Below are 144179 nucleotides of genomic sequence, written 5' to 3'. Positions count from 1 at the left end.
GCAGGGTCATGTTTTTTATTTTAAGGAGCTGCTCCCACAGGCCGTCGGAGTGGACCCCAAACACTATCTGATCCCTGATGATGGAATCAGTGGTGTCCCCATAGTTGCAGGACTGCGCTAGTATCCGGAGATGATTTACAAAGGATTGGAAACATTCATCCTTACCCTGAAGGCGTTGCTGGAAGACATAGCGCTCAAAGCTCTTGTTCGTTTCAACCTCACAGTGACTGTCGAATTTGGCTAAGACGGTTTTGAATTTGGTCTTGTCCTCGCCGTCGGCAAAAGTGAGGGGCTGGTTTAGCACACTGGGCTAAATTGCTGGCTTTTAAAGCAGACCAAGGCAGGCCAGCAGCACGGTTCAATTCCCGTACCAGCCTCCCCGAACAGGCGTCGGAATGTGGCGACCAGGGGCTTTTCACAGTAACTTCATTGAAGCCTACTCGTGACAATAAGCAATTTTCATTTCACTTCATTTCAAGTGAGCGAGTTGAAGGTTTGGTAGCTTGGTCCCCCGCAGTCGATAGGAGCAGCGCAATTTTTCTGGCATCGGACCCATCCTCGAGGATCGTGGCCTCGATGTAGTGACTAAACTTCTGCTTGAAGACCTGGCAGTTGGCCGGACATCCATAGCGGTGGAGGGGCCTGGATCTTCTCCATGCCACTGGAAGGCACTTGCTGGTCGTTACTGAATCAGGCAAGGTAAATGACTTAGATTAAGTAGACGACTGGGTACCATGTCGTGTTATTCACCCTGGGGTAACATGGACTGCAACTGGATGCAGTTGTACTGGAAAGCAGACACCAAACATAGACGTTGGTTCAATACAATTTATTGAACTTGTTAAGCAGTGCACACAGCTTGCTGTGGGTTGACACTCTACTACTCTAAGTGTACTAACTATAACTAACTAGACCAGACTAGCTCTGAGCCACGTGTAGAAGGTGCTATCTGAGATATACACCCTGACTGTCGCTACAGTTGTCACCAGTGGAAAGAGGTCGAGTGCTGATGCCTCGTGTGTTTTATAGTGGGAAACCCCCTTCTAGTGTTCTGTCTGGTGATTGGTTGAGTTCTGTCCTGTGTGTTGATTGGCTGTACTGGATGTCTGTCACTGCCTGTCTGTAACTCATTATGTGTATGAGTGCATATTATGACATCTCCTTCACGTCATCCAGCAACATCTCCAGTTCAGCGTCCATCAACCTTGGTGCCGCTCGTCTTGCTGCCATCTTGTTGGCTGGGATGGTGTGTGTGGGGAGTGAAATGTGTATATGCAGCTTGTCAGCTTCCTGAGTGTAAATCCTGAACCCGGCGAATCTGGCTCCATTTCTTATTGGAATCGATCCTGTTTCGCGTGGCACCCGTGCTGGCCCCTTAACGGTTGTTGGATCGGTCCTGGCGCGGTACCAGTTTTGCTGTCGTAGAAGTCCACTAATCCTGTCCCGGCGTCAGCATTTAGTCTCAGGAATGGAGAATCTGGCCCATGTTCTTTTGGAAAGCACTCTGATGAGAATCTCAATGGTACAGCATGCAGTATAGTGTGTTGATGGGTATGCAGGACATACTGGTTGCTGGGTGAATTGGCTGGCCTGCCGGACAGCCTTTGATCACTGTCAAAGAGCATTGAGGAGTTTGCCCCCTGCATGGCAGACAGAATTGCTTAGTGCTGGCCTTCTTTCCAACCTCTCCTCTATCTCCCTGTTGTGCTGCAGACCTGGGGCACTGACAAGTATGCTCCCATGCCTATTGCAACCCTTTTACGAGCAGCTCACTTTCTCCTCTGCTGCACCGCTCTGTGGCAAAGTTTTAAAGTAACTTGAAAGGATTTTGAAAATCCTTGAGAAGTTGCAATCGGGTGCAGGAAATCGAAGTCCACGATTAGTGGACTTCTGTGATATCAAAACTGGTACCGCGCCTGGACCGATCCAACAACCGTTAAAGGGCCATCGCCAGCGCCACGTTAAACACAATCCCACTAAGACTAAGATGCTTGGGACTATTCTGTAACCAGGAGACATTGTGTGGTGTTACGATGGACTCCATGTAGACTATGGGGAACAGATCCTGCAGCACAACCTCAGGAGGAGCTCACCATAACACTCGAGAATACTTCCAGACCGTTTGAAATTGAAGAAATTGTTAAATGTTGCTTGCAATTTAGAAGCCTGGCACTTTAAGGAACACTAGCACAGAGTCTATTTAGCAGCCTCACGCTTGTTGCTTGCTGAAGTATTGACAAATTCCTTGCTTGGACCTGCCTGGTGTAAATTGGGTTTCCTGGCAATGCATCTGCAGGTTGGGCTATTCTCAGCATGCTGGGGAGCCCTCGCATGCACCCTTTTCCTTATAAAACACCACACAGGCCACTCAGGAAGCAGCCAATGGTATCCAACAAAGAGCCCCGAGCCTGTGGCTGCGCTATGGCAATGGAATTTGTTCCGTTGTCATTAAATGCTGATCCAAAATGGAAATGCTGCTCTGATACCTAGAGAAAATCAGAAGTACAGAACAAGTTGCTGAAGCGAGCAGGTCTCAGAACAGTGCCACCTGGCAGCAAATGCTATTGATGAAAGGCTGCTGGATTCAAAGCCCATAAGGTACTCAGTCAAAAGATTGAATTATCCCATGGTTCCACACTTTGTGATTTGTGACATTTATATGGAAGTTACAGAGAGAGCTCAGCCTTTTATGTGTAAGTGATCTTAACACTGAGACTGATTTAATTTAGATGGACTTAGGAAACCTGAAAAGGGTGGTGAGATGAATTTAAGCAAGTTCACTGTTGTATGAAGGCTGCCTTGCCTTTAATTATGCATGTTACATTGATATGTTGTCCTTTCATCTGCCTTTTAACTCACACTATTCACCTTGTTTTCCATGGGATTTAGCGAGTTTGTTTATTGCACTGAATTTGAAAATGTGAGAAAATTGGCAACACTATAATAGTTTAACCAGTGAGATAAGAAACACAAATTTATCAAATTGTGTACAAAAGAGGATTTATTTATGTATGCAGTGTCTGCATTCCCAATATTATCTACATTCCCAATAAGGCCAGTCATACATAGGTTTTCAGCAATTCTGGGGGCACGATTTAAAGGGGAAAAAAAGAGCGTTTTCGGCATGAATAGTGAGGTGTTTCTCCCCGCCTGTAGTGCCTAGAATGACTCCGCTATCAAACGGAACTCTGTTTTTTTCGGCCTCGGCAAGGAAGTGCTGAGGCCGCTCTTACCTTCCTTTCCTGCATTGACGAGCTGGCCTCATCAATCCAAGAAGAGATCGGGGCGCCATTTTTAAATGCCGTCCTGATATCTGGACTCCCCCCCCCCCCCCCCGACACTGCGGCCTCCAGACCCCACCTCAACCCCACCCTCCTCTCCCCAATGCCTTGAGACTCCCTCACCCCATCTCATAATGGCAGGGCATCCCCAGGTCCAATACCTGGCACAGGCAACCTGAAACCTGGACACCTTGGCACTGCCAGCCTGGCACACCTTTCAGTGCCTGAGTGGCAGTGGCAAAGACCCCGGGTGGCAGTAGGAGTGCTAGGGTACCACCCTACCCAGAGCCTGACCACCCGGGGGCCTTTCATTGCCTGGGAGACCCCACCCCCGAGGTGCCGTTACATCTGATTTATGTTTGTGTGGGTGGTGATCAGTGGGGGAATGGAGGGTCCCGTTGTGAGAGCCGCCGCTGTTTGTCAGTCTAACACCCTCTCCCAATGCCTTACAGATATTGAACGTTATGGCAGGGTTGTTGGATGCAGAAGTTGCTCTAGTGGTGCTGGTGCTACGTGGTGCGACCAGACGTCGGAGAAGGTGCCAACAACAGCAGCGTCTACAGATACTCGAGGCAGTGGCCATGTATCGGACCCCGCCCCACACCCTGAGGATCTGGCTGCCCATCAGGCCAGGGAGGGACCCAGAGGGGGAGTCCCGTGACAGCCCACGGTGCACACGTGTCGATGGTCATTCGAACAGATAATGGACAGCGCATGCCGCAGGAGGCTCCATCTCAAAAGGAGACGGTGCGGCACCTGTGGTATGTCCTCGCGGACGTGGCACCATGTGGAGGAGGAGGACACCTGCTCCCAGTAGCTGTCAGGGTCACCGCAGCCCTGAACTTATACGCCACGGGATCATTCCAGCGCTCGAACGGAGACCTGCGTGGTATCTCACAGGCCACAACCCATAAGTCCATCCATGAGGCCCAGCCGGAAGCTGCAGAACAGGAGGCAGCAGTGAGGGTCTGGCAAGCCCGGAGGGCCAGGGAGGCCCTCATATTCACCCGATTCACTTAGGACGTGGCCTGGTCTGTCATCGCTACCTTAGTCACCCCCCCACCCCAATTTCCCACCTCCCAGGGTATGTGTCACATGACTCCACGGTGATGGGACTGTGTCGGCACCGTCAGCGGGTCACTGTCGAGGGCAGGGGTGTGTTAACCCACAGAGAGCTGAGCTCTGGTGCTCCTCAATCTATGCCATAGTCTGACCCCTGCCTGTCTGCTGAGCAGTGTTGCATTGTGGAAGGAAGTGACAGAGGCATCCTGCTGGTTGTGCACAAGGGTGTTTCATGTTCTGTACAGGTCCCCACTCTCGTGCTGGTCCAGCCCCCCACTCTCCCAACCCCCACCCTCCACACACCCCTTCCCTCCCGTTCTGCCTCCCCCGATGACCTCAGTGATCCTCGATGTGCTTTCCCCTCCTAGCTCTACCACTAAGACTAGGTATCTCCCCTGGATGTACATCAGCAGTGGAGACTGCCAGCTGCTTAACTCGTCCCATGGCCTTCGATGCCCCTGGCGGGCATCCTCTGGAGGCTCTGGGGCCAAAAAGCCCAGGCTCACTTGTCGATGGCATGTGTCAGCCATGCCGCACGGCACCGTGTGCTGACCCTGAGACGCGGCGATCTCTGAGGGGTGGAGCTCGGGAGAGCTGAGGGTCACCGTCACCATTCCATGGGACGGGTCCGGGTTGGCACCCAGTGCCCCCTCCTCCCGGTCGTGCCCAAAAAGGTGTGGTGTGTGTGACAATGTATTCACTGACCTTGACCACCCTTATGACCTCATTAGACCTTTTGGGGTAGTCTCCCAGTCCCTCACATGCAGCTTCCCGTAATAGTCCTTCCCCGACTCCCTTCTGAGGGTGGCTGTTGAAGCCCCCCTTGCTGCTGTGGAATCAAGGCATCTCTCCTCTTGGCCACCCCCGCTTATTCCTCCAACAATGTACCCGACACCCTGGCACCCTCTGCTCTGGCGTTCCATTTCCATGTTTTAAACATCAGCAATATTAGAACAATAATGATCTTTATTAGTGTCACAAGGAGGCTTACATTAACACTGCAATGAAGTTACTGTGCAAAGCCCCTAGTCACCACATTCCGGTGTCTGTTCGGGTACACTGAAGGAAAATTCAGAATGTCCAATTCACCTAACAAGCACGTCTTTGGCACTTGTGGGAGGAAACCGGAGCGCCCAGAACGAAACAGCGCAGTCACAGGGAGAACGTGCAGACTTCGCACAGACAGTGACCCAAGCCCGGAATCGGACCTGGGACCCTGGAGCTGTGAAGCAACAGTGCTAACCATTATGCTACCGAGTAACCGCCCTTTAAGAGGGCAGTTTGCTTTTCAGAGGACCTCAGGACAAAGCTGCTTGGTTCCCTGCTGAGCACAGAGGCAGCCAATAGGGCAAAGGGAGTCTCAGCATTGCCAGAGTTTCTCGGCTGTGCATTAGTAACACATAGATAAAGTGAGGACACCATGTTCGAGCATTATCCAATTCCAACAAAACAGGAGCAGCCGAGGCAGAAATCATGAATAAATTCACAATAACGTTATTTAGTCAGTGGCATCTCAGGAATGATGATAGAGGATTGCAATATATTACAACCTGACAATACTTAATGAGGCTTTCTGCATAACATGTGCATGCACAGGTAGAACTGTAGACTGCCGTGGGTTTCTTTGAGTATAGAATGAATGAGAATTTGTGGTTCATTACGTATTTTGTCAATCTGTTAAATCCCAAAGGATTTGAGTCTCTTTGGTTTTCCGAGAATGTAAATGAAGGAGCTTTTTCTGTCACAGTGCAGGGCTCATAAATGTTAACAATTGAATTTGCATCTTTTGTGCTCTTCATATAAAACCAATACACACTGAATATTTAATGACCATCAGTACTTACCAGAGACAAGTTCACTCCTTGAAATCAAAATGGAAAATGCTGGATTAGTACAGCAGGTCAGTCTGGATGTGTATGAGTGATGAGACAGATTAACAATTTAGGTAGATAGATTGATAAAAAATGCTTAGATAAATCAAAGTAGATAGGTAGACGGAGAATAATATGCAGAAAAAGAGAGAATCTAACCACCTCTTCTTGACAAACAATGGCATTACTATCGCTGAATCTCCCACCATCAACATCCAATCAGAGTGCTGGTAGCTCTCAGTCCCAGCAGGCCCTGGACCAGCGACAATGGAGCAGGCATGGAAGAGAGTTGAGTGGGGTTGGGAATAGCCAAGGACTATCAGGCAAGCCCTGAGAAGATGGGTGAGGGGTCGGATGTGAGAGCAGTGTGGGGTCTTCAACTCACAACCTGGGGGCTCAGTGGCTATCACCTTAATTTATTTTTAATACATGTATTGATTTGGCAGACTACAATATAATGTTATGTTGGCTATTATTCATGAGCCTAGAAATTCAATAGTGTCACATACATTTTTCAGGCACACAACGGCATCTAAGTACCTAAAATGTCTGGCAGGGCAATATATATTGGTGTCACAGTGGCTCAAAATTCAAATCTTCTTTCTTAGAAACCTGCATAGCTCAGTGGGTACCCGTAACGTTTTGGTCCATGACCCACAGGGGCAGCCCTTTTGTGGGGCACAGGATGGCCAAACTGGAAGGACCCCGACGTGGTCTGGGCCCCTTCTGCCGCTGGTGAAATATCAGCAGCTGGCGCACTTCAGAAAAACATCATTAGCTGTCAATTTCTTTGGGGCATCCTGAAGTTATTAAAGGCACTCCATAAATTCAAGTTCTTTCTTAAAAAAAAATGTAAATCCTGGGGATACGTTTTTGTCCAAAATTTAAGTTCAGTTAATGGGAAACAGAATCATAGAAGATTAAAGCACAGAATGAAGCTATTCGGCGCTTCACACCAATGCTGGCACTTTCGTGGAGCTATTCAATTAGCCTCACTCCTCTGCTCCCTACCAACAGCTTTGTAACTTTTCTTTTCCCTTCAGGTGTTTATTCAAGTCCCTTTTGAATGTTATTGCTGTATTTTCTTGCTCCATCATTTCAGGCAGAACATTCCAGATCACGGCGTTAAAAAAAATGTTCCCTCATGTCGCTTCTGGTTCTTTTACCATCAGTCAAAATCTGTGTCCTCTCAAGCCACCGGAAACAATTCCTCACTTATGCTCAGAAAACTCTTCATGATTTTACATTGAATTCATTGATTATACAGCTTGGCAACAGGTCATCCTGTCCAACTAGTCTGCGCTGGTGTATATATTTCACACCGTTTTGATAGCTTTGCTGTGGGCCCTAAACATGGTAATATATTCATTGTCTCGGATCACGAGTAAAATAAATTCAAATGATTGCTATTGAATTCCTTGTGGATAAGAACTGCACAGCAGAAATTGTTTTTCTTTTGGAAATGAATGTGGTACTTTCTGTTTTACAAGACTTCAGGGTTGAGCAGAGCTTCGTGTCTGCAGCAAGATGGACAATAGCAGCAAAGCCTGGTTTGCATTATTTTGTACTCGGTAGACAGAATGTGAATAAAAGTTTTTCCTCTTGGTAATTATCTCGGGGAAAATTGGTAAGATGTGGGTGCGGCGGGTACAGTGCTGAGATGCGGGGGGGTGGGTGGGGTTGCGGGATTGCTGGAACGGAGTTAAGAGGCTGGATTGAAATTCAGACCGGCGCAGCTTCCACGGTTCTCCGCCCCCTGAAAAGCGACGTACTCTGCGCACGCCGCATCCACGGCCTCCGTACGTTGGCTGAGACCCGCCCCACGATGCTCCGCCTCCGACGGGCCGCGTTCCTGATGACGTGGGTCTTTCATGCCCTCACCCGTCGGGAACTCAGCGTGGTGGCTGCGGACTCAGTCCAGCGCCACCACAGTCGGGGAGGGCCGATCTGCGGGCAGGGGTGACACATTCGGGGCTGGGGGCACTGTGGTGGGGTGGTCCGGGGCCCGCGAGTCGGCCGAAGGGGGTGTCTATTTCGCAGGCCGATCCACGAGCGGCATCCGCCATGAAGCACGGCGCGGCGACTGCAGGCCTTCCTGCTAGCCCCCAGCAAAACGGGGAATCGGTGGATGTTTTGCCCCAGTTTTCCTAGCGCAAAACGCCACTGTTTCCACGCCGGCGTGGAGACATAGTGCGTCCTAGTGCTAGCTTTCCCCGCTAGTGTGGTGGGTCCCCTCCCGGGGCTGATCCTTCCTAAAGTATAGCACCAGAATTGATACAATAGCCAATATAAAATTTAATTGGCGATATATAAAGATTTAGCAAAATTTTCTTTCCTTTGTACACCATGCCCCTATTTATAAATCATAGAATTTACAGTGCAGAAGGAGGCCATTCGGCCCATCGAGTCTGCACCGGCCCTTACAAAGAGGAACCAAGACAAGCCCACGTATTTACCCTGTCCGCGCAACCCAGCAACCCCCAATTAACCTTTTTGGACACTAAGGGCAATTTAGCATGGCCAATCCACCTTACCCGCGCATCTTTGGACTGTGGGAGGAAACCGGAGATCCCGGAGGAAACCCACGCAGGCACGGGGAGAATGTGCAGATGCCACACAGACAGTGACCCAGTCGGAAATCGAACCTGGGACCCCAGAGCTGTGATAAAGCCCAGGATATATTAGCATGGATCGAGGGTTGGAAAACAGAGAGTTGGCAGACATGCATTGTTTTCATGTTGACAAATTGTAATTCGTGGGGTGACACAGGGTCAGTGCTGAGGCCTCAACTATTAGCAATCCATATTAATGGTCCAGATGAAGGGACTGAGTGTATTGCAGCCAAATATACTGACCGATAATACGAAGGTAGGTGGGAAAGCAAATTGTGAGGAGGACGCAAAGGGCCACATTTTTAAAGGTTGGTGGCATCATGTCTGGTGTGGATGGGTCTGATCCGGGAGGTCCTCCCACAGTTAATTGGACAGATTTTAATTTTCAAAGGGTTAGTGGGAGTAAGGAATGGCAAACCCACTGATCGTAAATTAAAGCCTCTTCAGATCCTCAATGAGTTTGCTAAGGGCCCTGTGTGTCAGCAAATGTAATTTTGAATCTGAACAATTTGGTGCAAAGTAGTACAAGGCTGTCAGGTTTGCCGTGAGGCCATCAGAAACATTGTCTCTATTTCTTTAAAACTGACCTTTTCAGGACTTCCTTCCGCCGGCTTCAACACTCTTACATGTCATCTAGCCTCCATTGTCCCTTTCATCACTATGGATATTGCTGGCTCTTTCGGGAGCTGCCTGCTCTCTTCGGAAATACAGTGGCAGCCTTCAACATGGCTGCCATCAACCTTTGCTGCTGGCACCAGGCAGGCAGCTTCCACCTCCTGGAGCTCGTGGCCATGGAGCACAGGAAGTGCACCACTTCTGTCTGAGACTACACCACATCACGCTGCGACCGCGCCACCACCTTTACTAAAATTCCCAACCAAGGTGAGTGTCTCTGGGATGGTGGAGGGTGTTGGATACAGCTGTGACGAGAAATCTGTGTCATCCTCGCACTCGAGATCCGGGGTTTCCTGGGTCTCAGGCATATGGGTCCCCTTCGTATTGGTGTCATCATTGCTGCTCTGCACATGGGGGGGGGGGGTTTGGTCTGTGGCACTAAAAGGTGGTGGGAGACACCTGAAAGATGCGCTCCGTCATGAGCATGTCCTGCAAGACACACATATGATTAGACCGTGAGCCGGGGGGTGGTGGGGGTGGTGTGAGGGCCATTGTGTGGGGGTGAGAGTGATGTGGGGGTGGTGTGAGGGTGGTTTGGGAGTGAGAGTCTGGGGTGAGGGTGGTATGGGGGTGTAACGGTGGTGTGGAAGTGAGGGTGGTGTTAGGGGGGGTTGGTACAAGTGTCAGGGGGAGCCGCAACTTAGTGGGGTCTCGCTTTCTCGACGAGAGCGGGCCTCCAGGACAGGCAGCTCCAGATAGTGGGCGCACCACAGGGGATGGCTCTGCTCTCACCTCCGTCCCATGGAGTAGCCCAGGGGCCATCTGGCACCCGAGGGAGGAGGGGTTGATGGGGCTCTGCCGGTAACTCTTGCAGGGGAGGTGCCGTAACACCACAGCATCACGGACCATGGACACTGTCTGAGTGCCCACCTAGATGTAGTGTTAAAGCCTGCAAGGCCAGAACGTTAGACAGCAGTGAAGTTGGCACGGGAGCAGTATAGTGACAGGGGCTAGGGCACGACTCATATATTTGTTCACATTAAACACCTGTTCACATTGTATATGTTGTGTCCTTTGTCTTTTCTTCCAGAATGGTCCATTGTGTTGACAAAGAATTCACCAATGATTAGATTGAAACAAACTAATTTATAGTATAACGATTAATTAAATGAAGTTTGCACACGCTCCTGAACTATAGTTAATAATAAAGTAATATTGAATCTTTCTAGCAGTAATCAATAATCTAAAGAGTCACTAATTATACTATGATCTAATCTCGTGTTAACTCTATCTAATCTAATCTCCTAGTGCGATTCTCATGCTTTCTCCTTCACTAACACTTACACTATACCCAGAATTCCTTGAGGTCTGATTTATGTACAGAGAAGTGGTGGTGCTCTCTCGTGTTTGAATTACTAATTAACCTTTCACTAACCTGACTATATACATATCATTACAGCCCCCTTTTTGAACATTTCTTTTCTATTGACTAAGGACAAATGCATAAGTACAAAACATGGTATGTATATGACTGTTGAAGTGTTGAGTACTCTGACACACAGACGAACCAACACGGTTGCGAATGGTACAACGCAGTTTTATTTAATTGAACTATAAACATAGTAAACTCTGGTATTCAGCACATGGTGAACCCCTGAGTGGCTGGCAATGAGGTCTGTGCCCTGAGCCCTCTCATGCTCGAGTGCCCAGGAAGTGTTGTGTTCCCTGCTTTGTACTGTGTATGCTCTTGACCGTGATTGGCTGTCGTGTTGTGTGTGTTGATTGGTCCGTTGATCTGTCCATCATTATGTGTGTGTGTAAATTCACATGAATATCATGACATCCCCTTTTTTTTACAGGATTATGTGCCTATGTGGTTATAAATAGAGATGTGTACTGAGTGCAGCTAAATGTGTGTGTGTGCAATATTTACAGCATGTACATGGGGTTTAACTATATACAAGGGGCGATGTCGGGTGTGACATAACAACGAGGTTGTACCATGAACAAAGAATGGGGAAACGTTGAACGATAAAACGAATTCCTGTAACGATAAGAACATAAACATATTAACAAAGTGGTTGCATGAGTTCAATGTATAAACAGTCTCATAAGTCCAGTCTAGTAGGTGGGCGATGAATTTGGGTTGACCGCCTCAAGGGTGGGTCTGGAACCACCGGCTGAGGAACGGGCCTGGCCATGGGCGACGACGGAAGGGGCATGGTAGCAGGCAGCTCCACGAAGTCGAAATCAGGACCAACAGGAGGGCACGGTGTCGGTGTAAGGTCTCGTAGCGAGCGTGGAAGCAGGCGAAGACTCCGGTGATTGCGCCGACGAACGGATTCATCAGGCATCCGAACCAGGAACGAGCGGGGAGCCACGCGTCGGAGAACTTCGGCAGGTGCTGACCAGCCACCTTCTGGTAGGTGGATGCGGACTTCGTCTCCAGGGGCCAGGGCGGGAAGATCAGTTGCCCGTGTATCATATGACCTCTTCTGGCGACCGCGCTGCAGTTGCATCCTGTGCAGTACCGGAGCATGGTCGATCGTGGGCGCCAGGATGGAAGGTACAGTAGTCCTGAGGGCGCGACCCATCAGCAGCTGGGTTGGTGACAGACCAGCGGCTAGTGGGGCCGAGCGATAGGCCAGCAGGTCGAGGCAGAAATCCGATCCGGCAGCAGCAGCCTTACAGAGGAGCCGCTTGACAATGTGAACGCTCTTCTCCGCCTTTCCGTTGGACTGGGGGTGCAGAGGGCTGGACATCACGTGTGTGAAGCCATATGAGGCAGCAAACGATGACCATTCCTGGCTGGCGAAACAGGGATGACCTGTCATCGGCATGACCTTCATCGGAATGCCGTGGCGAGCGAAAGTGTCTTTGCAAGCTCTTGTGACAGCGGACGACGTCAAATCGTGCAGGCGTATGACCTCTGGGTAGTTGGAGAAGTAGTCAACGACGATGACATAGTCCCTGCCGAGTGCGTGAAAGAGGTCCACACCCACCTTTGCCAATGGGGACGTCACCAGCTCATGGGGCAGAAGCGTTTCAGGAGGTTGCGCCGGCTGAAACCTTTGGCAGGTTGGGGAGTTGAGCACCACATTGACAATATCGTCACTGATGCCCGGCCAGTATACCGCCTCTCGGGCCCTCCTTCTGCACTTCTCGACCCCCAGGTGGCCTTCATGTAGTTGGTCGAGAACCAGCTTGTGCATGCTGTGCGGAATCACAATCCGGTCCAGCTTCAGAAGGACACCATCAATGACGGCCAAGTCGGCTCGGACATTGTAGAACTGTGGGCACTGCCCTTTGAGCCACCCTCCCATCATGTGGCGCATCACACGCTGTAGAAGGGGGTAGGCCGCAGTCTCTCGGCGAATACGGGCCAGACTGGAGTCGTCAACTGACAGATTTGCCGATGTGAAGGCCACCTGCGACTCCACCTGACAGACGAACCCCTCCGAGTCTGGCGGCGTGCTCACTGCTCTCGATAGGGCATCCGCAATGATAAGGTCCTTACCCGGGGTGTTGACCAGTTGGAAGTCATACCTCCTGAGTTTAAGTAGGATGCGCTGGAGGCGAGGGGTCATCTCGTTCAGGTCCTTGTTTATGATGCTGACCAGGGGGCGGTGGTCAGTTTCAACAGTGAACCGGGGAAGACCATACACATAATCATGGAACCTGTCTAAACCGGTTAGCAAGCCCAGGCACTCCTTTTCGATCTGCGCGTAGCGCTGCTCTGTGGGGGTCATGGCCCGCGAGGCATAGGCGACCGGGGCCCATGACGCAGTGTCATCCCGCTGCAGGAGCACTGACCCAATGCCGGACTGGCTGGCATCAGTCGAGATTTTAGTAGCACGAGATGTGTCAATAAACACCAGTACCGGTGCAGTGGTGAGTTTGAGCTCCTCCCATTCCTGCTGGTGTGTGTGCTGCCACTGGAACTCCGTGGACTTTTTGACGAGGTGGCGCAGAGCTGTCGTGTGGGAGGCAAGGTTGTGAATGAACTTCCCCAGAAAGTTGACCATGCCAAGGAAGCGTAGCACTGCTTTCTTGTCTGCCGGTTGCGGCATGGCTGTGATGGCGCTCACCTTGTCTGCATCCGGACGGACCCCTGACCGGGAAATGTGGTCCCCCAGGAACTTCAGCTCGGTTTGGCTGAAAGAACACTTGGCTTGGTTGAGGCGCAGGCTGTTTTCACGTATGTGTGCAAAGACGTGTTGGAGATGATAGATGTGCTCCTGTGGTGTGGTGGACCAGATGATGACGTCGTCCACGTAGACGCGCACCCCTTCGATGCCTTCCACCATCTGCTCCATGATCCTATGAAAGACCTCGGATGCCGAGATGATGCCAAATGGCATTCGGTTGTAGCAGAACCTGCCGAAAGGGCTATTGAAAGTGCACAGCTTTCGGCTGGACGGATCTAGTTGGATCTGCCAAAAGCCTTTAGAGCCATCCAGTTTGGAAAATATTTTCGCCTGGGCCATTTCACTCGTGATCTCTTCCCGTTTGGGTATGGGGTAATGTTCCCTCATGATATTGTTATTGAGGTCTTTTGGGTCAATACAGATCCGGAGCTCGCCGGAGGGCTTCTTGACACACACCACGGAGCTGACCCATGGTGTGGGGTCCGTGACCCGGGATAGGACCCCTTGGTCCTGGAGATCCTGCAGCTGCTGCTTGAGGCGGTCTTTGAGTGGTGCAGGGACTTTGCGAGGTGCGTGAATGACCGGGGTGGCGTCTGGTTTGAGCTGAATTCTATAGGTGTATGGCAGTGTTCCCATGCCCTCGAATGCCTCCTGGTTGTGGGCGAGGAGCGATTGGAGCTGTGCGTTAAACTCTGCATCCGGGAAGTCAGATGTTCCATCTGGAGAGAGAGAGTGGGCTCGTTGCACGAGGTGGAGAGCCTTGCATGCCTGTGCGCCTAGCAGGGAATCTTTCGATGAGCCGACTCTATCTCAAACGAGAGTGTGGCCGTGTGTGTTTTGTGTGTCACCTGGAGCTGGCAGGGTCCCATAGCCGGGATAACGTTCCCGTTGTAGTCGGGACGGCCAAATTGGTGGTCTGACCTTCATGGCGTAGAAGGCTGACCATGCTATGAGGTTGGCGGAGGCGCCAGTGTCCAGGCGGAAAGTTATCGGCGATCGGTTGACCGTCAGGGTGGCACACCATTCATCACCCGAATTGATCGTGTTAACTCGGTTCCCATCAATGACCGCAACACGGAAGGCGTCTCGGTCATCTGTGTCACCGGTCTGGATGTCGTCTGGGCAAGATTCGTAATGGGGAGGCTGAATGGTCCGCACATCCCTGCGAGGTTGTCAGAATTGTGGAAGATTGACAGGTTGAGCTGCTCGATGGTAAGCAGCGTAGTGGCCCACCTTGCCACAGCGTAGGCATTGTCGGGTTCTTGCGGGACATTGCCGTTTTAAATGTGCAGCTCCACAGTTGCTGCACGTCGTGACATCACGACGTTCGTTGCGCCACTGCACATGCGCAGTTCAATCTTGTGTCGGGCGCGCCTGCGCATCATGTCCCTCAGTGTTGCCGTAGGTTTTGGCGCGCACAAGCGCGGGAGGCCCCGAAAAGCGCGTGAAATGGCCGCGGGCTGGGAGGAACTCGATCGCCTGGACCCGTTCAGCTTTGTGGGGCACCTGGCTCGCCGATCCGGCTGCGTAGGACCCCCGCCGCGCCGATTCGGTCGCCTGAAATTGTGCATAGCAGCTAGTCGCGTTTTCGTGCAGGGCACAGGCTTCGATTGCGGAGGCTAAGGTGAGGCCTTTTATTTTTAAAAGCTGCTGGCGTAAGGTGCCCGAGGCGACCCCAAAAATAATCTGGTCCCAAATCATGGAGTCTGAGGTGGTGTTGTAACCGCAGGACTGTGCGAGAATGCGGAGATGGGTAAAGAATGACTGAAAGAGCTCATCCTTACCTTGCAGGCGCTGCTGGAAGACATATCTCTCGAAGCTTTCATTGACCTCAACGTTGAAGTGTTGGTCGAGCTTGAGAAGGACCGTCTCGTATTTGGATTTGTCCTCGTCTTCCGCGAACACCAGGGAGTTGTAGATATGGAAGCCGTGCTGCCCTGCGGTGGTGAGGGTAATGGCGATCTTTCTGGTGTCCGAGGCGCTCCTCTTTCGTTGGCTTCCAGAAAGAGCTGGAAGCGCTGCTTGAATAGCTCCCAATTTACGCCGAGGTTCCCAGCGACTTGCAGCGGCTGCGGTGTGTTGACAGTGTCCATGGCGCAGGATGGCAGATTTGTGGGTCGGTCTCAATTCACTTCTGGTACCATGAAGTGTTGGGTACTCTGACACACAGACGAACCAACACGGTTGCGTATGGTACAACACAGTTTTATTTCATTGAACTATAAACATAGTGAACTCTGGTATTCAGCACATGGTGAACCTCTGAGTGGCTGGCAATGAGGTCTGTGCCCTGAGTGCTCTCCTGCTCGAGTGCCCAGGAAGTGTCGTGTTCCCTGCTTTGTACTGTGTATGCTCTTGTCCGTGATTGGCTGTCGTGTTGTGTGTGTTGATTGGTCCGTTGATCTGTCCATCATTATGTGTGTGTGTATGTGCTGTGATGTTCACATGAATATCATTACAACGGTGATATGTAGTGAAAAATCAATAACGAAAACGTTCAACAGGTACGATTCACAAATTGAGTCCGTCCGACTTCCTTCCTTTCCTGGTTGACCTTCTTAAACCACGAAGATGAGACTCAGAAGTTTGTACTGTCCTCTGTGAATCTTCAAGAACTTTGGAAGATGTCATCGTATCATCGAAAATACTTTCACCGAGTTGTCGATCTGGAAAGATGTTATTATGCTGCTTGAGTTTCAAAAGTGCTCAGCGATTATGTCGAACAATTGATCCTACAACTGTTTGAATGACATAGGGGCGTGATGCTGCTTGACGAATAACTTTTGCAGGGGCAGACCAACCTCCATCAGGCATTTTGATCCTGATTGTGTCACCTGGAAGCAGTGTTTCCTGTGTATTTGCATGTTGATCATAGTACAGTCGTTTATCTTGTTCATGTTGCCTCTTTTAGATGATCTGGATCAGGTAGTGTAATGGACGGTAGAGTAGTCCTTAACTTCCTGTTCATCAACAATTGTGCTGTGATAAACCCATGGCAAGCAGAGTTGCTCTATAGTTGAGTAATGCAAGATTCATGTCTGCATGAGAAAAGCTTTGTAAAGAAGTTGTTTCATGATATTAACTCCTTTCTCAACTTTACCATTTGATTGAGGGTAATGCGGACTTGAAGTGAGGTGAGCGAAGTTGTATTTTTGGGAGAATTCAGCCCATTCATGACTATCAGAGCACGGCCCGTTGTCAGACATGACAGTGTTTGGAACATGTCTGGCAAACATTTTCTTTGTCGCTTTTATAACAGATCTGGATGTGAGATCTGATAACTTGATGACTTCCAGATAATTCAGAAAGTAGTCAATGATTAACACAACCATTGCAATTAAACAAATCAATTCCTACTTTTGACCATGGCGATGTTTCCAGTGCATGCTGTTGAATTTTTCATTGCATTGTGCAGGTTGAAATTTCTGACATGTTTCGCATCCAAGTATCATCTCAGTGATGTCTCGGTTGATACCCGGCCAATGCACAGCTTGTCTTGCTCTTCTCTTGCACTTTTCAATGCCAAGGTGACGTTCATGTATCTGGTTGAGAATCATAAGACCATAAGACCATAAGACATAGGAGCGGAAGTAAGGCCATTCGGCCCATCGAGTCCACTCCACCATTCAATCATGGCTGATTTCAACTCCATTTACCCGCTCTCTCTCCATAGCCCTTAATTCCTCGAGAAATCAAGAATTTATCAACTTCTGTCTTAAAGACACTCAACGTCCCGGCCTCCACCGCCCTCTGTGGCAATGAATTCCACAGACCCACCACTCTCTGGCTGAAGAAATTTCTCCTCATCTCTGTTCTAAAGTGATTCCCTTTTATTCTAAGGCTGTGCCCCCAGGTCCTAGTCTCCCCTGCTAATGGAAACAACTTCCCTACATCCACCCTATCTAAGCCATTCATTATCTTGTAAGTCCGGTCGGAGAGACATGGTATTACTATCCAATCAAGTCGAAGGAACAATCCATCCACAACTGTTAATTCTGCTTGTACATCCCTGAACTTGGAACAATGTCCTTTTGGCCAACCATTGTTTATATGGTCTCTGACTCTTTGAAGCATGGAATCCTTCCTGGTTTCTTCACGGATGAGGTTCAGTTTTACATCTGAAGCAGGAAAAGTTTCAGCTCGAAGCTGCACTTGAGCTTCTATGTGCTGTATAAATTCATGAGGTTCTTCTTTTGAATTAATTGAACATGATAAAGTGTCAGCAATTACCATGTCCTTGCTTGGAGCATATACAAGTCTGAAGTCGTATCTACAAAGCTTCATCAAGATCCACTGTAATCTTGGTGTCATATCATTTATATCCTTTTGTATGATATGGACAAGAGTTCTGTGGTCAGTTTCAACTGTAAAAGTGGGAAGACCATAAACATAACCATGAAACTTTAAAACACCTGTCAGTAAACCCAAGCATTCCTTTTCTATTTGTGCATACCATTGTTCAGTCGGCGTCATTTCTCTGGAAGCTTAGGCAACTGGTAACCATAATAAATTGTCATTTTTCTGTAACAAAACTGCTCCTATTCCGCTCTGACTTGCATTAGTCGAGATGTTTGTTTCTCTGTCTGGGTCAAAGAATGAAAGAAGAGGTGCAGTCGGCAGTTGAGACTTTGAATCACGCCATTCCTTTTGATGATGGTCAGCCCAATCAAATGTGGTAGACTTCTTGATGAGATTTCTGAGAGCAGTAGTTCTGGACGAGAGGTTGGGAATGAACTTTCCTAGAAAATTCAGAATACCTAAAAATCTTAAAATGGCCTTTTTGTCCTCTGGAACTTTCATTTGCTGTATGGCAGCAATCTTGTCGTTGTCAGGTCGCACACCATGTTCTGAAATCTGGTCTCCAAGGAACTTCAGAGGCGAAATACCAAAACTACATTTGGTTCTATTTAGTTTCAAACCAAATTTATGTACTCTTTGAAATACTTGTAATAATTTTGAATTGTGTTCTTCTCTTGTAGATTACCACACCATGATATCATCCACATATACACGTACACCTTCAATACCTTCAGTCATCTGTTCAATTGCATGATGAAAAATCTCTAAAGCTGAGATAATTCCAAATGGCATCCACACTTCTAACATTCATCTGTTTTTAATTTAAATTCGAAGATTGTTGTTTTTGTCACGTTGTGAGCAAATATTTCCACGAGCTGGACATTTTTTTTGAGGGTGGGTGTTTCCACACCTTCCACATGTCATCACATACACGTCATCACGCACAAAGCTTCTTCACGCATGCGCAGATCGGTCTTTGTCTGTCTCGCATCTTTTTGCAAAGTGCGCATGTGTAGGTTCAGAACGCGCGTGCGTAAGATGGCTGCCATCCGAAATGCGAATCTTTTTCACCTGCTGCACTGCCTGAACACATTCTATCATGAGGTTAGTTTTCGCGTCCTTTTCTTGGAGAAAATTTTCATTTTACTGACTTTTGGATAATTGATGTAAATGGCACATTTCTATCACGTTTTCAATCTTGAGATCCTTCTGTCTCAGCAAACGTTCTCGGAACTTATCATCGATTATTCCGAAAACAATTTGATCCCTGATCATTGAATCATTTAACATGGAGAAATTCCATGTTTGAGCTAATAGTTTGAGATCAGTCACGAAGCAATCAATTGATACACCTTTGTTTTGCATTCTTCTTTTGTAAATAAAATGCTCAAAAGTTTCATTTATCTGAATTTTGCAATGAAGATTGAACTTTTCTCTACTACTTCAAATTTGGTCTTATCTTGTTCCGTAGCAAATTGAAATGAGTTATACAGCACAATGGCTGGTGGACCAGCCATTGTTAGAAACTAAGCTAATTTACGTTCATTACTCGCATTATTTAAATCTGAAGCAACCAGATACAATTGAAACTGCTGCTTGAACACTCTCCAGTTAACATCAAGTCATCCAGAGTTGTCATGGAGCGTGAGCTTTCTCCATCAGTCCTGGATTCTTCGATGTCCTGTAGTAACAGGTCGATGCTTCGAAATTCGAGTTGCGTATTCGTTTTTCCTGACTAAATCCTTACCTCAACTATCTAACTAGCTTCAGCAGTCACCCTGGTACCATGTTGTGTTCTTTGTCTTTTCTTCCAGAATGGTCCGTTGTGTTGATGACAAAGAATCCATCAATCATTAGATTGAAACAAAACTAATTTATTGTATAATGATTAATTAAATGAAGTTTGCACATGCTCCTGAACTATAGTTAATAATAAAGTAATATTGAATCTGTCTTGCAGTAATCAGTAATCTAAATAGTCACAGATTATACAATGATCTAACCTCGTGTTTACTCTATCTAATCTAATCTTCTCTTAGTGCTGTTCTCATGCTTTCTCCTTCACTAACACTTACACTATGCCCAGAATTCCCTGAGGTCTGATTTATATACAGAGAAGTGGTGGTGTCCTCTAGCGCATGAATTACACAGAAATGTAATACTTAACCCTTCACTAACCTGACTATATGCATATCATTACAACAAGCTGCCTCGGTGTTCTGTCAGAAGGGTGTGAGGGGTGGGCTTGTCTGGACTGGCCAGAGAGTGGCCATGGGGGGGAATGGGCAGATGTTGTGGGTGTCCTGGGCTCCCCACCCTCCTCCCCCAACCATCCCCACTTCCGCCACCCCAGGGATCCGATGGCACCATGTGATGGACTGGCCAACTCGCATGCAGGGATCACCCAGGTGGACGGTGGAAAGTGCTACCGTGGGCAGGGGTCAGATGTTGTCGAATGATGCGGAGCACCAGAGCTCATCGCAGAGCAGGTTGGCATCATCCTATATCCCATGGATCAGACCTGCTGTTATTTCAAACCCAGGGCCTGCACCCTTGCAGTGCGGCCTGTATGTGTCACAAGGGGGTTGCAGGGGGGGTGGCCGGTTGCAGGGTGTTGTGGGGATGGGATGTGGTGTTCGTGCCCCTGGCAAGTCACTCCCCCTCCAAGTCGGTGAACCTGGAGGAGATCAGAGAGCCATGTGCGTGTTGTCCTGGTGTACACTTGTGCAGGCTTCCCGTGCCTGCCTGGGCCCATGTCCTGTCCATCCTCCCCGTTTCCTGCATTCTAATTGTCGGACGATGACTGGTGTTCATCCTCCTCCTCCATCTGCTGCGCAATGTTGTGGCGTACACAGCAGGCTGCCACGGCGCTATACTGGAGGGTCCCTGCAGCGTGATCCAGGTAGCTGAACTGCACCTTCAGGATGCCGAAGCACCGCTCGAACACTATCCATGAAATGGATTTATTGTGCCAAATGGGTATATCGGGCCTCCACGATGGCGCGGATACAGCTGCACACCGAGCTCTGTGAGATCCCAGACAGGCCCCACTCTGCGCCTGGAGGGACCCTGTGGCATAAAGGTTCAGGGCGACAGTCACCTTTACGGCCACCCATTCACCCACGGTGCCAGCTGCACCATGACCTGGCAGAAATGTTGCGCTGTCCCCTTTCGCAGCCGGAGTTTTTGAGGGCATGCCCGGTCCAGTAGGTCCTCGAATGACAGACGCTGCCTCTGCACACAAGGCCCCATGTGGTGCTTCCTTTGCACTGCCTTCTCCTCCTCGGTCTGTTGGGTGGCTGGTTCTCCTTCCTCAGCAGCTGCCTCCTGTTTCCCTGCTGACGTCGAAATCGCATTCGATGATTGGCCGGAGAATCCGTTTTGACGCTGAAATCGGGGGCGATGCCATTGTTCGGATGCTCCGCCCCCTCCAAAATACCATCATCGCTGAGTACACCGCATGCCATTGGGCCGACTTCCCGACGGCGTGGATTACCTGTGGTCTGAGGTTTCGTCAACCTCGTGTGATGGCTGCTGACTGTGTCCAGTGCCATCACAGTCGGGTGGGGGTGGAGTCGCTCCGCTGGCGGAGGGGGGGGGGGGGGGGCTTCGGCAGGGGCTGGGAGGACTGATGGGGGGTGGCGAGAGGGGTTACGGGGAGCCGCAGGTTGCCGCCGTGCACATGGGTAGCCACGGACCCTGCAATTCTCCGTCCATATCTGCTGTAAAACCGGGGGCTTTACATGGCGCGGCTGCTAGTCCCCCACCGGGCGGGGCACCGTTGCGGGATCTGCGCTGACTTTTTGGTCATAAGACTAGATACATTCTCCGGTCATAGTCTCAAAATCAGAGAATCCAGCCTTTAGTTTACTAATTTCAGAGGATTAAAAAATTATGTTATTGGTTAGGTATTTTAAGTGTTTTTGAATCTAATAAATCTCTCAAATAACCTTTTTCATGCGTGGGGTGGGATTTTCTGCCCCCATAGTGGCGTGCTTTCTGGCAGCAGAGGCAGCTTGCTATTGGCTGCTGGTGAGGTTTTGCTTGGCTCGCCCATCTTGTTGCTGGGGAAGCCTCCGCGGGCTGGGCCTCAGGCAGGACTCTAAGATCCCACTGGATAGTTCCGCCTTTTGGTGTTTTCGATAGCTCCAAGAGGTCAATTTGTTTCTTGGATCAGTACTCATTCTGAAAGTAGAGGGAACAATTCGGGGAGTGGACCCATGAATCTACCTCACTGCAGACTCTCCGCTGAAATGGTTTGGATGATAATCATGTTCGACATCTTAAAGTGCGCTCGAACATTGGTAAAACATTGAATCAAGTAACTGCTGTATATTCACCTGAATATTGCAGGCATATTTCCTTGTTATTTTACACAGCATTGTTAATCTACGTTGATCTAAGACTGTGTTGTATAATGCAGTAACGTTGATGAAGTACAGTCACAGCAGATGAAATAAGACATAAAAGTCAACTACTGAGAGAGAATATAGCCTCTTGGGTGGACATATCATTGAATCATTTTGATGGAATGTCAGGACATTGAATACTTGAATGTTAAGCTTGAGAGGGGATAAAAACTGGTTGGGAATTAGATGTCAGAAAGACAATGGCAGGAAAAATGATCACGTATTTTAGTGAACAGGTGGATGACTTGGCAAGGAACCAGGGCGGGATTCTCCATCGGCTGACATCGGATTCGGGAAACGCGATTGGGCGGAGAATCGTGCGCGAGGCAAACGTCGTGGATGGGGCTGGGCACCCGACAGAATGCCGCGCTCCAGTACCTCAACAGCAGTGTCAATGTGTTCTACTCCGCATGGAGAGTAAACGTCGTTGGCATATCATTAGCAGGCCTGACCCGATATTTTCCGGTTCTTCCGTGGTGCTCCACCTCCACCGGGAGAAATTACCGACGACGAGTTTCATTTGTGGTTTTACAAATTGGGGAATAGCACCCTGGTTGCTGAGGAAGAGAGAGGAGGTAGGACACGGAGAGGCGCGACCTTGGGCTAACATTGGTAGGGCTGGTTGTGGGGGAGGGGGAGGGCATCTGACAGGCCCCGGGGGGGGCAGGGGGCAGTAGGGCCGTAGGGCCTAGGTGGCACCCGCGGGATCGGGGAGGTACAGACTGCAATTGCCGAGTCCTACAAGGCAGCCATTTTGCTGCGCACCCCACTGACCTCACACCAAGGTCCGTTGTTGTGCGGAGTGACACCGGCCGTATCGGTGCCCCCAAACCACCCCCCCACAATCCACTACCCCAACCTGCACCCCACCATCCCACATCCCACTCCCCTCCACCCCAACGAACCCCTCCCCCAACCAGGCGGCGTTCGCTGGTGGGGCAGCACGCGGCCCACCCAAGGGTCATGCCCACAGTAGTCCCTACAGAAGGGGGCCGGACGAAGGCCACGGGCAGGGGTAGGTCAGGGTGCTAGAGCCAGAGGGGTGCAGTGCGGCCCTGAACCTTTACGCCACGAGATCCTTCCAGTCACCGAGTGAGGACTTGTCCGGAATCTCACAGATCCCGGTGCACAGGTGCATCGGTGCCTTCACTGAGGCCCTATATGCCTGTTCGGCACAATATATCAACTTCAGTGTGGATTGAGCCCACCAGGATGCCCGGTAAGCGGGGTTTGTCGTCATCGCCGAGATGCTCCAGGACCAGGGGGTGATCGACGGGATGCATGTCGCCCTACGAGCACCGGCCCATGACAGGCCGCTCTACACAATCTGAAAGGGTTTCATTTATGGTTTTAAAAATTGGGGAACTGGCACCCTGGTTGCTGAGGAAGAGAGAGGAGGTAGAACATGGAGAGGCGCGACCTTGGGCTAACATTGGTAGGGCTGGACATGCAGCTGCTGTGTGACAATGGGCTGCCCATGCACGTCTGTGCCCAATACTCAGGTAGCATGCACAATGCCTTCATCCTGGCACACTCACCTGACATCTTGAACAACCACCGGCTGAGGGGTTGGATCCTGAGCTGCTGGGCCTATCCGCTGCGGTCGTGGCTGATGGCACCTATCCAGTGGACACAGAACGAAGTGAAGTCGCACTACAACGATGCCCATGCAGCGGCCAGGAGTGCGATTAAGTGGTGCACCGGCATGTTGAAGATGTGGTTGAGGTGCCTGCACCGCTATGCAGGGGCCCTCCAGTATAGCACTAGGAGGGTCTCCCAAATTGTGGTGGCCTGCTATGTCTTCATGTTGTGAATGACGTGCTGGAGGAGGATTAATGCCAGGTTGCATCTGATGAGGAGGATACGGGAGAGGGTGAGGATGGACAAGACATGGGGCATTGGAGGCCAAACAACATGTGCGCCTGGGCCAGCGTGCACAGAACGCCCTAAATGCCTCCAGGTTCACCGACGAGGAGGCCTGGCCAATGGCACGAACATCCCGTCCCACCCCCGGCCTACCACTCCGTCCCATGACCACCCTTCTTGCGCCACCTTCCCCACCCGCTACTCCCTGTGTGATTCCTACCTGTCTCACTACGGAGTGTGGACCCTGGGATGGCAGTAACAACGGGTCTGGTCCATGGGATGGAGGGTGATGATGACCCACGCTGCGATGAGCTCTGGTCCTCCGCGTCATTTGACAACGTCTGAGTCCTGCCACGGTCGCACTTTCCACCGTCCACCTGAGTGATCCCTGCGTGCGAGCTGGCTAGTCGGTCACATGGTCCGACCGAACCCTTGGGGTGGCAGAGGTGAGGATGGTGGGGTTTGGGATTGAGTGGAATGGGGTGGGTTGTGGTACTGGGGCCATGAGTGGTGGCTGCACTGGGATCTCTGGCCCAAGCCCACTTCCAACTCCAGTCCGCTCTCTACAGCCAGCCCAACTCAGACCATCCACCACACCCTTCTGACAGAGCACCGAGACTGGTTGCAATGCTTTGAACAGGTGTTTATTGCGAAATGGTGAACAAAATATATATATGAATATACATACAGGTTTGTGCCCTAGCCCCTATCGCTTTACTGCATGCTGCACCCGTGCCAACCTACTGGTGTCTACATTTCTGGCCTTACAGGCCCTTACGCCACAGCTAGTTGGATCCCCAGGCGCTATATCAGGAGTGGAGGCAGCCTGCTGCGGTTCCCGTCCTGTGGCATGGATACCCTTTGGCAGTCGTCTTCTGGAGTGACCGGGCCTGACTGTCGCTAATGTGTGCCAAGTGCGGTGGTGCCACCATGTTTTGCCCACTGCCCATCGGATGCGCGAGGGACAGGAAGGGGGGGAGTCCAAGGCGCTGAAGTGTTCCTGCACATCCCCTGCGGGAGTCTCTGGCGCGGGCACTATCACCTCCTCCTCCCTTGAGATGCCCAATGTCCCCCCGGGCTACTCCTTGGGATGGGGGTGCGACTGGAGTCAACTCCTGAGGCTCCCCAGTCACTTGGCACTGCCAAGCTTGAAGGCTCACTCCCATCTCCACCAGGGTCTCAATGCTCATGGCCTGAGAACACAGGGAGTGGGCTACCTCCCTCTGGTACGAAGGCACATCACGCAGTGACTGCATCACCTCTCTCTGGGACTGTGCCACCTTCCTCTGTGACTGGATCAGGTTGGCCAGTGCCTCGGCAGTGACCCGTTATGACTGAACCAAGCTCTGGAGCATTGTGAAATGTCCAGGTAGCTATGGCGCATGGCTGCCTGTGACATGGCATCTTGTCCTGTGTCTCAGCTACCACTCCAGGTTTTGGACATCTTGACCCATGTCCGATACCTTTGCCAAAGGCATCCACCGCGGATGCCACCCATGAGGTGTTGGCCTAGGTGGCACTCATGGTCGGCATCGCCTCCTGCCCCTGCACGCAGTAGGATTCCTCCAACTAACCTGAAAGTGCTGGATGGTTGCTGACACCCCCTCATGTAGTCCCTGCCTCTACAACGGCATCTCTACAATCGATGGGACCGCCCTTTCCAGAAGCCCGAAACCCGTTCGGACGGCAGCTAGTCCCTGGGGTCAGGTCGCCCCTCGACCGTTCGCCCCCTTGGGAGTTCCTACCTCTACCTGATGTACCTCTCAAGTGTCAATCCCGGCTCCGTCAAATCGGATAGAGTTTTTCTTTGGAATTGCTCCTGTTCTGCGTGGCGCCGGTGCTCGCCCATTAGTCCGGGCCCAGCTCTGATTTTGATGGTGAGGATGTCCACTGAAATGGAGGATCCAGCCCAAGACATCTTTCTTTGTGGGGAGGATCCCAAATAATTGGCCTGAGCTGAGGAGTCCAGCGGGATCCAAACCTAACTGGACAAGTCTTCCAGCGATTTGGGACCATTGATCCTCGATGAATGTTAACACAAAGGATCAATTTGCAGGAAAATGGGACCAAACAATGAATTAGAATTAAATTGGACAGCACTTTCAAAGAACTGGCATTGTATGTCAGGTTGAGTGTCTTCCTTCTTTACTGTAAAATTCTATGTTTGATCTTGGCAGGAGCAATAGAAGAGGGGCGAGGTGCTGGCACAGTGGTTAGCACCGCTGCCTCACAGCCAGTGACTCAGTTTCAATTCTGACCTTGGGTGACTGGCTGTGTGGAATTTGTATCTTCTCCTCATTGCCTCGTGGGTTTCCTCGGGTGCTCCGATTTTCCTTCCACTTTCCAAAGATGTGACTGTTAGGTGGATTAACCATGCTAAATTGTCCCTTTGTGTCCAAAAGGTTAGCTGGGGTTACTGGTTTATGGGGACAGGGTGGGAGCATGTCGCTAGATAGGATGCTCTTTCGGAGTATCGATACAGACGCAATGGGCCAAATGGGTTCCTTCTGCACTGTATGATTCTTTGATTCTTGTATGATTCTATGAGTCCGAATCTAATAGTAATGACACTGATGAAGATTCAGACAAGAATTCTGAATCCGATTTGGGTTCAGATTATAAAGAAACGATAAACAACTGCTACCGAATGGATCTGTCACTGATCTTGAATAGATGGCAAGTAATTCTTCCAAAGCGAGGAAAGAAGATAACAAATTGGAAGAAGAAAGTGAATTGGGATTTCCTAAAAGTAATCTGTTACAGCCTCTCAGAATGAACCTATTGCCACCCACTTTAAGTACAAATATTTCCCTGAGAATGCCTGCCTTGAAGAAAAATATACATAATAGTACAGCATCAGCTAGTCAGGATCAGGACAGCAATGACTGTGAAATGACACCAAGCAAACAGCTGATTAATCCATCCCCTTTTAAATGTCCACAGTGCCCCTTCAAGGTAAAGGAAGCAAGCAGCAAAAGAGATGAAATAATTAGTGATGAATTTCTTTTGAAACCGAAGAGGAAAGCGTATGAAGAACCATGCAGTGATTCTACAACCACATCTGTTAATAAAAGACAGAAAAATCATGGAGCCAACAATATGCCATCCTCTGATTTTGATAGTGATGTGAAAAATAGTTGCAAGCCACCACCTAACCTGCATATTCCTGGAAGCTAAGGGGCACTTTTAGCATGGCCAATCCACCTAACCTGCACATCTTTGGACTGTGGGAGGAAACCGGAGAATCCAGAGGAAACCCACTCAGACATAGGGAGAACGTACAAACTCCACACAGACAATCACCAATGGTCGGAATTGAACCCAGGTCCTGGTGCTGTGAGGCAGCAGTGCTACCCACTGTGCCACCATGTCACCTTAAAGGAACAATGTCTCCTCAATTCAACACATCCACCATGGACACTCCTAGCCACAGGTTGCACCTTGGTATACCTGAAAGTAGAGAAGAACAGTTGAAATCTGGAAAGCACAAATTGTATAAGTCCGTATTACTAAATGGAGATAAAAGTTGAGATTACGAAGACTCCAATGAAGAGGTAAAAGAGTGATGCATATAAAGACAACCAACACTGCAAAGATTGAACACTCAGCTTTACTTAGTGCTGAATATAACCATGTGATGGAAGAGAGAAAATTTAAAGCTGGAGTGTTTGAAAAGTGTTTATTGACTAAAATGAACCAAATATTTATCTCAACATTGACAATAATCTAATTTGGCTGCAGAAGATCCTCAAAATTTGGCGAAACATTTATTGGACACTCAGAAAATACTGGCTGCATTAAACAAGAGACAGCAAGAGTCAGAAATGTAGAAGAAACTATTCAGGGGGTCTCCTCCAGTTTGGACAGTCAGAAACCTGACAGAGGGAAGCACATTGTCTTTGGTTTTGAACAAGAGAATAAAAAGAAGGCACTGTTTGAAGATATTAGAGAGAGTTCTAAAACTAAATATGCAAATCTGTCAGCAGAAGAAGAACAGAGAGAAGACCCAATAAAGATACTGAAAGAATATCGACAGATTCGTAGAGACTCACCAGGGTGCACAATGTTAACTAGTTATGATGTAGACATAGGAAACTGAACCAACAAAGCCACATTCATCTTGACTAAAACCATGGAGTCTGGCTCAGTTAGAGACTGAAATACATTACGTGTTGGATATATTGGAAAAACAAGTGAAACACTGTGGTCCACAGAACACCAAAGTACAGTTTGGGAAATTGAGCACTATTTTAATAAGCGCAATGGTTTTGGCTGCCCCGGGTTTACTTTTTCAGACCATTTAAAATGGCTACTGATGCCAGTGACCTGGGCGTAGGGGCATTGTTACTAGAAGACGATGATGCAGGAATAGAGAGGCCAGTGGGATATTTTTTCATTAAAAACTAATTGTGTACCCAGAGAAGTATTCCACCAATGAAAACGAAGCCTTAGCCTTGCTAGGAGCCCTTCAGCACTTAGAAGCATATGTCCGGCATGATAATAAACAAAGTTTAGTTTATATGGTCCATAATCCACTTTTGATAGAAAAGTTTAAAACCCAGAATGCAAGGTTATTCCAATGGAGTTTATAATACAACAGTTCAATGTTAAAGTCCGACACAGCCCTGGAAAGGATAATGTGATTGCAGGTGCAATGTCATCCTGGTCTTTTAAATATTGCGCACAAAATTCAGTTTGTCTATCTCTGTTTTGTGGGGACGGGATGTGCTGCTGACCTTTTCCTGCATGAAACAAAATGAAATTAAATGAAAATCGCTTATTGTCACAAGTGGGCTTCAAATGAAGTTACTGTGAAAAGCCCCTAGTACCACATTCCGACGCCTGTTCGGGGAGGCTGTTATGGGACTGCACTTGTAAGGACCCTTCCTATTGATTCCCTCATTTTCCCTTTCTTTATTTTTGCTATTAGCATTTCGTTCCATGGATGCTTAATAAACATTTATCTTTAAATCAAGCAGGGGAAATGAGGAGCTTGAAAGTTACAACATAACTAGCTTTAGATAACAGAACTCAGACTTTACCACACCCAAGAGATTTGGTTGGCTGGTGGCCAATGAATTGACAAAAAGGTTATATTCTGCTCTGTAACAGACAGTGATTGGGCCCTGCTTATCTCTGTCCTAACCTCTGCAATAAGTACAATGCCAGTATTGATGGCTGTGTCAGGCCAAGTCATTGGATCGCTTCATCGCTGCTGTTGCTGTTGGTCATTTTCCTCCTCCAGGTGACTGGGGAGGCTATAGTTCTTGAGCTTCTGAAAGTAGGAACTCAGAAGGAGAAAGTTGTTCCAAGAGATAGGGATTGGGGTGGGAAGAAAGAGGTCCTTTTTCACATCATCAGCTTGCTCATCATGCTAAAGAGCAGGATGAGGTCATCTTGGAGTTGAGAAGGGTAAAAAGGTAGGAAAGCTCTTCATTTTTCAATGTTCTCAGCAATGATGGATGCTACAGGTCCCATGGGGTGCAGCTGGCCCATGATGCTGAGAACCAACTTTACCAGAGGGCTGGGGGCAGCCTTACTCTGGCCAGCTCCTTTCTATTGTGTGCCACCTTGTCCACCAAGAAAGATGTCAAAATGTCAGTGGCTGTGTAGCGGGTGATGTGCATGTCATAGCTGGAGCTATGTAAACACAGCAAGGGATGGATTTCAGTCTTGCAATTTTGATGTGTGAGAGTGAGTTGAAGGATCTTTATGTCAGGTGAGCACTCTGTATGCCAGGAAGTGCTATTGGGTGAGTGAATAGTGCATTGAGCAGTGTGAGAGGTTGGTGTTCAGTTAAGGAGGAGAAACCATTGTGAAGTTGCATTAACTAATCTTGGACACCCTTGTAATGTCATTAAGCCTTTTGTGGCATTGCTGCCATGCCTTTGAACCCAAACTCCAAGAGTTGACCTTCCTGGCAACCTGCCTCCAGACCCTTCTCTAAGTCGTTCTTGAGGATCTCCTTGATGCACCCACCACCCAATGGACAAGAAGGTCTTGCTTATCATTCCCACCTCCACCACTAATGCCGAATCATCCCATCTGTCACTATGGATAATTCTGTCTACACTGCTTCTCTGTTGGCACAAATTAACATTTCAATAATCTAATTGAGCTGATTCCCTTAAGCGACAGCCTGCCTTTAAGAAGAGCAGCTTGCCTGTACCACATGGTCTGCAAACAACACTGCTGAGGCCTCCTGATGAGAGCAAAGCTCATTGGCAGTTTGATTTGATTTGATTTATTATTATCACATGTATTAGTATACAGTGAAAAGTGTTGCAGTGTTCAGGAACTGACAGAAATGCTGGAGGTGTATCAAATAGCTCCACAAGCACTCGGGCAAGGTGTGTCGATGGATTTTGCATGCTACCTACTTGGATCTGAAACAGTCTGGGCTGGTTGTGAATCGCATCTTCATAGCCATAATAAACAGGGCTATACATTTAAGCCCTCTTGCAGTTTTGTTCAAAAATTCAGCTAATGGGAAGCAGAATCATGGCAGGATAGAGACGGCATGGTGGCACAGTGGTTAGCTCTGCTGCTTCACAACACCAGGGACCTGGGTTCAATTCCAGTCTTGAGTGACTGTCTGCGTGGAGTTTTCATGTTCTCCTCGTGTCCTCTGGTGCTCTGGTTTCATCCCAAAGTCTAAAGATGTGCAGGTTAGGTGGACTGGCCATGATCAATTGCCCCTTAGTGTCCAGAGATTAGGTGGGGTTATGGGGATATGGCAGGGGAGTGGGCCGAGGTTAGGGTGCTCTTTCAGAGGGTCGGTGAAGACTCTATAGGCTGAATTGCCTCCTTCTGCACTGTACGGATTCTATGATTCTATGATAGAGCACAGAAGGAAGCCATTCAACCCTTCACACACAAACTAGCTCTTTTGTGAATCACAGAATGGTTACAGCACAGAAGGAGGCCATTCGGCCTGTTGTGTCTGTGCTGGCTTTTGGGTGGAACTTTGGTGCTCCTTCCCATAGATTTTAAATATTTGCTCCTTCAAGTATTTATCTAATTCTCTTTGATTATTATTGTTGAATCAACTTGCACCACTCTATCAAACGGTGCATTCTAGATCACAATTATTTGTTGCGCTAAAAAACTTCCTTGAGTTGCTTCTGATTTTTTGGGACTTAAATTTAAGCCAGTGTTTCTTCTGCCAGTAGATGCAGTTTCTCCCCACTTCATCTCTCAAATTCTTTTGTAATTTTACATGGAATAACATTGATGACACAGGACAGAAGCTGGCTGCTCAGTCAAACTTGACTGTGCTATTGTTTTTGGTCTGCACAGCATTCCTAGTGTCATGATCCAGTTGGTGTTATAACTGGATGGGAATATCCCAGAATTGAACCCTGGCTCAAATGCCTGTAACTTTTAAATTTTTAAAAAAACATGGAGGAACAGAGTCACATGATCGCAAATTTGTTTTAACATTTATGAAACATGAAAAATTGGATTATTATACAATACACCTTTACTCCTCCTTAGCTTAACAAATACACACAGATTTTAAGATTAGCATGGATTGCAATCGACATCTTGAGCTACAATGGTCTCAGTAATGTAAAGTCCCTTTAGGCACACAGATTGCCTGTGATCAAATGCACACACTCCGCTCTGAACACAAGTTAATGTCTGTGGACTTCTCAGAATCCCCACATATTGTCATCTGAGAGTTTCCAAAGTCCACTCCCACAACAAGCTTTAAAATCTCCTTTCATAATAATGGCTTCTATCAGTAGCTTGCATTCTGAAATCCAATCCAGGTTTTCCAAGTGACTATTTTAAACAAAGCTTCTGCTCCTCTTTTAGTGGCGGATCCATTATCCAGGTTTTACACATCCCCCTTTCGGATTTAAAAAAAAATCTGTATTACTGTACAAACTATTTAAAAATTGCTTTAACTCTCAATTTGCATACCCCATTAAAATAGCAACAAACTTTTGGTTTACCTCTGAAATCTGCTTTTCCATTTTAAATCTGGTTCCTGCAATTGATTCTTTAACTCATAACAATTGTTTCGTAGTCCTTTAATACCCCATAACAATGCCTTGTTCTCTGTTCTCTTGCCTTCAGTCATCTTAAGATATTCTTCCTGTGCCAATTCCCTGGTTATTTGGACAGTAACTGGTTCTTTGGGAAGCCTACCTCCATCCTGTCCAATCTTTCTTGTGGCAGAGTTGTGAGATGTTCACTCCCTGGGGGCCTGTCTTCAACTGTAATGTATCCAGTTAAAATTAAAACTTAATGGGTGAGATTCTCTGACCCACCAGACTCGTTTTCTGGTGTGGTGTGCCCCTGCCGGCAGTTGGATCCTCCACCCCGGCAGCTGGCCAATGGGGTTTCCCATGTGGTCACCCCCATGCCGTTGGGAAACCTGCCGACGTGAGCGTGCTGCCAGCGAAGTGGGGGATCACGCCGATGGAGATTCCCACCCAAAATCTTTTGTACCTTGCATACTTCTGTTGGCTTATTTAGCTTCCATGCCGTAGGCCTCTCTAACCACAGTTGGAACTTAACCAACCCTCACACTTGCAAACATCTTTGTCCAGCGTGAATTTAACTATATGTTTTACCCTTCCAGGCTCAGAAACATTAAATTAAACCCACTTATAACCACACTTAATTTCTAATGTTTACCAATACAAATATAAATCCCTTAAAACTCCCTTTGTTTTCCTAACACTAGCCTTGCTGATAACCTACAACATGCTTCCCTCTGGGATTCTGCGTGCACAGACCTTGCAGCGATTTTACGCTGAGGCAGGTAAGGCCATGTGTGGGAAGCCTACCCTTGTCCCAATTGAAGCTGTTTCCCACCCAGCCTCAATTTGTAGGCTGGTGGGTAGAATGGAACTCCATGAGAGCAACTCAAAAATAAATCTTTGGCATCAGGGACTGGGAAGGGAATGGGGGCCCTCCATTAACAGTCCCCTTTTGATTGGGGGTGCCCTCTCCTTAAGGCCTTTAAACCTCCAGATCTCCCCCCCCCACCGCTGGCTTATCCCTGAAGACCAAGAGAATTCCTCATGGTGAATCCACCCCCCCCCACAACACACTTTTTAAAAATAAAGCCTTTTATTGGCTTTACATTTATGCATCATGCCCAGGTTATCGCCCAATAGAACACAGGAATCTCAAAGTAGAAATAGGAAAACAAATAAAGAAAACAAAATTAAACAACAAATGAATAAGTATACACTCAAGGGTAAACTATGTACAGGTTTGGCAGTCCCTACTTTTGTTCCCCCGGTGGTCAGTTGCTGTAACTGTAATGTTTTGATTATGTACATGCCGCAGCTTGGTATTAGAACATGCCTGGGTGCGCATTTGACATCCACCTCGGCATTGCTGTTGCAGTCACGGTTGTGAATGTCCCGCCGCTTGTCCCTTCTGGCTCCCTACTGTTATGGGCCAGGGTTTAAAAATTTCAAAGTGTATTACGAAGTTTACCTAACCTATGACGTTTTGTTGAATTTGGCTAGGATGAGCACAAGGGCCTTCACTTGAGGTGTGATTCAACAGTCTGCCTAGACACTTTAATCAAAATAAGCTTTATTCAAAGAGCTTAGTTCACATTTATATAAACACACAACAACGTTTTTTTTATCAATTACAAACATAAAGATACCCATCAGCCACAGTAATCTATGTCTAACACTTTATGAATGCCCCCTTAACTGTTCCAATTCAAAAACAAAATCCTATAAATCGAAAACTCTTTTTCAAGGGCGTGGCTCAGCACTCTGCATTCTCACTTGAATAAGACTGCCTTTTCCTGAGATTATGACCCCGTCTCACCAGCGGGTTTAAACCCTTCTGGAAAGCAAACTGTGGGCAGGATTCTCCGACAACCCGCCGGGTCGGAGAATCCCGGGGGGGCGGCGTGAATCCCGCTCCGCCGCCCCGACACCGGCTGCCGGATTCTCAGGCACCATTTTTTGGGCGGGGGCGGGATTCCCGCCACATCGGTCGGGGGCCGTTGGGAGCGGCCCCTCTGCCGATTCTCCGGGCCCCGATGGGCCGAGTGGCTGTCCATTTTTGGCCAGTCCCGCCGCCGTGGGTTTTGTATGGTCCCACATAGTGGGACCTGGCAGGCAAGGCGGCATGGGCGGTCCTCGGGGGGGGGGGGGCGCAGGGGGATGCGCCCCCCGGGGGGGCCCCACGGTGGCCTGGCCCGCGCTCGGGACCCATCGATCTGCAGGCGCCTGTTCCATGGGGTCACTTCTTCCTTCCGCGCCGGCCCCTGTAGGGCTCCGCCATGGCCGGCGCGGAGAAGAGGAACCCCCGCGCATGCGGCAAAATACGGCCGCCGGCCTGCACATGCGCGGAATCACGCCAGCGGTTCCGTGCATGTGCGAGATCACGATGGCCATTCTGCGCATGTGTGAACTCACGCAGTCCCTTCAGCACCGGCTGGAGCGTCGCCATCCCCTCCGGCATGCACCTAGCCCCCTAGTCAGGTGAGAATTCCTCACCTTGGGGGCCCGCTGACGCTGTAGACGTTGCCGCCGGTTTTCCTGCCGGCGTGGGGACTTTGCCCCCGGAAAGGAGAAACCCGGCCTGTATCTTGTAAGTTACCAAAACTACAGGTAGCTGTCATCAATGCTTTTTTTACTGGACCAAAATATTTATAATTAAAATAGAGAGAGAGAGACAGGCCAAACACCTCTTTCTCCTGTCTGAGTCCGCAACAGTCAAATCAAAATGAAAACGAAACAAAAACCTCAAAGCCACAGCTGAGCTCCACCAACACAATGATATCACTGAAGCCATGTGATAAGACAATTCTTGACGGGGCACTCACATGACACCTCCCCCCAAGAAAAATAAATAAACCATCAACTTCATAGATGGTTTAATTTTTCACCTTTTCACTTGCCCATTCCTAACACTTGACAATAAACATACATACATTTTAAAACATCAAAACAGGCAAACATTTACAGTAATACAGTCCATTTTTAATTCTATGTTTTCCAGCATCGAACCTGTTTCTCATTATCACATTCATGACAAAGCATCAGCTAACGCGTTTTCTCTTCCTGCCACATGTATAAGTTTTAAATTAAATGGCTGTACTAACAAACTCCATCAAAGCAGTCTGACATTTTTATTCTTAAATTTCTCTAAAAGTGTCAGTGGATTATGATCAGTATATATAATTATTTCAGACGAATTGCTGGTCACACAAATGTTAAAATGTTGCAAAGCTAGCACCAAGCTCAAAGTCTCCTTTTCAATTGTTGAATACTTCCTCTGGTGATCATTTAATTTTTTAGAAAAATACCCAATAGGCCGCTCAATTCCTTTGTCATCTTCTTGCAAGAGCACAGCATCTACATCCACATCGCTCACATTGATTATTTCACTTTGTGTCGATGGTATTGGGAACTCCCCAATAACTTTTCTTTTCCCGTGGGATCATTTGTTCATGTCCAATTGTATGGCCAAAAAATGTGACTTGGGCTTTTCCAAACACACTTTTGGCTAGGTTTACCACCAATCCCGCCTCCTGAAGTCGATCGAATAACTCCATCAGATGCTTCAAATGTTCTTTCCATGTCTGACTAAAAAGCACCATATCGTCTAAGGATATCGCACAATTGGATAATCCTGAAACAACTTTGTTAGTTAACCTTTGTAAGTTAAAATGTGGCTGGGGCATTATTCATTTCAAATGGCATAACTTTGAATTGGTATGTACCATCTGGAGTCACAAAAGCTGAAATCTCCTTCGCCCTTTCGGATAAAGGTACCTGCCAGTAACCTTTAAGTAAATCCAGTTTTGAGATAAAAGCTGATTGTCCCACCTTCTCAGTGCAGTCCTCCAACTGTGGGATAGGGTAAGAGTCTATTCTTGTAACTGCATTAACCTTTCTATAGTCCACACACAATCGTTGAGTACCGTCCGGTTTCGGTACCATCACAATGGTGAGCTCCATTAGCTGCAACCCACTTCAATTATGCCATTTTTAAGCATACTTTCAAATTCTTTTTGAATCTGTGCCAATTTTAGAGGGTTAAGTCCATATGGATGCTGTTTAATTGGAACAGCATTTCCCACATCTTCATCATGTATACTCATTTTAGTGCTTCCCAATTTATTTCCACAAACTTGCCCATGTGATATGAATAACTCTTTCAGATCAGTACAGTTTCCTCTGGAAGGTAACTCAATAATTTATCCCAATTTTTAAGAACATCCTTGTTATCCAATTTAATTTGAAGAATGGCAAATTCAGAGTCATCCGGATTCTGTTCTTCACTTTGAGTTAGAATCACTAAAACCTCCTCCTTTTGCTCTCCTTCCTTTCAAAGTACCTTTTAAGCATACTCACATGACACACTCAATTTCACCTCACTCAATTTCCTTTCAATCTGATAAGGTCCACAAAACTTTGCTTTTAAACCTTGTTACCTATCACTGGTAACAATTCTAAAACTTTATCTCCATAGCAAAACTATGAACGTTTGCTTTCTTGTCTGCTAACTATTTCATCACATGCTGGGCAACTTTTAAATGTTGTCTAGCCAATTCTCATGCTCTATTTAATCGTTCCCTAAAATTTTACACGGAATCCAATAATGTAGTTTAAGACTGCTCAGTCACCAATTTTCCATAATCAATTTAAGTGGTCCTCTTACCACATGACCAAAATTTAGTTCAAGAGGACTGAATTTGGTTGACTCATCAGGTGCATCCCTAATTGCAAACAGTACAAATGGAATTCCTTTATCCAAATCCTCTGGATAATCTTGTCAATAAGCTCTCAACATTGTCTTGAATGTCTGATGCCACCTTTCTAATGCACCCTGCGATTCTGGATTTTTCTTAAAGGCGCACTCACGTAAAACTACTTGCCATGTGATTTGCTTGCTGTCCCCTCCTCCCCCCACCCCCTTTCTTCCACGCTTCCTTCCCCCTCCCCCCTTACTTATTGGTTGCCGGTCACGAACAGGTCTTGGAACAGGCTGGCGAATAGCCTCCACACGTTGCAGAAGCCTTCCTCTGAACCCCGAACGGCGTATTTTATTGTCTCCAGTTTGAGAAACACTGCTAGATCAGTCAGCCAATCGTGCTGTCTTGGGTGGTGCTGCCGATCGCCTGTCAAGGCAGATGATCACGGAGGAAAAGGCTAGGGTGTCATTCCCCCCTCCCCGTAAAGAGCTCTGTCTGTTCCGATACTCCAAAGACCGCCACTAGTGGCACAGCTCCACCCTCACTGCTCTTGGACAGAGCCTCAACAAGGGTCGTCCAGTACTTGCACGTTTGGGGCAAGTCAGAACATGTGGATGTGGTTAGCCGGGCTTCCCTGGTACCGTTCACATTCGTCCTCCACATCCGGGGAGAACCCGCTCATTCGTGTTCTAGTGAAGTGCGCCCTGTGCACCACCATTAGCTGGGTCAAGCTTAGCCCTGCACATGAGGAACTGGAATTTTCCCTATGCAATGCTTCGATCCAGAGCCCTCGCCCAATTTCCATGCCTAGTTCCTCCTCCCATTTCTCCCATGTCTCGTCAAGGAGTGTGCATACTTCATCTAGCATCCGTCCGTACATGTCCACACGGTTGCTGTTCCCTAGTTCGCCCACAGTCAGATGTCTGTCCAGCAGTGAGTGTCTTAGTACCTGGGGGAATGTCGTTGTCTCTTTTTGAAGGAAGTTTCTGATTTGTCTGTATCTTAGCTGATTCCTTTTTGGGAGTTGGAGCTTGTCTGTGAGTTCCCTAGGGTCACTACTCTGCCTTCTTCGTATAGGTCCCCCCCATCCACCTTTTGAAGAAGGTGTCTATTGTCACGGGGATGAATCTGTGTTTTTTGCAGATGGGGCTACAATGGACATCGCGATCAGATCGAAGTGGTGCTGCAATTGGTTCCACGTTCTCAGCAAGACCACTACCACTGACTGGGCTGTTTAAAAATAAATTTAGAGTACCCAATTCTTTTTTTCCAATTAAGGGGCAATTTAGCATGGCCAATCCACCTACCCTGCACATCTTTGAGTTGTGGAGGTGAGACCCACGCAAACATGGGGAGAATGTGCAAACTCCACACGGACAGTGATCCGGGGCCAGGGTCTCCCCCCCCCCCACAGACACACACACAAAGGCCATGATTAGTTCATCAATTTTGGTGAAGAAGATCTCGGGGATGAAGAACAGGAGGGATCTGAACAGGAAGAGGAATCTGGGCAGCACGTTCATCTTGATGGTCTGCACTTTCCCCGCCAGGGGAATGCGGGAGCGAATCCCACCACTGTTGGTAGGTCACTTCGTACCTCATCCACCAGACTCGTCAGGTTCAATTAATGGATCCGTGTCCAATCGTGGGCTAATGGATCCCCAGGCATTGGAATTTGGCCTGGGCCAGTATGAACGGTAACTTTCCAGCTCTGGTTCCTCCCTTCTACCCCCTGCGGGTTCTCGGGGAAGATTCCGCTCTTGCTCAGGTTACGTTTGTAACCTGAGAAGGCTCCAAACTCCCTTTATAGTTCCATTATTCTCCCATGCTGCCGAGGGGTTTCAAGACGTCGAGGAGCAGGTCATCTGTTTCGAGTAAGACTCTGTGCTCTCTGACTCCCCTTTGACAGCCTCTCCACCCCTTCACTGATCTGAGAGCGATTGTCAGCGACTTGATTGCCAGGACAAATAGTAACGGGGATAGTGGGCATCCCTGTCACATGCCTGTATGCAGCCAGAAATATCCAGAGCTGGTGGTGTTTGTCTGTACGCTCCCCATGGAATCGCTGTACAGTAGCTTCACCCATGACATGAACCCATGACATCCAACCCATCCCAGTACCTACCTCCTTTTGACTCTCATAGACCTTCTCTGCATCTTGGGAGATGATCGCCTCTGGCGTCTCTCCCCCGGGTGGGGTCATGGTCACGGTTAGCAGGTGCCTGATGTTCGCTGTTATTTGTTTGCCCATGACAAATCCCATCTGGTCCTCCGCGACTACCTCGGGCACGTAGCTCTCCAGTCGCCTTGTCAGGGCCTTCACCCTGATTTTGGCGTCAGTGTTTAGGATTGAGATGGGTCTGCATGACCTTCACTCCACCAGGAATCCGTCCAGATCCAGCACCTTCCCCGACTGCAGCGAGTTAATGCTCCCCTTGACCTCCCTCAGTTCTAATGATGCTTCGAGGCCTGCCGCCTTTCGTCCTCCATGACTGGTATGTCCAGCTCGCCGAGGAAGCATTATATTTTCAAATTGCCCCCCGGAGGCTCGGAGGTGTTCAGCTCCCGATAGAAAGTCGCAAAAGCCTCATTGATCTTGTCTGGTGCTGCGACTAGTTTGCCGCTCCTATCCTTCACCTGCTCTATTTCTCTCATGGATGCCTGCTTTCTGAGCTGGTGCGCCAGCGAGTGGCTGGCCTTGCCTCCAAGCTCATGGAGAATCTGCCTTGTCTGACAAAGTTAGTTCACTGCTTTGCCAGTGGAGAGCAGGTCAATTCCATGTGTAATCTTTTCCTTTCCGCCAGTAATTCCACGTCGAGGCCGTGGAATACTGCCGGTCCACCTCCAATGTGGAGTCGACCAGCTGCTGCCTAGTCGCCCTTCCCTTCCTGTCCCTGGATGCCCTATATGCTAACATTTCCTTCCCTTATTGCCGCCTTCAGTGCCTCCCAGAATCTGGAGGATGAGACATCCTCATTCTGGTTTCAGCTTACATATCCGTCGACGGCTTGTGATATTTTCTCACGTAATGCCTCGTCGGCGAGGAGAGCTGTGTCGAGCCTCCATGTGGGGCATTGGGCACGTCTCCAACCTCACATCCACGTAGTGCGGAGCGTGGTCAGAGATGGCTATTGCGGGGTATTCTGCCCCTACCACCCCTGGAAGCACCGATTTCCCCAGTAGAAAGAAGTTGATTCTGGTGTAGACTGTGTGGACTTGGGAGAAGAAAGAGAGCCCCGTCTCCCTTGGATGCGTGAACCTCCATGGGTCCACCTGCCCCCATCTGCTCCATAATGGCACTCATGCCTTACTGTTCCCATGATTTGGGCTGGATCTGTCTGTCCGTGGGTCCTGTACACAACTGAAGTCTTTCCCGGTGGGAGTCTATTTCGAGGATTCCTGCCATAGTCTTTTTCATGACATCTGCGTCATCCCAATTGGGAGCATACACGTTTCCAAGAACCATGGTGCCCCTTCCAGGACACTGCTTACCATGATGTACTGCCTCCCCCGGATCCGTAACTGCCTTTGTCGCTGTGAATGTCGTCCACTTATTGAACAGTATGGCCGCTACCCATAACCCTCGCCCCATAACATGCTTGGTGCGTCTGTCCTATCCAGCTCTTTCTTACCCTCAGTCGGTCCTTCTCCCTCAGGTGTGTCTCTTGGAGGAAGACCACGTCGACCCTCAGGCTATTCAGATGGGCTAAGATTCTGCATCTTTTCACTGAGCCGTTAAGTCCTCTGACATTTCAGCTGACTACTCTGATGGGTGGTTTCTAGTCCCCCCTCCCTCCTGCAGGGTCAGCCATACTCACCTTGTGGATGTGTCCCTGTACTCCAGCGATTCCCATTGTTCGGGGGCCATTCAAGATGGCTGATGTTGTTTCCTGTGCTCCTTCTGTCGCCATGTGTAACCTGTTGCAACCAGCATTCTACTCTCCCCCTCCGATCCTTACCCCCTCTATTCCCCGATCTACCCACCCCCCCCCCCCCCCACTTCCCTCCCCCAGGGCCTCTCTATCCCACCTGTTTCCTGCCCCCAACATGCCCCTGTGGACTTTCCCCCCTGCAACCTCCTCCAACCCCCCTTCCCCCGCCTCATGTTGTGCCCCCCCCTCTTTCTGCCAGGTGCTCCCTCCCTCCTTCCCTGGAGCTGCGCCGTGGCACCCCATCTCCACTTACTTCCATGTTCGTTAAAATGGTGGCTCCCCCCCCCCCCGAGCAGCTCCACCATTCCCCGCCCGCTCTTTTTCTATCACCCCCCCCCCCCACCCCCTCCCGCCTCCCTCCCCACCACACCCCCTCCCGGAGCAGCTCCTCCATTCCCTGCCCGTTCTTTTTCTATCACTCACCCCACCCCTGCCTTCCCGTTTTGGTCCCCTTCTGCACTCTCCCCTCCCCACTCGGACATTAATTTGTGCCAAAGCAAAGTAAATTTACCATTGACCCTAGCCCATTTGTGCCCTTTACCTTTGTGGCTATCCCAGCCAATTATTGTGGATGATCCCCTCCACTTCTCCTGGCATGGTGAAATAATGTTCCTTGTTCTGGTAGGTCACACACAGTATGGCCGGGTATAACATCGCGCATCGTACCTTGCTCTTAAATAGAGCCGATTTGGCCCCAATAAATTTGGCCTGGTGCTTGGCCATTAAATTTGGCCAGGTGCTTGGCCAGTTCGGCCCCAATGTCTTGGTATACATGCATCGTGTACCCTTCCCAAATGCAGGTCCACGTGCTTCGTGTCCAGCTCAATATCCACTCTTTTTTTGAAACTGGTGGAACTTGGCGATAATGGCCTGTGGTAGTTCTCCTGCCTTGGGCCTCTGCCAGAGTGACCTGTGGGCCCTGTCCACTTCTGGGGGCTTGGGGAAGCTATTGTCCCCAACCAGCTTACCCAGAATCTGGCCACGTACTCATTCAGGTTCCTGCCCTCGGTGCCCTCCAGACCACAATCCTAAGGTTCTGGCAGCGCAACCTGTTGACTTGGTCCTCCACTTTCCTCTTAAGCACTCCCTGGGCCCCCATCAATCTTGCCACTTCTACTTCCAGTGCGGTGATGCAATCTCCCTGGGTTGTGGTTGCCACCTTGAGTTCTTGCACTGTTGCCTCCTGCGCCTCCAGTCGTCGCTCCGTCATCCCCAGTGTTCTTTGAAGGTTGCCAAAGTGCCTGTGACTGCTGCCTTTACCATTGCCATAATTTCTTTCTTTATGGTGTCTCTGTGTTTTAGGAGATCCTGTGTTAGGAGCTCCATCTATTGTCCTATTAGTGGTTAAGCGGCATTTGCCTCGCGGCTCTGCTCCCTCCTCCAAATTGATTAGTTATGTTGTAGGTGTAACATAAGCGGCTTCCTTGTGGTGCACTTGACAAAGGAAGGTTCAGACGTGGAGATAACTTCAACACGTTTATTAAACTATTTACACTTCTATTACTCGGGTTCGACACTACTGCTAATCCAACTATAGCTACCCAGACTGACTAACCAGTTGCTGCAATCCATGTGGTGGGTGTAATATTGAATCAACCCTGTATCTCTACTCACTGACTGTCTCCACTGGAAAGAGGCAGATCATGTGTATGGTGTCCTTTATATATGGGTTGGTGTAATGCCCTCCTGTGGTGGTGTCACCTCTGTGTGTATCGTGAATGTCCATTGGTCATGTCCTATCTAACTGATCTATTGGTTGAGTGTGCGTGTGTGATGTCACTGGTGCTCCCTCTAGTGTCTAGCTAGCCTACATGCATTTACATTGATGCACATCACCACACATATCTTGCTCCGCCTCGCTCCACGTGTCCAAAGTCTCGTCCTTTCTCTCTTGGCTCTTGCTGCCCTTATTCTGTCATTGGCCCTTTTGTTGGTTTGAGGACATATCTTCGGGTATGTGATGGTTTTCTTAGGGGGGGGTGGTGATGGCTTAGCGGACAATTTTCAGGTTAAATGTGCTTAATTTGGAGTTTTCAAAAAGAGAACCACCTTTCCTGCAACTGCTCAGCACATCCCCGCCACCGGAAGTGGAACCCTCATACTTACCTAGATCTCTGGGACTTGGTTCAGGCAGCTCCATGTAGTTCCTATTCCAGCTGCTGCAGCGCTATGGCTGCAGGGAATGGAGAGCTGCTGCTCAATCTGATTAGCTCTCCAAGACCGGACTTCCTCCCAGGTGTGCGTCTCACTTGCTGCCGATCAACGCTCACTTGAGCGTAAATTGGCGGTGGGGCAGCCAGAGTCAGTGAAGATATGTTTCGAGTGCCTTCCATGCTAAATACACAGGCCCTGGTGTTCAGACCAAAATCTACACCCCAATCAACATCACAAAGGCAGATGACCTGGTTACCATCACATTGCTGTTGTGAGAGCTTGCACGTTGGCTCCTCTATTTCCTACATTACTGAATTGACCAAACAGCAAAAGTGCTGGGTTGGTTATAAAGCATTTGCGACATCCTGAGGTTGTGAAGGGAGATTTCTAAGAGAAAGTCATTTAAAAAAAAAAAAATCATTGTTTGGGTTCACAAGTGAAAGAATTTGTGATGGTTGCGATTGAATTCCTCGTGGACAATAACTGAACAGCAGAAATTGTTTTTTCAAAATGAATGCTGCATGTTCAGTTTTAAAAGACCTCAGGGTTGAACAGATAATACTTCTGTGTGTCTGCTGCAAGGTGGACATTAGCAGCATTCTAAGGGCAGAGTTTTGTACTCTCAGTAGACAGAATGTGAATGATCATTTTTCTGCTGCATGAGGGGAACAATTGGTGGGAATGGAGTGCGAGGAGTGGGGGCTGTGGGTTGGAGATGATGGTTTGAGTTCTGACATTTGCTAGGTAGCTAATAACTGTTGACTGCACAGTGGAAAAGATGTCGATTTGGCCCATCATGCCTGGGTCAGCTCTTTGAAGGAGCAATCCCATTATTCCCACTCTGCTGCTCCTTCCTCTTGAGCCTTGCAAATTCTGCCCCTTCAACTATTTATCCAATTTCCACTTTGAAAGTTATTATTGAATCTGCTGCCACTCCACTGCCATTCAGGCAGTGCATTCTAGATCACAACAACTTGCTAACAACTTGGCAAAGTGTCAGCTCCTGTTTGGAAAACCGATGGAAATCCCGTCGTTGGCATATCTCACGGAATATTGAGCCTCTTTGAATTTTTTTTTAACCACGTGAATCACACCACGCCCGTGGCGGCCTCCTGCTGACTTGCTCTCCCCGGGGCGACTTAATGGGCGAAATTCTCCCCCAACGGCGCGATGTCCGCCGACTGGCGCCCAAAACGGCGCCAATCAGACGGGCATCGCGCCGCCCCAAAGGTGCGGAATGCTCCGCATCTTTGGGGGCCGAGCCCCGACAATGAGGGGCTAGGCCGACGCCGGAGGGATTTCCGCCCCGCCAGCTTGCGGAAACGGCGCTTGTTGCCCCGCCAGCTGGCGCGGAAATGACATCCCCGGGCGGCGCATGCGCGGGAGTGTCAGCGGCCGCTGACAGTTTCCCGCGCATGCGCTGTGGGGAGAGTCTCTTCCACCTCCGCCATGGTGGAGACCGTTGCGGAGGCGGAAGGGAAAGAGTGCCCCCACGGCACAGGCCCGCCCGCGGATCGGTGGGCTCTGATCGCGGGCCAGGCCACCGTGGGGGCACCCCCCCGGGGTCAGATCACCCCGCGCCCCTCCCCAGGACCCCGGAGCCTGCCCGCGCCGCCTTGTCCCGCCGGTAAATACCTACTTTAATTTACGCCAGCGGGACAGGCAATTTCTCGGCGGGACTTCGGCCCATCCAGGCCGGAGAATTGAGTGGGGGGGCCCGCCAACTGGCGCGGCCCGATTCCCGCCCCCACCCAATCTCCGGTACCAGAGACTTCGGCAACCGGCGGGGGCGGGATTCACGGCGGCCAACGGCCATTCTCCGACCCGCTGGGGGGTCGGAGAATGACGCCCAATCTCTGCAATCAATGGGGCACTCCATACAAACGCCTCCCCAGCACTCCCCAGGACTTGTTGCTGATCCATTAGAGGGGATGGCTACCTGGAAGCCAGCACCATATTTCTCAGAGGGTGGCCTGACCAGACTTCTGGATGGAGTGCAGCAGAGGCGGGATTTCCCCCGTCCACGGTCACGCAGACATCCTTCCAGCAAGGCCACCTCACGGGTTGCCAACACCTGTCGCGAGGCCCCCTTCCCCACATCCCAATACTCATGGTCCACCCCCAATAGTTACTCTGCTCCTCACCTCCCCATTCCTTCTCAAGTCCCACGCAAGCTACAGATTATCACCATCTAAACTGGCAGAACCCCCGCCTATACTCTCCCCATCTGTCCCATTGCAGTGCAAAGTGGAGGACAACAGGCTTGAGCGGGTACAGCCAGCCAGAGTCATGCGCAAGCTCAGTTGCCTTACCACTTTGAGGAAAGAGCCCTTGAGCTGGCTGGGGAAGAGCAAAACTGCACCTGTGCAGAGGGCAAGGTGGGGGCTGCAGACGAAAGTGAGGAACATCAGGGGCTCCTGGACGCAGCGGAGCAGAGGAGGGAGGCCCTGTATGCCGGGCACGGCCGCAGAGTTGCCCACGCCACAGCCGGCGTCTGTAGAGGGAGGTGGCAGAGGCCGTCACCGCGGCGGTCCTGACACCACGGACAGGCACCCAGTGCCACAAGAAGGTGAACGACCTCGTCAGAGCAGGCAGGGTGAGCCTCCCCCCCCGCCCGATATCCATATCCCCCTCCCCATATCCCCCATATCCCCCCTCCCCCATATCCCCCATATCCCCCCTCCCCCATATCCCCCATATCCCCCCTCCATCATATCCCCCCTCCCCCATATCCCCCCTCCCCATATCCCCCAGATCCCCCCTCCCCCATATCCCCCCTCCCCCATATCCCCCATATCCCCCCTCCCCCATATCCCCCATATCACCCCCTCCCCCATATCTCCCCTCCCCCATATCCGCCCTCCCCCATATCCCCCATATCTCCCATATCCCCCCTTCCCCATATCCCCCAAATCCCCCCTCCCCATATCCCCCCTCCCCCATATCCCCCTCCCCATATCCCCCATATCCCCCATACCCCCCCTCCCCCATATCCCCCATATCCCTAAGTGAATCCAGCCCTAACCTTAACCTCTGCAATACACGCGCAACCGATGGCGTGCATTCATATACCTGTCTAACACTGTTGCCTTTTACCCCTGCCACCCGCCCCCCCCCCCCCCCCACCCCACCGCCACAGGAGAAACGCACACACAACACCAGTGAGCATGTGAGGACTGGAGGAGGCCCCGCTGATGAGAGGCCACTGACCGAACACGAGGAAAGGGCCCTGGAACTGGCTGGCGGACCTGAGGACCGGGAGGTTGCTGATGCAGAGGTCGGGGACGTAGTAGCAAGTGAGCCACCGACAGCCCGTCCCCATATCCCCCCTCCCCTATATCCCCCTCCCCCATATCACCTGATCACTGCCTGCGTGTCTAACCACGCATGCTTCATTGTGTATCGCAGGAGTAAACGTCGAGGCACCCATCCCCGCAGATGCAGACCGCCCGCAGGATGCCCCTCGGAGGCCACGGGAGACGGAGAGACCCGGACCCTCCGGCATGCGACGCCCGCAAGAAGCCCCTCGTACACCACGGGAGACAGAGAGACCCGGACCCTCCGGCATGCGACCCCCGCAGGATGCCCCTCGCACACCACGGGAGACGGAGAGACCCGGACCCTGCGGCATGCGACGCCCGCAGGATGCCCCTCGCACATCACGGGAGACGGAGAGACCCGGACCCTCCGGCATGCAAGCCCGCAGGATGCCCCTCGCACACCATGGGAGACGGAGAGACCCGGACCCTCCGGCATGCGATGCCCGCAGGATGCCCCTCGCACACCATGGGAGACGGAGAGACCCGGACCCTCCGGCATGCGATGCCCGCAGGATGCCCCTCGCACACCACGGGAGACGGAGAGACCCGGACCCTCCGGCATGCGACGCCCGCAGGATGTCCCTTGGAGACCACGGGAGACGGAGAGACCTGGAGCAACAGGGAGACAACGCCCCCGTCACGTGCATGTGCGACGACACAGGCGTGTGCCACCCAGCGACGAGAGGGGCAGCCACAGGCCCCCGTCACAGCCGAACCAGGACACCACTACCCAGGACACCCCTACCCAGGACACCCCTACCCGGGACACGCCTACCCGGGACAGCACTACCCAGGAAGACAAAATACCGGACAGTGACACAGAGTGGATGGGTGGAGACGAACCCCCACCCCAAAGTGCCATGGACTCAGAGTGGGACGAAGAGCATGACACAACGCCACTGCTGTCACCAACACCCTCCACCATCGCAGAAACACTCACCTTGGTTGGGCACTTTAGTGATGAGGCGTCTGGTACACTCACTGGTGCGCACAACACAGCCGTCCCGGTACAGCAGGTGGAGGTAGGAGCAGCAGAGGGGCCGGGCGGTCGGAGGGCAGCCCAGCCCAAGCGAACATCTGCCGCCCAGATGGATCCCGGGTTCCTGGAGTTACCACACCCACCCATAGATCCGATGCAATCACCGACCCGGAGACGAGCGAAGAGGGTGACGGCCGGCTTGCGGCGGCTGCAGTCACAGGTGGAGGAGTCCACCCGGGTCCAGGAGCTGGGAGCGGTGCCGGTCATGCGTGCCACCCAAGCTGACACCGCACAGTTGGCGTCCGCAGTGGAGGCAATGGGTGCGACGGTGTCAGACATGGGGAACGGTTTGCGAGGCCTGGGGCTTTCCGTGCAGGCGGCGTCTGTGGCCCAGGACATGGCTGCCCTCTCACAGGAGGCCATGAGCCAGTGCCAGCGCCAGATGGCAGGGGCGCTCAACGCCATGGCCCAGTCTCTGCAGGCCATAGCCCAGTCTCAGCAGGCCATAGCCCAGTCTCAGCAGGCCATAGCCCAGTCTCAGCAGGCCATCGCTGAGGGCATCGGCGCCATTAGCCATGTGCGAGCCGGCGTCGCACAGTCACAGACAGGGTTTGCCAATCCCCTGGGCTCCATGGCTGCAAACCTGCAGACCCCCATCGATACCAGCATGGGCCTCCAGGACTGGCAGCGCCAGATGTCGGGGGGGCGTCGGATGGCCAGTCCGTTCGCATCCCCGACCCATGTAGAGGCCTGGGGGCCATCGGGCACCCCGAGGGAGGAGGAGGTTGTGTGGTCCGTCCCGGGTCCCCCTGTAGGGGAGGTCCCGGAACACTGCGACACCTCGGACTCCCCCCCTTCCGTCCCAGGTGCATCGGGTGGGCAACGGGCAGGACAGGCTGGCAGCTCGCCATCCCAGTCGCCCGGGCCGCAGCCTGGCCCATCTAGGCCAGGACGCCCCAGGAAACGGCCGCCAAAGGGATCCCGTGTCAGAGGGCAGGAATCACAGGAGTCCACCTCCAGTTCTGCTGTACCGTCTGGGGAACCACGTAGACGTAGTCAAAGGGCCCGTAAGGCCAATCAATTAGACACTGAGTAAGTTGGCACGGGTGCAGGGCACAGATGAGTTTTAGGGGCTAGGGCACGTGCATGAACTCCTTTGGTTATTAAAGTCAATGTTACACCTACAGAAGCTGCCTTTGTGCTCTGTCCAAAGCGTGCGGGGGTGTCATGTACGTTGAGCGCAAGTGTGTGCGTGAGGGGTGGTCTTACCTCAGCCCCAGGTGAGTCTGCCCCTTCCCCCTGGGCCGCCATCAACATCCCCCGGGCAGAGGACGGGACCGTGCGCTGCAGTGTCACAGCCGCATGCAGGGATGGTCCGGGTGGATGGTGGTACTGTGGCCATGGGTCAGATATAGTCCAACGATGTGGAGCCAGGAGCTCATCGCAGGGCGGGTTGTCACCATCCTCCATGGCCTGCAATAGACACGCGTCCACCCGCAACTGTGTGAGCCCGGCCATTGTGCCGCAGGTGGATCGGCAATGGGGGGGATGGTGTGCATGCGGGTGGGGTGGGTGGGGTTGGGGAGGGGGGTGAGGGTGCTGGGTGGGTGGATGGGTGGGGGGTGTGGGTGGTCGGCTGTTGCCATGGTGTGCGGTCTATGGCCGTACTACCCGATTCCCATGCCCATCTAGTCAGTGAAGCGGGCGGCTATCAGCCTGTCCCGTGCCCGCTGGGCCAGCCGGTAACGGTGGACAGCCACCCGCCTGTGTCTAGCCCGTCTGCCCTGACCATTGCCCCATCCCCCTCATCTGGGGAGGACTGCGCCTCTTCCTGCTGCTCCTCCACTCCGCCCTCCTCTGCCTGCGGCACATCACCCCTCTGCTGGGCTATGTTGTGCAGGACGCAGCACACCACAATGATGCGGCCGACCCTATCTGACCGATACTGGAGGGCGCCCCCAGAGAGGTCCAGGCACCTGAAACGCATCTTCAGCACGCCAAAGCACCTCTCTATCACTCCCCTTGTCGCTACATGGGCATCATTGTAGCGGTTCTCCACCTCATTGCGTGGCCTCCGTATAGGCGTCATCAGCCACGATCGCAATGGGTAGCCCCTGTCGCCCAGCAACCAGCCCCTCAGCCGGGGATGGCGTCCCTCGTACATGCCGGGGATGGATGACCGCGACAACACGTATGAGCCGTGTACACTGCCCGGGTAACGGGCGCAGACGTGCAGGATCATCATGCGGTGGTCGCAGACCACCTGTATGTTCATCGAATAGGTCCCCTTCCTATTGGTGAACACGGCCCTGTTATCTGCAGGTGGCCGCACGGCGACGTGCATCCCACCGATCGCGCCCTGGACCATGGGGAACCCGGCCACGGCAGAGAAGCCCACGGCCCGGGCATCTTGGCTGGCCCGGTCCACAGGGAAGCGGATGTAGCGGTGCGCCATGGCATATAGGGCATCTGTCACTGCCCGGATGCACCGATGTCTGCGATATGCCGGACAGGTCCCCACTCGGTGCCTGGAATGACCTGGAATGACCCCGTTGCATAAAGGTTCAGGGCCACCGTAACCTTGGAGCACAGGTTCACGCCGATGAAAAGGAGGTTTGATTTACGTCGACATGACCGGTCATCACGTCGACGGGACTTCGGCCCATCCGGAAGGGAGAATATCGGCAGGCCCAAAATCGGCTGCCTTGCGCAGACCCGTGACATTCTCTGACGTCTGCGGCGCCATTAACGCCCCGCCGACTTTTCTCCCTTCGGAGACTTCGGCAACCGGCGGGGGCGGGATTCACGGCGGCCAACGGCCATTCTCCGACCCGCTGGGGGGTCGGAGAATGACGCCCCAGGTCTCACATGAGTAAACATTGTCCCAACATTTACCCCCCTTCCCAACCCCCCTCCCACGGTGCACTAATGCCATCTCCCTTCCTTTGCAGGACAATCAATCAACCAACCCGGACCATCCTGGGGCCCTTGGTGCCCAAGAACACAAGCAGCTCAGAGGCAGATTTCTCAGATACCACCATTAAAGCGGCGTCACATCTGTCACCTGCACCCTCCACCAGTGCAGATACTCACAGCTCAATGGGATTAAGTGGTAGGCAGACTCTGAGTCACTCACTGGTGAGCACCTCACAGCTGAAGATCAACAGCAGGTGGAGGAAGGAACGTCCCTGGAAACCAGCACTCAGAGGGATGTCAGAGACCAAGATTCTGCTGAGCCCCAGGCCGTTGAAGTGCCCCTGGGTACGGTCATCCCAGAGCTGGTGGAACTGCAAAGGCAGAGCATCAGAAAGGGGTGACAGCCTTCCTCCTTGGACTGCAAGGCCGATTGGAGGAGTCCCTTCACCTTCTGTCTGAGGAAATGGTGTCGTTGTTCCTAAGCAACAAGGAAAACACTGCGAGGGTGGCATCTGCAGTGGAGACCTTGGGCGTAGGACGCGCACTGCATGCGGGGGAAGTTCACACCATGGCTCAGCTCATGGCCTCTATGGCTGAAAGCATGAGTTCCATGGTGCAGGCCTTCAACTGCATGTTGCAGGCACTGGTAGGAATCCAGAGAATGGTGGAGATTCTGGATCTCACTTCAGCTTCTCTTCCTTCCCTTGGGGGAGCGCAGGGCACCCGAGCATCTGAAGAGAAAAGGATCGGCAGGAGCGCAGCCTGGGTCTTCAACCTCGGGGAACCCGGGGGTATCCAACCCATCTGACACCCCTTCCTGTGTCTGCCACACCTCCAGCCAAGACACCGAGGAGGACAGCACTGAAAATCTTTGCTGCCTGAAAGTAGGTATAACCATCAAGGTCCAGGACCCCTGGGGATGCCCACCAAGATCATCTTAGGCAACAGGGTGTGGAAGACAGCAGGCCACCTCATCCTCAGCTGTGGATATTGGGGATACACCTAGGCATAGTGGGAAGATGAGGTAGAGTTAGAAACTGTAGACACCTAGTGGGCACAGGGGAACCTAGGAACTAGTTAAGAAAGATCACTATTGTAATATAGCACATGTAAATGAACATCACTTCGATCACCAGCAGATCCTCCACCCTCCTCATTTTGTGGCGTCATTTTTCGTAAACCACCATACACGCTTGGCACTTCATCCCTGTGGAGTGTGAGAATGGCAGCATTATGTCTCGCCCATACTGATGATTCAGTGAGGACACACTGCTGCTGGCATGGACACCCCCACTCATTCCCAGCATCAACGCTCTGGCCCCTCATTTCTGCAACTCTTTTCCAGTGATGAGGAGGCCATGGGCTGACAAAGTGTAGCAAGGCTGCTCACCTCGGATGTTAGTTGGGGGAAAACACTAGGACCCCTGACCTCGGAGGGGGCTGCAGCAGATAAGAGGTCATCCATCTGAATCCCATGGTAAACCAGTTCATTGGCAGGATGGGTTCAGCTCTCTGTTAGGCAGGAGTCAGTCAATCACTGAGGATGAGAGGAACATTGCTCTGTCATCAATGCAAGTCATCTTCATTCTCCCTCAGAGTCTGGCCAATGGCTTCAGTGCCATGCCCATGAACTGGTGCACCATCACAAGAACCTACTGTTGGCACCACATTACGATGAGATGTCACGTCCCATGGCGGGACAGCTCCTTATTCCATAGTTCTGGTCATCCCCAAACTGAGAGATTATAAGGGTGTTCATGGCTCTTTGGTCCATGCTGGCTCTGGCCAAGACCTGAGGTACTTCCCCCTCCTCCTCTGCATATTGCCCCTTGCCACCCTCCTCGACCTCCCCCTCATCTGAGCAAGATGTGGCGCTCCCCGATCTCCTCCTGGTCCAGCTGGTCTCCATGCTGTAGCACCAAGTTATGGAGAGTGCAGTGTACCACTATAATGTGGGACACCCTCTGGGGGCTGTATTGGAGGTCTCCCCCCACTACCAGTTCAGGCACTTGAACCACATTTTGAGCAGTTAAATCGCCTGCTCAACCAGCACATGCTTTGATGCATGAGCCTTGTTGCAACGAGTCTTCGCATTTGTTTATGAGCTCTGCACTGGTCATCAGCCACCTCCTGATAATATCCTTTGTCCTGAGGAGCTATCCCTCCAGCCACAGCTCTCCCTCAAAAATGTCAGGGATCTGCGAGTGCCCCAGGATGTAACTATCATGGACGCTCCCCAGGAAATGGGCACACACCTGCATTAAGCACATTGTATGATCACAAATGAGTTGGACATTGATGGAGTGGAATCCCTTGCGGTTCATGAATTGTGGACCTGATGCCATGGAGACCTCAGGGCCACATGGTTGTAGTCTATCCCACCCTGTATCTAGGGCATGCCTGATAAATGGGTGAAGCCCATGGACCTGTCTTCCTGGCTCACCTAGTCCCGGTCCAAATTTATTTGCGTGTGGGCCCTCACATAAAAGGCATCACTTCCCTAATGCAGTTGTGTGCAGCTGACTGGGAAATGCCACACAGATCACTGGTGATGCTCTGAAATGGGCCACCTGTAAAGAAGTTCAGAATGGCGGTAACTTTAAGGGCCACTGTCGGTGGGTGTCCTCCCATTCTATATGGTGCAGTTCTTGCAGGATCTGGCAAAGCTGGCCCACCATCTCAGGGGTCAGACGTAATCTTCTCCAGCACTGAAGCTCTGATATTTGCAGGTAGGATGTTCACGTTGGAAGACCCTTTGCAAGCAGCATCTCCAATGAGCCTCCATATATGTGGCGCTGCTCCCGGAACAGCTACTGGCCCAGTCTCTCCCTTCGCAGGGTGCTGCACCAGGTCACATGCGGTGGCACGTCGATGTCTGCTGATGCTTGATTGCTATGTATAGAATGACCAACTCAATTGGCTCATGATTCTCCAGATTCATGCACTGAAAAGAAGAGAACCCCAAAGTAAACATTGAGAATTCCGAACAGAGCATTGACCATTGACCTTCAGCTTTCCATGCCTCTGGGTGATCCACCCATGCACTTCTCCCTTACTCAGTACCTCTCCACTAAGGCTCACACCTTCCCTCTCATACTATAGCCACTCCCCCACAGTTGTTCTTCTTCACTCCACACGGAAGAGGTGCGTAGACCCTCGACAGTCTCAGTGGCACCTTACGCCTTACCATTACCCCATGCATGCCCCCAACCCTGGCGATAGGTGAAAGGGCAGTTGAGTGAATGCATGGGACCAGAATCTGGATCCTCATGGAGTATTAAAGATACCCTCCATCATGGCCTTGAATTGAGTGAATGATGATGGACATCACCATCACACCTTGCATAGGAGTGAACATTGGTGTCATCTGTATGATGTTAATGCTTGTATGAGTATTGGGGTTCAATGCTTGAACCTCCAAAGGACTAAGAACTTGGCTCCAATCTGTGGCACAGATTTCATTAGCACAATTGACTAGTCAAGATAACATTTCAGGAAAATAACTGCTTCTTGTGGCAGTCGAAATATATCTGATTTGAGTGAAGCCTGCAATCAGCATAATAAGAAGTCTTACAACACCAGGTTAAAGTCCAACAGGTTTGTTTTCGATGTCACTAGCTTTCGGATCGCTGCTCCTTCCTCCAATTAGCATGGCAAGCACATCCCTAGATGGCACCCTCATTCTTCCAGGTCACAAGGGCTGCAGAGTTGACAAGTCTTCCATCAACCACACCCATCCACCTCAATACTAATTCATGATAGTCCAACTTCCCTGACAAGTGGATTTGAACTTCCATGCAGCTTTGCCCCTTAGTTCTTAGAGTGCTGCCTGAGTGTGTGGTTCAACTCACACTGCAGTCAACCTCTTGTCTGTGAGAGGGCCATCATGCTTCATGAGGCAGGGATGCAATCCATTCCTGAGGCCCTTCTTTGCCCTTACAGCCTGGCCTCTCATGGAACCCCACCCAGGTACCTCACAGTTGCCTCCACTGCCGACCGGCTGTATTTACCTCCTCCCACCCACTTTCCAGCTCCCAGTAAGAACCGGCACTCACTCAGCAGTGATTTGGGTAAGGAGGTTGTGTAAAGAATGCCTGCATGCCTGCCTTGAGATGCCCTGACATGACGGGAAGGTATGGCCTGTGAGCAACATCTCCCTAGAGATTGAAAATCTGAACTCCAGCCCCAGTCCCGAGTTGAACATATCAGTGACCTCACATCCTCCCTGGTGCACCCTGAGCATTGAACACTTGGGAGAGTGTTAGCTGACTGAGAGCTCACCTCCGAAATCCCCTCGGAGTTGTTCCCGCTGTAGTGATATGCATCACTGTATGTACACAAGGGGTCAAGGTAAATACACTACAACTAAGTAACCACTAGAGGGAACACCAGAAATGTATATATACATAGACAAACAGGAAGTAGGCTCTCTCTCTTCACAGGAACGGCAGCTGGTGAGCAGGACACAGACAGGCAGCTCAGATGTAACATAGTCTAAGCGCTGGAGAGAGAACGAACTCACAATAAAGCATCTACTTCAACTGTAAGTCTACGAGCGTTATTCAGACACAAGGAATAATACACCCACCAGGTTCACGTATGTATGAACATGTTGTAAATGGCTCCAACGTGATGATTTCTTCACGCGTACTCCTTGCCGGTGCCCACTAAATATTCAGTGAGGGGGGGATGTCCCTGAGTGAGTTTTCACTAATGACATGCAAATGTATTAAAATGATGTTCCTGGGATCCTGCGCATGTTTCACATTATTGCATCGGCGAGGGGCGATGGAAATCGGAAATCGCAATCTCCTTGGAGAGAATTCAGTTCTCCAATTCTTTCTGGATTTTGCACCCTCATCGCCTTTCTCACTGACTGCTAACGCGGGCTCAAAACCACTCCCTATAAAACGAAACTCTTCTCCCTTCTTGTTCTATTGCCAATTATGTTCAATTTGACCCTCCTGTCACTGCAAACAGTTTCCCCTTATTTGTTGTGTCAAAATCCCACATTGTTTTGAACACCTCTCGTATGCACCCGTTAATGCACAGTACTGTGAGAAGAACAATCCCAATTTGTCCAGCTTCTCCACATAATAGAAGTCCCTCATCCCTGTTACCATTCTATGAATCTCCCTTGCATCCTTCCAAATCCTTGATATCCTTCCTAAAATGTGATGCCAGAATTGAACAGTGTATTCCAGCTGGCACCTAACCAATGGTTTAGAAATGTTTAAGGTTTAACAGAAATTCCTTGCTTTTGTACATTATACCTTTATTCATAAAGCTTGGGGTCCTACTGCATAAAAATAATTCTCCTTATTTCCCGAGGTTCCTTTGCCAGGGACATAGTTTACTAAAGGCTGAGGTTTTATGGGTTTCCCGTTTTGTGCAATCCACAAAGGCCAATGTTCTTTGTGGATCTGCACACATACTCAAAGTAAGGGGGGGGAAAACAATTTTCATGTGAGATGAGCCCTCACTGCTGTTCCCGAGTTAACATGATGATGGATGGTAATCATGTTCAATGTGTTAAACTGCACTAATGGCTAAAAATATAAAATAGTCACTACTAAATCCCAGAAGGAATTCAGGACAAAGCCAGAGAAAGCTTAGAATATGGAAATCTACCACATGGAGTGATTGAGACAAATAACAGCCAATGTTAGAGTCATTGGCTGGTGGAAGATGGGGCGGGGAGGGAGGGGGGGTCAACTAGAAGAGAATTGGTATAGTTATATTTGAAAGTACCAAACACTTGAATAGGGTTTCAGCAGCAGGTGAGTGGTGCCAAGGCGGAATTGGGTGATATTATACAGATGGGGATGGCAGAAATATGTGATCAGAAGCTAATTTTGGGGTAAAGTCTGATACCAAGGTTATGAAAGATCCGGTTCCGCCAGATAAAGGAAGAGAGGATTGTCAGATTGGGAAATAGGGTCAACCGCTGGAGAATGAAGTATGTGGCCAGGTAACAAGTCTTCCTAGTTGATGGGAATGTTTATGCATCCAGTATTGGAGATTAGACAAACAGTGACAAATAAGAGAGAGTAGAAAGTTTCACGAGGTGGTGGTCGTGTGGCAAAGCACGTGTAAGCATGCGCAATGTGGCATTGAGTGTTGGGATAAATACTCCAAGCGTCCCATGTAGATGAGAAGGGCGTCAAGGATGAATCCTTTAATGATTTATAGTTATGTAGCATGTCAGATATCCTAGGTCTGCCTACAGATTGACAGAATATGGATCTGTATCTGTTATTGCCCACTTTAATCTGTTTCCCCCATTTTAACAGAAAGGCATGGAGAGGAGCTATGGCAACTCCTCATGGAGGACAGAGAGAGGAAAACTAACAAGTTGGCTCAGTCAGTATATTGTTTCTTCTGAGTGAGAAGCGATTGGATTTAATCCTACACTAATTGAGTTGACACTCCATTATACTGAGGGATTACAGTTTCATTAGAGCCCCCTTCAATGCATCTTTAAGGATTGCTACCAGTGCCACGAGCTAGTCAGAGTAGGAATGTCAGGATAGAGAGGATGAATGTGTGGCTCGAGAGATGGTGCAAGAGGGAGGGATTCAAATTCCTGGGACATTGGAACCGGTTCTGGGGGAGGTGGGACCAGTACAAACCGGACGGTCTGCACCTGGGCAGGACTGGAACCGATGTCCTGGGGGGGGGGGGGGGGGGGGGGGGGTGTTTGCTAGAGCTGTTGGGGAGAGTTTAAACTAATGTGGCAGGGGGATGGGAACCGATGCAGGATGTTGGAAGGTAGTAAAACAGGGACAGAAACAAGAGGCAGTAAGGGGGAAAGTGTAAGGCAGAGAAGCCATAGTCAAAAATCAAAAGGGTGACAGTACAAGGTACAGTGACTGAGGGGAGCTCAGTGAATAGGACCAGGAATACTAAAAGGAATAAAACGGGAAGTGAAAACCTTAATGGTAAGCGACGCGGCAGGTTGTTACATGAAGATATGGGTTCATAGATTATCATAGAATTTACAGTGCAGAAGGAGGCCATTCGGCCCATCGAGTCTGCACCGGCTCTTGGAAAGAGCACCCTACCCAAGGTCCACACCTCCACCCTATCCCCATAACCCAGCAACCCCACCCAACCCTAAGGGCAATTTTGGACACTAAGGGCAATTTAACATGGCCAATTCACCTAACCTGCACATCTTTGGACTGTGGGAGGAAACCGGAGCACCCGGAGGAAACCCACGCACACACGGGGAGGATGTGCAGACTCCGCACAGACAGTGACCCAAGCCGGAATCGAACCTGGGACCCTGGAGCTGTGAAGCAATTGTGCTAACCACCATGCTACCGTGCAACGACAAGGAGAATTAGGAGAAAGGTTAAGAGGAAATATAACTTAGGCGAGGTTACTGATCGAGGGGTTAAGATTCAGAACAGAGGTAAAAAAGCCAACATAAGTGTACTTTACCTGAATGCTCGTAGTATTCGGAATAAGGTAAATGAGTTGATGGCGCAAATCGTCGTGAATGACTATGATTTAGTGGCCATTACTGAAACATGGTTAAAGGATGGTTACGACTGGGAGTTAAATATCCAAAGGTATCAAACTATTCGGAAGGATAGGGTGGATGGTAAGGGAGGTGGTGTAGCTCTGTTATTTAAGGATGACATCCGGGCAACAGTAAGGGATGACATCGGTGCTATGGAGGATAAGGTTGAATCCATTTGGGTGGAAATCAGGAATAATAAGGCGAAAAAGTCACTGAGAGGAGTAATCTATAGGCCGCCAAATAGTAACATTATGGTGGGGCAGGCAATAAACTAAGAAATAACTGATGCATGTAGAAATGGTACAGCAGTTATCATGGGGGATTTTAATCTACATGTCGATTGGTTTAACCAGGTCGGTCAAGGCAGCCTTGAGGAGGAGTTTATAGAATGTATCCGCGATAGTTTCCTAGAACAGTATGTAATGGAACCTACGAGGGAACAAGTGGTCCTAGATCTGGTCCTGTGTAATGAGACAGGATTGATTCATGATCTCATAGTTAGGGATCCTTTCGGAAGGAGCGATCACAATATGGTGGAATTTAAAATACAGATGGAGGGTGAGAAGGTAAAATCAAGCACTCGTGTTTTGTGCTTAAACAATGGAGATTACAATGGGATGAGAGAAGAACTAGCTAAGATAGACTCGGAGCAAAGACTTTATGGTGAAACAGTTGAGGAACAGTGGAGAATCTTCCAAGCAATTTTTCACAGTGCTCAGCAAATGTTTATACCAACAAAAAGGAAGGACGGTAGAAAGAGGGAAAATCTGAGGAGGATATCTGAGGAGAGTATCAAATTGAAGGTAAAAACATACAAAGTGACAAAGATTAGTGGGAGACTAGAGGACTGGGAAATCTTTAGGGGGCAACAGAAAGCTACCAAAAAAGCTATAAAGAAGAGTAAGCTAGATTATGAGAGTAAACTTGCTCAGAATATAAAAACAGATAGTAAAAGTTTCTACAAATACATAAAACAAAAAAGAGTGGCCAAGGTAAATATTGGTCCTTTAGAGGATGAGAAGGGAGATTTAATAATGGGAGATGAGGAAATGGCTGAGGAACTGAACAGGTTTTTTGGGTCGGTCTTCACAGTGGAAGACACAAATAACATGCCAGTGACTGATGGAAATGAGGCTATGACAGAACAAAGAACAAAGAAATGTACAGCACAGGAACAGGCCCTTCGGCCCTCCAAGCCCGTGCCGACCATGCTGCCCGACTAAACTACAATCTTCTACACTTCCTGGGTCCATATCCCTCTATTCCCATCCTATTCATGTATTTGTCAAGATGCCCCTTAAATGTCACTATCGTCCCTGCTTCCACCACCTCCTCCGGTAGCGAGTTCCAGGCACCCACGACCCTCTGTATAAAAAACAGGTGAGGACTTTGAGAGGATTGAGCTCACCAAGGAGGTAGTGATGGGCAAGCTAATGGGGCTAAAGGTAGACAAGTCTCCTGGACCTGATGGAATGCATCCCAGAGTGCTCAAAGAGATGGCTAGGAAAATTGCAAATGCACTAGTGATAATTTACCAAAATTCACTAGACTCTGGGGTGGTCCCGGCGGATTGGAAATTAGCAAGCGTGACACCACTGTTTAAAAAAGGAGGTAGTCAGAAAGCGGGTAATTATAGGCCAGTGAGCTTAACTTCGGTAGTGGGGAAGATGCTGGAATCTATCATCAAGGAAGAAATAGCGAGGCATCTGGATGGAAATTGTCCCATTGGGCAGATGCAGCATGGGTTCATAAAGGGCAGGTCGTGCCTAACTAATTTAGTGGAATTTTTTGAGGACATTAACAGTGCGGTAGATAACGGGGAGCCAATGGATGTGGTATATCTGGATTTCCAGAAAGCCTTTGACAAGGTGCCACACAAAAGGTTGCTGCATAAGATAAAGATGCATGGCATTAAAGGGACAGTAATAGCATGGATAGAGGATTGGTTAATTAATAGAAAGCAAAGAGTGGGGATTAATGGGTGTTTCTCTGGTTGGCAATCAGTAGCTAGTGGTGTCCCTCAGGGATCAGTGTTGGGCCCACAACTGTTCACAATTTACATAGATGATTTGGAGTTGGGGACCAAGGGCAATGTGTCCAAGTTTGCAGACGACACTAAGATAAGTGGTAAAGCAAAAAGTGCAGAGGATACTGGAAGTCTGCAGAGGGATTTGGATAGGCTAAGTGAATGGGCTAGGGTCTGGCAGATAGAATACAATGTTGACAAATGTGAGATTATCCATTTTTGTAGGAATAACAGCAAAAGGGATTATTATTTAAATGATAAAATATTAAAACATGCTGCTGTGCAGAGAGACCTGGGTGTGCTAGTGCATGAGTCGCAAAAAGTTGGTTTACAGGTGCAACAGGTGATTAAGAAGGCAAACTGAATTTTGTCCTTCATTGCCAGAGGGATGGAGTTTAAGACTAGGGAGGTTATGCTGCAATTGTATAAGGTGTTAGTGAGGCCACACCTGGAGTATTGTGTTCAGTTTTGGTCTCCTTACTTGAGAAAGGACGTACTGGCACTGGAGGGTGTGCAGAGGAGATTCACTAGGTTAATCCCAGAGCTGAAGGGGTTGGATTATGAGGAGAGGTTGAGTAGACTGGGACTGTACTCGTTGGAATTTAGAAGGATGAGGGGGGATCTTATAGAAACATATAAGATTATGAAGGGAATAGATAGGATAGATGCAGGCAGGTTGTTTCCACTGGCGGGTGAAAGCAGAACTAGGGGGCATAGCCTCAAAATAAGGGGAAGTAGATTTAGGACTGAGTTTAGGAGGAACTTCTTCACCCAAAGGGTTGTGATTCTATGGAATTCCTTGCCCAGTGAAGCAGCGGAGGCGCCTTCATGAAATGTTTTTAAGATAAAGATAGATACTTTTTTGAAGAATAAAGGGATTAAGGGTTATGGTGTTCGGGCTGGAAAGTAGAGCTGAGTCCACAAAAGATCAGCCATGATCTCATTGAATGGCGGAGCAGGCTCGAGGGGCCAGATGGCCTACTCCTGCTCCTAGTTCTTATGTTCTTATGTAAACATGGCACTGCTGTTAAGATCATTTGGGCCTCCTATGTTCCTGAACCTTCTGGGTACACTGTTTGCTAGTGGGCTCGCTGCAGTGCCTTCCCTATACCTCCCCGGTAATAATCAGGCCTGTGGCTCTATTATCCTGTTGTACCTGTAAAGCCTCTAATACGTTCAACCAGTTTACTTAGTTTTACCCAGGTGCCCTTATTTGTGAGATGAATAAAGGCCTCCTTCTGCACTGTAAATTCTATGATTCTATGTTCACAGTTTAATGTAATTTTATTCACAATTCTCTTACTCAACAAAATATGACTCAGACCCACAGCTAAGCTTTGGGTTTTACCCGCATTTAGTAAAGGAGCCTGGCAGGCTACGATCACTCGATGTTGATGCCTTCTCTGGGTTCAAAACGCAGGGTCTTTTCTTCTTGCGATGGTGGTGCCTGGGCAACTCCTAGGTTAGCGCTGAGGATCTGTTCTATGTTCCTTTCTTTATACTGGTGAACTAGGATTGAGTCATAGATATAAGCCCACCATTGGCCATTTTCCTAGCCAGACCCCAACTGGTTAATAGGAAAGACAGGATATTCCTGTTTATCGATGGTGATTCAATCAAGACCCATTATCCTCTGAAACTCCCCTTGTCTGACCAGCCATCTGCTCATTAAGGAGTCCCGATGGCTTCTTTTATCTGTTCTTCGTCCTGCTGCAAAGTTGATCACCTGTGTCTGGAAGTTTGTTACATATTCATAGACTTGGAGTGGGTAATCACAAAATCCATATAGCAATAATAGGTTAATGCCTTGACTTGCAGATGGCCAGTATCGATTCTAGCCAGGGCCTCACGAGACAGTTTCTGTTCCTGGCCTATGTGTGTCTTCTCAGCCTGTTTTCAGTACCACAATCCCAACTCAAAACCAAGAAAGATCAGCCAAGAAAAAAAGTAGTTGTCATTAATGAAAAGTTGGCACGGTCCCAGCAGGGTAAAGTGTAGTGTTAAAATGGATCAAGAAGGGCAGGGGCTCAACTCCTGGCTTGTGCTGAGTTCTAAAGAACCAGAATTACAGTTGTGATTATATAATTAGCCTTAATTTTCTCACACTAGAGGTGGAAGCAAAACTCACAGCCATGATTTTGACTCCTGGCTGCTAGCTGGCACCCCTTTTGGAGAGCATTAATGTGTGGACATCACAAAGCCAGGGATTGAACTTGGCTGCGATGCCTTATGTATAGGTTCCTGACACGTACTCTCCAGACTCTCAGATGAAGAATAGGCAGTGTAATGCATGGCATCAAATATCAGATACAAAGTATTCAAACCAGTTCATGCCTCCTGCTCCTCTTCTTCTAACTCTATCAACGTATACTTCCAAATGTCTTCCAATCTCATTTTTAGAATTCATATTGGCCTCCCCAACCTTTTTGGTGGTGGTGGTAGTGGTGGTGGAGGGGGGGGGGGGGAAAGTTTGCCACTTTGCTCTGGACTCTCCCACCAGACTGTTATAATAATTCTCCATCTACCTAATCCTTTAATTGCCGTAAACACCTCTTCCACTGATATGAAATTGGTAGAATCGCACTGCTCCAGTTCAATCTGGGACCTGGGTGATACACCATCAATAACATACGACGAGTGATGAACGTAACTGAGGCTTTAATACACTAAACAGCAAGCCTCCTGCCTCTGGACCCGAATTGGGTCGGAGGCGGAGACTTGCCACCTTTATGCATAAGTCCGAGGGGAGGAGCCACAGGCGGAGCCAGCCTGGACAAGCCCAGGCATGCACAAGCATGCACAATACAATATAATACATATAAATACAATAACGTGGTTTAGCACATTCACCCCCTGTTTAAAAAAAGAGTCCAGTGGGTTGAAGTGGTCTTAAAGGTCAAGTCTGTCAGGGGCCTTGACCTTCCACCGTGATCGCCTCAGTCCCAGCTGTGGTGTGGGCACCGGCGTTGAGACCTGCGCGTCAGGGAGCGTGCTGTCTTCTTCTTCTTCACCCAGAGGTTGAGTCGGCGAAGGGGGGGCGGTGTATGGGCGAGGTGGTGGTGTTTGTCGCCGGTGGGCCTGTGGATGTCAGCTCGTGAGGGAGGTGGGCAGGGGTGGGGGAAGACGGTGTAGGGTGGGGAGTGGTGGTGATGGTCGCCGGGGAACCTGCCAGTGCCAAATCCCGAAGGGAGACCGTGTCCTGCCGCCTGTCCTGAAGTGCCACGTAGACATATTGGGGGTTTGCATGGAGGAGCAGGACCTTTTCGACGTGGGGGTTGGTTTTATGGCTCCTTGCATGCTTCCGGAGGAGGACGGGCCCAAGGACTGTCACAGCCATGACGGAAGCGAGACCTCGGAGGTGGATTTCCTGGGGAAGGCAAACATACGTTCATGAGGAGTCTCGTTAGTGGCTGTACATAGGAGTGACCGGATGGAATGGAGCGCATCGCGGAGGACCTCCTGCCAGCGGGAGACAGGGAGGCTTTTCGACCGTAGGACCAGAAGGACGGCCTTCCAGACCATCGCGTTCTCCCTCTCCACTGTCCGTTTCCCCGGGGTTTATTGCTGGTCGTCCTGCTGGAAGCGGTGCCTTTGCTGAGCAGGAACTGACGCAACTCGTCGCTCATGAAGGAGGAGCCCCGATCACTGTGGATGTAGGCGGGAAACCCGAACAGGGTGAAAAGACTGTGCAGGGCCTTGATAACGGAGGCAGAGGACATGTCAGGACATGGTGAAGGTGAATCTTGAGTACTCGTCAACGATGTTGAGGAAGTACACGTTACGGACAGTGGAGGGGAGGGGCCCTTTGAAGTCCATGCTGAGGCACTCAAAGGGGTGGGAGGCCTTTACCAGGTGTGCTTTGTCTGGCCGATAGAAGTGCGGTTTGCACTGCGCGCAGATCTGGCAGTCCCTGGTCACGGTCCTGACCTCCTCGATGGAGTAAGGCAGGTTGCGAGCCTTGATGAAGTGGAAAAAACAGGTGACCCCTGGTGACAGAGGTCGTTGTGGAGGGCCCGGAGTCGGTCTACCTGTGCGCTGGCACATGTACCGCGGAAGAGGGCATCTGGGGGCTCATTGAACTTCCTGGGTCGATACAAGATATAATAGCTGTAGGCGGAGAGCTCGATCCTCCACCTCAGAATCTTGTCATTCTTGAACTTGCCCCGCTGTGTGTTATTGAACATGAAGGCAACCCCACCGTTGGTCAGTGAGGAGACTGAATCGCCTGCTGGCCAGGTAATGCCTCCAATGTCTCACACCTTCTACGATGGCTTGGGCTTCCTTGTCGACGCAGGAGTGTCGAATTTCGGTGGTACGGGAGAAGAAAGCCATGGGCCTGCCCGCCTGGTTGAGTGTAGCGGCCAGAGCAAAGTCCGACGCATCGCTCTCCACTTGGAATGGGGTGGACTCGTCCACAGCGTGCATCGCGGCTTTGGCAATATCTGCCTTGATACAATTGAAGGCCAGTCGGGCCTCAGCCGTCAGGGAAAAATGGTGGATTTGATCAGTGGATGGGCCTTGTCCGCATAGTTGGGGACCCACTGGGCATAGTACGAGAAGAATCCCAGGCATGTGTAGCGGGCTCCCTCTTTTTAACTCCACTCACTGGCTTATTCAGGGTTTGGTTCTCCGTTGCTCAAGCCCCACCAATGCCCGAGTGATTCTCTCTCTCTCTCTCTCGCCGGTGGAACAACGGCCACCTTGCGCCTACTTCACTAGAGTAGCACCTCCCCCAAGAGAGGGAAAAGGAAAACTGCTGCCTATCCACTACCTGGCAGCCTTTCCTGAGTGGACGGGTTCGAATCGCCCAGAGTGTGGGACTCCCTTAGACAGGCAACATCTGGACAACAGGACAGCCCACTGGCTGAAGACTCTCATATGGCTGACATTAGCGACTGCCAGTTTAAGATTGTCACTATACAATTTAAAACTGCCGGCTGCGGTGCTGTACTTCACAGCCCGGCTCCCCAGGGTCCTAGTGCCCTGCGTTCATCTCGCACGGTGGAAGTACCCGACCTCCACACTAAACTGTTACCCCAAGTAGAAACAAAACACACACAACACTGACCAGATCCTACGCAAAAGTTCTACTAAACAGAAGCTATAAATACAGCAATAAACCTATGTACAACGCCGGGTGGCCAGCTCAAAACCGGTCCCCACTATGCTGGGGCCAGTCGTCCGTCTGGTCCGACCGTTTGGTCCGGACTTCCCTGGGCCGAGGGGCCTGACTGCCCCTGGCCTCCCCCTCCCCTAAGGGGTTCTGAAATCCCCCTCCGCTCCCTGCGGAGACTGGGCTACTTGTGGCCGCATTCGGCAGTGCTCCACGGTTCCCACCTTCCACCCGGGCCCTTTTACTGTGGGATCGGGCCCCAGGTGCCATGTGTGAGGGAGACCACCTTACCGGGGGTTTGGAGACCCTACCGCTCCTACGTCCCCTCAATGGTTCCCAAACCAGAGGCGACACCTCCATCTCCTCTGCCTCCACTACTTCTGCCTCCCTGAGGCAGTTTACTCAACCGGTGAGTGGGTGTTCGGGTATTTTAAAGTTACCCGGGCTGCGTGCTTGTATCACCGTCTGCTTCGCAGTGGTCGTTACTTCTGGTGCTGCCAGGCGGGAACAGCACGTTGTCACCTGTTGGGTAACGGTGGGGTCGGGTATTTCCCCTACCGTTTCCACCTCTAAGGGGGCTTTTTCACTCACTTCCCCCTTCCTCCTTTCCTTCCTGCTCTTACCGGCCCTGGTGGGGTCAAAGAGCTTGCACTGGTTTACGTGGTACCATCTTATCTTTCGGGGAAGCTGAACAACGTACACCATGGGGCTGGCTTTATCCACTATACTGTACGGCCCCGCGTACAGTGGCTCAAAGGTTCCTACCCGCGCAAAATTGTGGACCATCACCTGCTCCCCTATGGCCCACTCGTGAGTTGTGCGGGGCTCCAGCAGCAGCCTGTTTCTGCGGTGCTGGGCCCCCATGTTACTGGCTGCCTGCCAGTGAACCTGCTTCAGCTGTTCTAGCAGCTGTTTGGCAAATTTGTCCCTGCTTACCTCCGTGAGCTGTCCCTCTGTCAGGGCAGGTACCATGACATGCATCGGGGTCCTCATGACTCGCCCGGTCATGAGCTCGTGTGGGGAATACCCTGTACTCCTGGACTGACTAGCCCGGATCCCCATAAGCACTAAGGGCAGAACTTCCACCCACCGGTTGGGAGAGTCGCCGGTCTCCTTCCGCAACCTCTCCTTTATGGTGCGGTTCAACCTCTCTCCAGGGCCCGAGGACTGGGGGTTATAGGCCACATGCCACTTGGCCCTAATGCCCAGGACCTTAAAGGTCGCCTGCATAACCTGCACCGTGAAGTGACTCCCCTGGTCCGACTCCACAAACTGTGGGAGTCCCCACCTGGAGAACACCTCTCTCACTAGTATTTTTGCCGTACCCACAGCAGTGGCTGTTCATCAAGGGAAGGCCTCCACCCATTTGGAGAACACATCCACAAGTACGAGGCAGTACCTGTACCCCCCCCCCCCCCCCCCCCCCCCCGAGGCGGTGGGAAGGGGCCCGATGTAGTCAATTTGTATCGACTGCCATGGTCCTTCCACCCTCCCGATGTGTCCCAGGGAAACCTTCCTTTTCTGGGGATCAGGATTGTTGGTGGCACATACCATACAGCTCGCGCAAAAGTTGCGGACGTCTTCCCGGAGGCCAGGCCACCACCCCACACTCTCTACCCGCTGCCAGGTGGTCCTGTGCCTGAAATGTAGCCAGGTCTGGGGCCAAGGTCACTCCTGGATCCCCTCTCCGGGGCTGTCCCCTGACTGCTACCACCTGTCCTTCCCCATATGGATCCCACACTACCCCGTTCCTAGCCCCTTCTCTGGCCAGAAGGTCTGCCTTCTGGTTCCCCTCACCTCGTGGCTCTGTTTTGGAGTGGGTCTTTACTTTGTGTATGTATCTATCTCCGCCCTCCCCTACAGCAGCCACGATCCTCTCCAACAGAGGTTTGGTGCTGAGGGGTTTCCCGTCCGACGAGGTGTACCCTCGGCGGGACCAGATAGCTAGGTACTCCGTGCACGAGTTGCACGTGAACATGCCATCTGAACAAATGGCGTATGGTGTGGGGAAGCCCTCGGGATGGGTAACCACATACATAACGGCGGCCAGTTCTGCCTGCTGGGCGCTCAGTGTGTGTGGGAACTTGAGGGCCAGGGCTATCTCTGCCTCGGGGTCCCAGATCCCGCAACCCGTGAACCTGTTGCCCTCCGATACGGAACTGGATCCGTCCACATAGATTTCCCTACCCGTGGGGTGCAGCCCTGCCCGAAAACCGAAACTTACCTCCCATACCCCCTCTACGGAGCAATGGTGTGGTTCCCCTGGGTATACTAAGCTGGCTGCGAGCTATGGCTCACTCAGCCCCTTCACCCGTACAGCCATCTGGGACAACAGGAGAGTCCACTGGGTGATCCTTGCACTACTGACCGTGCCGTCTTTAATTTGGCCGTTTAGTAACATCTGGGTTGGGGTATGGTGGGTCAGGAGAGTGATGGGTGACATTCTGATGAAAACCTGCACCCGTTTTACTGCCCAGTATGTGGCTAGCAAGTGAAATTAAAATGAAAATCGCTTATTGTCACAAGTAGGCTTCAAAATGAAGTTACTCTGAAAAGCCCCTAGTCACCACATTCCGGCACCTGTTCGGGGAGGCTGTTACGGGAATCGAACCGTGCTGCTGGCTTGCTTTGGTCCGCTTTCAAAGCCAACGATTTAGCCCTGTGCTAAACACCCCTTTGAGGGCTGTCGCTCACAATTGGAGTATGCCCGCTCCACTTCTGTGAGGACTCGGGAGGAATACACCACGGGCTGAAGCTTGCCATGCCATTTCTGGAGGAGTACAGCGCTCAGGCCATCACTGCCTGCTGCTACCTCCAGGAAAAATTCCTCCCTGGGGTCAATGGTTCCCAGAGCTGGGGCCTTCTGCAAGTCCTGTTTGAGTCGGACAAATGCCGACTCACACTTTCACACTTGCTATCCCACTCCCATTCCACCCCCTTGTGCAGCAGCCTGAGCAGAGGCGCTGCAGTCGCGGCATAGTCTTCAATGAAATCACGGCAGTAGCCTGTGACTCCCAAAAAGGACCGTACCCCGCTAACTTCCACCGGGACTGGGAGTTCCTGCACTGCCTGCCTCCTGGCCGCATCTATCCCTCTCGCTCCGAAGGGTTAAACCCAGGAACTTGACCTCCCTCAACCCGATCTGGGCTTTCTTGGGGTTAACCTTTAATCCTCCCTTGCGGAGTAACCCCAACAACTCATCTATCAGGGGGCCATGTTCCTCGCTACTGCCTGTGAACAGCAATATGTCGTCCACGTCCTGGACCAGTGTGTGGGGCTCACTGAATTCCTTCAGACATTCGGCCTACACTGATGGAAAATACTGGGGCTATTGTGACACCCCTGTGGGAGGCAGCTCCATGTATATTGCTGGCCCTTGAAAGTGAACGCGAACTTGTATTGGTCCTCCTGCCTGACCGGGATGGCCCAAAACCCGTTGGAAATATCCAGCTTGTAAAAACCGAGGCCGGCGCTGGGATTGCCCCTAACAAGTCCGCTACGGCTGCCACCATTGGGGCGCATGCCAGAATGTTTTTATTGAGGACCCTGTAGTCCACTGTTGCCCTCCAGGAATTATCTGGCTTCCTCACCGGCCAGAGTGGGGAGTTCACGAGGGTGGCAATTGGCCTCAAAATACCTTGCCTGACTAGTGAGCTCAGGGCTACCTCTAAATCTGCGTCCACTTCCCGCGGGAAACTATACTGTTTCTGGAGTCGGGACATGGGGTCCCCATCTATTCTGACCTCTATCCCAGTGACCCTCCCGCAATCGTGTTTGTGGGTTCAAAGGCGGCTAAATTCTTCTTCACATACTCTCTATATTCCTCCGGGGTATTCTCCATCAGGGCCTCTAAATCATACCCCTGCTTGTGTTTTACCACACACAGGGCCTCCCTCTCTTGTGCCCTCTCTATTACCATTACCTCCTTTTCAGCCCCCTCCCCTGCTATGCTCCACAAACAGTGGTTCCTCAGGTCCACCAGGACCTGGTGAGCCACTATAAAATCGGCGCCTAGGATCCCCTTTCCCTCCTGTTCCCAACTCATCAGGACGCATTTCCACCTCGCCTGGAGTGTCCCTAACGTAATGGACAAGGTGACAGAGAAAAAGCCAGTCTTCTTGTTCCCCGTGAAGCCGACAAGACTGTAGGGCGCCCTGCTGGATAGAGGGGATGTTCGGGGATTGTCCGTGTGGACAATGGTACTGGAAGCACCTGTGTCCAGCAGGTAACTCCCGACCACATCCTGGACCTCCATCCTGACCCAGGGTCTCCCGCATGGGCCATACTCTAACGGGCATAAGAAGGTGGGCTGCTTTGCTGGTAGTCATAAGGGTGCTTGGGGTGCGGGCACGGGCGGGCTTTGGCCTGTTGCTATCGCCATCTGCCCGGACCCTGCTGCCTTTGTCTGCAGATAGGCTAGCAGATCTTTCACGTCGATAATCCCTGGGGTTGATGCTCTTACCACTGGGGTCTGGGTCTCTCATGCGGGAGCCCTTTCCTTGCTACTCGGGTTTCTACACTCCTTCCTGAAGTGCCCGGGCTTCCCACACCCGTAGCACACCGGCCTCTGGCCTGAGGTCCAGCTGCCTTCCTCCTGCCACTCCCTCCTAGGGAGGGGTGATGGTGCGACCGCCTGCACCTTGCCCTTATGGGGCGATTCGAACCCATCCACTCAGGAAAGGCTGCCAGGTAGTGGATAGGCAGCAGTTTTCCTTTTCTCTCTCTTGAGGAGGCGCTACTCTAGTGAAGTACGCGCAAGGTGGCCATTGTTCCACCGGCGAGAGAGAGAGAATCACTCGGGCATTGGTGGGGTTTGGGCAACAGAGAACCAAACCCAGAATAAGCCAGCGAGTGAGTTAAAAAGAGGGAGCCCGCTACAATGGCGACCGCGCAGGATTCCGGTGGTCTGTGATATGTGACTTGTCAGAGGGGGTGAGAGAAAGAAGTAAGATGGAGGAGAGAATCTCCTCATACTTATGGAAAAAGATTAACTTCACCAAGACATGGGTGATAGCACCAACCCCGGGGATTATCGACGTGAAAGATCTGCTAGCCTTAGTGTCCAAAATTGCCCTTAGTGTTGGGTGGGGTTACTGGGTAATGGGGGTAGGTGGGGTTACTGGGTAATGGGGATAGGGTGGAGGTGTGGGCTTGGGTAGGGTGCTCTTTCTAAGAGCCAGTGCAGACTCGATGGGCCAAATGGCCTCCTTCTGCACTGTAAATTCTATGATTATCTATGATTTAGTGTATTCCTTGCTCTCTGTCCATGCAGCCGCAGCCGTTACGGGCTGCCCTGCATTGATCAGTGCTATCACCCATGTCTTGGTGAGGTTAATCTTTTTCCATAAGTATGAGGAGATTCTCTCCTCCATCTTATTTCTTTCTCTCACCCCCTCTGATAAGTCACATATCCCAGACAACCGGAGTCCTGCCGCGGTCGCCATTGTAGCGGGCTCCCTCTTTTTAACTCACTCGTTGGCTTATTCTGGGTTTGGTTCTCCGTTGCCCAAACTCCACCAATCCCTGAGTGATTCTCTCTCCCTCTCTCTCTCTCTCGCCGGTGGAACAATGCCCACCTTGCGCCTACTTCACTAGAGTAGCGCCTCCTCAAGAGAGAGAAAAGGAAAACTGCTGCCTATCCACTACCTGGCAGCCTTTCCTGAGTGGACGGGTTCCAATCGCCCAGAGTGCCCTCGGTTCTCGACTCCGGAATTATGGTAAGGGATATTTAAATTGCGACCAGACCAGGGATAACTGATGAGAAAATGAAAGAGCGAGATGGACTCCAATCGAGTTCAAATCATTAATCTTTTATTAGCCACCAAGATTAAACCTCATCAACACCAGAAAACAACATGTAGGTATCTTATACTCTATAAACTATGACTATGGGAATAAGAACTAAACGGACACAATGTAAATTCTAACTGTAAACAGTATTAGCAATGTATGAAAGGTTCATGCACCCACCATTCCCACAAAGCCTCAACTGCTATGTTACCCTCGGGAACTTCGCGAATTACTAGGAAATACTCACAATCCTGGATTAGAAATTACTCAGTTGAGTCGAGCTTGACCTTCTGGGCTGGCTGCGTGCTGTGAAAAAAACTGCTGTCTGTAACTTTTTAAAGTTCAGATTTCAAAAGGTCCCGTGAGCTCCGCCCCATCGGCAATTGCAAGAACAATGGTCCTGGATTGTTATCAGCCTCAGTGATAGCACAGTCTATAGACTGCCCTGCCCAGTATGAATGGGCCCCATCGATGCTCCTAATCACTTTACCGGGGCTTACAGATTGCTTTCCCATCATGGAGATGGGTTTCTCCTTACTGCTGGATAGCCCCATTATCGTGTCTATTGTATCTTATCCAGGTCCATTGTGGTTGGTATCGATCTTCCAATCTCGATGCGAGTCTGGTCTGGTGATGTCATCTGCTCCCTTTGTGTTTCAGTTAATCTAATCAGCAGCCCGTCTGGGCTCTGACCGTTTGTGAATTCGACTGGGGGCTGAGCCTGCTGGGAGAAACAGCCAGTTTCTGCAGCCAAATGTGGCCACTTCTACCATTAAAAATGGCCAATGTGCGTTTTACAGCCCTTATAGGTGTTGGCGTTGCCCGAAAAACGTACACATGTCTTCAGGGCCTTGGGGCAGTGGAGAAGGGGGAGTTCCAGGAGGGGGCGCATACGGTCGGGGTCGGGCCCTCGGACTCCGTGTTCCACTACGTAGCCGAGGATGGCTAGGCGGGTTATGTGGAAGACGCATTTCTCTCAAACAAAGAACAAAGAACAAAGAAATGTACAGCACAGGAACAGGCCCTTCGGCCCTCCAAGCCCGTGCCGACCATGCTGCCCGACTAAACTACAATCTTCTACACTTCCTGGGTCCGTATCCCTCTATTCCCATCCTATTCATGTATTTGTCAAGATGCCCCTTAAATGTCACTATCGTCCCTGCTTCCACCACCTCCTCCGGTAGCGTGTTCCAGGCACCCACTACCCTCTGCGTAAAAAACTTGCCTCGTACATCTACTCTAAACCTTGCCCCTCTCACCTTAAACCTATGCCCCCTAGTAATTGACCCCTCTCCACCGGGGAAAAGCCTCTGACTATCCACTCTGTCTCTGCCCCTCATAATTTTGTATACCTCTATCAGGTCTCCCCTCAACCTCCTTCGTTCCAGTGAGAACAAACCGAGTTTATTCAACCGCTCCTCATAGCTAATGCCCTTCATACCAGGCAACATTCTGGTGAATCTCTTCTGCACCCTCTCTAAAGCCTCCACATCCTTCTGGTAGTGTGGCGACCAGAATTGAACACGATACTCCAAGTGTGGCCTAACTAAGGTTCTATACAGCTGCAACATGACTTGCCAATTCTTATACTCAATGCCCCGGCCAATGAAGGCAAGCATGCCGTATGCCTTCTTGACTACCTTCTCCACCTGTGTTGCCCCTTTCAATGACTTGTAGACCTGTACTCCTAGATCTCTTTAACTTTCAATACTCTTGAGGGTTCTACCATTCACTGTATATTCCCCACCTGCATTAGACCTTCTAAAATGCATTACCTCACATTTGTCCGGATTAAACTCCATCTGCCATCTCTCCGCCCAAGTCTCCAAACAATCTAAATCCTGCTGTATCCTCCGACAGTCATCATCGCAATCCGCAATTCCACCAACCTTTGTGTCGTCTGCAAACTCACTAATCAGACCAGTTACATTTTCCTCCAAATCATTTATATATACTACAAAGAGCAAAGGTCCCAGCACTGATCCCTGTGGAACACCACTGGTCACAGCCCTCCAATTAGAAAAGCATCCTTCCATTGCTACTCTCTGCCTTCTATGGCCTAGCCAGTTCTGTATCCACCTTGCCAGCTCACCCCTGATCCCGTGTGACTTCACCTTTTGTACTAGTCTACCATGAGGGACCTTGTCAAAGGCCTTACTGAAGTCCATGTAGACACCATCCACTGCCCTACCTGCATCAATCATCTTAGTGACCTCCTCGAAAAACTCTATCAAGTTAGTGAGACACGACCTTCCCTTCACAAAACCGTGCTGCCTCTCACTAATACGTCCATTTGCTTCCACATGGGAGTAGATCCTGTCTCGAAGAATTCTCTCCAGTAATTTCCCTACCACTGAAGTAAGGCTCACCGGCCTGTAGTTCACGGGATTATCCTTGCTACCCTTCTTAAACAGAGGAACAACATTGGCTATTCTCCAGTCCTCCGGGACATCCTCTGAAGACAGCGAGGATCCAAAGATTTCTGTCAAGGCCTCAGCAATTTCCTCTCCAGCCTCCTTCAGTATTCTGGGGTAGATCCCATCAGGCCCTGGGGACTTATCTACCTTAATATTTTTTAAGACACCCAACACCTCGTCTTTTTGGATCTCAATGTGACCCAGGCTATCTACACACCCTTCTCCAGACTCAACATCTACCAATTTCTTCTCTTTGGTGAACACTGATGCAAAGTATTCATTTAGTACCTCGCCCATTTCCTCTGGCTCCACACATAGATTCCCTTGCCTATCCTTCAGTGGGCCAACCCTTTCCCTGGCTACCCTCTTGCTTTTTATGTACGTGTAAAAAGCCTTGGGATTTTCCTTAACCCTATTTGCCAATGACTTTTCGTGACCCCTTCTAGCCCTCCTGACTCCTTGCTTAAGTTCCTTCCTACTTTCCTTATATTCCACGCAGGCTTCGTCTGTTCCCAGCCTTTTAGCCCTGACAAATGCCTCCTTTTTCTTTTTGACGAGGCCTACAATATCTCTCGTCATCCAAGGTTCCCGAAAATTGCCGTATTTATCCTTCTTCCTCACAGGAACATGCCGGTCCTGAATTCCTTTCAACTGCCACTTGAAAGCCTCCCACATGACAGATGTTGATTTGCCCTCAAACATCCGCCCCCGATCTATGTTCTTCAGTTCCCGCCTAATATTGTTATAATTAGCCTTCCCCCAATTTAGCACATTCATCCTAGGACCACTCGTATCCTTGTCCACCAGTACTTTAAAACTTACTGAATTGTGGTCACTGTTACCGAAATGCTCCCCCACTGAAACATCTACCACCTGGCCGGGCTCATTCCCCAATACCAGGTCCAGTACCGCCCCTTCCCTAGTTGGACTGTCTACATATTGTTTTAAGAAGCCCTCCTGGATGCTCCTTACAAACTCCGCCCCGTCTAAGCCCCTGGCACTAAGTGAGTCCCAGCCAATATTGGGGAAGTTGAAGTCTCCCATCACCACAACCCTGTTGTTTTTACTCTTTTCCAAAATATGTCTACCTATCTGCTCCTCTATCTCCCACTGGCTGTTGGGAGGCCTGTAGTAAACCCCCAACATTGTGACTGCACCCTTCTTATTCCTGATCTCTACCCATATAGCCTCACTGCCCTCTGAGGTGTCCTCCTGCAGTACAGCTGTGATATTCTCCCGAACCAGTAGTGCAACTCCGCCTCCCCTTTTACATCCCCCTCTATCCTGCCTGAAACATCTAAATCCTGGAACGTTTAGCTGCCAATCCTGCCCTTCCCTCAACCAGGTCTCTGTAATGGCAACAACATCATAGTTCCAAGTACTAATCCAAGCTCTAAGTTCATCTGCCTTACCCGTAATACTTCTTGCATTAAAACATATGCACTTCAGGCCACCAGACCCGCTGTGTTCAGCAACTTCTCCCTGTCTACTCTGCCTCAGAGCCACACTGTCCCTATTCCCTAGGTCTCCCTCAATGCTCTCACCTTCTGACCTATTGCTCCCGTGCCCACCCCCCTGCCATACTAGTTTAAACCCTCCCGTGTGACACTAGCAAACCTCGCGGCCAGGGTATTTATGCCTCTCCGGTTTAGATGCAACCCGTCCTTCTTATACAGGTCACACCTGCCCCGGAAGAGCTCCCAGTGGTCCAGATAATGGAAACCCTCCCTCCTACACCAGCTGTTTAGCCACGTGTTTAGCTGCTCTATCTTCCTATTTCTAGCCTCACTGGCACGTGGCACAGGGAGTAATCCCGAGATTACAACCCTCGAGGTCCTGTCTTTTAACTTTCTGCCTAGCTCCCTGAACTCCTGCTGCAGGACCTCATGCCCCTTCCTGCCTATGTCGTTAGTACCAATATGTACAACGACCTCTGCCTGTTTGCCCTCCCCCTTCAGGATGCCCTCTACCCGTTCGGAGACATCCTGGACCCTGGCACCAGGGAGGCAACATACCATCCTGGAGTCTCTTTCACGTCCACAGAAGCGCCTATCTGTGCCCCTGACTATAGCGTCCCCTATTACTATTGCTCTTCTGCGCTTTGACCCTCCCTTCTGAACATCAGAGCCAGCCGTGGTGCCACGGCTCTGGCTGCTGCTGTTTTCCCCTGATAGGCTATCCCCCCCGACAGTATCCAAAGGGGTATACCTGTTCGAGAGGGGGACAACCACAGGGGATTCCTGCACTGACTGCCTGCCCTTTCTGGTGGTCACCCATTTCTCTGCCTGCACCTTGGGTGTGACCACATTTACATAACTGCGATCTATGACGCTTTCCGCCACCTGCATGCTCCTAAGTGCATCCAATTGCTGCTCCAACCGAACCATGCGGTCTGTGAGGAGCTCCAGTTGGGTGCACTTTCTGCAGATGAAGCCATCCCGGACGCTGGAAGCCTCCTGGACCTGCCACATCTCACAGTCAGAGCACTACACCCCTCTAACTGACATTGCGTCAATTAATTAAAATTAAAATTTAATTTAAAAAAAATATATATATATTTTTTAATTTCAAAGTTACTGTTAACTATCTGTTTCCCAGCACTAGATTTCTAATAGAAATGCGAAAGCTAAATATAGTACTCTCCGATCTCTGGCTTAGATATCCCTCTAAATTATAATTAAGTAATTATGTTTAATTAGTTACCAATGCTTAATTTTTTTAATTTAGTGTAGATTCCCAACCAGCCACTCAGGCCACAGCTTTTCTGTGATGTCACTTCAGTTTCCCCCCGACACACACAATTTGAAAAAAGTATAAAAGTAAAAATGAGTAAAAATCACTTACTTACCTTCTTATCCTCTGAGTGTCTTAGATGTTCTCAGGTTCTCTCCCTGACAGAGACTGCTCCTTCCTCCTCCTCCGAACGGCCTCGATTATAGGTTAGGTTTGTAGCCACCTAAAATGGCTGATTCCCGATTAGAATGGTCAAACCCCGATCTAAAATGGCAAACGAAAGAGGCTGATGGGAAAATCAGCCAACAGGACTCAAACGGACAGCTGCAGGTAAAACAGTGTATTCACCTCTGGGGAAGTCGGCCCAGACCGATACCTGCAGCCATCAACATCACAGCAACCCAGCCATCTGCATATTAAGCAGCCATCCCCGGGAACAATTGCTACACATCAGCAACATAAAACTGATCCAGACCTTTCGGCGTCAGCAGGGGCTGTGACAAAGAAAGGTAGACGACCACCCCCCGATCAAGGAATCGCCCAATTATTGGAACATATCGAACCAAGTGATTGGGACCAAGTCCAATCACTTGGAACCAGGTACGAGGTCCGCCCCGAGAGGCGGGAAGCCCCTGGGGACTATAAGAATAGGGGCCAAGTTCAGATCGACCCTTCGCTTCCTGCTCGCAACCTTCGAGCCCTTCGACAAAGAAAACAGTAAGTCTTACTCCAGCGATCGCTACCAGATAGGTGCTCCTGACTATCGACTTGTACCAGCTTTGAATCCCGCAGGCTCAGACCCAATTCGAAAGACCATTCGTTTCCCTGACCTGGTGGGCCATTTCCAAAGTTAAGTATTGGCCTTTAGTTGTAGGTAGTAGTCTAGAAGTAGGATTATTGTATAAGTATTTATTGCTGTATATAATAAATGATCGTTGATTTAACTTTTACTAAGCGGTGTGCTGCATTATTAATCATTACTTGAGCTTAAACCATGTGGCAGTATCAGAAAGATACCTGGCGACTCGTGAGCAAAGGTGACAGAATTAGAGCTAATAAAACTAAGGCTAATAAGAACAACAGGTTCAGGAGTTTAGCGGTGTGGAGGAAGTGCCGGAGGTTCTCGTCATGGTGCTGCTGGTCATGGCTATAGGTGGTGACGTTGACTAGGTACGGGAACGTGGCTCGCAGCTGGTACTGGTCAACCATTCATTCCATTTCCCTTTGGAAGACCGAGGCCCTGTTGGTGACGCCGAAGGAGACCCTGGGGAAGTGGTAGAGGCGGCCATCTGCCTCAAAGGCAGTGTATTGGCGGTCCTCCGGGCGGATAGGGAACTGGTGGTACGCGGACTTCAAGTCGACTGTATAGAAGACTCAATACTGCGCAATCTGATTGACCATGTCAGATATGCGGGGGAGGGGGTACGCACCGAGCTGGGGGTACCGGTTAATGGGCTGGCTGTAATCGATGACCATCCGGTACTTCTCCCCAGTCTTGACGACCACCACTTGGGCTCTCCAGGGCTGTTACTAGCCTCAATGATCCCCTCTCGCAGGAGTCGCTGGACCTCCGACCTGATAAAGGCCCTGTCCTGGGCACTGTAGCATCTGCTTCTGGTAGCGACGGGCTTACAGTCCGGGGTGAGGTTTGCGAAGAGGGAGGGTGGGGCGACCTTAAGGGTTGCGAGGCTACAGACGGTGAGGGGGTGCAGGGGTCCGCCAAACTTTAAGGTAAAGCTCTGGAGATGGCACTGGAAGTCGAGCCACAGTAATAGGGCAGCGCAGAGATGGGGGAGGACGTAGAGCCTAAAGTAAGTGTACTCTACGCCTTGTACAGTAATGGTCGCGGCACAGTACCCTCGGATTTCTACTGCGTGGGATCTGGAAGCCAGGGAGATTTTCTGGGTCGCGGGTAGGATGGGGAGGGAGCAGCGCCTTCCCGTATCTGGGTGTCTGAAGCTGTCTGTGCTCCCGGAGTGGAAAAGGCAGGCCGTCTCGTGCCCGTTGATCCGGATGGTCATTGTGGACTTTGCGAGGTGGTGTGGCCGGGACTGGTTGAGTGTGACGGAGGTGAGTGTCGGAAAGCGGCCGGTACGTCGATCGGAGGTAGCGGCGGCCAGCGTATGGTCGGGTGAGCTGGGCTCCTGGGAGGCTTCGGAGTGGTCCCAAGATGGCGGCCCTCATGAGTCACGTGTGGTGGGTGGCATCTGCGATGGCATCCAAGATGGAGGCCCCCATGGGTCACGCAGCTGGGGGTGGCCCCAACAGGCAGCAGGCAGCGCTGCTGGGCCTAGAAGATTTAGGGGGGGATCGGGCCTGGCAGGCTTTTGCGAAGTGGCCCTTCTTCCCACATCCGTTACAAGTTGCGTTCTGTGCCGGGTAGCGTTGCCTGGGGTGATTACCCTGGCCACAGAAGTAGCACCTCGGGCCTCCGGCGTAGGCGGGCCGCTGTGCGGCGCTGGCTTGTGTCGCACCTGTGTCAGTTGATGGCTGCGCCCACGAGACCCACGAGGGTGCCGCGCGGTCGGGGGTGTAGGCCCCCATGTTCTGGGAGGCCACGTCCCGCGAGTTGGAGAGTTGTACTGTCTCTGGGAGGCCGAGTGTCCCCCCCTTCTAATAATCGCTGGCGGATATAGTTAGAGTTCATGCCTGCGACATAGGCGTCCCTGATCAGCAGCTCCGCGTGCTGGGTAGCCGATATCGCCCGGCAGTCATAGTTCTGGCAAAGGATGCGAAAGGCACGCAGGAATTCTGTGAGTGATTCCCCAGGGCGTTGTCGTCTCATGGCGAGGAGGTGCCTAGCATATATCTGGATAACGGATTTCACGTATTGTCCTTTTAGCAGTGTTACTGCTTCCGCGTACGAGGGGGCGTCCCTGATGAGGGGAAAGACTCTTGGGTGTGGAGGACCTGCTTCTTCTGGAGGTCTGTGAGGTCTTCGTTGAAGGATGCGAGGTACGCCTCAAAGCAGCTTAGCCAGTGCTCAAGCGTTTCTGTAGTGTCGGCTGCCTGTGGGTCCAGCTCCAAGCGATCAGGCTTGAGTGATGAGTTCACCTTTAGGAGTTTAGTGTATTAAATTGATACACCATCAATAACACACGACGAGTGATGAACGTAACTGAGGCTTAGTTACAGATCGGAGAACTGGGTCATGAGGATTAGACAACTGATTCAGCCTCCTTCATCATTCCTGCATTATGAGGGGGCTCCCTGAGAGTTTACTACAGCAACTTCTGGGAGAGAATGGGAGAGGAGGCACTTGAGGAAATTAGGGGCAGAATCTTCCGTTCCCGCCAGCAGTGGAAATCATGGTGGGAGGGGTGGGAACCTGAATTTGGCAAGAGGCAACAAATATGCGGCCGGATTCTCCAGTCCTGAGACTAAATGTTAATGCTGAATTAGTGGAGTTCTACGACAGCAAAACTGGTGCCGCACCTGGACTGATTCAATGACCATTAATGGGCTAGCATCGGCTCCACGTGGAACACAATCAAGTCCATTGAGAAACGGTACCAGATTTACCGGTCCGCGATTGACACTCAGCAGGCTGACAAGCTGCAGTTGCACATGCACACATCACTCCCCACACATATCATCCCAGCCAACAAGATGGCAGCAAGATGCATGACCCTGAGATTCACCGACGTGGAACTGGAGACCTTGCTGGACGCCATGGAGGAGAGGCAGGTGACCCTGTACCCCAGGATGGGTAGGAGGCTGCCAGCCACCGCCATTCTCTGGGCCTTGGCGCAGGTGGCAGAGGTGGTCAGCGCCATGCGCAACACTGTCCGGACTGGCCAGTACTACCGGAAAAAAACTGCACAACCTCCTCAGGGTGGCCAGAGTGAGTACGCAGCCCTGTACCCCTAGCACCATCGCCCGAGCCACCCCCTGAACCACCTGGAGCGGCGGTTGAACCCCCACCCATCACCACATGCCGGCAACCATACCGGTCGCTATGGCCAGGTGACCTGGCCACGGAAGCCACCAAATTCCCACCACCTGGGCCGCATGCAGCCGACTGTCCACCGGTGGATGTTTTATGTTCCCCTCCCCGCCCCAGGAGAAGGCCGCGGAGCGGGAGAAGACTGGGAAGGGAACCGCCGCAACTGCGGCCCCTTACCACAACAGGACAGAGGGCACTGGACCTGGTTGGCATGCCCAAAGAAAGGGCAGTCGCCAGGGTGGATGTCGGCTTCGGGGGAGGGGGTGAGACCCCGCTGAACTGCAGTTCCCCATGGCACATCTGTCACCACCCCCACTCCCATCCCCACCCCCACACCACCCACCACCCCCACACCACCCTAAACTCCCGCTCCACCACAATCACATCTACTCCCCTCCCCCCTCTCCACTTCTTGCACATGACTCTCATCACTCTGGCCAAAGAGCAATGTCTCCATATGCATTTATGTATGAACAGGAGGAACACCCACTCCTGGTCCTGCAGGATGCCCATCACCTGGAAGGGGTGGAGTGGAATGCCTTGTTTAGATGGAGACCAGGCAAACTGCTTATCACTGGCCTGCTGGTTTTGCGATGGAGGGAAAGTTGTACAGGACTTGCTCATCAAATTAATCACTTCAATTAGTTCACACATCCACTGAGTGACAATAATGTAGGATGCAGGCAATCCTGCCTTTGTACAGGGTTGTACATTAAAATAAGGAGAAAGGCTGCAAGGCCAAATGCAGGTAGGTACAGGGTCAGGAGGAGCAAGGCCTGAGCAGCAAGAGACAGTGGGCCTCAAGTTGGTCAAGTTTCTGATGAACGGGGCATATTGCAAAGATAAACATTAGCCCAACCATGGGCGTATTGCTGGTTGTGTTCTTATTGAGAAGTGTGTGGGGGTGCCCTCATATGTCCCAGGTTGTGGTTGCTCACATTTGCAAGATGCTCGAATACAAGCTGCGGCCACAAGGACTCCAGAGAATAATGCAGAGCAGCTGGCCTGCATTAAGTGAATGCCTGTCCAGGTGTTCTTTAAATATGGCGCCATGACCTTTGACCTCATGAGGTAATAGCAGGTGACGTCCTGCCCCGCTATTATGATATTCGCCATGCTCCTCGTGGATGCATAAGCAAAACAGCAGAAGTTCGCCCATGTTCAGTCATCCTGCTGCTCCCGACTTTCATGCCCACCACCCGACATAGGCCCCAGAAAGGAAGATTCCTGCCTTGACACAGAACTCAGTATCAGTACTGAGGGTGTGTTGCACTGTCGGAGGTCCCATCTTTGAGATGACACATTAGTCTCATAGAGGTCAACAGCACAGAAAAGATCCTTTGGCCCATCACATCTGCGCTGGTCTAATCCCATTTTGCAGCACTTTGTTCATAGCCTTGTACGCCTTGGCATCGCAAGTGCACACCAAAATACTTCTTAACTATTCTGACCATATTATGCACCCATTCAGGATGTGAGTTCCAGACTCCCACCACCCACTGGGTGAAAACATTTTTCCTCACATCCCCTTTAAACCTCCTGCCCCTTAACTTAAATCTATGCCCCCTGGTCTGTGATCCCTCCACTATATCTAGGCCCCTCATAATTTTATACATCTCATTCATGTCCCCTCTCAGTCTCCTCTGCTCCAAGGAAAACAACCCTTGTCTATCCAACCTCTCTTCATAGTTAGATCGAGACTCCACCTGTCCCCTCAGATCCCTTGGCACTATTTTGAAACAGAGCTGGGGAACTCTACCCAGTATCCTGGCCAAGACTTGGCCCTGGACTGACACTACTAAAACAGACGATTTGGCCATTTATCTCATTGCTGTACTTGAGATGGACAGATTGGGTGACATGGCCCCTGCACTGCAGCAGTGACTAAAAAACTTATTTCACTGACTTTAAAGCATTTAGAAACATCCTTAGGTCATGGGTGCAGTACAAGTGCAATTCGTTTCTTTTCTATTGAAAGGATTGCTTTTCTTATTTTCTTTTTTTATACCACTAGCAGGGTCAAATCAGGCAAGGACAGTTCCCCACATTGAAAGATTAATGACTGTGCCACCAGTGTACTTAACATAAACATGCAGTCGATTACCCAAACCCATCAGGTTCAGTGAAATAGTCTAAAGATCTATCTATAATATATATATATTCAAATAATGACTTGGCAAAATAAAAGAGCATGCATTGACTTAGGCGAATGCGCGGTTAAATCAGAAAAAAGGCAAGTAGAAAGATGGATTAAGCATGCAGAAAATACGAGGGATTTAATTGTAATTTCATAAAAGAACCTTGAAAGAATCAATAAATTTTACTTCATTTTTAATTTGCCATGTTTCCTGCAGTCACTAATCTTTCCTGTGAGGTGGTGTCAGCTGCTCACTGAAGCTTACAATATATGTGGTATTGACAGGGCAGCGAGGAGTTATGGAGGCTTTCGACAAGTGTGAGGGATATGTAAATCATAAGATTTACAGCACAGAAGGAGGCTATTCAGTGCTGTCTCCAGTGCTGCTCCTTCTGCATATTTCCACTTCACATTCTTATCCAACTCCCTTTGACTTTCAATGGCTATTGCCTGCCTCAAACGCCACTTGTGGTGAACCATTTCAAGTTCTAACAACTCTCCGTGTGAAAAGAAAATCAACTGATGTTCCTTCTTCATTAATGCCATCCTTATTACTGAATTACCGACCAACATAGCACCGGTGCCACTGCGCATGTGCGGATCCCGCAGTGCCCAGTTCACGCCGGAATCAGCAGCTGAAGTGCCGCTCCAGTGCCGTGCTGGCCCCTTTTGCCAGAATTAGTCATCGAGTCGGCCCGTTCACACCGTCGTAAAGAATCCCGCCCTATATTCCAGATCATAACAACTTGCTGTGCAGAGGAGCCTCAGTTACACTAATATCTCCACATTACTGAAATCCCTCAGCCCTCACGCCATTCTGCTCAATCTCATCTGCACCCTACCTGCTGTAACCAATCATTACACACCATTGAAAAGAACAAAGAATTCATTTCCCACCTGTCGCTTCAGGAAGTAGCGAATGAGTGAAGAAAGCAATTGCTAGCGCCATGGCCTCAGCCCTCGCCATGACTTCCTCCAGCCAGGCAATCCTCCCAAAACTCTTCCAATGCTGACTTCTGACAGGTTTGCCAACCCTCCAGGTTTGACCTGCAGTCTCCAGGACACTGCTGTGTCCGACCCAGGATAAAAATCACCCAGAGACTAAAGAAATTTTTGTGTCGCTTTCTTTGAACATTTCTCTTCATCAGATATAAAAATATTGAAAATGGGGGAACTAAAGGGTGACAGTCAAAGGCATCATCCAGTTCAGCGAAGAGTCTTTGGATTTCACCCTGAATGGCCCTTAATTGGCCAGATGGCGTGAAATTGGCCTAGCCGAGAGTTAATTAGTTGCTGCATTACCTACTTTGCAAGTGCAATTATACTTCAAAAGCACTTCATTGGGTGTAACGCATTTTAGACAGTCCTGGGGGCCATGAAAGGTGATGTAATAATGAAAGTCGTTTTCCAAGAATGATGTTTTGGAATCACGAGCTATTGGACAGGGAGTCTCCTTAGACTAAATGGATTGACATGTCTCCAGAAATATCCTTCAAAGAGAATGCAGAAAAGGTTTAGAATATCATATAAATCTGTCTGGAGAACCACACAAAGAACAAACTTACATATGTCAAAATGTTAAACTGATCCTGGAGAATATAAGCACCACAGTAATTAAATCACAAAGGGTTTGCTCCAATAGCTAATTCAAAACAGCTATTAAAATCCAATGAATGCCAAATTTGTTTAATTTATTTTAAACATGGAGGAACACATATCCTCTCAATTGACTTAATTAGAATGCTGCACTGTTATTGAAAAGATGTCAAAAAATATCAAGCAGCTGATATTAACAGAACACACCACAATGGGAAACAGATCAACCACAAGTATTTCCAAATGTGCATTTTCATTTCCGGTTAAGATCACCCTAGTCTTCCTTGTTCAGTTCCTCGCAGAATTGACTGGAAACCTGTGCCATGGTAATGGTGCATCTACATTATCATTGCACAGACACTCCAGGAAATTATAGTATTTACATCATTGCTTACATCGCACCATCATTTTCATGGCTGCTCCGCAGTTGAAACAGTTAAAATAGCTCTCAACCCTCTGCGTGGGTTTCACCCCCACAACCCAAAGATGTGCTGGTTAGGTGGATTGGTCATGGTAAATTGCCCCTGAATTGGAAAAGAAAAATAATTGGCCACTCTAAAATTTTAAAAAAAATAGCTCTACACAATACAAATCCCACCCAAATCCTGTCAAAATCAAGGAGGATCACAAACTTCCTACATTATCACATTCATCAACATTTCAGAGGAGCACTGGTTAGTTACAGAATGGCAGTGGAGGGTACTAGAATAAGATTGGTGTTACTGAGCAGTGCTGATGGGTTAGAGATTGGCACGGTTAAGTAATCGGATGGCACATGTGTGTAACAATGATGCTAGTGTGTTAGAGAATAGCACTCGTGTTACAATATCCTGCTCGCGTGTTAGAGAATGGCCCTCATGTTACAGTGTGGTGCCGGTGTGTTATAGAATGGCACTCGAGTTACAGTATTGTTCTAGTGTGTTATAGAATGGCATTTTGTGTGTTACAGTATGGTGTTGATGTGTTATAGAATTGCACTCATGTTACAGTATGGTGCTAGTGTATTATAGAATGGCACTTGTGTGGTATAGTATGGCACGAGTGTGTTATAGAATGGCACTCGTGTGTTAGAGTATGGTGATTATGTGATATAGAATGACACTTGTGTGTTACAGTATGGTGCTAGTATGTTATAGAATGTGACTCATGTTACAGTATGACGCTGGTGTGCTGTAGAATGGCACTCGTGTTACAGTATGGTGCTGGTGTGTTATAGAATGGCACTCAGTGTTGCAGTATGATTGTAATGTGTTATAGAATGACACTTGTGTGTTACAGTATGGTGCTAGTGTGTTATAGAATGATACTGGTGTGTTGCCGTATAGTGCTAGTGTGTTATAGAATGATTCTCGTGTGTTACAGTGTGGTGCTTGTGTGCTGTCAAATGCTCTCATTTGACATACTATGGTGCTGGTGTTTATAGAATGGCACTCATGTGTTACAGAATGGTGTTGGTGTGTTCTAAAATGGCACTCGTGTTACAGCAGTGTTTTTCAAACTTTTATTCCCGGGACCCACTTTTACCAACCGGCCGACCATCGGGTGTCACGCTGCTTGACCTTCTTTGTCCCATGCTGGCCAACCATCGCGACACACCATTTTCGCTTATCTTTAATGTGACAAATGGGCCTCCTTGGTCCTCATGGTCTCATTTGCTTTGTCATTCAATTTTACATTTCTGCTAAGGACTTCAGCTGATAATATTAAGTGTTCGATGCATCTTTTGAAAAAACACAAGAGGTTGGTCCTCGAAATCACCATGCTTACTCTTCAAATGGCTTTGAAGTTTTGAAGGTTTTAACCTCTCATTTGTCAATACTTCCCGACCTATAACACACATGGGTTTTGCATCATGATTTATATTGGCACAATTAGCAAAGCTATACCGCAAGAAAACATCTTTAGGAAAACAGCTTTGTTCCCAATTTCAGTTTTTTCTTTGTTGGCTGTACATCAGAGGCCCTGGAGCTCTAGCTCTGTACAGAGATAACACTAGCACTGCTTTGTCCTGCCATGGACTCTCCTGGGCAGCTCTCTCCAGCAGATTCAGTTGTGAGTCTCTGGCCAGGAGGAACACTGCCTATTTGTGTCTCTCGCCCTCTCTTTCTTGGAGCGAAACAATCCGCTTTCAGCTTCACAGTTCTTTGCTTGCAGCTAGAAAATGGCCGAACCTGTCCTCCAAGACTTTGCGCCAAAAGCACGGGCGTACAGCGTGCATGACCTGCTCTCTGCGGCCGCTTTTGGCTGGAAGACTGCATCATTGCATTTAAAAGCCGGTTGTGGCTAGCATTCTCAAATTAAAAGCCGGTCACAGACCATCGGGCGCTTCTCCCATGATCGGGAACGTCGTGGGAATGCTGCGACCATGACCCTCCTGACATTCGCCCATGGCCCACTTGCGGGTCATGACTCGCACTTTGAAAATTCCTGTGTTGCAGTTTGGTGCCAGTGTGTTATAGAATGGCACTCATGTGTTACACTACAGTGCTGATGTGTTGTGGAATGGCACTGCAGGGTTATAAAATGTGGCTGGCAAGTTATAGAATGGCCTTTAGAGAAAAAGTCTGGTGGGTTATAGAATAACACGGTTAGGTTATAGAATGACTCTAATGGTTTAAAGAATGGCGTAGCTGGCTGACAGGATGGAGCTGGCAGATTACTGAATTACACGGTACGTTACAAAAGACACTGATGGGTAATAGAATGGTCGTGAAGATCTATAGAATGGTGATGGTGGGTTATAAAGTAACGTATGGGATCCTAATGGCCCTTTTTTGAAGGAAAATTTGCCCAAGGTGTTGGCCAACATTTACTCAGCAAACTGTCATTCAAACAGATTGTCAGCCCAACAACCCTATTGCTGTATGCTGTATTATTCATATTACAATCGTGACTACACTTCAGATGTACTCAATTGGTTGTAAAACACTGATGTTGTGAAAGGTGCTCGAGAAATGACAGCTCACTCGTTCTTTAACAGAGGTGAACGTGCCAGCCAACAGAGTAATCGGATTTTTCATAGATTTCGTAGAATTTACAGTGCAGAAGGAGGCCATTCGGCCCACCGAGCCTGCACCGGCTCTTGGAAAGAGCACCCTACCAAAGGTCAACACCTCCACCCTATCCCCATAACCCAGTCACCCCACCCAACACTAAGGGCAATTTTTGGACACTAAGGGCAATTTATCATGGCCAATCCATCTAACCTGCACAACTTTGGACTGTGGGAGGAAACCGGAGCACCCGGAGGAAACTCACGCACACACGGGGAGAACATGCAGACTCCGCACAGACAGCGACCCAAGCCGGAATCGAACCTGGGACCTTGGAGCTGTGAAGCCATTGTGCTATCCAAAATGCTACCCGGCCCCAGGCTAAGAGAATCCCGCCCATATTTCCTGAAAATACGTTGGAAGCGGATTCAATGGTAACTTTCAAATGGGAATCGGATAAATGATTTAAAATTATAATGGATGCAAATGGCAATCATGCAGCTCCTGAAAGAGTTCTGAACCTTTCAGGTTACAAACTCAACCTGGGTAAGAGCGAGGCATTCCTGGTGAACCCAAATGAGTGAGGGACAGAGCTGATTTGATTTGATTTATTGTCACATGTACCGAAGTACAGTGAAAAGTATTTTCCTGTGGCCAAGGGAACGTACACAGTACGTACATAGTAGACAAAAAAAGAATAATCGACAGAGTACATTGCCAAATGGTACATCGACAAACAGTAATTGGTTACAGTGTGGAACCAGGGGCCAAACAAAGCAAATACATGAGCAAGAGCAGCATAGGGTGTTGTGAATAGTGTTCTTACAGGGAACAGATCAGTCCAAGGGAGAGTCGTTGAGGAGTCCAGTAGCTGTGGGAAGAAGCTGTTCCTATGTCTGGATGTGCGGGTCTTCAGACTTCTGTATCTTCTGCCTGATGGTAGGGTCTGGAAGAAGGCAAAGCCTGGGTGGGAGGGGTCTTTGATAATGCTGTCTGCCTTCCTGAGGCAGCGGGAGGTGTATAAAGAAGCAATGTGAGGGTGGCAAGCTTGTGTGATGCATTGGGCTGAGTTCATCGCACTGCAGTTTCTTGCGATCTTGGGCCGAGCAGTTGCCATACTAAGCTGTGACGCAGCTGGATAGGATGCTCTCTATGTCAGAATCAATGCAGATATGTTGAGTTTCTTTAGCTTCTGTAGGAAGTAGAGACTTTGTTGGGCTTTCTTGACTGTTGCATCAACGTGAGTGGACCAGGACAGACCTGTTGGGGATGGTGACCACAGGAACTTAAAGCCATTGATGCAGACAGGAGTGTATGTCGTGTTGCGCTTCCTGAAGTCGATGATCAGTTCTTTGGTCTTTCCGACATTTAGAGAGAGGTTGTTTTTGGTATACCATGCAACCGAGTGATTTATCTCCCTTCTGTTGTCTGATTCGTAGTTGTTTGAGATATGACCCACACAGTCGTATCATCCGCAAACCTGTAGATTGAGTTGGAGTTAAATCTTGCCACACAGTTGTATGTATAGGGATTACAGTAGAAGACTGAGCACACTTCCTTGCAGGGCACCGGTGTTGAGGATTATTGTGGAGGAGGTGCTGTTGCCTATCCTGATAGATTGCGGTCTGTTGGTGAGGAAGTCAAGGATCCAGCTGCACAGGGAGGGGTCAAGTCCAAGAATACAGAGTTTGGTTATAAGTCTGGTCGGGATAATGTTGAAGGCGGAGTTGTAGTCTATGAACAGCAGTCTCACGTAGGTGTCCTTGTTATCGAGGTGTTCGAGTGTTGATTGTAGAGCCAGGGAGATAACAGCCGCTGTGGACCGGTTGCGGCGATAGGCGAACTGCAATGGATCGAGACCATCCGGGAGGCTGCCGTTGATCCGTCTCATGACTAGCTGCTTGAAACGTTAACAGATGTCAGGGCCGCCGGTCAGCAGTCGATGAGGCACGCTACCGTGTTCTTCTTTGGTACTGGTATTATGGTGGTATTTTTGAAGGAGGTGGGGACCTCGGAGCGGTGGAGTGAGGTGTTGAAGATGTCTGCGAATACACTCGACAGCTGGTCTGCGCATGCTCTGAGTGCTCGCCCAGGGACTCCGTCAGGGCCTGTCACTTTCCACGGATTTACAGCTGGAGAGACTCCCATCAAATTAGACCAAAACAAATTCCGCTACCTGGGGATCCAAATAGCCAGAGACTGGACACACATCCATAAGTGGAATCTGACCAGCTGGAGGAGGAAGTAAAAAAGCACCTACAGAGATGGGACACACGCTCCTGGTGGGGAGGGTGCAGATGATCAAAATGAACATACTGCCGAGGTTCCTCTTCTTGTTCAGATCAATACCGATCTTCATCTTCAAGACCTTTTCCCAAAACATAGGCAAAATGTTCATGGTGTTTGTGTGTGTGTGTGTATGGCGGCGGGGGGGGCGGAGGGGTGGGGGGGGGGGGGGGGGGAGAGAAGAACCCGAGAGTTCCCAAATCAATACTGCAGAGGAGAAAGGACATGGGTGGCCTGGTACTACCAAACTTACAATATTACTACTCGGCAGCAACGGCAGAGAGAGTGAGGGGATGGATACGTGAACCCACCACGAATGGGTGCGGATGGAGGAGTCTTCCTGCAAGGGGACGAGCCACCGAGCCCTCGCCATGGCAGCGGTCCCATCCCCGATGCCGAGATACACATTCTACCCAGTGGTGGTAGCCACACTAAGGATGTGGAATAATGGATGTAAATGTTGAGATGACATTATATGTTACCAAAATGGAATTAGATATTTGGCTATAAAGGAAAGAAAAAAGCAGAGCTATGGGCAAAGAATTTGGGATTAATTGGATTGCTCTCTCCAAGATGGACACACATACTCTCCGGCCGTTGGGATTCGCTGTTCTCATTGGCAGCGCACCCCTGCCCACAGGTTTTCCGGCAGCGTGGGGGTGGCTTCAGTGGGAAATCCCATTGACAAGCGTCGGGAGTAGAGAATCCCGCCGCCAGGGAATGGCGCACCGCCGAGAACCACGTAGCTGGGGGACCGGAGAATCCAGCCCTTATTACTTTCAGGAGCTCGAGTTAGCTTCATAAGTTTTCTTTTATTTTACCAATTAAGGGTCAATTTAGAGTGCCCAATCCACTTACCCTGCACATCTTTTGGGTTGTGGGGATGAGACCTACGCAAACACTTGGAGAATGTGCAAACCTCGCATGGACAGTGACTTGGGGCCGGGATCGAACCCGGGTCCTCGGCACGTGAGGCAGTAGTTCTAACCACTGCGCCACGGTGCCATCGTGAGCTTCATAAGTGACAGATTTAAGGGTGGCAGGCTGGTGGAGAGGGGACAGCAAAGTGAAATTGCCTGATTACATCCACTGTCGCGATTCTTATTGGGTAAATACAAGCTATGAAGCCTCTGTGTAGATTTTCCCTCCAGTTATGAGCAGAGGTGATTAGTCTGCAGACGGGCAGTGGGCTACATTTTGAAGACTCTTGCAGGCTGAGGGTCCGCACCTCCACCTCCGTGCAACATATTGGGAGGGTTTACTGTTGGGCATGTTATTAGAGCTTGTTTTGAAGGAACTTACTTTTGAAGCTGAAGGTCTGCCAGTGATTGAAGTGGTGCAATACTGAAAACTGAAGGCGGAATAAAAAATGAAAATTATAGTCATAAATTTAAAATGCTCTAAAATTGATACATGAGGCTTGAAAAAATATAGAATCAGTGGGAAATAATTTGAAGGTTAGTTCAGCACAAAATGATTGCGGCAATATTAAGAAATGAAAGAATTTTTTATTGGAATTTGTAGAACCAACTAATCTTCTGAGATCACGGAGCTGGTTGAAAGGGTTAGAATGTAGAATTTTCTATCACAGGGAATTTTCTTTTTAACAGAATGAGTTGTTTTGATTTTGAATGGTTTGCCTGGTGGGGTTCGAGGTAATGGGTGGATGCAGATTCAGTAGTATATTTGAAAGGGGATTGTATAAATATTTGAAAGGGAGAAAAATGCAGAGCTGTGGAGAAATGGCTAAAGGTGTAGGACTAATTGGATATGTGGGCGGGGGGGGGGGGGGGGGGTGGAGGAACGGGCCCATTAGCCTTTGTCTGTACTGTAAGATTCTATGATTCTACGAATAGCCTTCCACAACTGAATTGGCACTGACATGAAGGGTGACTCTTGAACAAAGTACGTGAGGCTAACTAATGATCAGCACCTTAAGGGTAAAACATGAGAAAATTGAAGCGTAGAGGACAGTACTAACATAGGTTTCTGAGACATCAACTGCAGACAGAATTTCCGTTCAGTACTCTTTAATATAAATGACTAAACACATAGGAGACCCGATGAGTCTTGTGCATATTCGCCTGATTTCAGCTCAAACTAAAAGTCTCAAATGGGATTATTTTCCTTTCACTTGGCATTGCTGATGAAGTGGCAGCTGGAAGATAGGTAAATAAGGGACAGAACTGCTCAGAGGTCAAGGGTCTCCATTTTGCCATCAATCCTGTTGTGCCATGGTGCCACTGCTGAGCACCATGTTGCATTATGGATTTGTTTGGTGGTGTTTCCATGATGAGGTCTTGAAGTTTGTATGTTTAAGCATGAACCATTATTGGTAATCTTTAACTATTTAAATAGTCAATTTAACCCCATGCATGGTACTGCTTTTTTATGCAGGTAGTTCCTAGAGTGTTCGACAAGTCTATTAGCGTGTGACTCGGTACATCATCACACGGGCAGTGCTATTCTCCAGTTCTATGTTAACCCTTGCTCTGTAGAGCACCTTTCCTTTGCAATGGCATGCAGTTAGATAATACAACAGATCCTTCAGGGCTACTTGATCTAGAAATATAGGGAATACAGCATATAATGGCACCAAATTTCCTAGGTTGAAAGGAGATGATTGGGTCACCCTCGCGTCAATCATGCCTGGAGACCGCTGTAAGCGAGTACAGCTGAATTCGCACACACAATTTGTACGATTAAACTATCATCCTCTCAACTGCATCTCGCTGGAGAAGTCAAACTGCTTTTATAGGGAGATCTTTCTGTAATTCCAGTAATGTGTTCTGTTCTCTTTATTTCATAGCTTCTCTTTAAGTAGACTCTGTAGACCGTTTGCTGTAATGCACTTTTTAAATAGACTCGGTTTGTCAAGTATATCAACTTTATTTGCTGTAAATTATTCTTTGCTGTGAATCCTACTATTTCCACCCCTCCTCCCGTTGGCTATCACAGTGGTATCAAGAGCCACTCAGCATACCTATGCCTTCATTCAGTATCACTAATATACTGAGGAAAAGTGATCTGGGAATTAGCCTGGACCTGTTTGGAGTTCACTGCTGAACCGAGGGGCCGGAGGGCTGATGGAAATTGGTCCTTGTCAATATACACTGTGCGAGTTGCATTTGCTGGCTGCATCTCCACAGCAGCTCACCCAAGCAAAGAGCTCAATATCAGGCAGTCTGCCTCACTAGCAGTCAACCTGAGGACCTTTCAGGAGTGGGAGGTGGGAGCGAGGTTATGAGGCAATTGTAAGTCCTGCGGGAGCTGGAGTAATGTATCTGCTCCTCTTGGCTCCACAGGGTGGATTTCTTAAGCCAAACTTTGTTTCAATCATCCACTTTTCTTTTTTAATTTAGAGTGCCCAATTCATTTTTTTTCCAATTAAGGGGCAACTTAGCATGGCCAATCCACCTACCCTGCACATCTTTTGGGTTGTGGGGGGCGAAACCCATGCAGACACAGGGAGAATGTGCAAACTCCACACGGACAGTGATCCAAAGCCGGGATCAGACCTGGGACCTCGGCGCCGTGAGGCAGCAGGCTAACCACTGCGCCACCGTGCTGCCCTCAATCATCCACTTTTGACTGTGGGCACAGAGGGCCACTGGAGAATCCTAAGCAACTCAAGACTAACATTGGTGAATTTCTCAAAAGAGTCCTTCAGTAGGTGTTAGGCTTCCAATTTACATACGTAAGGTGGTCTAACACCCAGTGTGGGTACCCCCAGAATGGGTGCAATGCGGCACTGTTATCCCTCCCACTGTCTCTTTCCCGCAGGATCCTCAGTCAACAGTGCTGGCCCGTTCGGGGTGGTGTCCTCCATTCCAGCCTCCCGTGAGAACACCTCGGAGGAGTGCTTTGAGGATGCCACCATCGATCCATCACAGCTGTCATCCCCACCCTCCGGAGACACACACCTCGGTGGGCAACATTAGTGGACAGGTTTCTGCAGCACGTTCTGGTGAGCAGCACACAGTTCATCGGATTAGGGCAGGAACATCCAGACGTCCAGCTGAGCCTCTGGACCAGGTTTACCCGGAGCTGATGCAGACACGAGGATGCGGCCGTGAGATTCAGAGAGGAATGTTAGTGATTCTCTAGTAGGTCGAAAGGCGATTAACGGAGTCCCAGATAGTATGGGTGCAGAAGATGGCGCTGACAATGCATTGCACCGAGGCCAACACTGCTCGGGTGGCGACCGCATTGGAGGGCCTGGTGCATGATGTCAGCAGCATGAGTGAAGGTGTTCAAAGCAGTTGGTGATGGCCATTACTAAACACCTCAACAGTGTGCCCCAGTCGCTGGGGGCCACGATCCAGTATCAGGTGAACCTTGATAAGGCACTGCGGAGTCTCAGGTGGGCATTGCTGAGGCCCTCCAGAGCGCGTCCCGTTCGCTAGGGGAGGTCTCCCAGTCTCAGTTGGGCATAGACAAGGTGCTGCAGAACATGTCCCGGTCACTGGAGGATGTGTCCCAGTCCCAGGTGGGCATTGCCAGGCGCATCAAAGCATGTCCCAGCCACTGAGCAGCATCGCCGAGGGGGTCGCCACCAGGCAGCAGATATTGGGGAGCTGCCAGGGTTGGCAGAGCCAGATGGTGCAGGGGCAGCTGGGGCTCGAACCAACTGGCCCTCCATCCTGACGTGAATCCCAGGGTCCTATGGGCACCGACCGGGAGGAGGCGGTGCTGGGTGCCAACCGGAGGCACCCTACAGAATGGTATCCATGGCCACCAGCTATGCCGAGACCCCCCCCCCCCACCCCCCAACAACGGCACAAATCAGAGTCAGCCCCCAGAACAGGTTGGCACGGCGAGGAATATGCACTGACAAGTGAACCGGGGCCCTCTGGCCCCAGGGCCCCCAGAGGACACTAGTCAGGGGCAACAGGCTATCTCCACCTCGGACGTGCATCTTGGGGATACATCCCGGAGCAGCGGTACAGCACGGAAGGCTAAGCAGGTCGAGGATCACTGAGAGGGCGGTGGGGGGTAAAGGCGTGTTCGGTGCATTGTTGGGGGGAAGGGTTGGGCAGAGGGTCTGTGAGGGGTGGGCAGAATGAGGCAGCACTATCGGGCAGTTGGGGGAGTTGGGGACACATTTGTAAATTATTCAAAATCATTGACCGTGATTAATATGATGTCTCTGGCACTCTCCTCCACAATGCGAGCTGGGCATTAATCCAATGTCCCATCTCCCCAGATATGGAGGTCCTGGATGCCTCTTCCCTCCCCACCCCCCTAATCCCCTCCATTCCCCTCCTCTCCCTCCCTCATTGCTCCTCCCCCATTCCTCCATTGCTCCTCCCACCCCCCATTCTCCATTGCTCCTCCCTCCACCCCATTCCCTAATTGCTCCTCCCCCCGTTCCCCTCCCCATCCCATCCCCCATTGCTCCCCCCCCCGACATCCGCTGCCATGCGACACGCATTGCCCATATACCCCCAGTCGCAGCAGGGGCCCCTGCCCACCCGAGCCCATACCCTGCATGGGCGCTTGTCCCCTCCTCCTCTAGTCACCAAAATGTCCCCTGTGCTGGGGCCCAGCTCCTGGGTGCTTGGATGTTGGCTGCTACGCCTGTGGTGTTGCCTCCCATACTGTTCAGGTACAGTGTCCAGGTATCATGGTCTGATTGGGATGCTAGACAATAATCCCCACATGCTACATGGTACGCCCTCCCACGAGGATCCACTTGGGATATGTGAAGTGCGCACATAGCTATGATTTGAATGGATTTTTAAAAACTTATTTGTTGTCACATGTACCGAAGTACAGTGAAAAGTATTTTTCTGCGGCCAAAGCAACGTACACAGTACGTACATAGTAGACAAAAAAGAATAATCGACAGAGTACATTGACAATTGGTACATTGACAAATAGTGATTGGTTACAGTGTGGAACAAGGGCCAAACAAAGCAAATACATGAGCAAGAGCAACATAGGGTGTAGTGAATAGTGTTCTTACAGGGAACACATCAGTCCGAGGGAGAGTGTTGAGGAGTCTAGTAGCTGTGGGGAAGAAGCTGTTCCTATGTCTGGATGTGCGGGTCTTCAGACTTTTGCATCTTCTGCCTGATGGAAGGGTCTGGAAGAAGGCAAAGCCTGGGTGGCAGGGGTCTCTGACAATGCTGTCTGCCTTCCTGAGGTAGCGGGATGTGTATAAAGAAGCAATGTGAGGGTGGCAAGCTTGTTTGATGTGTTGGGCTGAGTTCACCACACTCTGCAGTTTCTTGCGATCTTGGGCCGAGCAGTTTCCATACCAGACTGTGATGCAGCTGGATAGGATGCGCTCTATGGCACATCTGTAGAGGTTTGTGAGAGTCGATGCCAACATGCTGAATTTCTTTAGCTTCCGTAGGAAGTAGAGACGTTGATGGGCTTTCTTGACTGTTGTATCAACATGAGTGGATCAGGATAGACTGTTGGTGATGGTGACCCCCAGGAACTTAAAGCTATCGATCATCTCAACTTCGGAGCCATTGATGCAGACGGCCTGAAGTCGATGATCGGCAATTCCCAATTAGCAATAGCCTTCAGCCACATGCCCAGTGTCCTCTGTGGAGCTATGGGTGGTCGCTAGGGTTGGCGGACTGGGCGTGCCCCTGGCACAGGATCACATGATCCAAGGGTGGCATGGCGGGCGCTGAGACACCCATCTACACCAGCCCCCGTCCCCTCCAGCTGAAGCCATGGGCGGACACCTCCCTGCTTCACAACCCTCTTCCCCCCACCCCCCAATGGTAGCCCACCCTGACAGAGACTGGCTCCCTGGGGCTCCACCACCCCCTCCGAGCACCGGGGCAGCAACCGCAGTGCCCCTGGACTTATTGCGACTGAAGATGGCTACTCACCTCCTCAAATCTCCACAGCAGGTCTTCCACTAGCTTCACGTTTTTAAAGAGGAGAACTAATCGGCGCCCGCGTGACCACTTGCTGGGGTGGCTGTTAGCACGGGAGCCCATTAGATAGGGGGTCACTCCCATTAATTTTAAGGCGATTGGGCTTAAGTGGTGATTAATTTTTTCTTGCCACGCTACGGTGGGATCCTGATTTTGCCAACAGGAGCATTCCGATTAGATCGTAAACAAATTGGCGGCCTCTCCCGCGATCTAATGGCTTTGTCGCACTCTTGCTTAAGCGCAATGCGCTGATTAAATCTCGTTCCTAGTCTCTCCCGCAAGCGGCAACATTCCTTTCAGCATTAACTTTGTCAAGTTCTCCTGGCAGAATTCCCCGTTCCTGAAACTAATTGTTGACACCGGGGCAGGATTTGTGGACTTCTACTGACTGGCGCCGCACCTGGGCAGGTTCAGCGACTGTTAAGGGGCTAGGACCGGCACCACATGGAACATAATTGAGTCCAATGGGAAATGGTGCGGGATTCGCCGGATTTGCGATTGACTCTCAGGAGGCTGACAAACTGCAGCCGCACAAGCTTCACTGCCCACACAAACCATCCCAGCCAACAAGACGGCAGCGAGGAGAGTAGCACCCCGTTTTATGAGTATGAGGCCCTGCTAGTCGCCATGGAGGAGAGGAGGCGCAACCGTGTACCTTGACTGGGGAAGAAGGCTGCCAGCCGCCGCCGTTCGCCAGACCTGGGCGCAGGTGGCAGAAGTCGTCAGCACCGCGAGCAAAACTGTCCGTACAGGCGAGCAGTGCGGATGAAACTTCACAACCTCCTCAGGGTGACCTGGGTAAGTTAGCAGCACTGTGCCCCTGGCAAACAACCCCCGTCCCACACACCCATAACTCTACCCCCCTCCACCCGGAACGCGGCCGAACCCCCATCCTGCACCGCATGCCAGCACCCATGTCGGCCGCCATGGCCGGGTACCCTGGCCATTGAATCTACAGCTACCCACCCTCTGGGCTGCATGTGTCAGACTGTCTAACATGGTGAGCTTCCTGTCCCCCCCCGCCCCCCCCCCCCCCGCACCCCCCCCCACCCCCCCCCCCCCCATAACCCCGAGGAGAAGGCCATAACCGCCAGGAGCGGGAGAAGACTGGAGGGGGGCTGCTGGACCTGCGGCGATGCACTGCAGCAGAGCAGAGGGTCCTGGACGTGGTTGACGGGCTAGAGGAAAGGGCAGTCGCCTGGGTGGAGGTCGGCATCGGGCGAGGAAGTGAGACCCCGCTGAGTTGTGGTTCCCCGTGTCATGCGTGTCACCCCACCCACCCCTGCACCCACCCTCACACCCACACCCACCATCACCTCGCCTCACACCCACATCGCACCCACACCACCCGCACAACACCACTCCACCACCAGCTTCCTCCCCTCCTAAAGACACTCCACTCCCCTCATCCAACACACTTCTACCACCCCCACTCCCCCCACCGGCCCCGGCCTGCCGTCCAATCATGCGTCTTGTCTTGTGTCTTGCAGGACCTGCTGGTGATGGGGTGGGTCCATCTGGTGTCCCCTGCCCCCGATCCAGCCACAGCCAGAACCCCAGATGCCGACCAGCGATGAGGATGACACCGACATGGATGGGAGCCATCAGCCCAAAACCCAGGACACCCCAGAACCCGAGTCCGAGGACGACACAGATTTCCTGTCACAGCTGTGTGCGACACCCTCCACCATTCCAGAGACACTCATCTCAGTTGGACATGTTAGTGAAGAGGCTCCTGGAACACGATTTGGTGCACATCACACACATGCTCTGGTACAGCAGGTGGAGGTCGGAACTCCTGAGGAGATGGAGGACGGGCCGACTGTAGGGACTAGATGCCATCCAGATGGGTTACGGGCTTCTGGTACAGACGGTCCCATTGATTGTGGAGATGCAGGTGCAGGGCCAATGACTACATGAGGTGTTGTTGGCGAGCATCCAGCACATGCAGGTGCAGTTGGAGGAGACCAACCTCATGCAAGAGCAGGAGGCGGTGCCAGCCATACGTGTCACCCAGGCCAACACCGCACAGGTGGCGTCCAAGGTGGAGGCCTTGAGGGCGAGTGTTTTGGACATGGATCAGCATGTCCAAGTCCTGGTGGCTGAGGCTCAGGACAGGCCTGCTCTCTCACAGGTGGCCATGTACCAGGGCCACCTGGACATTGCAACGGCTCTCCTGAGATGGCCCAGTCACAGCTGGCCATGGCTGAGAGCATTGGCAGCATTGCCCAGATGCTGGCCGATGTGGCACAGACCCAGAGGGAGGTGGTTCAGTCCCAGAGGAAGATGGTGCTGGTATTGGCTGATTTTGCCCACACCGAGCAGGTGGTGGCAGAGTCGCTGCGTGATGTGGCGCAGTCCCAGATGGAGGTGGCCCACTCCCTGTGCTCAATGGCTGCAAGCATGTAGACTCTGGTCAAGACCAGAGCGGGCCTCCAGGACTGGCAGCGGCAGGTAATGGCGGAGTCTCAGGGGATAGCTCCGCTTGCACCCCTGTCGGGCACCTCAAAGGAGGAAGAGGTGATGAGGCCCCTGCGGGTGTCACCTGCAGGGGAGGTGCAGAAACATTGCAGCTCTTCGGACCCCACCCCTCTTGTTCCTGATGCACCTGGTGGGCAGCGGGCAGAACAGGGCGGCATCACACCACCTGAGACATCCGAGCATCAGCCGGGCCCATCCAGGCCTAGTCGCACCAGAAGACGGCTGCCAAAGTGCACCCAGGTCGCAGGGCAGGAATCACAGCAGGCTACTCCTGATGTACTATCTGGGGCTCCACCGAGGCGTAGTGTTATGGCCCGTAAGGCCAGAAAAGTAGATATCAGTTAAGTTGGCAAGGGTGCAGGGCACAGTTTAGCCATAGGGGCTAAGACATGAATCTGTATATATGTTTTCACATTAAACACCAATGCACAATGTTACAACCTGCCTCGGTGCTCTGTCAGAAAGGTGTCATGCCCCTGACCAGTCCTCCTCCTGCTGTTGGTGAACCTGGAGGCGATTAGAGCATCGCATGCGCGTTGTCCCTGGCGCACATGTTGCACGTCCTCCCGTGCCTGGCCCAGCTCCATGTCTTGTTCATCCTCACCCTCCACTGCATACTTCTTGTCAGATTAGGACTGCCATTCTGCCTCCTCCTCCACCACAGTGCAGGCCACCATGATGCAGGCGACCCCCACCCCCAGCACTATATTGGACGGCCCCTCCATAGCGGCCAAGGCACCTGAACTGCATCTCCAGGATGCCGAAGCACTGCTCGATCATGCCCCTAGTCGCGGCATGGGCACGTTGTAGCGGGTCTCCGCATCGGTCTGTCATCCGGATAAGTGTCATCAGCCATGACTGCAGCAGCAACCCCTGTCACCCAGGAGCCAACCCCCCGAGCCCTGGGGGACTGTCCTCGAAGATACGCATCTGATGGTCACACACCAGCTGCACGTTCATTGAGTGGAACCCCATTCAGTTTGTGAGGACCGGACTGTCATCTGCAGGTGCTCGTAGGGTGACATACATCCCATCGATCACCACCTGGACCTCGGGCATCTCGGCGATGGTGGCAAACCCTGCTGCTCGGGTATCCTGGTGGGCTTGGTCCATGTTGAAATGGATGTATTGTGCCGACTGTTATATTACTTGGGAGGCGTGGATTAAACCACCTCTCTTACCGGCAGGACAAGGCGGCGCGGACGGGCTCCGGGGTCCTGGGGGGGGCGCGGGGCGATCTGGCCCCGGGGGGGGTGCCCCCACGGTGGCCTAGCCCGCGATCGGGGCCCACCGATCCGCGGGCGGGCCTGTGCCGTGGGGGCACTCTGTTCCTTCCACCTTCGCCATGGTCTCCACCATGGCGAGGCGGAAGAGACCCCCTCCACTGCGCATGCGCGGGGATGCCGTGAGCAGCCGCTGACGCTCCCGCGCATGCGCTGCCCGGCAATGTCATTTCCACGCCAGCTGGCGGGGCACCAAAGGCCTTTCCCGCCAGCTGGCGGGACGGAAATCAGTCTGGCGCGGGCCTAGCCCCTCAAGGTTAGGGCGGGTGGTGGTCGGTTGGGGATGCGTGCTATGGCGGGGGGTGGGGTGGAGTTGTGGGGGCTGGGGTACAGGTTAGGTCAGGTGGGGGCACCTATATAACTGGTGGCATGCTGCAGTACCATGTGCCAAAGAATCATGGGCTAAAGAAATTCGGCATGTCTGCATCGACTCTCACAAATGTCTACAGATGTGCCATAGAGAACATCCAATTCGGCTGCATCACAGCCTGGTATGGCAACTGCTCGGTCCAAGATCGCAAGAAACTGCAGAGTGTGGTGAACGCATCACACAAGCTTGCCATCCCCACATTGATTCTGTATACACCTCCCACTGCCTCAGAAAGGCAGACAGCATTATCAGAGACCCCGCCCACCCATGCTTTGCCCTCTTCCAGACCCTTCCATCAGGCAGAAGATACAGAAGTCTGAAGATCCGCACATCCAGACAGAGGAACAGCTTCTTCCCCACAGCTACTAGACTCCTCAACAACTCCCCCTCGGACTGATCTGTTGCCTGTAAGAACACTATTCACGACGCCCTATGCTGCTCTTGCTCATGTATTTGCTTTGTTTGGCCCCTTGTTCCGCACTGTAACCAATCACTGTTTGTTGATGTACCATTTGTCAATGTACTCTGTCAATTATTTTTTTTTGTCCACTATATACCTACTGTGTACATTCCCTCGGCCGCAGAAAAATACTTTTCACTGTACTTCGGTACATGTGACAATAAATCAAATCAAATCATCACCATGGTGGGTGGCCAGTGAGGCGTGCTGCAAGCTGGCTGCCTTGCAGGTTGCGCAAAAGGCGGTCCGTGCCTGGACACTACCCCACTCCCGTGGGGGGGTCACCCCGGCCCTCTGGCTGTCCCCGCACCTCGTCCCCCCCCTGTGGCCCCGGCAGAGGCCCCCCTCCACCCAGCCAGCCCGGCCAGTGTCAGGACTGGCAGTCCCTGGTTGCACCTCTGCATGTCATATCTCCTCTCTCTCCCTCATCAGCAACAACACCCATTTCCCAATTTTTAAAAGCACAAGTGAAGGTGGAGGCGGAGAATCGCAGAGGTCCTGGAGAATATCGGGTCAGGCCCATTAATGATATGCAAATGCCGTTTACTATACATGCAGAGTGGAATGCATTGGTGCCTGTTGAGGCACTGGAGAATTGCTGTTTGACATGAATGCAGCGCCCGCCATGATTTACGGTGTCAATACCGATTCTCCGCCTATTCCAATGTTGGCATTGGCTGACAGGGAATCCCGCCCCATATCTCCATCATCTAAAGTCCACTAGATAGAACCCTCCCCCAGTCCATGTCTCTGCTATCAGTCGAGTGAACCTTTTCTAAATTGCTCCTCATGCGTTCTTAAATCAGGAGAGCAAAGCCAGAAAGAGTACTCGAGCTATGGGGCTCGATTCAACCAAATGGGATCAAAGACACATGGCGAGCGCGTTTAGCAGCATGTTCCCCCTCCTTGCAGGGCCGAGGAGCACATGGCAAACAACCCGAATCACTTGTCCAAGGGGCTTCAGCCGGGAACGCGCGGCCAAGGTCACACTTAGCCCAGTTTTCTGCACTGGGAGGCTCTGCTCACGTCCCTATCTCTGAGGCGCCCAGAGCGATCTCTGACCTCCCACCAACCCTTAACGCACTATGGGAGGGGCCCTGGCCCCTCTGCATCCCCCAAGATCCATGCAGGGCACCCCGGCCCGATTGTGTGTGTGCAGAAATGTCAGCGTGGCACTTTGGCAGTGCCAACCTGGCACCGTACCAGTGCTTCTGTCAGCTGACAGTGCCACCTGGGCACCTTGGCAGTGTCAGGCTGGCAACCAGCTGGCACTTCCAGGGTGTCAAGCTGCACATTCAGGGTATCCAGGTACCACCCTGCCCAAAGGGCATGCAGCTGGGGACCTCTGATCACCTGGAATACCCCCACAAATTCCGTTCCATCTTTTCTCCATTTGTTGGGACCAGTGCTAAATGGTGCCTGCAGAGGTCTCCGAGGAAAAGAAGATGGATCCCACGCCTTGGTTACCTTGTGAATCTGAACATTACCATGACACTGGCTGCTTTGTTCTAATATGCAGATTTGCCAAAAGGTGTTCCCGCCCACACTGGCGGGATTTACATCACAGCATTTTACGAGATCGCATAGGATATTGCGAGGCATTGCGAGCTGGGTAGATCCCAGGAGCAGGGTCTTCCAGCTTCTATCAGCCACGCTGATCTGCGGTGAGCTACTTTACCAGCGCAGCATGGCCTTATCTAATTGTAGCAAAATGTTCCTGGGCTGGATTCTCTGCAATTTTGGTGCGGGGTGGAGAATCCCCGTTTACGTGGAAATCACAGCTGGCGGCGCTCTCCGGTCCCCGGAGAATCGCTCACGCGGATTACGCGGCGCAACTAGTGGGTCATTGACAGAGACACACCCCCCCCCCCCCCCCCCGCAATTCTCTGGGCAAAACTGGCTGAGTTCCCGACGGCGTGTTTCTAACCACGTATTGGCCGTCTGGAACCTCGGGTGGCGGCTCCGGACTCAGTCCGCGGCTGCCCTGATGGGGGGCGAGTACCGGTGGGGCCTCATGGGGGCCAGGGCAGCGATCGGGCGGCTCGGATCCACGGGCGTGTGCCATCTCAGGGGGGCCTACATTTCGGAGCTGAGTCCGCCATGGCACTCGGCGTGGCCACTGCAGGTGTGCGCATGCACGTACTCCCAATTGGAATTGTGGAGGCCCGAATCCGCAGCCAGAGCTGCGAAAAACATTCCGGGATCCTGCTAGCCCCCTGCAGGTAGGTGAATCACTCTTGACTTTTTTAAGGAAAGTCAAGAGTGAAACGCCAGCATTTTTACACTGGCATGGGGACATAGCCCCATTTGTGGAGAATCCAGCCCCCTTTATATTCCATTCTTTTGAAATAAACAACATTGCATTTTCCTCTTAGTTACTTGCTGTGTGGCGACACAGTGGCACAGTGGCTAGCACTGCTACCTCATGGCACTGAGGACCAGGGTTCAATCCCAGCCCCGTTTCACTGTCCATGTGGACCTTACACATTGTCTGCATGGGTCTCACCCTCACAACTCACAAGATGTGCAGAGTAGGTGAATTGGCCATGCTAAATTGTCCCTAAATTGGAAAAAAAGAATTGGGTACTTTAAATTTTTTTTAAATATATTATTTGCTTAACCTGCATATTAACCTTTTGTGATTCATGTAGCAGGACTCCCAGATCCCTTGGTACCTGGAAGGTGGAAGGAATTTTAATATTCCTGTTTCTGCAGAAACCATTAGAAAGAGCTTCTACTTTGTTTAAGAACTGCCATCAGTAAAGCAGACAGGAAGCAGCCTTGACATATGCAGAAGGCCAGGTTTAATGTGCTGGAAAATGTGTTGTGAATGTAGATTGGTTTCTGATGCTAAAATCAAAGTGGGAAAGGTATTCAATTCAGTGTTTATGATGCAACAGCTGATACTGTTCACTCCAGTTACAAAAGCTAACAAACAGAAGCCAATTATTAAGAACAAATATCTGGAAAGGATTTTGATGTGCGTTATCCCTCCAGTGCAGATTAAACATCAGTTTAATGATCACTGCTATCTCCAGACCTGTATAGGTTTTAGATTGGCCTGTTAGCATTGGACAATCAGAAACCATAGACATGAGGGATTTGCTGATTAACATAAAGTGTCAAGTAGAGTCTGTCGGAGAATGATTACGTAACCTTAATTTAATTCTTCCCCTCCTCGCCTCGCCTTATTTATTTGGCCTTTCTTGCTATCTGGGTCTAATTTCCTTGTTGTCTACATTCATTATTCACTGCATGATTCGGTCTGTAAGTGTTTTTTTTCTCACTTCCCCGACACTTCCATTGCCCTAACCCCTCACGGCACTCCCAATTGTAGTGGGGACGCTCTACTGCGGCCACAATGCTGGTTGGACATATTCCTGGCCATTTCACCACTTTACCTCCCGTCTCTTATGTCATGCTCCTACACTTACACCTCAACATCTCCATCCTCGTGGTGCTCCGCCTTCCCACGGCTGATTGAGAAGTGAACAGATCCTATATTACCCAACTGGAGGATTCATTGCTTCAGCCAAACAGACCTTGATTACTCGCAACTATTTTTAAAAAGACATCAAAGGAAGTTTTTAATATATTAAGACTTGTTTTTGAAACTTCTGAGCACATGTTTCCTGCATTTTTCTTGCACATTCAACACCTGGGGACTGGAGGATCATCCTGGACAGTTGGCAACAGCAGCACTCTCATGATTGCCGAGGTGCCTCAGGATACATCCGCTTGAAACAATACACTGGAGGCTCTTTGCGTCACCAAATGGAGTTTCTTGATAATGTCACAGAGCCCGGCTGCCCTGCAACAGCAGCTCCGGGCTGTTCCAGTCCTTACATGTTTCCTACATGGCTTCCAGATGTATTCAGCCTGACAGGGGACTCCACACTCTGAGGAGATCACCTGCTCTTGGTCCCCATCAGTTCCTCAAGCCAGGTGACTGTGCACTGCATTGCTGTCTTAAAGCGACAGACACCAAAACCCACTAAACATCTCTCTCCCATTTCTCAATGGGAGCAATGAAGAGATTTGCCTACTTTGCTCATACCCCTGAGAGATTGCAATTCTCAGAAACATCACCATGTGAGGTTCCCGCAAATGCCAGAGGGTTGTCAGGTCAGTTCCTGAAAGCTCACAGACAATCCAGGAAGACGGACAGGAGAGAAGGAAGAAGAGGCGTGGGGGAAGGGGAGAGGGAGTGGGAGAGAGAAGGAAGGAACAAGGCATCCGAGATATTATCACTCTGGTTAGGCTATCCATGTGTGACCCATCAAAGAACAATTCCTTCTAAAACAGGGTTTTTCAGACTCAGAGTCATGACCTGTGGATGGGTCGTGGGCGGTGTGGGGCGGGTCGGGGAGCAATCGGTCGTGGCATTGCAGGTGGCGGAAGACGCGCCCAATGGAAACAACCGGCTTTTAGAAATGTTGGCTGCAACTGGCGTTTAGGTTGGGAATGCCGGCCACCCTGCAGATGCGTGCCCCTCGGGAAGATCCGGCAGTGTGCAGGCCAGGGGTCCAGCGCGGCAGACTGCCTCCTCCTGACTACAGCGCGCTGTCCCAGTACTGCCTCCTCCATACGTCAGCGTGCTGTCCCAGTACTGTCTCCTCCTGACGACAGCGCGCTGTCCCAGTACTGTCTCCTCCTGACGACAGCGCGCTGTCCCAGTACTGTCTCCTCCTGCCGACAGCGCGCTGTCCCAGTACTGTCTCCTCCTGATGTCAGCGCGCTGTCCCAGTACTGTCTCCTCCTGACGTCAGCGCGCTGTCCCAGTACTGCCTCCGCCTGACGTCAGCGCGCTGTCCCAGTACTGTCTCCTCCTGCCGACAGCGCGCTGTCCCAGTACTGTCTCCTCCTGACGTCAGCGCGCTGTCCCAGTACTGCCTCCGCCTGACGTCAGCGCGCTGTCCCAGTACTGTCTCCTCCTGACGTCAGCGCGCTGTCCCAGTACTGTCTCCTCCTGACGTCAGCGCGCTGTCCCAGTACTGTCTCCTCCTGACGTCAGTGTGCTGTCGCAGTACTGCCTCCTCCTGACGTCACCGTGCTGTCCCAGTACTGCCTCCTCCTGACGTCACCGCGCTGTCCTAGTACTGTCTCCTCCTGACGTCAGCGCGCTGTCCCAGTCCTGTCTCCTCCTGACGTCAGCGCGCTGTCCCAGTACTGTCTCCGCCTGACATCAGCACGCTGTCCCAGTACTGTCTCCTCCTGACGTCAGCGCGCTGTCCCAGTACTGCCTCCTCCTGACGTCAGCGCGCTGTCCCAATACTGCCTCCTCCTGACGTCAGCGCGCTGTCCCAGTACTGTCTCCTCCTGACGTCAGCGTGCTGTCCCAGTACTGTCTCCTCCTGACGTCAGCGTGCTGTCCCAGTCCTGTCTCCTCCTGACGTCAGCGCGCTGTCCCAGTACTGTCTCCTCCTGATGTCAGCGCGCTGTCCCAGTACTGTCTCCTCCTGATGTCAGCGCGCTGTCCCAGCACTGTCTCCTCCTGACGTCAGCGCGCTGTCCCAGTACTGTCTCCTCCTGACGTCAGCGCGCTGTCCCAGTACTCTCTCCTCCTGACGTCAGCGCGCTGTCCCAGTACTGCCTCCTCCTGACGTCAGCGCGCTGTCCCAGTACTATCTCCTCCTGACGTCATCGCGCTGTCCCAGTACTGTCTCCTCCTGACATCAGCGCGCTGTCCCAGTACTGTCTCTCCCTGACGTCAGCGCGCTGTCCCAGTACTGTCCCCTCCTGACGTCAGCGCGCTGTCCCAGTACTGCCTCTCCCTGATGTTAGCACACTGTCCCAGTACTGTCTCCTCCTGACGTCAGTGCGCTGTCCCAGTACTGTCTCCTCCTGACGTCAGCGCGCTGTCCCAGTACTGTCTCCTCCTGACGTCAGCGCGCTGTCCCAGGACTGCCTCTCCCTGATGTTAGCACACTGTCCCAGTACTGTCTCCTCCTGACGTCAGTGCGCTGTCCCAGTACTGCCTCCCCTGACGTCAGCGCGCTGTCCCAGGACAAATTTATTCTTAAAAACAACAGTCTTCCCTCTAGAAACGGCAACAGTGTGCAGGTCACATGTCTGGCATGCACACAGGCATCATGCAGTATGTGCTTTGGGATTGGATTGGATTGGATTTGTTTATTGTCACGTGTGCCGAGGTACAGTGAAAAGTATTTTTCTGCGAGCAGCTCAACAGATCATTAAGTACTTGAGAAGAAAAGGGAATAAAAGAAAATACATAATCGGGCAACACAACATATACAATGTAACTACATAAGCACTGGCATCGGATGAAGCATACAGGGTGTAGTGTTAATGAAATCAGTCCATAAGAGGGTCATTTAGGAGTCTGGTGACAGTGGGGAAGAAGCTGTTTTTGAGTCTGTTCGTGCGTGTTCTCAGACTTCTGTATCTCCTGCCCGATGGAAGAAGTTGGAAGAGTGAGTAAGCCGGGTGGGAGGGATCTTTGATTATACTGCCCACTTTTCCCAGGCAGCGGGAGGTGTAGATGGAGTCAATGGATGGGAGGCAGGTTCGTGTGATGGACTGGGTGGTGTTCACGACTCTCTGAAGTTTCTTGCGGTCCTGGGCCGAGCAGTTGCCATACCAGGCTGTGATGCAGCCAGATAGGATGCTTTCTATGGTACATCTGTAAAAGTTGGTAAGAGTCAATGTGGACATGCCGAATTTCCTTAGTTTCCTGAGGAAGTATAGGCGCTGTTGTGCTTTCTTGGTGGTAGCGTCGACGTGGGTGGACCAGGACAGATTTTTGGAGATGTGCACCCCTAGGAATTTGAAACTGCTAACCATCTCCACCTCGGCCCCGTTGATGCTAACGGGTGTGTACGGTACTTTGCTTCCTGATGTCAATTACCAGCTCTTTAGTTTTGCTGGCATTGAGGGAGAGATTGTTGTCGCTGCACCACTCCACTAGGTTCTCTATCTCCCTCCTGTATTCGGACTCATCGTTATTCGAGATCCGGCCCACTATGGTTGTATCGTCAGCAAACTTGTAGATGGAGTTGGAACCAAGTTTTGCCACGCAGTCGTGTGTGTACAGGGAGTAGAGTAGGGGGCTAAGTACGCAGCCTTGCGGGGCGCCAGTGTTGAGGACTATTGTGGAGGAGGTGTTGTTGTTCATTCGTACTGATTGTGGTCTGTTGGTCAGAAAATCGAGGATCCAGTTGCAGAGTGGGGAGCCAAGTCCTCGGTTTTGGAGCTTTGATAGGAGCTTGGCTGGGATTATGGTGTTGAAGACGGAGCTGTAGTCAATAAATAGGAGTCTAATGTAGGAGTCCTTGTTTTCGAGATGCTCTAGGGATGAGTGTAGGGCCAGGGAAATGGTGTCTGATGTGGACCGGTTGCAGCGGTATGCGAATTGCAGTGGATCAAGGCGTTCTGGGAGTATGGAGGTGATCCGCTTCATGATCAACCTCTCGAAGCACTTCATTACCACTGAAGTCAGGGCCACTGGTCGGTAGTCATTGAGGCACGTTGCCTGGTTCTTCTTTGGTACTGGTATGATGGTGGTCTTCTTGAAGCAGGTGGGGACCTCGGAGAGAGTAGGGACAGGTTAAAGATGTCCGTGAATACCTCTGCCGGCTGGTCCGCGCAGGCTCTGAGTGCACGACCAGAGATCCTGTCTGGGCCCGTCGCCTTCCGAGGGTTCACTTTCAGGAAGGCCAATCTGACTTTGGAAGCTGTGATGGTGGGTATGGGTGAATTATGGGCTGCTGGGGCACTCGCCAGCGGATTGTTGGTTACCTGCTTGAACCGAGCATAGAATGCATTGAGTTCATCGGGGAGGGGTACGCTGCTGCCAGAGATACTGTTCGGCTTCGCTTTGTAGCCCGTTATGTTGTTTAGTCCTTGCCACAACCGCCGAGAGTCTGTCTGTGACTCTAGCTTGGTTTGATACTCTCTCTTGGCATTCCGGATGGCTTTGCGGAGGTCGTACCTGGATTTCTTGTATAGGTCAGGGTCGTCTGCCTTGAAGGCCTCAGATCTGTCCTTCAGTAGGGAGTCAATCTCGCGATTGAGCCATGGTTTCCGGTTGGGGAACGCACGTACTGCTTTCTTTGGCACGCAGTCGGCCACACATTTGCTGATGAAGTCTGTGACGGTGGTGGCATACTCATTTAAGTTGGTCGCTGAGTTCTTAAATATGGACCAGTCCACTGTCTCTCAGCAGTCACGTAAGAGCTCTTCTGTCTCCTCGGACCAGCACTGCACAACCTTCTTAGCTGGATTTGAGTTTCTGCTGTGCTATCACAGAGGAGAGATTCCTGCATTTTGTTGCCAGCAAGCAACAGGACTGTGGGAAGAACTGAAGATGGATCATTTTGTAATAAGGAAGAGAAGGTCAGAGACACAAACAGGCCAGGATCTCACAACTAAGTCTGATGGAGAGAGCTTCGCAGGAGAGTCCATGGAGGGACAAAGCAATGCTGGTGTGAGCTCAACCCATTGAGAAGAAGCTGAAATCAAGAATAAAGCAGTATAAAGATGATTTCTTGAGGTATTGTTTTATTAATTGTGCCAATACGAATCAGGATGAAAAGCACATGTGTGTTATGTGCAGGAAGAACTGGCAAATGAAAGTTTAAAACCCTCAAAACTTCAAAGGCATTGGAAGACGAAAGGCACGGCGATTTCCAGGTCAAACCACTTGATAAGATAAGCAAAAATGGTGTGTCGCGAAGGTTGGCCGACGTGAGTCACAAAGGTCAACTGGGATGGGTCGTGAAGGTTGGCCAATTGGTAAAAGTGGGTACCGGGACAAAAAGTTTGAAAAACACCGTTCTAAGACAACTCCACAGATTGCTCCACAGCGCGTCATCTCTCCATCGCTTTGATACAATGTCCTCTTGGTCAAAATTCTGAAATTTATGTACCGCAAAAAAATTCCATAACAACTTTAATGAATAATATTTGTAGAAATACAGTTGATCCTATTAAGCTTCATAAGAGCCTGTCTTATGGCTACCTTTGGCTAACCTGGTGCTCCTCCTCAGCACCACTCCAGTGGCTCTAACATGGCTGGTGGAAGGCTGTTGGCTTTCAATGGGGAATATGCGAATAGTTTTGTAGGATGCCCTCGAGCATCATGTGTCTTGGCGGCCCACCTTTCCTGTGTATCATATCGCAATGGGCAGCAGTTTGGGCAGCTGGGCAGTGAAAGCCTTGCTTTTGGGCCCTTTTGGTTGGAAAAGTGACCTTTTTTAACCTTGTCACTTTGGAAAAGTAAGTGTATTTTAAAAGAGTCACAGGCTCTCTCCATTTGTCCTCGTGATGGGAATGAAATTTGCGGCTACAGTACAGCTGTTGAGTCATGTGTGTGCACACTGTTGGCTTGCTTGCACTCGAATACTTTTCCTCCAGCTCAGTAAATTAGATGGAGGAGAATCAGATGGGTGGATGACTAGCCTGGCAACAGTGTACACTATATAATCCTTGAACAGTATTTTGTGTTTGAGAAGCAAAGTGCATTGATCAATCACACTCTGCATGGTCAAAACCAAATTGCTTTACCTTTCAATGACTCCAAAGCCATTGGAGATTCAGCAGGTGATGCTTGCTTATCTGTTTCGACAGTTAAATCAACAACTTCCAATTCCTCATGTTGCACAGAGTTAACTAGACTTCACAGTGGAGCCCCAGGTAGGGTTGCTAACCATTGCAGATTTCCCTGGAGTCTCCAGAAATTAATCTTCTGAAAATCACTACAAGCAACACCAGGGAGAAAAGTCACTGGGGCATTCAACGTGATTTTCTTTTTCTTTTTTTAAATGCACATTTATTGAAGGGCCTAAGAACATAACAAATTGTACAGTAAGCCTCATGTCTGCTTCACTGTTCAGTGACACTATGGCTGACCTTCAATCCCAACTCTACTTTCCCACCCTATCCTCATATCTCATGATTTCCTTCAGAGTCCAATAAACTATCAATATCAGCCTTGAATATACTCAAGAAATGGGCATCCAAGGTCTTTCTTAATTGGAGGGAAATAAAGGGATCCAGCGTGTGGTAGCGTTGCCCCTTTAAGGGGCGGGTTCCACGGACCACATGATCGGCTCGGGGCCAGTCGCGCAGGAGCACGAGAAAGCCGGCCAATCAGGAGTTTGTGGAGTGTGAACCAAGGAGCTGAAGAGTAAAGATCTGGGCGTGATTCTCCGTCCCACCGCAAATTTCTGGTGCGGCACGCCCCCGGAATTCTCCGTCTCGCCAGCTGGCCAATCAGATTTCCCATTGTGGGCAGCCCCATGCCATCAAGAAATTCCCGGGCTGCCTCACTGCGCCGAGGTCCTTGGTTCAATCCCGGCTCTGAGTCACAGTCCGTGTGGAGTTTGCACATTCTCCAAGTATCTGTGAGGGTTTTGCTCCCACAACCCAAAGATGTGCAGGTTAGATGAATTGGCAACGCTAAATTGCCCCTTAATTGGAAAAAATGAACTGGGTACTCTAAATTTATTTTATTTTTTTTAAATTGAGGGGGAAAGAAAACAGTTGAGAAAGTAGAGAAGCTCCAGCAAGAGTTGGAATTATTTAAGCCACAAGTGGAAATGCCTTTTATTGGGGAACTAGACCCAATTGACCAAGGGACTGAGTCATGGAGTCAGTACATTGAATGGCTTCATTTGTTCTTTACCACGAATGAGATCACAGGAGAGGACAAGTAGAAGGTGGTACTTATGACAGGTTGTGGGCTGCAAACGCATAATTTGATTCAGAATCTCACATCCCGGAGGCACCCGACTCAAAGACCTTTGTCTAGAAAGTAAAATTGGTTCAAGAACATTACAAGCCATTACCCCTCAACATTATAACTTTAACTCTGTCGTGATGGACCATGAAGTACTGTCTCGGTCTTCATAGCCAGGCTTCTCCAGTGTGCTCAGCACTGTGAGTTTGCGATCGCATTTAGCAACACGTTGCTTGCGTGACTGGCTGGTTTGTAGGATCCATAATCTTAATATCCAGAGTAAGAAGTCTTACAACACCAGGTTAAAGTCCAACAGGTTTGTTTCAAATCAATAGCTTTTGGAGCACTGCTCCTTCCTCAGGTGAATGAAGAGGTATACTCCAGAAACATATATATAGACAAAGTCAAAGATGCAAGGCGATACTTTGAATGCGAGCATTTTCAGGTAATTAAGGGCGGGATTCTCCGGGGGGCGGCGTGAATCCCGCCCCGCCGCCTTGACGCCGGCTGCCGGATTCTCCGGCGGCGGTTTTTCAGTGGGAGTGGGAATCACGTCGCGCCGGTCGGGGGCCGTTGGCAGTGGATCCCCCGGCGATTCTCTGATCCCAGATGGGCCGAGTGGCTGCCCGTTTTCGGCCAGACCCGCCGGCGTAAATCAAACAAGGTCCTTACCGGCAGGACCTGGCACTGCGGGCGGCCTGCGGAGTCCTCGGGGGGGGGGGGGCGTGGGGGAATCTGGCCCTGGGGGGGCCCCCACAGTGGCCTGGCCCGCGATCGGGGCCCACCAATCTGCGGGCGGGCCTGTGCGGTGGGGGCACCCTTTCCCTCCGCGCCGGCCATTGTAACAGTCCGCCATGTCCGGCGCGGAGAAGAACCCCCCTGTGCATGCGCTGGGATCACGCCAGAACACGCTGGCGCTCACGCGCATGCGCCAACTCGCGCCGGCCGGTGGAGGTCCTTCGGCGCCGGTTGGCATGGCGCCAACCCCACCGCCACCGGCCTAGCCCCTGAAGGTGCAGAGGATTCCGCACCTTCCGGGCGGCCCGACGCCGGAGTGGTTCACGCCACTCCTCGGTGCCGGTACAGCCTGCCCCGCCGGTTAGGAGAGAATCCTGGCCTAAGTCTTTACAGATCCAGAGAGAGGGGTAATCCCAGGCTCTACCCTCTCTCTGGATCTGTAAAGGCTTAATTACCTGCAAATGCTAGCATTCAAAGTATCGTCTTGCATCTTTGACTTTGTCTATTGTTATGGCCAGGGTTTCGAGAACCCCAAAGTGTATCATGGCGTTCACCTGACCCACAACTCTTAATAGAAGCACGTCAGGTGAAAGTCACTACTGAGAGCAGTTATTAGTTTTAAATCACCAAAGGATCGATTTACAGTTTTTAGATTACAGAGAGAGAGACTCATATACATTCTGGCTGTGACTGCAGCTATCCAGCTCTGAAAACAAAACTAAAACACACCCTGCAGCAAACAGCCTAAAACAAAAGTAAAAAGCTGACAGACAGCCCAGCTCCACCCACTCTCTGACATCACTGCAGTAATAAACACCCATTTCTTAAAGATACTCTCACTACAGATATTTATATACACACCCATTTATAAACACCCATTTCTTAAAGGTACTCTCACATGACACTATATATATGTTTCTGGAACCTACCTCTTCATTCACCCGAGGAAGGAGCAGTGCTCCGATAGCTAGTGATTTGAAACAAACCTGGTGGACTTTAACCTGGTGTTGTAAGACTTCTTACTGTGCTCACCCCAGTCCAACGCCGGCATCTCCTCATCAATAATATCCAGAAGAAGCATCTGGTGGAGACCACAATGGCATTGGAATAAACGACCGAGATAGCTGAGGCGATGGAGTGCACTGAAAAAGGTGCCACTGAGCAGCAAAGCGTGGCTGAAGGGGAGGTTAATGAATTATAGAGCGGTATGGCTGTGAGGTCTGCAGCGGAATCAACAGGCACAGCTCAGAGCCAGACACAGTCCTCGTGTCAAGACCGGAATCCAAGGAGTTGGAAGGAATCACGGCATCATACTGAATCTGAGGTGGATTGCTATCAATGTTGGTATGGGGACCATCCCCTGGTGAGCTGCCATGTTCAGGAGTTTGTGCACTTCCATTGCAACCGAAGGGGGCACATTCAAGCACATTGTCACGTGAGGAAAAGTGTACCAATTCAAAAAAATACAGCATGGCAGCCCACAGCGCCACTGAACATAATGAAGAAGAGCTCTGAAGGAGAGCATGCAATGCATCAGCTGACTACAGTCCAATTGAATAAAAAATGTTCTGATTGAAATTTTCTAAATGGTAAATGGTAGACCCATTAGAATGGAAGTTGACACCGGGGTTTGGTGACCATAGTGGGTGAGCAGGCGTTCCAATAACTTTGCACAGGAACGCAGTCTTTAAGCTTGACGAGCACACCAGCCAAGCTTTCGGCATACACATGGGGAATTTGAAGATCCTCGGAACAGCCAACACCTCAATGGCATACAGAGGGCAGGAGGCCAATCACCTTTGTTTGTTGTGGAAGGATATAGATCCAGTCTGTTAGGAAGAGGCTGGTTACAGAAGATTAGTCTTAACTGGCTGGAAATCTTCAAATTATCTAACAGCGTCATCCAAGATGTCTTAAGGAGGTATGGAGACATTTTCCACGAAGAAGTCGGCTGGATTAAGGGAATAAAAGCCAAGATATATGTCAATCCGGTTTCGACACCCAAGTTCTTCAGAGCCAGACCAGTGCCATACACATTGCATCAGAAGGTTGAAGCAGAGTTAAAGAAATTGGAGGAGCTGGGTATAATCAAGCCGGTTCAGTCCTCAGAGTGGGCGGTGCCAATAGTCCCTGTCCTTAAACCTGATCGTCCGATAAGGATTTGTGGAGACTATAAGCTGACCATAAATCAAACTGCCCAGGGCAATCAATATTTGATTCTCCAAATTGAAGACCTCTACGCCAAGCTGGCAAGGGGCCTCACCTATTCAAAATTGGACCTCAGTCAAGCCTACTGCAACTAGAGTCGGATGATGAGTCTCAGATGTTTGCTACAATCAATGTCCACAAGGGCCTCTTCCAGTATACTAGGCTGCCATTCAGCATTGCTTCAACTGCGCTATCTTCCAGCGCACAATGGAAAATCTCCTCCAGGGGATACCCAAGGTGATGGTTTACCTTGATGATGTGCTAGTCATCGGCACTACACCAGAATAACACTAGATGAGCCTGGAGGAAGTATTAAAAGGGTTTTGTGATCCAAGGATCTGCTTAAAACACGAAAAATGTACTTTTCAGGCCTCAGAAATGACATACCTAGGATTTCACGTTGATGCACTCATTGGAAGAAAAGGTCAAGACCTTACAAGACGTCTCTGGACCCAAAAATGTCAACCAGCTTAAATCCTTCCTTGATACGGTCAACTATCTTGGAAGGTTTATTTTGAATTTAGCCAAAGCAATGGCACGATTGCACCATCTATTAAGGAAGAATTAGTGGTGGCAATGGAGAGAACCCTAAGAGGAAGCTTTCTGAGCTGTGAAGCAAGCGCTCCAATTGTCAAAACTCGTGGTGCATTTTGATCCTGGGAAACCAATAATGCTGACATGTGACATGTCCCCTTACAATATAGAGCCTGTTTTATTCGACAAAATTGGAGATGATTTGGAACGCCCTGTCGCCTTTTTATTCAAGAACCTTTCTGAAGCAGAAGGAAACTACGCCCAGATTGAGAAGGAGGGCTCAGCAGTTATGTTAGGTGTGAGAAATTCCACCAGTTTGTGTATGGTCAACTATTTGGCACAGTGACTGATCACAAGCTATTACTGGGTCTGTTAAGGGAAGATAAGCCTGTACTGCCCATAGCCTCAACGAGGGTGCAGCCTTGGGCCTCACTGTTAACGGCCAACAACTATACTTTTCAGCACCGGTCTGCAACACAAATTGCTAATGTGCATGCATTAAATCAGCTGCCCCTGCCCAAGAGCATTCTGCCACCACCTGCACCCCAGGAGATCATTCTAGCCCTAAACTTGTTCGACACTCTGCCACTGTCTATGGGGCACATCCACAGATGGACACAAAGAGACTCCATTCTTCCAAAAATCAAACAAATAATATAGTCTGGCTGGCGTTACAAGAAGCCTGAACAGCTGAGGCCTATTTCACTAATCAGGACACATTGACATGTGAAGGCAGCGTGATTCTGTGGAGATTACGGGTGGTCGACCCACCTCAGATCAAGGGGCCCCTCCTTTAAGAGAGTTACACAGTGCCCACCCAGGGCAGAGAAAGATTAAGATGTTGGTACACAGTTGCGTCTGGCAGCCAGGCATAGACAAAGCCATTGAAGAACTAGTGCAAAATTGTCACCCTTGCCAAATGCAGTAATCTTTGCTGCCTTCTGTCATCCTTCACCCCTCGGCATGTCCAGGCCGCCCGTGAACCATGGTCCATGATGATTATGCGGGCCTGTTCCTGGGCAAGATGCTTTTGGTGCTGGTTGATGCCCACTCGAAGTAACTGTTAGTTCAAGAGATAGGGTCCCCTACCTCGTCAGCCAAGGGAGATGATGCATCGCGCTGAGTGTTTGCCATTCATGGCCTTCCCAAGGTAATTGTTTCAGACAATGGCACCCCATTTACTGGCAATGATTTCCAGTGTTTTGTGAGAGCAAATGGCATATCACACACGAGGACAGCCTCCTACCACACAGCATCAATTGGTCTGACTGAGAGGGCCATTCAAACTTTGAAGAATGCCATGAAAAAGCAATCTGATATACCACCTCACCAGAGATTGGCTAATATTTTGTTGTTGTACAACAGCCCTTCATTCAACCACGGCGATCACATCAGATGAGCTTCTCATGGGCTGTTGGTTGAGAATCTGATTGAATCTTGTGTTTCCAAATTTGGCAGGGGGGTGAAGGCACATCAAGCCACCCAGAGGAGTAGGTGGTCAGAGAGATGACAGGTCGTTCCTTGTGGGAGACTCGGTTTTGGTCCAAAACTTTGCTTCCGGTTCGCCATGGTTAGAAGGACGAGTTGTGGCCCAGTCGGGGCTGTGGTCTCATGTGATCTATGTTAACGGGAAAACTGTCAAAAAGCATGTCGACCACATGAGGACTGGAGAGGTGGTGACCCCCAGTGCAGAATGGACAAGTACAGCAAGCATCGTGACACCTGTAACTCGGTTCAGCCAAGGGGAGCCAGGAACTCACGTTTTTATTCAACCCTCTGCATCTTCCGAGGCCAGTGATGCTAGTTTGCCTGTCGTTGAAGTAGACCTTCCCAAGGTGGCATCAACTGTGGACCACTCAATCACCCAAAAGAGTGCCGAGTCTGTGGCAGGGCTACGGAGGTCCGGAGGACTCAGTGGTCTCCGGACCGATTGACTTTCTGATGGACTCTTTCCTTGGTTGACCCTGCTAACAATTGCAACTATTGTACATAGTTTTGGGATAGTGTGTTGTTATGGGCGAGGCGTTTTCAGAACCCCAAAATGTATCATGGAGTTCAACCAACCTCTCCCTTTAATGGATTTGTTGCTTTTCCTAGCACACGGCTTTTTCCCTAGGTGTTATATTACAATTATGGACACGTGGGTTTTTAAACACAAAACACTGTTTATTCCATGAACTCAACTTAACATCTTAAATAAACATTGGATCTCTTAACACCCCTTACTTCAAAGATAACTCAGAAAATATTGCAACAGTAAATAACTCCTTAAAATGTTCCTTCAAACTTCCAAGAGACTTAACACCTTTAAACAGTATCACATCAGGTTAAAGGATATATTTTTTTTCTGTAGAATGGCAGAGATATATTAGCTTGGGTGACTTCAGCTCCAGAACCTTGCTTTCTACCTGCAAACTCTCTGGAACACACAGACACACCCCAAGCTGCTTTCTCAAACCTGACTTTCTCCCTTCAAGCACTCACAGCAAACCAGAACTTCTCAAGCTGCTGTCTCAAACTGACTTTCTACTTTTAAACTGTTCTCAGCAAAACTAGCCAGGCACTTTTTTTTCAAACTGAAACTTCAAAATGGCTGAACTGAGCTGAGCTCCACCCACTCTCTGACATCACTGTTTTCTTAAAGGTACATTGCTGGCACATCCATTCCTTAAAGGCAGTCTTACATGACAGTGTTAAGGGACATAAGCGAGGAGGGATGTGGTAGCGTGGCCCCTTTAAGGGGTGGCCTCCACGGACCACATGGCCGACTAGGGGCCGACCGCATGGGAGTGCGTGAATCCTGGCCAATGGGAGTTTGCGCGGGACTCTGGGAGCAGGATTCCGGGCAGTGTGGACCAAGGAGCTGAAGTACAAAAACTCACTCCATTTCTTAAATTTATTCTTGGATTCTGGATTCTGGCAAGGCTGCCATTCATTGCCCAATCCTAAATGCCAAAAGAAGGTGGTATTAGGGGTCTTCTCCTTGAACCACTGACTCGTGGTGTGGTACAATCGAGTGGCTGCTGGACCAGTTCAGAGGGAACCTAATAGTCAACTATATTGGTATGTTTGGGACTGAAGTCAGGTACAGGTCAGCCTGGGGAAGGATGGCAAGCTTCCTTCTCCAAGCTTTTCACAGTAACTTCATTTGAAGCCTACTTGTGACAATAAGCGATTTTCAATTTTTTCATTAAAGGAGATCAATGAGGTGATTCCGCTTTTAACAACAATCCAACACCTTTGTGGACACATTTACTGACATCAGCTTTTTATTTCCAGATTGTTTAAACTGACATTAAAATTTCTAGCTTGCTTTGTCTGGACTTTCTGCACAAGACTTCAAAGTCTTGTAGGTCAGTGACATCAACACTGTACTGAGGGTGAAGCCAGTAGTCACCAGTAAATCCAGTAGGGAATTTAGTCAAAACTTCTTTACCTTCTTAGAATGTTTGTGTTCATCAGAATAGGACAGTCTGTGTTTTTGTACATATGAGTGATACCCCCAAATCACTCCAGGGGTAAATCCCCACATGTAAGATAATACAACAGGTGGGACTTTCTGGTCCGGAGGCATCTGCCGATCCCACCAAAGGCAACCTCCTGTGGCAGGTTCTTGGCGTTGGGCAGTGAATCATACAAAACGCCATAAACCTCGGTGGGACTGGAAGACCTCGCTGGCGGCCAATGGTGAGCCACCTTCGCCACCAGAAATCACGCCACGTGGTGGAGGGGGCACAATTCGTACCAGAAAATCCTGACCAATAAGTGGAATGGCCACCCCCTCGATTCTTCTCCCTTTGCCACTCCCCAATTGCCAGTTAATTAGTGGGAATCAGTGCCAGTACATAAAATGAATGGCACTGACAAGATCCAATAGGTGGTCCATTACAGTGGACCTTAAATTGTGAGCAGCAAATCTACAATCTCCTGATTTGTGTAACTAGTGCGATGAGGCTCACTGCTGACTCTCCACAGTCAAACAATCAACCCAATGCCAACTTTTTAAAGTGGTTTAAAACGGGGAATGTTTCTACAGCTTAGGAAACATGCTACCTTGAAACCAGAGTCATTGAGTCAGTGACATGGACAACAGCAAGCTCTTCAATCCCACAGTGACTGCATTCAGCCCAGGAGACAAATAGCACCGCCAACAATGCACAAGGTTATACCTGAAAGTAACACGGTAAGGTTTGAATTTATAACCCTTTGACCCTGAGCGAACAGCACTGTCATCTGAGCCATGTTCACAGGGCTATTTTTGCTGGAAGTGAGAAATGTAAGAGATAGACAACTTCTATGGTGAGTGACATAATGGCCTTGAAAGAGGTTCACAGCAGAACCACATGCTTAAAGAACCTTAGTTAGTTAGGCTAAAAGACAATGGTCTGTTTAACGTAGAGCAGCTAGACTTAGTGGTGACCTGATAAAGGTGTATAAAATAATGAAAGTGCTGGAATGCATATCCTCACTGAAAGTTAATGTCAGTTCGACAGATTGAGATAGACCAGTTTCATGCATTTAAATTACTCAAAAAAAAAGAATAAGCCAGATGTTGGGCAGATATGGGCACGATTTTATGGCCACGCTGCGCCCGAAAAGCAGCTTTCTGGGGTGCAGCGTGGCCGATAGAAGCTGGGCGACCCTGCTCCCGGGATCTACCAGGCTCGCACCCCCTTGTGAGATCTAACGTGATCTCGTGAGACGTTATGATTGTGGGCGGGATCAATTTTTAGCAAATCTGCATGTTAAAGTGAGACAGTTAGTCTCACTTTAATATGCAGATTCCTGAGGTATCCGAGATGTGGGATCTATCTCCTTCACCTTGGAGTCCTTGGTTGAGCGCCATTCAGTACTGATCTCCACAAATGGGGACCAGATGGAACGGAATTCATGGTGGTCTCCCAGGGGATTGGAGGCCCCCAGGTGCATGTCCTTTGTTACCCTGGCACTGCTGGTACCAAGGTACCCAAATGGCAGTGCCAGCTGGCATTTTTAAATGGTGGTGATCCGCCCAGGGTGCCCTGCCCGGGTGTCGGGGGTGGGGTGTTGGGGGAGGCCGGGGACCCTGTCCTATAGTGCATTGGGGCTTGGTGGGGCAGTCGGGGTCGCTTCAGGAGCTCCAGGGATCGGGATGCCATTAAGCTCATTAAAATATGCGCTTGTCAGATTCTCCCGGTGCCAGGGAACTAACTGTCTCCCCCTCTGGGGGTCCTGGGAGGGGAGGCCTGAAAGGGGGAGGGGTGTGGAAGTCTGCAATGAGGGCCCCTTCAGAGACCCCACAGTGAGGTGTCCTCCCTTGTGGGGTGTGTGGGATAATGCCCATGTGTGCGGGGGTGATAATGCCCATGAGTGGAGTGTGTGGGGACCCTCAAGCTCACTTAGAGATCAGGGCATTCTTTCAAAATGGTGGCCTGATCTCTGAGAAGCCGGTCTTGGTGGCGAGTTCAGCCTCCCAGTGATGAAGAATTAGGGAGAAAGTAAAGGCGTGAGATAAAAGGGTGGATGGGTGGGATCGGTTTGGATGGTGAGCGTGTTTGGGAGAATCTTTGAGGGGTGGTTCATGTGGTTGGTTGGGAGCGGATTTTCCATTGATTGCACCCCTCCCTCGTTGCTGGGAAACCCGTGTGTCATTGATAGGACCGGAATATCCCGCAGGCGTAAACAGCCCGTAAATTCCACCCCAAGCGTCGTTGAATAGCGGTGTGGATTTCACCCAAAAGGCCAGTGGGAAACACTCTGCCAACTTGCCCAAAATGACACTTGGAAATATTTTGCTTGAATTCCACCCTCTGTCTGCGTGTCTCTCTCCACAGATGCTGCCAGAACTGCAGAGTTTTTCCAACATTTCTGCTTTTATTTCAGACTTTCTGCATCTGCGGTATTTTGCTTTTATGGGTCAGCTGATCATTTCCTCTGTAATTTTCATGTAGGAAACTGCTCCCCGAACATTCTCAGGGCACACTTCAGGCACTGACTAACCTACTGGGTGTGATTCCCATATTTTCGGTTTTACTTTCAGGTTTTTTACAGCCTCTCTTTTTTAGTAGAAATATGTATTGATATTCTGCAATCACAGAGGGTTTGTCTTAAATTAAGCTGCCAATCATTGTTGCCTGGAATTGTATAACTGCGATTGTTTTCAATTATCCATCTGTACAAGGTAAATTTGGGACTTCAGTATTAGGAGCAGTAAATAGATGCCGAGAGTGAAATAGGTCTCTGGGCACGGGAAACGACACTCAAAGCCTGATTGCAACTAAACGCTCTGTAATGCCTTGCAATCTGATGCAATATTACACAAATGAAAAATTAATGCTTCTCACAGACACTAAATTAAGCTTATTTCATAAAAGCCAAATTTCCAAAAAAGTCAGAGGGCGATGGAAAGAGAAAAAGGTGGAGGGAAGCTAGATAGTGGGTTAGTGGGGTCCATGGTCTGCTAACTGCCTCAAGCTGAGAGGCCTGGGACCAAGTGGAAATTGGTACTGGGTCCTCATTATCACTTAAGCGAGCTGCCTCCACAGGCATTTGTGCTTTTCAATTAGAGGTTTTGCCTTGCTGGCTGTGATGTTGCTGGATTTGGTGCTGGCATGGCAACAGGCAGGGAGGGAGGGGGTGAATGCGATGTCTGTGGAGGTGTGAGGTGGGTGGGGTGTATTTAATGCTGGTCTTATAGCAACACCCACATTCTGATGAAGTTGATAAACAAATTTGTACTCGGGAGATTTCCGTCTGTGCAAAACGACTGTCACAGTTGCCAATCGCGTTGATTCCAAGGTGTCATTCATCGAGCGAGATGCCTTGAGCTGCACTCTCAATACAATTTTTCCCCCATTTTTTAACTAAAGGTGATTGAGACATTTGGTTGGACTTCTTTTCATCTAGACTTGATAGGAAATGGGATATATTGCCAGAACTTTCAAAGAGTGGCAATCACAGTCGGATTGCAATCACAGTCAGATTGCAATCACAGTCAGATTGCAATCACAGTCGGATTGCAATCACAGTCAGATTGCAATCACAGTCAGATTGCAATCACAGTCGGATTGCAATCATAGTTGGATTGTAACTCTGCTCTTTTTTATTTACACTAGAATGCAACTGAACATTTCTTGCCGGACCTTATGACTCGGGCTGGGTGAGAATATTGCTGTGCACTGGGTGCCTGATACCTCAGCTGGACGTCTTTTGACGTCGGGATTCTCTTTTCCCACTGGCCGCACATCCCCACCTTTGGGTGTGGGGTGGCCTCAATGGGGGAAATTCCATTGACATGCTGCGGGAGTAGAGAATGCCACCACCTGCGATCAGCACGTCACCGAGAAACACACAGAAACATGGCTGGAAAAGCAGAGAATCTGCTTCAGTCAAGGTCAGCAGAGTTGGAGGAAAGGAAACCTTGCAATCATTATTACGGCACTAGCTGCCATAAGGCAGGTATGTTTAAAGGTCCCAGCCACTTTGGAGGCCAGAGAGAGGGTAAATGTGTAAGATAAATGGGTGGATGGGTTTGGGTGGTGAGGGGTTTGGGGGAATCACTCAGGGGTGGGTCAGGTGGCTGGTTGGGAGGGTGTTGGGTGGTCGATCAGGGGGTGTCAGTTCATGGACGGGGTATCGGGAGGGTAGTTGGGGGGAGCTCAGGGGATAGACGGAGACCAGGGGACAGTAAGGGGGCCAAGAGGGTAGTTGGGTAGTGGAGGGTAAGTTGGGGAATCGGGGGTGTAATCGGGGAGGGTGATGGTGTAGCTGGTGGGCTGTTGGGGATTTTGGTGGAGTGATCCAGTAGGGGCTCAGAAGGGTGTCAATGCTCTAATCAACCAGGAGTCAGATATGCTTTTAATTCTTTTAACGTTTCCTAGGTAATTATCCAGGCAAGAGAGCCGGAACCATCTGAAGCCTCCAATTTAAACTGCAGTGTCGGATGGTTCCCAGTGTAGGATAATTACTCATTGGAAGCTTTAACTTCCTTGGCAATTCCCGTTCAGTCCTTGCGTGGAGACATCTGGAGGGAACCCACTCGCATCTCCTGGAGTACCTCGAGTATGACCTTGCCGGATATCGAAAGGTATGGGCCTATGTACCTTTCACTCAGAATATTGTTAGAGGTGAAAAGATTCACACGAAGGCCTGAGTATCAGTAAAAAAGCAGTTTATTATGTCAGAATTCTGGGAGAGAAGGCCTGAGAGACTCTGCAGCCTACGACAGCACCTTTTCTCACTAGAGCTAAGGCTCACACGGGTTAAAATACAGATTCAAGGGGCGGAATTTGTTGTATTCTCATTTATATACAATCAATCAACTATATTCGCGTCACACTTATTACATGCAGTCAATCAATTTTCCTAGCATCCCAGTTATCACATATATGGTTAAAGTGGGTGTTGTCTTACCCGCCCCTAACTTCATACAGAAGTCATTCAAAACTAACATAATGATGTGTCCTGTCTACAGCTGTAGACCTTGAGCTTTATCAAGGATACATTGCATGTCTTGTTCTGTGAAGCTGTTATCAGCGGCTGTTGGGACACTCTATACATACCCACATTTGGGTCTCATGAGACAGTTTACAGGGAATGTGGTTTGTTCAGCCATTTTATATCACAAAATAGCTAACAGCCATTTTGTGTCTTTTCTGATATTAACAGCATTGTGTATACACTATCTGTTTCTACAAATTGCCTCTTCTAAACAGGCATCTAAGTCAATGAGTACCTTTTGTTTCATCAGAACTATTCAAAAGTAATATAGGAGCACAAATGTAGTTACAGGGCCACCTGTAATTTATATCATAGTCCAGTATCACAAAATGCCCTCCAACAATTGTAATCAGGTATTCTTTGGACTTTGAAGAAGTTACAGCTAAACTGTGCAGACAGGAGATACCTTTGTATGTTTAGTGATAATGGACCTGAGAAAAGAGTCCTCTCTCAATCTGCTGGGCAGCTTAATTACTGTTTATTCAGACAAACAACAAGGGAAAAATAATCACTGTGCTCAAAAACTGAAATATTCACAATTGGCTCCAAAGACTCAATTATTCTTTTTCCAGCCTTTTGAACAAAATTTTGTTCCTCTATTTATGTAGAAGTGCGCTACCAGGTAGTGGGAGGGTTGGGGGGTGGGGGTGGGGATTCTATTGTGAGATGAAAAGTGTACAGAATCCTGAATGACATTGAATGGCAATTTCATGGGGGCGCGAGCGAGTTGGTGAATATTGCAAACTTCATCACAAAATTCTCCAAGGTTGAATTATTCAACATGGCTTTAACAATTGAACCAAGTTTGGGCTGCTCCACAAGTAATTCTCTTAAGATCCCTCTGCTGGGAAGAGTGAGTGATGATTACATAAATTACAGAACAAAAATGAACAACTTCCTTTATCAAGCCTTTTTCACTCACCACTCCCACACTCCTCCAAACCCCCGACAACCACGGTACAATTTGCAATGGGTTCTTCCTGACTCATTCAATTGCCTTACGAAGGAGACAAATTCGTTGGTGTTTGCTGTTTTTAGCTTTTATCTAAGTCAGCATAGATTGGAACTCAAAGCTGCAGCTCAATTATTGCTCCTAAACACAGGACAATTGAGGGAAACTCATATTTTCCGCCCTTAATTATTATCCTCTTTGTTTCTCCTGTATTAGCTCTTCTGCCTAATATTTATACATTAACTGCCGCACTGCATAAGTAGTGAATTCACACAAATAGGACCATGCCTCACTGCGTTGTTGCCATGGTGCCCAGCTGTTTCTGAGCTTCCTTCAGTTAAACACCCCGGCTTTTTTTTGAAAGACATTTTATTATTGCACCGTAGAAATTTCAATTAGAGAGTGCAAACAGTGCAGAAACTTTACAAAACATAATTATAAAATAAAACAGATTGTCTTCAAAGAGAGAGTGTCAGTGTCATTTGAGACCCAAGCAGATGGTTCCCTGACCTTTTGTGAGTCACCTCAGATCCCCTAATGGTCTCATGCTCAGTGTTACAGCTCCATAAACTTGAGCCGATACTAAACTTTACGGCCTCCATCCTAACTCATTTTTATCCTTGGGGCAGGTAGTGGGACTAGTGCCCTACCCACGTCGGTAGAAAATGTCAACAAAGGTGGGATCATCATTGGCGGGGGAGTAGGGGGGGATGTGGGTGGGTCGGGGGGGGGGGTGCAGGCCAGATTTGAGTCACCTGACTTAGGAAAATGTTGGCAGCCTGAGGGGCTGTCAGGTGCGGAGGCAAATAGTTTGAAAGTCCCACCTTAGTGCTTTGGGACTTTGTCTCCAGTCCTCATCCCTCACACCCTCCAAACACCCCCATGCTCCATCGATGCTACCTCATGCCCTCAGCAAGCCCCTTTGGACCCTCATTTCCCCAATGTCAAGCTCTGCCCATCTATCCATCCCCATTAAACTCGTTATGTGCCCTATGCCAATATCTGCCTTTCCACACAGCCATTAGGCTCCATCATAGTTGCCCTGCCAAGCTATGGCACTTGAATGCCCAATTACCCACTATACACTCCATAGAACCAATGAACCTGAAAATGACAGTAAGATGTGTTAAAAAAATGTAATTCATTCATAACTTTCTACCAGGTTGAAAAATGGCAATTTCACTACAAGGCAATAAAATGCCAATCAGCCAGATCTTTTAAAGTATCAACAACAAAAACCACACACCCTTGAAACCATTTAACCTTATGTAAATAATTATTGTGAAACTGACAGCAAAAATTGGAGAACCCGAGCTGTCAATCAAATAATGTTTTCTCTGGGTCACAGATGTTTGAATAAGAGTAATAGTTGTCTGTGCTTCCAGGCAAGTAAACATAAAGAATTAACCTTTTAAAAGGTCCCATCCTGTAGGCTAGGGTTCATGACTCCTCTGAGGGGCTATGAACCACAATTCAGGTTGATGCCTATCTCCGCAATGGAGCCAGGTCGGAAGTACCAGATTGGGATTTTTTTAACCTGAATCAGCCCACACCCTTTAAAGGCACTCCTGAAAATAAACCAGCCTTGGATGGGGTTGGGAATCCTGGAATCGGAACCCGCACTTCAATCTTAAAGGGCCCCCAAGTCATCCTGACTAAGTGAAAATCCAGCCAATAACTCTTATTTAGTTTGGTGTGCAATGTTGTTGATAACTCCCCTGGGAAGTACCTTGGGAGGTTTTACTATACTAAAGCTGTCGTATAAATGAAAGTTAATTGTTGTAAAATAATTGCTGATAAGTGTTGTTCCTATTTATTGACAAATTGTGATCTGAATGAAACTCTACACACCAGTGTTGTAAACAATGAGGGAATATGGGATAATTTTTCAAACCAGAATTGAACAAAGCAGAAATGCCCTCACATTTTATTGAGATATTTAGTACAAAGATTTAGTCCCACACTTTGTGCAATGTGTTCTCCTGCTTAGTCACCTTGACAACGACACAAATGCAATGTCTTGAGTACAAAGTGCACTGTTTTAAACTAACCCAAGATGATAATTTCACCAAATATGAATAGAAGCAATAATTGGTCATTACGTTTTCGCAGCTTTTGGAAAGAGATAGAGATGGAATCATGATACAGCACAAAGGCACGCAATTAAGGCAGCGCATTCAAGATCGTAATAACTCATTGTGCAAAAATGTATTTCCTCATGCCGCCTCTGGTTGTTTTCTCAATTAGCTGAAATCTGTGCCCCCCGATTACCAACCCTTTGGTCACTGGAATCAGTTGCTCCTTAATTACTCCATTAGGAAAGAAGGATGCAAAGATTTCCCAGAAAGAGAAGATGGTGTTTATGTTTCCACCACCTTTGTGTTCTCCTCCCCTGAAGGCGCTAATTCTCGCAAGGGAACCTGTTCAAAGGGGCGAGCTGGCTCGGGTACCTCGATCAGGTGCCCATTTTGTGTGTGAACTCAAACACTGAAGGCCAGCTTGTTATTTTCCAATAAAAGGGAATCAAAACTGAGCTCTCTCATGCCTGATCTTGATCCCCATGTAGCTGCAGTTTTCAGCAGATCGAATTGGATGCCAAGGAGGATTGAGAGCCCTAGCTACATTTTGCCCCTTCTTTTAGCACAGGGACACTGAGATCAGATGCACTGATCAGACATTTTCTTGAGAGCTAAGAATGCTAAAAAAGTTTTTGGCTCGTTTAAAACTTTTTTTTAGGTAATCAAATAGTAATTCTTTGCAATACTTAGCAAAGCAGCTTGCTAGAAGGACAACACTAACCAGACAGGGTGAAATTAGGGAGTGATTGAAATTTTGAATAAAGAGATCAGTGTTGAGAAGGTTTATTCGGAGGGAAAGAGAGATGAAAGCCAAATAGTTTCAGCGAAAGAATTCCCAGGATGACAGGGCGAAATAGACAGATAAAAGTGGAAGGACATAAAAATCAACGGAGCTTTGTAAATACTGGGAAATCCCTGCTTCCCAATTGTCGTCCTTTGCTATTTTTCACAGAGACGGTGGCCCTGGCAGGCACAGAGAAAAATTCTACTGAAGGTAAGATGAGGCAGAAAAGAAAAATGGGTAAAATAGTGTGAAATCTACAACAGCGTGATGTTGGCAAGCACATCCTCTTCCCAATATGCTAACCATTCTTTCCTCTTTTCAAATACTGCTGGGCGCGGTTTTTACTTGCAGCACTGTTTCTTTTAATGAGTGACCTCCAGGGTTCATTAACAGGTTATGGACACGAGGCACAGGGGTCCATGGAGTAAAGGGCTAATTGATGACGCAGTTGTCAGCTGTAGCTCAATAGGTAGAACTCTGGCCTCTGAGTCAGAGCTGTGGGTCTGAGCTCCACTCCATGGGAGTTGAGCATGTAATCTAAACTGGCACTTCAGAGGAGATATTAAACCGAGGCCCACACTGTCCTCTAAGTGAGTATATAAAGTCTCACGACACTGTACAAAGAGTTCTGTTGGCTTAGTGAATAGCTATTCCTCTACCAACACCAGATCTGTTTGTCAGGACTTAATAAGTGCAAATTGGCTGTTGAATTTCCTGAATATGTGACTACTACAATTAAAAGTCCGAAGCACCTGTAAAATACTTTGGGACGTCTTGATCTCAGGAAAGCTGAAAAAGTTCTTATATGTTTTCTTCGATTTTAAGGGCACGATTTAACTTAAAAAAATGAGAGCCCTTTCAGGGTGGTATTAGAGAGGTTATTCCCGGCGCTATCGAATGTCACTCTTGTGGTAGTCACCGCTGATGTATTATACTGTATATATATGGGTTTTACGGTCAGGCCGCTGTACTACAGGTACGGGGGTAGATCCCTGCCTGCTGGCTCCACCCAGTAGGCGGAGTATAAATATGTGTGCTCTCCGTACAGCAGCCATTTCGTCAGCTGCTGTAGGAGGCCACACATCTCTGTGTAATAAAGCCTCGATTACATTCTACTCTCGTCTCGTCATAATTGATAGTGCATCAACTCTGTGCTTTTGTTTCATGCCCTGGTGGGGTGTGCTCCCATAGGGCCACACACAGCAGCATTTCCTGCACTGAGGAGCCCATTGAGCGGAGCTACTCAGTGCAGGAAAAGAATCTCTTGGCCCCCGACGCAACCCCCGGAACCTCTTCAATGCCCCAATTCACTTGTAAGGAGGTCATCGAACCCCCATGCACCCAATCTTACATGGATAGGGCACCCCTGGGCTCAATCCTGGAGTGGGTAAAATGCAAGCCTGGCATCTTGGAACTGCCAGTCTGGCACCCTGGCATTGTCCCACCATCCTGACAGTGCCAACTGGGCACCCTGTCAGTGCCAGGGTGGCAGCTCAATGGCAGTGCAAAGGTGCCTGGGTGCCACCCTGCCTGGAGGCCGACCAATCGGGGGGCCTCGATCACCTGGGATACCGCCAAGGTTCCGTTCTGCTTGGTCCCCATTTGTGGGGACTGGTACTGAACGGCGCCCAGCTGGGGTCTCCTCAGCGAGGCCGATAGTTGCTGGGTGGCCATTAGATCCAGCATGAATGACTTTAGCACGACTAAGTGGGTTCTTAAACTCACTTAAGATCATGATGCCTCGCGAGATCTGGTTAGTTCTGATGGGGTGTAATGACCATCAGGAATCCCGGGGGAGACTTCTCCCGGAATCTACCAGTCGCGTCACGCCCTGGTTCTGGTCGCATGCACCCAGTAGGTCGCACCCAAAATCGCTGTATCTCTTCCATTCCGTACTGCCTTTTGTCCCGAATTGCCGAACTTATAAACATACGGACTCGGAGCAGGAGTCAGCCACTCTGCCCCTTGAGCCTGCCTCACTATTCAATAAGGTCATGGTTGATCTACTTGTAACATCAACCCCGCATTCCTGCCTGCTCCATAGCCTGCATGGTGGCATAGTGGTTAACACTGCTGCCTCACAGTGCCAGGGACCCAGGTTCAGCTCCGGCCTTGGATTGATTGATTAATTGATTGATTGATATTTATTGTCACATGTACTGAAGTACAGTGAAAAGTATTTTTCTGCGGCTAAGGGAATGTACACAGTACGTACAGAGTACATTGACAAATGGGACATCAATAAATAGTGATTGGTTACAGTGCAGACAAGGGCCAATCAAGCGATACTTGCAAGAGCAGCATAGGGTGTCATGAATAGTGTTCCTACAGGGAACAGATTAGTCCAAGGGCGAGTTGTTGAGGCGTCTAGTAGCTGTGGGGAAGAAGCTGTTCCTATGTCTGGATGTGCGGGTCTTCAGACGCCTATATCGTCTGCCTGATAGAAGGTGTTGGTCTGTTTCTCTGGTTATGAATATGGCGGTCAATATGGTCGCATTCCTTAATCCTAATTATGTTTGCTTTAGAGTCGCCAGGTATCTCTCGATACCGCCACAAGGTTCAAACACGAATACTGATCAAAGAGCCGATACACCAGTTAGTTAGTTCAAAGTCAATACTATTTATTTACACACACAGTAATATCTACACATGCACAAAGTACGACAAACTAAACTATCTCTACCGCTAACGCCTATACTTAGCTTTGGGTGCCCACTCAGTCAGAGGAACAATGGCCGCTGTTCGGATCTGAGGTTGTTGTGTTCGAAGTGCTACAGGAGAACAGCTAAGGTCATCCATCTGGTCGCGAGCGTTGACCTTGGACTTACTTGCTTCTGGTGCAGCTAGTGGAAGGGTCTCTCCGCTTTGAGAGCCAAACCCAAGAGAGCGATTCTCTCTTGGGGGTTTCTTCTTATACCCAGAGGGGCTTCGCGCGCTTTTAGGCGGGCCTTAAACTTGGCCCCAATCAATTGGGCCGCTTCTTGATCACTGGTATTGATCTTGACCAATAAAGGGGTGGGTGCCCTGATGGCTGGACGTGTCTTTGCTGGCCGTTGGCCTGGCTTTGTTTGTGCTTTCGGTCTGGAGCTGTATCGGTTGCTTGAGTGTCTTTCCTTTGTTCCCGGAGATGGGCCATCAATATGTTAATTGACCTATAGTTTCAGTTCCGTCTGGGAGCTGTCTCTCCAGTATGCATACAGGCACTGTGCCTGCTTGTTTTCCTAACATTGTCCACAGTTCCCTACATTCTTTGCGAGCGTCCATTTTGTATTCTGGAAGTGACCATCCCAGATGGCTACAAAGGGTCTGGAAGAGGGCAATTCCAGGGTGGGAGGCGTCTCTGACAATGCTATCTTCCTTCCTGAGGCAGCGGGCTGTGTATAAAGAAGCAATGTGAGGGTGGCAAGCTTGTGATGCATTGGGCTGAGTTCACCACACTCTGCAGTTTCTTGCGATCTTGGGCCGAGCAGTTGCCATACCAAGCTGTGATGCAGCTGGATAGGATGCACTCTGTGGCACATCTGTAGAAGTTTGTGAGAGTTGATGCAGACAGGCCGAATTTCTTTAGCTTCCGTAGGAAGTAGAAACGTTGTTGGGCTTTCTTGACTGTTGCATCAACGTGAGTGGACCAGGACAGGCTGTTGGGATGGTGACATCCCAGGAACCGAAAACTATCGACCATCTCTGCTTGGGAGCCATTGATGCAGTCGGGGGTGGGGCGGGGGCGGGGGTGTAATGTTATGCTTCCTGAAGTCGATGATCAGTTCCTTGGTCTTTCCAACATTTAGAGAGAGGTTGTTTTCGGTACACCATCCAATCAAGTGATCTATCTCCCTTCTATAGTCTGATTTGTCGTTGTTTGAGATCCGACCCACCACAGTCGTATCATTTGCAAACTTATAGATCGAATTGGAGTTGAATCTTGCCACACAGTTGTGTGTGTATAGAGAGTACAGTGAATGTCTGTGTGGTATTTATGCATCTTCCCTGTGTCTGCATGGGTTTCCTCCGGGTGGTCCTGTTTTCTCCAACAGTCCAAAGATGTACGGGTTAGGTGGATTGGCCATGTAAATTGCGTATTAATTTCCAGGGATGTGCTGGTTAGTTTATGGGGTTACAGGTGTAGGGTTGGGTGGATGGGTGAGTAGACATGGGTAGAGTACTCTTTCGTAGGGTTGGTGCAGACTCGATGGGCTGAATCGTCTCCTTCTGCACTGTAAGGATTCTATGAACCTTTTTGTAGTAATATCATGGTCAGGTTGTAAATTCACCCACTGACCATGCAGAATCTCACTATTATATAAATGAATGTTAGAATCAGGTGACCTCAGACTGATTGGGAGCTGGAAGAGAGATTGCTTGCGCATATTCATATTGTTATTCATCATTTGTTTTGCATACATTTGATCCACAGTTAATGTTAATAAATCATTTATAGCTTTAGCTACAAGTGTTGTAATACAAATCAGGCCATCCGACAAGACCATTACATGATACCATGGCTGGAATGTATTAAAAAATGAGCCTGCCACGAGGTCCACAGAGATTTGAAGATTTTGCAGACTGCAAGAATTAACAACACGGAATCGTTGAAGCCACCAATGAGTCTCAGATTTCATGGTAATGTGGACAGCACTGGCATGTGTTTGAACAACAATTTAATCTATTTCTTACTGCAGTAAATTTAGGAGATTAATCAGATTTGCGTACGGTAGCGATGCTCCTAACAGCAGCAGGGCACAAAACAATTGCTGTGTTTCTAACATTTAAATTTGCAAACGATGAAGATAGTAAAAATTTTAAAGATGTAATTCAAAGATTTGCTGAACATTGCACCCCCAGAAAGAATGAAATTTATGAATGCTATGTGTTTAGATCAGGTTTACAGAAGACAGAAGAGTCCATTGATCATTTCATCACTGATCCAAAGTTAAAAGCTAAAACCTGTAATTTTTCTCCGGTGGAATCTTCCATGATTCGGGACCAGATTGTGTTTGGTGTCAATGAAAATAAGCTGAGGGAACGGTTGCTGAGGGAATCGGAGCTGTCTTTGGAAAAACAGTGAAGATTTGTCAGATTCACGAGCTAGCAGCTCAGCATTCTACATGTTTCTCAGTAATGGCGGCGTCTTCTTGGAGGAAAGAACTCCGGTTGCCGCCCTTTTTCCTGAAAGGTGAGAAACTTCCAAAAAAAGGTGGGAAAGTTCCTGCAGCTCCTCGCACACTAAAAAACAGGTTAAAGATCAGGACAAAGTATTTTTGTAAAAGATGTGGTCAAAGGCACAAATTAAGGCAGTGTCCAGTGTTTGGCAAGTTTTGTTCCAGGTGCAAAGGAAAAAAATCACTTTGCTCAGAACTGTACTTTAAGCTCAACCCCAGATCAGTCAGCACAGTGGAAGACACAAGGCGGCATGCTCCGGTATCCGGTGGGTGGGTCGTACTGACGCCAAAGAGTGGCGTGAACCACTCCGGCGGCGGGCTGCCCGGAAGGTGCGGAATCCTCCACATCTTCGGGGGCTTGACCGGCGCTGGAGTGATTGGCGCGCGCCAACTGGCACTGAGGGCCTCCACCAGCTGGCGCGAGTTGGCGCATCCGCAGGAACGCCAGCGTGTTCCCAAAACCGCTGGCGTGATCCCTGTGCATGCGCAGTGGGTTTCTTCTCCGCGCCGGCCATGGCTAGCTTTACAGCGGCCGGTGCAGAGGGAAAGAGTGTCCCCACGGCACAGGCTCGCCCGCAGATCGGTGGGCCCCGATCGCGGGCCAGGCCACTGTGGGGATCCCCCTCCGGGGCCAAATTATCCCGCCCCCCCCCCCCCCCCCCCGAGGACTCCACAGGCTGTCTGCAGAGCCAGGTCCCGCCGGTACAAACCTTGCGTTATTTACGCCGGCAGGACAAGCCGAAAACGGGCAGCCGCTCGGCCCATCATGGAGCGGAGAATCGGCGGGGGGGCCACTGCCAATGGCCCCCGACCGGCGTGACGCGATTCCCGCCCCCGTCAAAAAAACGCGCCGGAGAATTCGGCAGCCGACGTCGGGGCGGGGGGGGGGGGGGGGGGGGGAGGCGGGGGGGGGGGGAGTTTCACGCCGGCCCCCGGCGATTCTCCAGCCCGGAGGGGGGGTCGGAGAATCCCGCCCACTGTCTCCAGTGATAAAACACCATTGTTTGTTGGAGTGATAACAGAGAAGAAGAATTTTTTGGAGACATCAAAAAATTCTCCAGCACTTAAAAAAATGCAAACTAATGCTGCATTTAAAATAAATGCGGTCGATGAGGACAAATGGCTGCTACCACTTGAAGTGAATGGTACAGTAGTCCAATTGAAGTTAGACACTGGTGCTAGAGCGAATTTAATCAGCATGACTGACTTAAAAAATCTAAAAATTCAGCTTATTAGAAGAAATCTCTGAGTGATTGTAATGGTTCAAACATTAAATGTTATGGTGCTTGTGAACTGAGTGTGGTGGTGAAGAATACAGTTTACTCCTTTCTTTTCGGTATTGTATCCAAGGGCTTGGATTTATTATTAGGTGATCAGTCCTGTGAAGAATTAGGTCTAGTGCACTTGGTATATAGCATCTACAAAGGGTTGGATCAACACGCCAACAAATCTGAGAACATTATCAAAGAATTCAGCGATGTGTTCACTGATTTTAGGGCTCTACCATTCTCCAATGATAAACAATTTGGTGCAGTGGGGTAATTCAGTGAAGAGTGGGAGAAGGTGCTTTTTCCCTACTGTTTTGTTCTCTCTCTTTCTTCGGGCCTAATTTCGGGAGCCATTCTGAGGAGGAGGAGCAGTCTCTGTGAGTATAAAAACCTAACGGTAACTTCCTGTTTTCCAGTTTTTTCTCCAAACGTGACGTCAGAGGGAAGCTGTGATCTGATTGGTTGATAGCAAATCTGCCCCAAATTTTAAAAAAACACAGCTAAACTCGTAAACTTAAATTTAATTAATTAATTAATTAGTGATGGCTGGTCAGGTGATGTGCTTGAGCTGCTTGATGTGGGGGCTGGCAGATCCCATTGCGAGCTGCAGCGACCACATCTGCAGTAAGTGTTGGCAACAAAGAGCTCCGGCTCATGGTTGATGAGCTGGAGTCTGAGCTTCAAACACTGAGGCACATCCGGGAGGGGGAGACTTACCTGGACACTGTGTTTCAGGAGGCAGTCACACCTGTCAGAGTAAGTAGTTTAAATCCTGCCAGTGGCCAGGGACAGCAGGGTGTGACTGCAAGTCAGGCAGGTAAAGGGAACCAGCAGTCAGGAACTCAGGAGCCTCAGCCCTTGACCATGTCCAACAGGTATGAGGCACTTGCTCCCTGTGTGAATGGCGAACAGGGCTGCAGGAAGGATGAGTCAGCTGACCAAGGCACCATGGCTCAGCAGGCCATTCAAGGGGAGGGATTAAATAGGCAAGTTGTAGTTGTAGGGGATTCTATTATCAGGGGGATAGATAGTATCCTTTGTGAGCAGGATAAAGAGTCCCGCCTGGTATGTTGCCTGCCCGGTGCTCGGGTGCAGGACATCTCTGACCGGCTTGAAAGGATACTGGAGAGGGAGGGGGAGGATCCAGTTGTTGTGGTCCATGTCGGTACCAACAACATAGGCAAGTCTAGGAAAGAGGACCTGTTTAGAGATTATAAAGAGCTGGGATTCAAATTAAGCAAACAGGTCCTCAAGGGTCATAATCTCCGGATTACTGCCCGAGCCACGTGCAAATTGGCATAGGGAGGCAAGAATAAGGGAAGTTAACACGTGGCTGAAAGAGTGGTGTGGGAAAGAGGGGTTCCTTTTCATGGGACACTGGCATCAGTTTTGGGACAGGGGGGACCTATACCGTTGGGATGGTCTCCACCTGAACCGAGCTGGGACTAGTGTTCTGGCGAAAAGAGTAAATAGGGTGGTCAATAGGACTTTAAACTAAAGATTGGGGGGGGAAGGGTAAGTCAGGGAACCAAGAGGTGAAGTAATCAGTGGGAAGCGTAGCTGCTTAGGAATACCAAAAAGCACGAAAAGGCAGAATTCAGGAGAGGTTACGATAGTCCCCATCCCACAAAATATGACACAGTGTATGGAAAGGCTCAGTAAACCAAGGTCCACCACACTAAGAAAACAAAAAGGGACGGTCAATAGAGAATTAAAGGTGCTATATTTAAATGCGCGCAGTGTATGGAACAAGGTAGATGAGCTTGTGGCCCAGATTGTGACTGGCAGGTATGATGTGGTAGGCATCACAGAGACATGGTTGCAGGCGGTTCAGGACTGGCATTTAAACATCCGGGGATTCACAACCTATCGAAAAGACAGAGAGGTAGACAGAGGTGTTGGGGTTGCCTTGTTAATTAGGAATGAAATTAAATCAATAGCACTAAACGACATAGGGTCAGATGATGTGGAGTCTGTGTGGGTAGAGTTGAGGAACCACAAAGGCAAAAAAACCATAATGGGAGTTATGTACAGGCCTCCTAACAGTGGTCAGGACCAGGGGCACAAAATGCACCACAAAATAGAAAGTGCATGTCAGAAAGGCAAGGTCACAGTGATCATGGGGGATTTCAATATGCAGGTGGACTGGGTAAATAATGCTGCCAGTGGACCCAAGGAAAGGGAATTCATTGAATGTTTACAGGAGGGCTTTTTGGAACAGCTTGTGATGGAGCCCACGAGGGAACAGGCCATTCTGGACTTAGTGTTATGTAATGAGCCAGACTTGATTAAAGATCTTAAAGTAAGGGAGCACTTAGGAGGCAGTGATCATAATATGGTAGAATTCAATCTCCAATTTGAAAGAAAGAAGGTAGAATCAGATGTAAAGGTGTTACAGTTAAATAAAGTTAACTACAGGGGCATGAGGGAGGAACTGACGAAAATCGACTGGGAGCAGAGCCTAGTGGGAAAGACAGTAGAACAGCAATGGCAGGAGTTTCTGGGAGTAATTGAGGACACAGTACAGAGGTTCATCCCAAAGAAAAGAAAGGTTATCAGAGGGGGGATTAGGCAGCCATGGCTGACAAAGGAAGTTAGGGAATGATCAAAGCAAAAGAGAAAGCCTATAATGTGGCAAAGAGTAGTGGGAAGTCAGATGTTTGGGAAGGCTACAAAAACAAACAGAGGATAACAAAGAGAGAAATAAGGAAAGAGAGGATCAAATATGAAGGTAGGCTAGCCAGTAACATTAGGAATGATAGTAAAAGTTTCTTTAAATACATTAAAAATAAACGGGAGGCAAAAGTTGACATTGGGCCGCTCCAAAATGACACTGGTAATCTAGTGATGGGAGACAAGGAAATAGCTGAGGAACTAAATAACTACTTTGCGTCAGTCTTCACAGTAGAAGACATGAGTAATATCCCAACAATTCCGTAGAGTCAGGGGGCAGAGTTGAATATGGTAGCCATCACAAAGGAGAAAGTGCTAGAGAAACTAAGAGGTCTAAAAATTGATAAATCTCCGGGCCCAGATGGGCTACATCCTAGAGTTCTAAAGGAGATAGCTGAAGAAATAGTGGAGGCATTAGTTATGATCTTTCAAAAGTCACTGGCGTCAGGGAAAGTCCCAGAGGATTGGAAAATCGCTGTTGTAACCCCCCTGTTCAAGAAGGGAACAAGGAAAAAGATGGAAAATTATAGGCCAATTAGCCTAACCTCGGTTGTTGGCAAGATTCTAGAATCCATTGTTAAGGATGGGATTTCTCAGTTCTTGGAAGTGCAGGGTCGGATTAGGACAAGTCAGCATGGATTTAGTAAGGGGAGGTCGTGCCTGACAAACCTGTTAGAGTTCTTTGAAGAGATAACAAATAGGTTAGACCAAGGAGAGCCAATGGATGTTATCTATCTTGACTTCCAAAAGGCCTTTGATAAGGTGCCTCACGGGAGACTGCTGAGTAAAATAAGGGCCCATGGTATTCGAGGCAAGGTACTAACATGGATTGACGATTGACTGTCAGGCAGAAGGCAGAGAGTTGGGATAAAAGGTTCTTTTTCAGAATGGCAACCGGTGACGAGTGGTGTCCCGCAGGGTTCAGTGTTGGGGCCACAGCTGTTCTCTTTATATATTAACGATCTAGATGACGGGACTGGGGGCATTCTGGCTAAGTTTGCCGATGATACAAAGATAGGTGGAGGGGCAGGTAGTATGGAGGAGGTGGGGAGGCTGCAGAAAGATTTAGACAGTTTAGGAGAGTGGTCCAAGAAATGGCTGATGAAATTCAACGTGGGCAAGTGCGAGGTCTTGCACTTTGGAAAAAAGAATAGAGGCATGGACTATTTTCTAAACGGTGACAAAATTCATAATGCTGAAGTGCAAAGGGACTTGGGAGTCCTAGTCCAGGATTCTCTAAAGGTAAACTTGCAGGTTGAGTCCGTAATTAAGAAAGCAAATGCAATGTTGTCATTCATCTCAAGAGGCTTGGAATATAAAAGCAGGGATGTACTTCTGAAGCTTTATAAAGCATTAGTTAGGCCCCATTTAGAATACTGTGAGCAATTTTGGGCCCCACACCTCAGGAAGGACATAGAACATAGAACATAGAACGATACAGCGCAGTACAGGCCCTTCGGCCCACGATGTTGCACCGAAACAAAAGCCATCTAACCTACACTATGCCATTATCATCCATATGTTTATCCAATAAACTTTTAAATGCCCTCAATGTTGGCGAGTTCACTACTGTTGCAGGTAGGGCATTCCACGGCCTCACCACTCTTTGCGTAAAGAACCTATCTCTGACCTCTGTCCTATATCTATTACCCCTCAGTTTAAAGCTATGTCCCCTCGTGCTAGCCATTTCCATCCGCGGGAGAAGGCTCTCACTGTCCACCCTATCTAACCCCCTGATCATTTTATGTGCCTCTATTAAGCCTCCTCTTAATCTTCTTCTCTCTAACAAAAACAACCTCAAGTCCATCAGCCTTTCCTCATAAGATTTTCCCTCCATACCCGGCAACATCCTGGTAAATCTCCTCTGCACCCGCTCCAAAACTTCCACGTCCTTCCTATAATGCGGTGACCAGAACTGTACGCAATACCCCAAATGCGGCCGTACCAAAGTTTTGTACAGCTGCAACATGACCTCATGACTCCGGAACTCAATCCCTCTACCAATAAAGGCCAACACTCCATAGGCCTTCTTCACAACCCTATCAACCTGGGTGGCAACTTTCAGGGATCTATGTACATGGACACCTAGATCCCTCTGCTCATCCACACTTCCAAGAACTTTACCATTAGCCAAATATTCCACATTCCTGTTATTCCTTCCAAAGTGAATCACCTCACACTTCTCTACATTAAACTCCATTTGCCACCTCTCAGCCCAGCTCTGCAGCTTATCTATGTCCCTCTGTAACCTGCTACATCCTTCCGCACTGTCGACAATTGTAGCGCACAAAGACTCCATGAGACGAATAGAGTGAAGTCGATGAGGCTTTATTAAGCGTGTCTGTTCCCCAGCAGCTCGATCGTAAACTGGCCTGCGGGGGAAGACACCGGCTTCTTATACTCCGCCTTCAGGGCGGAGCTTGAGGTCAACGGCCAACCAGGACCCGGGATCTGTCAGCCAATGACATTAGGGCTTCCAGTCCCACATGACCCCCAATACATACTACCACATTCACCCCTTGTCAAAAATGAACCCGGCGGGGTGATGCTTCGTATGGTGGTAAGGGTTTACAGGGCTGGTCCTGGGAGGATAGAACATTGACATGGTAGTACAGTATTGGACAGTTTCGTCCTGTTGCAACTATTTACAGAGGGTATAGGAAAAAAAACAAAATGCTCTTTGAACAGTCCATCTTTGTTTTACATCGACGCCACGAGTCGGTCGGGCGGTCTGGTCGTCCGTGTCGATCACCTCGGCCCCGGCGGTGGTGGTGGTGCTTGTACCAGTGTTGTCGCCTCCAGGAGCCGTACGGTTTCAGCTGTCGGTGCAAAGGGGAGGGGGACTGATCCTCCTGGGAAGGGGGTGGATGCGGGGTGCGGCGGTGGCAGGAAGGGGGGCGGTTGGGTTGATGGTGTCGGGGGGGTGTGCGTGGTGCCGGCGGGCGCCAGATCCCGCAGGGAGACCGTGTCCTGTCGGCCGTCGGGGTACTCCACGTAGGCGTACTGGGGGTTTGCGTGGAGGAGGTGAATCCTTTCGACCAACGGGTCCGCCTTATGTGCCCGCACATGCTTTCGGAGCAGGATGGGTCCTGGGGCCGCCAGCCAGGTCGGCAGCGACGTTCCAGAGGAGGACCTCCTAGGGAAGACAAGGAGACGCTCGTGAGGCGTTTGATTAGTGCTTGTACATAATAACGACCGGATGGAATGGAGAGCGTCCGGGAGGACCTCCTGCCACCGTGAAACTGGGAGATCCCTGGACCGTAGGGCCAGTAGGACGGCCTTCCAGACCTTGCCATTCTCCCTTTCTACTTGCCCGTTCCCCCGGGGGTTGTAGCTGGTCGTCCTGCTTGAGGCTATGCCCTTGCTGAGCAGGAACTGGCACAGCTCGTCACTCATGAAAGAGGACCCCCTGTCGCTGTGGACATATGCAGGGTAACCGAACAGTGTGAAGATGCTGTTCAGGGCTTTAATGACTGTGGCCGCGGTCATGTCGGAGCAGGGAATGGCAAAAGGGAAGCGGGAGTATTCGTCCACTACATTAAGAAAATATGCGTTGCGGTCGGTGGAGGGGAGGGGCCCTTTGAAATCGAGACTGAGGCGTTCAAAGGGGCGGGAAGCCTTAATCAGGTGCGCTCCTTCTGGCCTGAAAAAATGCGGCTTGCATTCCGCGCAGATGTGGCAGTCCCTTGTGACTGTACGGACCTCTTCTAAAGAGTATGGGAGATTGCGGGACTTGATGAAGTGGTAAAACCGAGTGACCCCCGGGTGGCACAGGTCCTCGTGGAGGGTTTGGAGGCGGTCAATTTGTGCGTTGGCACATGTGCCGCGGGATAGGGCATCGGACAGCTCGTTCAGCTTTCCGGGCCAGTACAAGATCTCATAGTTGAAGGTGGAGAGCTCGATCCTCCACCTTAAGATCTTGTCATTTTTAATTTTGCCCCGCTGTGCATTATCGAACATGAAAGCTACCGACCGTTGGTCAGTGAGGAGAGTGAATCTCCTGCCGGCCAGGTAATGCCTCCAATGTCGCACAGATTCCACAATGGCTTGGGCTTCCTTTTCCACTGAGGAGGGGCGGATTTCTGAGGCGTGGAGGGTTCGGGAGATAAAGGCCACGGGTCTGCCCGCTTGGTTAAGGGTGGCCGCTAGAGCTACGTCGGAGGCGTCGCTCTCGACCTGGAAGGGGAGGGACTCGTCGATGGCGCGCATCGTGGCCTTTGCGATGTCCGCTTTGATGCGGCTGAAGGCCTGGCAAGCCTCTGTTGACAGAGGGAAGGTCGTGGTCTGTATTAGGGGGCGGGCCTTGTCTGCGTACTGGGGGACCCACTGGGCGTAGTACGAAAAGAACCCCAGGCAGCGTTTCAGGGCTTTTGGGCAGTGCGGGAGGGGAAATTCCATGAGTACGCGCATACGTTCGGGGTCGGGGCCTATTATCCCATTGCGTACTATGTAGCCCAGAATGGCTAGCCGGTCGGTGCTAAAAACGCACTTGTCCTCGTTGTACGTGAGGTTCAAGGCTTTGGCGGTCTGGAGGAACTTTTGGAGGTTGGCGTCGTGGTCCTGCTGATCGTGGCCGCAGATGGTTACATTGTCGAGATACGGGAACGTGGCCCGTAACCGATGTTGATCAACCATCCGGTCCATCTCCCGTTGGAAGACCGAGACCCCGTTTGTGACGTCAAAAGGGACCCTTAGGAAATGGTATAATCGCCCGTCTGCCTCGAAGGCTGTGTACTTGCGGTCACTTGGGCGGATGGGGAGCTGATGGTAGGCGGACTTGAGGTCCACAGTGGAGAAGGCTTTATACTGGGCAATCCGATTGACCATGTCGGATATGCGGGGGAGAGGGTACGCGTCTAGTTGTGTGTACCTGTTGATGGTCTGGCTATAGTCAATGACCATCCTTTGTTTCTCCCCTGTCTTCACTACTACCACCTGCGCTCTCCAGGGACTATTGCTGGCCTGGATTATGCCCTCCTTTAGTAGCCGCTGGACTTCGGACCGAATGAAGGTCCGGTCCTGGGCGCTGTACCGTCTGCTCCTAGTGGCGACGGGTTTGCAATCCGGGGTGAGGTTCGCAAACAAGGACGGGGGTTGCACCTTGAGGGTAGCGAGGCCGCAGATAGTGAATGGGGGTATGGGGCCGCCGAATTTAAACGTAAGGCTCTGTAGATTACATTGGAAATCTAATCCCAGCAAGGTGGGGGCACAGAGTTGGGGAAGGACGTTAAGTTTGTAGTTTTTGAACTCCCTCCCCTGCACCGTTAGGGTAACTATGCAGAATCCCTGGATCTGTACGGAGTGGGATGCTGCAGCTAGGCAAATCTTTTGTGCGCTGGGATAGGTGGTCAAGGAACAGCGTCTTACCGTGTCGGGGTGTATAAAGCTTTCCGTGCTCCCGGAGTCGACTAGGCATGGCGCCTCGTGGCCGTTAATTAGGACCGTTGTCGTCGTCGTCTGGAGTGTCCGGGGCCGAGCCTGATCGAGCGTAACCGAAGCGAGCCGTGGTTGTAGTAGTGGGGTGGGGTCCGTTGTTGCCGTCCAAGGTGGCGTCGGGGATGGACAAAATGGCCGCCCCCATACATCGCACGTGGCTGGGGGGTCACAAGATAGAGGCGGGGGTGGACAAAATGGCCGCCTCCATGCGTCGTACAGGTCGGGGGCGGTCCAAGATGGCAGCGCCCCTCCTCCCCTCGTGGTGGTCGGGACCCAAAATGGCGGCGTCTGCGGGTTGCACAACGGCGCCCCTCCTCCCCTCGTGGTGGTCAGGACCCAAAATGGCGGCGTCTGCGGGTCGCACATGGTGTGCTGGGGGGTCTGGGGAGCGCTATGACCGCGAGCGCTAGGACCGCGCGGAGCTCCCTCACCGCGAGCGCTAGGACCGCGAGCGCTAGGACCGCGCGGAGCTCCCTCACCGGGGACAGCGGTGGTCGGGGCCCAAGTCGGCGGCGCTGGCGGGTCAGGCGTGGGGCCGCGAGTGCAAGGAGCGCGAGGAGCTCCCTCACCGGGGACAGCGGTGGTCGGGGTCCAAGTAGGTGGCGCCGGCGGGTCAGGCGTGGGGCGCGGGTCGGGGGTTAGGGTGGCGTTAGGGACGCGAAAAACTCCCTCCTCTCCGTGGGGAGTGTTGGCCGGGACCCAAAGCGGTAGCGCCGGCGGCGGGTCGTACATGGGCTGTGGGGAGGGGGGTTGGGGAGCGTAGGCGGCGTGCAGGGCTCCCAGTTCTCCCGGGACCGCAGTGGTCGGGAACCAGAGCGGCTGCGCCTGCGGGTCGCACATGGCGTGCTGGGGGGGTTGGGACGCATAGACTGCTTGTATGGCTCCCTGTGGCCCCGGGACGGCGGCGACCTCGCGGGATCGGCACACCACCGCATAATGGCCCTTTTTCCCGCAGCTTTTGCAGATAGCTGCGCGGGCCGGGCAGCGCTGTCGGGGGTGTTTCACCTGGCCGCAGAAATAACAGCGGGCGCCCCCGGTGCGACTCGGCGTTTGGACCGCGCAAGCCTGTGGGGTGTCTGGGGGGGGGGGGTAGGGGGTTTGCCGCGACGGGTACGTATGGGGCCCAATGGCCTGCCGCGCGGTCGGGGCCGTAGGCGCGGGTATTACGCGCGGCCACGTCTAGGGAGGCTGCTAGGGCCCGTGCCTCTGAGAGTCCTAGCGACTCTTTTTCTAGAAGTCTTTGGCGGATTTGGGAGGATTGCATACCTGCCACAAAAGCATCGCGCATTAACATGTCCGTGTGTTCGTTTGCATTCACCGACGGGCAGCTGCAGGCTCGTCCCAAAATCAGCAGCGCGGCGTAGAACTCGTCCATCGATTCTCCGGGAGCTTGCCGTCTCGTCGCGAGCTGGTAGCGAGCGTAGATTTGGTTAACTGGGCGAACGTAGAGACTTCTCAGTGCTGTGAACGCCGTCTGGAAATCGTCGGTGTCTTCAATGAGGGTGAAAATCTCCGTGCTCACCCTCGAGTGCAGGACCTGCAGTTTTTGGTCTTCTGAGACTCGGCCGGTGGTCGTTCTGAGGTAGGCCTCGAAGCAAGTCTGCCAGTGCTTGAAAGCTGCTGCCGCGTTCACTGCGTGGGGGCTGATCCTCAGGCATTTTGGAATGATCCTGAGCTCCATAGTCCTTTTTAGGCACGCTTAATAAATTGTAGCGAAAAAAGACTCCATGAGACGAATAGAGTGAAGTCGATGAGGCTTTATTAAGCGTGTCTGTTCCCCAGCAGCTCGATAGTAAACTGGCCTGCGGGGGATGACACCGGCTTCTTATACTCCGCCTTCAGGGCGGAGCTTGAGGTCAACGGCCAACCAGGACCCGGGATCTGTCAGCCAATGACATTAGGGCTTCCAGTCCCACATGACCCCCAATACATACTACCACACTCTGTAACCTGGTACATCCTTCCGCACTGTTGACAACACCACCGACTTTAGTGTCGTCTGCAAATTTACTCACCCACCCTTCTGCGCCCTCCTCTAGGTCATTGATAAAAATGACAAACAGCAGCGGCCCCAGAACAGATCCTTGTGGTACACCACTTGTAACTGAACTCCATTCTGAACATTTCCCATCAACCACCACCCTCTGTCTTCTTTCAGCTAGCCAATTTCTGATCCATATCTCTAAATCACCCTCAATCCCCAGCCTCCGTATTTTCTGCAATAGCCTACCGTGGGGAACCTTATCAAACGCTTTACTGAAATCCATATACACCACATCAACTGCTCTACCCTCGTCTACCTGTTCAGTCACCTTCTCAAAGAACTCGATAAGGTTTGTGAGGCATGACCTAGCCTTCACAAAGCCATGCTGACTATCCCTGATCATATTATTCCTATCTAGATGATTATAAATCTTGTCTCTTATAATCCCCTCCAAGACTTTACCCACAACAGACATGAGGCTCACCGGTCTATAGTTGCCAGGGTTGTCTCTACTCCCCTTCTTGAACAAAGGGACCACATTTGCTATCCTCCAGTCCTCTGGCACTATTCCTGTAGCCAATGATGACATAAAAATCAAAGCCAAAGGCCCAGCAATCTCTTCCCTGGCTTCCCAGAGAATCCTAGGATAAATCCCATCAGGCCCCGGGGACTTATCTATTTTCAGCCTGCCCAGAATTGCCAACACCTCTTCCCTACGTACCTCAATGCCATCTATTCTAATAGCCTGGGTCTCAGCATTCTCCTCCACAACATTATCTTTTTCCTGAGTGAATACTGACGAAGAATATTCATTTACTATCTCGCCTATCTCTTCAGACTCCACACACAACTTCCCATCCCTGTCCTTGACTGGCCCTACTCTTACCCTAATCATTCTTTTATTCCTGACATACCTATAAAAAGCTTTTGGGTTTTCCTTGATCCTACCTGCCAAATACTTCTTATGTCCCC

The sequence above is a fragment of the Scyliorhinus torazame genome, chromosome 1 (genome assembly GCF_047496885.1).
Source record: "Scyliorhinus torazame isolate Kashiwa2021f chromosome 1, sScyTor2.1, whole genome shotgun sequence".
NCBI classification, from domain to species: domain Eukaryota; kingdom Metazoa; phylum Chordata; class Chondrichthyes; order Carcharhiniformes; family Scyliorhinidae; genus Scyliorhinus; species Scyliorhinus torazame.
This window is presented reverse-complemented; position numbering follows the sequence as displayed.